This window comes from Musca domestica, unplaced genomic scaffold (genome assembly GCF_030504385.1).
Source record: "Musca domestica strain aabys unplaced genomic scaffold, Musca_domestica.polishedcontigs.V.1.1 1, whole genome shotgun sequence".
Classification (NCBI taxonomy): domain Eukaryota; kingdom Metazoa; phylum Arthropoda; class Insecta; order Diptera; family Muscidae; genus Musca; species Musca domestica.
Window position 1 is genome coordinate 3,125,979 of NW_026712114.1, and position 144,179 is coordinate 3,270,157.

Sequence of the window (144,179 nt, forward strand, 5' to 3'; positions counted from 1 at the left end):
TGTACATTGCATTTACAATTTTCTGTCACAGACTATAGCACCCATTAGCACCTTCGAATATGAAATTTGAAACAATTCCGGTGAATAATGTAGCTAAAATCAAGAAAGTATACAATATCGGGAGGCACCGTTATATGAGGGCTATACGAAGACGTGGGCCTGCACAGACAACTTTCTGTCATAGGCTGTAGTATCCATTACGAACTTCAAATACCAAATTTGAAACAATTCCGGTGAATAATGTAGCTAAAATCATCAAAATACCGAATATCGGGAAGTACCCTTATATAGGGCCTACACGAAGACGTGGACCTGCAAAAACAATCTCCTGTCATAGGCTGTAACATCCATTTCGAACTTCAAATACCAAATTTGAAACAATTCCGGTGAATAATGTAGCTAAAATCAAGGGGCAATACGAAGTCGTGGACCCCCACAGACAATTTTCTGTAATAGGCTGTAGTATCCATTACGAACTTCAAATACCAAATTTGAAGCAATTCCGGTGAATAATGTCGCTTAAATCACCAAAATACCAAAAATAGGAAGTTACCATTATATGGGGGCCATACCAAAACGTGGACCTACATGACCCATTTTCAATCCCAAAAGTCCAGACAGACATAATATACATTTAAGTATAATTTTATCAACCTGCTTCATTTTGTTCGGAAGCAAGAGTCGACATAAAATGTTATGCTGATCAAGAATATATATACTTTGTGGGGTCTAAAATGTATATTTCAAGGTGTTACAAACCGAATGACAAACTTAATATACCCTCCAAACTATGGTGGAGGATATAAAAATTAAAATTTCGAATAACAACTGACTTAAAGATTCATTAACGTCCAAACGAAAGGACTGAATTCAGAATCTGGAAATTCTGGGTGAGGGTCACTCTTGGTCCGAAGCGGTCAGATAAGGCTGGGATTTTTGAAATTCGTACTCGGAGTGTACGAAAGGTATTTAAAGGTACTGGAGGAAGCTGTAGACGTAGAAATTTGGAATGGGGGCCACTGATGAAGTGTATCATAGATGAACCAAAGTTTTTTTTTTTTTTTTTTTTTTTTGGAAACTCGCATTATGTGTGTACCAAAAGTACTAAAATGTACCAAACATCGTACCATTTCGTATCAACTGAACGGCTAGAGCTAAAAATTTTAAATTTGGATTGGAAATCAAGGTTGAGGAGCAGAGTCGATGTAAGGAGGTTATTTTTAGTAGTATATATAAGTAGTATTCGCACTTCAATGTACTAAATGGTACCAATAGGAGTGGCCCGAGTGTGTTGATGGAAATATTGTGATGTGCCAAGTCTAAATGAAATCGGATGTTAATTTCGTGTTTTATGAGCTTCATGGATATTCACAATTTTGACCCTTTGTGGGGCAGGTACCAGAAGGAGTAGACCGATATTGCCCATCTTCGAACACGATCTAAGTTTGGTAGTATTATTAGGATGTGCCAAACCGGATACTCCCTTCGAGAGTTATAGTGCGCACCTGCCAGACAGACACACGAACGGACGGACACACAATGTCCTGAAACGGATTTGGTCCAAAAACCAGTCATATGGCTGAGGCTAAAAGATATAAATAAATAAACGAGGCCGAACTTTTAGAACCCTCGAACATTGGGTAAAGAAAACATTTTTATATAGAAGTATTTTAATTCAACCGTGTTCCACTTTAAACTACAAATACCAGTTAGACAGTTTGAATAATGTAGTTAAACTTTTCAAAAAAAAAGAACAAGTAAAAAAGCTATAAGTTCGGCCGGGCCGAACTTTTAATACCCTCCAACATTTGGTACAAATTTGGCAATTTCCAAAAAAAATAAAATAAAATCCGTTAAAAATTCTGTTAAAATCTTAAATATACGGAATGGCTATACGACGACTTTTTGATAAGTTATTACAATATTTAAATGCGAAACTTGAAGAAAAATCTGTTTATAATGTAGCTAAAATCATCAAAATACCGAATATATGGGGTTACGGTATATGGGGGCTATACGAAGACGTGGACCTGCACAGACAATTTTCTGGCATGGGCTGTAGTATCCATTACGAACTTCACATGCGAAATTTGAAACAATTCGGTAAATAATGTCGCTAAAATCATCAAAATACCGAATATCGGGGGTTACGGTATATGGGGGCTATACGAAGACGTGGACCTACATGGCCCATTTTCTGTTTTATGCTGCAGTATCTATTACGAATTTCAAATACCAAATTTAAAACAATTCCGGTGAATAATGTCGCTAAAATCGAATATCGGTTGGTACCGTTATATGGGGGCTGTATGATATTATGTACCTACATGGCCCATTTACGAACTTAACCTGCCTACAGGCAAAATATACATGTGTGCAAAATTTTAGCCTTCTATCTCAATTTGTTCGAAAAATAGCGTGATTACAACAGACAGACAGACGGACAGACAGACAGACGGACATGGCTAAATTGTCTTAGAATTTTACGCTGATCAAGAATATATATACCTTGTTGTGTCTGACATGAGTATTTCGAGGAGTTACAAACGGAATGACAAAATTAATATACCCTCCATAATATGGTGGAGGGTATAAAAAAAAATGAGTCAGTCCATGGTACAATGAAGAGAAGGTAGGTCAACTTTGAAAAAATTGCAAGTATAGAGGTCTACCTGTTTGGCTTGTAATGTCAGAATTGCTACCAAAACAATAAAAAATCAAACAACTTGTTGCATTTATTTTGAATAAATAATTTCAAACCGCGAAAAATGAATGAAAGGGCAAAATTTATTTTCAAAATCATGTTCTATATATCTCTTATGGTTTATTTCGCGACAAAAACTGTAGATTTTGTCGAGGTATACGTTGCAATAAGCATTTTGAAAACACCCAAATTTGAATATTTCCTGAACAATTTTTTTATTATTGAAAAAATACACACACATAAACATATGAAGTTGACATATTAAGCCAGAAAAATAAAAAAAATTGAAATCATATGGTTGTTCTGCCCTACCTTGAATTCATTGTACCATGAGTCAGTCCCTTATATGGGGGTCAGACTAAAAAGGTACCCATTTTGACAACTTTAAAGTACTACAAGGGTTGTTATCTATTGCAGGTTTTAAAGTCCAATTTTGAAAAAAATTCCGTGGGTAAATGTGATTATCAAAATACCGAATATCAAAAAGTACCATTTTATGGCGGCTATAAGAAAACATGGACCTAGATACTCAATATTCTGCCATTAAGAACAACAAATACCAATTTTTAGACAAATCTGTAGAAAAAGGTGGTAAAAAACATTAAAATACCGAATATCGTGAGGCACCGTCATATGCGGGCTATACGAAAACGTGGATCTATACATACAATGTTCGGCCACCGGAGCTAGAATCCATTATGATCTACGAGTACCAATTTTTAGACAAATCCGTGGAAATATGTGACAAAAATCATAAAAATACCGAATATGGGGTCTGTACCAAAACGTGGACGTTTTTAAATATATCGACAAACGCCAATCCCACATTTATTACCCTCACTAATATAAGTCCTATGTACTGTACCAATCCGGATATTTCATGTGTCAATCTGGCTCATCATAAACCCTGGCAAAAAATAATGTTTATTTTTAGTTAATAATTTTACCAAAGTATTTCCAATAAAAGGAGTGTTTTTTTTTTTTCTTTTTGGTATTTTGTTTTCATAAAAAGTGTATAGCTGGGCTTTATTTGTGGGTTTAAAATAAACTGAAATATGGTTGATGCGTCTGGCTATCAACTACCATGTTAGCAGCTTGTTCAGCATATAAATCTAGCAGGGTTGCCAGAACTGCAAAAATAGAAACAATTTTTTTTTTTGGAAAATTATGGCGAATTATTATAAATTGCGATTTGGAAGATTTTTTTTTAATTATTTCTGATTCTAAATAGGAATATATATATTTTGCCAAGAGAAGTTATGGTAACTCTTTGTGTCGCATATTTATCACGTTAGCAACGGCTATCGCTTTTATTGAACGCCTTCTTAGCCTACGGTATGGGGGTGGGAAAAATCCATTAAATAATAATGAAAATGTTGCATTTTTTAAATTATGTAAATTGATTGTTTTTTTTTTTTTTTTTAACACAAACCTTTGCAGCAATTTGTCCCTTTAAACAAACATTGTCACACAGATGGGAGGAGGTGAGAGTGTGCGTCTCTATGTGTGTGCGTGTATTTGTAACAATATATGTGTTGAATGATGGTAGTTCAGTTGTAGTGTTTGGTTACCGATTATTTTCCCTGAGTTTCATCTGAATGAGTCTGTTAACGCGAACAATACATTGACCCGCGGGGGTGGTTTAAATTTATCCAGCAGTTTGTGTGGAAAGTTCAATCAGTTTTTTTGTTTATTTTAACAGAATTTAAACAGTAGTTAAATATTACATGTATTCTGTCAAAAACTTAATCAGACAGAAAAGGATAATATCTGTTCGACTCTCTCCTTGATCACAAAAATATATGTCTTCAACTTCTAAAATGTTGCATCTCTTCACTTTTAATGATATTTTGAACAGATTAATCATATTCAAATTTCATATGAGGCGAGGTAAACTTTTAAACCCTTCAACTAAAAAAAACCTCAAGTTTCATACGAAACAGATCCTTAAGTTAGAGAAAAATTCTTTGAATTCCCGAAGATTTTCGATATTTTTTAATTTCCTGCGAACCTTGTATTTATGTCAACATTTTACTACAGCATCCATCCAACGACTGTATCCACAGTGTGGGTTTTGACAATTTCATGTGCAAAAGTGTCCATCTTGTTATACCCTCCAAGATAGTATGGAGGGTATATTAAGTTTGTAACACCTCGAAATATACATTTTAGACCCCACAAAGTACATATATTCTTGATCAGCATAAAATTCTATGTCGATTTATCAATGTCCGTCCGTCTGTGGAAATCACTCTAGCTTCCGAACGAAACGAAGTAGGTTGATAAAATTTTACTTAAATGTGTATTATGTCTGCAGGACTTTTGGTATTAAAAATGGGTCATGTAGGTCCACGTCTTCGTATAGCGACATTATTTACAGGAATTGTTTCAATTTTGGTATTTGAAGTTCGTAATGGATACGAAGATAGAAAATGTGTCATGTAGGTCCACGTTCTCGTATAGCCCCCATATAACGGTACCTCCCCATATTAGGTAATCTGATGATTTTAGAGACATTATTTACCGGAACTGTTTCAAATTTTGTATTTGAAGTTCGTAATGAGTACTACAGTCTAAGACAGAAAATTGTCTGTGCAGGTACTCGTCCTCGCATAGCCCCCATATAACGGTACCCCCCCCCCCCCCCCCCCCCCCCCGATATTCGGTATTTTGATGATTTTAGCGACATTATTTACCGAAATTATTTCAAATTTGGTATTTGAATTTCATAATGAATACTACAGCCTATGACAGAAGTTCGCATTTGAAGTTCGTAATGGATACTACAGTCTATGACGGAAAATTGTCTGTGCAGGTCCACGTTTTATAACCCCCATGGTAACTCCCGATATTCGGTATTTTGATGATGTTAGCTACGTTATAAACAGATTTTTTTTCAAGTTTCGCATTTGAATATTGTAATAGCTTGTGACAGATGTTGTCTATGCAGGTCCACATCGTCGTATAGACCCTAAAATACGGCATACATTTTTAAGATTTTAACAGAATTTTTTAACGGATTGGTTTTATTTTTTTGAAAATTGTAAAATTTGTACCAAATGGTGGAGGGTTTTCAAAGTTCGGCCTTGCCGAACTTACAGCTATTTTACTTGTTTTTTTTTTAATTTTCCTTTTGCTATCTCACCAATATCTTTTGAAAAAACAAGAAATATTTCAATATTGGAAAATCCAGTTTGAAATTTTGTTTATTTATTTATTTATTTACTTTTCTTTTTTTTTTTTTTTGAAGTTTTAGACATAATTTTCAAATAATCCTTTTTAATGTTTGTGGGTAAAATGTTTCTTTGCAAGACATTTTCAAAATCTTTCATTTTTTGGACGTAACAAGTTTTTCTAGGTTGGCTTTGAATATTTTGTTGTCGTCTAATGAACTCTGAAGGGGGGAGTATTCGTTCTTTTGTGCACTTTCTCCTAGAAGATGCAGAGAGGCACTTTCCAATGTTGCGGTACCAAATGTAGTACGTTTTGGTACTTTTCGTACACTTATAGAGCGAATTAAAAAAAAAAAACATTTGATACATTTGTCATACACACCATGAGTGACTCTCATTCCAAATTTAAGATTTGTAGCTCTACTGCTTCCTTAAATACAAAGGATACCATATTTAGTGACTTTTAATGCTTTTCGTACCGTTCTTTCAGAAACCCATCCTTTTTGATAACTTCGGACTATTAGTGACCCTCACCCAAAATTTCTAGATTCTAGCTTCAGCCTTTTCGTCTGAACATATCGCACAATTCCATTCGGCAAATATTGAAAAATGAGCTCGTGGTAAAGCCATTGAAATTCCAGAAGGTGCAAGAACTTACACCGCAACAGAAAGAAAACAGACTCAAAAGAGCTAAAAAGTTGCTTCGCTTGGCCGAAAGTGGTGAACTGCCGAATTTGGTGAACTGCTGGACATTCGTTGTCCAGCAGTTTGTAAACAAACAAAATGATCGTATTTACTTGTCGAAGAGTTGAGCTAAAAATGTGCCCCTTCGGTTGGCCACCAGAACTCAAGCGACGGCCATGGTGATGGTGTGGGCCGCCATAACAGTCGATGGTCGTTCGATCGGAATAAATTCGGAGTATTATCGCGAAAATATTCTGGAAGTTGTATTTAAGCATTTTAGCTGCAGACCTTGGACAGCACGCGCCACCCAAGAATGGTTACAAAATTAGGTCAATCGCTCAATTTCGAGAGCACAACGCCCACCCAAATCTCTGGACTATTGTGTCTGGAGTATTTTGGAAAGCAAGAGGAATGGGCCAAAATTCCGCAGAGCAACATTCGGGAAGCGTGTGTCGGTTTCATTGGCGGTTTTAATGTCATAGGTCGTGACCAATTTGAGCAAATCTGAACTTATTCTGAAATTTGATGCTATCTCCGTCATTTTTTGCTTTCATTCAATAAAATTAAAAAAAAAAAAAAATGAATAAACACTATGGCGTTTGACTTTGTTGCAGTTTTTTTTATCTCACCCTTATTATAAGACGAATAGCAATTCCTGAAATCACGTTAGAGTCCATATTATTTGATCGACAATTTGGCACAAAGGTTCTTATTATATACAGTTCCATTGGTGTTGAAAATGGACTTTATAGGCGGACTCAAGCGGACTCTTACTGCACATATGATAAGCGTTATAAAATTTCAAAATGTTGACCCTTCGTGTGGGAGATATATCATGGAGTGGACCAATATTGTCCACTTTCGCACCGAACCAAACACTAATACAAATATTGCGATTTTCAAAGTTTGGACAAAATTTGTATACGGTAAATTATTTTCTGGAAATTTCCACCTTTTGTGGCGGGGTACCAGACTCCAAATGCCCTGAAACGGGCAGTCATCAAATGATATATACCCTTTCTAGGCAGAAATTAGCATATATACTCTCCATAATAATGGGTGTTATGTCCAAAACGATTGCGAACATGAACCCCATCATGGGTATTTTTAACCCGATTACGCAAAAGTAAATTCTAAGAGGTGGAAACACCGGATTATCCGAATTTACAAAAACATATTTACATATGCACAACATTATTTGAAAGCTTGATGGGTTTGTTCGAATCAGTTCCAGAACAACCCAAGAAAATTGCAATTTTTGTACCGGAAATTTTTGAAAAACTCCTAAAAAGTCGAAAATGGACCCATTATGGGGTATTTTGATTTACACACTCTATTAAAGCCTACACTCTTGCCTTTCCAAAATGATAACCAATGTGCTGATAGCTGTTGTAGTTCCGAAGATATTAGTGATAACAAGTAAAAACGCTGTAAGTTCGGCCGGGCCGAACTTTGAATGTGGAGGGCATTTAAAGTACGGCCCGGTACATTTGGTACAAATTTAAAAATTTTCAAAAAATAAAATACGTTAATAATGCTGTTAAAATCTTAAAAATACTGAAGGTAGTCGTATATTAGGGTCTATACGACGACGTGGACCTGCATAGTCAAAATTTGGCACAAGTTATTACAATATTCAAATGCGAAAGCTTTTTATAATGTAGCTAAAATCATCAAAATACCGAATATAGGGAGGTACCATGGGGATTATAAAACGTGGAACTGCACACACAATTTTCTGTCATAGGCTGTAGTATTCATTACGAACTTCAAATACAAAATTTGAAATAGTTCCGGTAAATAATGTCTCTAAAATCATCAAAATACCGAATATCTGGAGGTAGCGTTATATGGGGGCTATACGAAGACGTGGACCTACATGGCATATTTTCTGTCTTTAGCCGTAGTATCTATTACGAACTTTAAATATCAATTTTGAAATAATTCCGGTAAATAATGTCCCTAAAATCATCAAAATACCTCATATCGGGAGGTACCGTTATATGGGGGCTATACGAAGAGGGCACCTACATGGCCCATTTTCAATACCAAAAGTCCTGCAGACATAATATACATTTGAGTAAAATTTTATCAACCTACTTCATTTCGTTCGGAAGCTAGAGTGATTTTCACAGACGGAAGGACATTAATAAATCGACATAGAATTTTATGCTGATCAAGAATATATATACTTCATGGGGTCTAATATGTATATTTCGAGGTGTTACAAACGGAATGACAAACTTCCTCCATATAAAAATTGTGAAATTGCGATTTTCTCCACTAATTCTCTACTTTATAACTTTTGTAAGTAGTCGGCTTTCGTCTATAGTCCTTTAAAAATTCTTTAAAACATCCACATCTATAGTCCTTTAAAAATTCTTTAAAACATTCACGTCTATAGTCCTTTAAAAATTAGTTAAAAATATCCACGTTTATTGTCCTTTAAAATTTTTTTTGAAAAAATCCACGTTTATTGCCCTTTAAAAATTGTTTAAAAAATCCCAATTTTTAGTCCTTTGAATATCCTTAAAAAATTGTTCAAAAAATCCACATTTTTAGTCCTTTGAATATCCTTTAAAAATTGTTTAAAAAATTCACATTTTTAGTCCTTTGAATATCCTTTAAAAATTGTTTAAAAAATCCAAAGCAAATGAAAAGTGACAGCTCTAAGCAACTTGGTTTATTTCCAATAACAAAACCAATAACATTGGCTTCTGTGACAACCAAAACCGATAAAATTCTAATTCGAAAATAAAACCGATAACATTGATTTACATGACACCAAAGCTTTTTTTCTTGTCGTTTTTAAAACCAATAGTGGCAAAATTGCTTTCTATGACAGCCCTGAATATCTTCAGAACTACAAGAGATATCAACACATATGACACCATTTTAGAAAGGCTATATATATGATAATGCGGTATTTAGATTTTAATACTCCATTATGTGTCTATTTTTGAATTTTTAGATGTTTTTTAAAAAGTTGCGGTACAAAAACTCCAATCCAAGCATAGCCCCTAAACTCAACATAAGCCTTGTTTTCTTTTTGGAGATTAAAAAAAAATTCGGACATAGTCCCGACTGCAAACGGTCATTCTCCAATTTTTTATGGGGGTTATTACCAAAAATCATGCCATAATCACCATAATTGCAATAGGGTTTATGGCCGGGCAGCTAGATTATCTTACTATTTTTCAACACAATCTCCAGTTTACAAAAGCCAATCCCAAAGAAAACTTCTTTACAATTAATTTTCGTTTCAATATTTTAATAGCTTACTGTTCAAAAACTATCGCATTTGACTTACAAAATAAAACGTTTCATAATAAAAAAATATATATTATAAATATCATAATATCACCATAGTATAAACTGAAGGTCACATCGTCGATTTCGTTGAAGTACTCTTGCAACTTCTCGTCGCAACAACTTTGATCGATTTTGCTGTCAGAGATGACACAACGACGAAGAAAACAAATTCCCATTGTAAATATTTTTCGAGTGACGGACACTAGGATTTCGTTTTGATAACAATCACAAATGAGTCTCCGCCAGCACCTCCCGCCTGCACCCCATCCAGCACTTGGTGCATAAGAAAATGTTGTTTATGGTAGATGTGGGACCATGGTGTGGTTAAACAATGAGCCCGACCAAACCATTTGATGCCCGTTTTGGGATTTTCTATAATCGCATCAAAATTGCTGACCTCATCATCGTCGCCAGCATCAATGTGGGATTGCTTTGAAGCATCCTCTCGCGAGAGATGGTCATTGGCTTGTTGGTGTAACGGATTCATGTGCCAAATGAAAATCGCTACTTTGGTGGTGGCTAGGGAGGGATTGGAGGAGTTTGCAACATTCAAGCTGTTGCTGTTGTTTTCCAAGGAACTGTTGTGGTTACTGTGGCTGGATGTGGCCAAAACATACCCTGCTGCCCCATTGTCACAGGACATGGGCACAAAGGCCACAAAGAATTTTTCCATTTGAGCTGGTGCGGTGGTGGTGGTGGTGGCGGATTCATTGGCTCGCAGATTTAGGCAGATTATGCTCTGCTGCAGGGCATCGTGGCGAATGGTTATACGCTGACCAAACTCAGCATAATACTGATTAACAGCCAACTGATGATCCTGAGTCAAATGGGTTAGCAGTTGCCATTCGTTGTGCAGAATTTTGGTGATGGTTGGGGTGTTGTCTGATGTTGTTTGTCTTGTTGACAAATTACCATTAGTCATTTGTTGTAGTTGTCCTGGTTGGTGTTGTTGAGTTGAGGCCATAACTTCAGTTGCTTCATCTGCTTGGGGCATCACGTTCTGTTGCAAGCAACATAATTTCCCAGTTGGGCACTGATAATATTGCTTTTGATGCTGATGCTGCTGCTTCTGCAGTCCTTGATGAGCTCTGGCTTCTTCATAAACTCGTAATATATATTTATTTGGTGTAGGTGTTGTTGTTATTGCAACATTATTTACAATTGCAACTTTATCTGGCTTATAACACTCTCTGCAATGACATTTTGCTCCGGCTGCTGCTGCTGCAGTTTGGACAGCCAATTCATTGCTAGCAAAGGTTGGATGCTTTTCAACAATGGACCGGACCGGCACCTGGACTGTCATTGATGTTGCTGTTGTCGTAACACCATCCCTGTAATCTTGTGATGACTTCCTGCTGCTGATGTTGTTGTTGCTGTTGTTGTTACCAAGCTCAGTGTTCACTACTGACACATTAACAACAACAGCATTTGTAGCTTCGAACAATCCCTGGTGTTGGTGCTGTTGCTGTTGCTGCTGCCCTACCATTGAATGATGTGGCCGTTTGTTTTCCTGTCGTCCCTCCTCCTCAACATTGCTTTCCGTTTCCTCCACTTTTTTCGTTTTGGTACGTCTTCGTCGACCCATACGCAAAGAGCTTAAAATGGAATCATGTTCCGTCTTCTTGATATCTTTGGCCTTAACTTCATCTTCATCTTGGCACTGTTGCTGCTGCTTGGACTCAATGGCCAACTTTGGTTGATTATGAAATTCCGTGCTACACTTCCTTCTATCTTTCGGCGAGCTTTTATTGTTGCGCACTACATGCCACAATACAAATTTCATGAAAAGAAAGCAAAGAAAAATAAATGAATAGAAAGAGAAAAGAATTAGATAAGATCCTTCTGTATTGCGAACGCACGGAACAGGAAAACTACGAAAGAAATAATTTCCCAGAACAGATTTGAAAATATTTAATTTGGAAATATACTTTTTTTTATTAAATAGTTGTAATGCTTTAAATTTGTGTTACAGAGATTATGAATGAATTTTGGGAAATGTGGACAGAAGCTGTAACTGGGATACAAATGAAGATTAAATTTAATTTTAATAAAATGGAACAAGTAAACAAGTTAAAAAGCAGTAAGTTCGGCCGGGCCGAACTTTGAATACCCTCCACCATTCGGAACGAATTTGGAAATAAAATCCATGAAAAATTCTGTTAAAATTTTCTAAATCCCGAATATTGCCGTTATATTGGTGTTTATACGACGTGGACCTACATGTGCATTGTTTGTCATAAATCATCAAAATATCGTATATAGGGAGGTAGGGTTGCATCGGAGCTGTGCGAAGACCTGGACCTGCATGGACAATTTTCTGTCACAGACTGTAGTTCCCACTGTCACAGACTGTAGTTCCCACTAAGACAAGATTTTATGTTAATTTCAGGTTTCATCTCGAAAAAAGTCCGAGGAAAAAGTGATCAAAAAAGGATGTGGAAATATTTTCGTTTTTTTATTTTTTTTATTTATTTATTTATTTTTTTTTTTTGGAACATTGATGCAAGCTTTTTTTTTTTGATATACAATGGATATAGAGATTTAATCTTAATCTTAATTTTACAAATTGAAATTTGATGCAGAATAATTTTAATTTTGATAGTTTCCCCAAGAAAGGAAATTTAAAGGAAGATTTTGACTCGGCTTGGATTAGGTTTAAATATACAGTGAAAACCCAGCACACAATTTTTACTTTTAGTACGTACATTTTGAATGTAATTTTTATAAAAGAAATATTGTACCTAGACATTTAGTTAATTTGAGATTTTAGTGAAATTTTGTGTATAATATTTCTTCTTTTAACACCTTTCGCCTCAAACGAAATTTTGTGCTACTTTCAGGCGTTAACTCGAAAAAAAGTCCACGGAAAATTTATCAAAGAAATAGGAAATATTTTTGTGTATTTCTTAGGAAACATTGCTCCAAATATTTTTTGATTTACCATGGAGATGGAGATTTATTTTCTTTGTTGATTTATAGTAGAATATGATAAAGAATATTTTTATTTTTGACTTAATCCTTCTAAAATGATGCTTTGATGAAGATTTTTGCACAAACTCACAAAAAGTACGGATTTAACCCTAAAATGTGTTTATAATGTATTTCTGAATTCCTCGCGTTTAGATAAAATTCAAACACTTCACATCATCTAGTACCTTTATTAGAATTTCATGACAAATAATTCTGCAGAATATTTCTACTTGCTACGATCCCTTGTAGTTTTTAACCATATTTTAAAAAAAAAGTGTCTAAAGACACTCGCTTTATTGTTATTTTCGTATTTTTATCTATAATATTGCCGAAGATACTGTATACCTAAAACGCACGGCTTCCGGGGAATCTTAATCTGAAAATATCCAAAAGTGTAGAAGACGGAGCGATGTAAACTTTCATACATGTGTCTTCTTTTTTAGCTCTACTTACATAATCTATTGGATTTTTTCCCTTAATTATTTTTTCTGTTGCACTATGTTATTTTTCGAATTCTTAAAAACGCACTGGTTTCATCTATCCCGGGCAACATCAAATATCCTTCCTCCAAATTTTGGATTTCTAGCTCGATCCCTTCCTCATATACCACTTTAAGGACCATTGAATGCCCACCAATACCAACATTTAAAATATCCAACTTCATCTGTTTAAGAAAATTTTGTACCATTAAGTACAGTTTTTACAGTACTTAGTTAGTGCATATTCCCTAGACCACCCTCAAATCTGAACCTTACTGACAGTGGCCCAAATACCGAGATTTCAATTGTCCGCTTCATACGTTCAATCACATTTCATACCATTTAGTACAGTTTTTATGGTACTTATTTAGTACATATTCCCAAGACCATCAAATCTCAAACTAACTAACAGTGACTTCCGTATATATCTTCAACTAAAGTTGAACTTAATTGTGCACCAAATGGCCAATATCAGTAAATGACCTGAATTTTGGGCCATACGACTGATTTCAGTCTAGAATCAAGTAGATCGAATGTGGTGAAAATCGGTCTAGATTTAGCTAAAGCTCCCATATATATGTTGTTTCTGATTTGGTATTTAAGTCCCTCACATGCCTAATATGCACAAGAATGATATTTGGTACAAAATATCAGATACAGTCCGGAAATACATCCGTCAAATTTTAACAAAATCTTTATCCGATTTCAGGCTTTTTGTTCACAAAATGGATAATATCTATCCCAACGACCTGAATTTGGCCATGACCGGATTCAGTCTAGAAGCAAGTTGATGTTCAAAAGAAATAATATTGGTCTCGACCGCCATTTGTGACTCAGGACTAAACAGGGATAAAATTGTGGACCGTTTATATCAACTGGGTATCCAACTAGGATTTGGAATTCTAAAATAAGCCAAATTAAGCCAAGTTAACCTAATTTGTTAAAAATTGCAGTGAAAACTTTTGAAATAGTTCAAATAGAGATATAAACTTATAGGGATACTACTGTGGACCTGGGCTAATAACTGAAGCAAAGTTAAAAACCTTTAAAATGCAAAAAATTAAGATCAAACACCCTATGTGAAAAACAAACCTTTAGCAAAATTCAGAAGCTCTACCTTGACTTCAATAGACGTGCTAGTCATATCGCCATGGAATTTTTAGCTAATATAGAGTAGGTGAACATTTTGGTACCTTAGACGAGCTGCTTCAACCGAAATGATAAAACAAGTAAAAAACATTAAGTTCGGCCGGGCCAAACTTTTAATACCCTCCACCCTAGGGTAAAAGAACATTAGAAGAAATGTTTCAAAAAACATTAAAATGCCGAATATCGGGAGGTACCGTTATATAGGGGCTTCACCAACACGTGCACCTATAATTACAATGTTTCGCCACACGAACTAGGACCCATTATGACCCACAAATACCAACTTTTACACAAATCAGTGAAAAAATGTGGCATAAATCATCAAAATACCGAATATCGGGAGGTACCGTTATATGGGGACTATACCAGAACGTGGACCTATACATGCAATGTTTTGCCACACGCTCAGGGACCCGTTGTGTCCTACAAATACCAATTTTCAGACAAATCCGTGAAAAAATGTGGCATAAATCATCAAAATACCGAATATCGGGAGGTACCGTTATATGGGGGCTATACCAAAAGTGGACCTATACAGGCAATGTTTTGCCACACGCTCAGGGACCCGTCATGACCTACAAATACCAATTTTCAGATAAATCCGTGAAAAAATGTGGCATAAATCATCAAAATACGGAATATCGGGAGGTACCGTTATATGGGGACTATACCAGAACGTGGACTGATATATCTCATTTTCAATACCAACCATCCTAGAGACAATACACACACTTGTGCCAAATTTCAAAGGTCTACGTCAAATAATGTGGGCTCTATCGTGATTTCAACAGACAGACAGACAGACGGACAGACAGACAGACAGACAGACGGACAGACAGACAGACAGACAGACGGACATCGCTAAATCGTCTTAGAATTTTATGCTGATTATGAATATATATACTTTATGGGGTCTACGACGAATATTTAGAGGTGTTGCAAACGGAATGACAAAGTTAATATACCCTCCTACCCATGGTGGAGGGTATAATGAAAATCCCATTCATGTCTTTGTGACATTAAAAGTTCGGCTTGATTGAATTTAAAATCATTCCTATATTTTTAAATATTATTTGAAACGCTACCACGATATATTCCATAGCAGCGACTCATTATAACTGCCTAACGTTATTTGTGGGTCACGCTAACTTTACTATAAATTAGCTTTGCACAATGAATTTATTTGGCCATAGCCTGAGGATTTTTTTTTTGCTTTTTTGATTTTGAGGTCATTTACATAATCATAAAGTCACACATTATTATTATAATTTTTCCCTAGATTTTTTTACGCATTTGTATAACCTCATAACTTTAATGTAATTAGCAAAGCTACCACACAATTTCGCTGCATTCATCGTGGTGTCTGTGATGTGTCTCCTGCTCGCACAGCTTAAATGCAAACATTGAAGTAGTAATGCGAAAAAATGAGGGAAATGTGACAGGGCACTGAAAGGAATTTTTATAAATCTTTTCTAGAATAAATTGAAAACCAGTAAAGAAAGACTTAAAGTCGGGTGGGACCTACGCTATGATTATAATTATAATTTAAAGTTCAAAAGACTAAATATGCCGAAGCATTTGTAACTTTTAAATTCGGACTTGTATTGCCCATTTGATATATATGGGAGCTATATCCAAATAGGAACCGATCACGATAAAATTTGGAAAAGATATTTCTGAGCTGTATTTGATATATTTCCCTGAATATCGTTGTTACGGAGTGCATATTAGGGCTGTGGGTAACAAATATGACAAATCGGATGAACAATACACATGAGAGCTATAGCTATATCTGAACTGATCTTCACCAAATTTGACATACTAGCTTCTTGACTCAATTCGGTCCTAAGTGCCAAATTCCATCCCATTTGGACAAATATTAGACGTTTGGTGCACAATAAAATCGGACGAAGTTATATATGGGAGCTATATCCAAATCTGAACCGATCTTGATAAAATTTGGCAACGATATTTCTGAGCTGTATTTCATATATTTCCCTGAATTTCGTTGTTACGGAATGTATATTACGGCTGTGGGTAACAAATATAAGAAAATCGGATGAACAATATATATATGGAAGCTATAGCTATATCTGAACCGATCTTCATCTAATTTGACATACTAGCTTCTAGACTCAATTTGGTCGTAAGTGCCGGATTCCATCACATTTGGACAAATATTAGACGTTTGGTGCACAATAAAAGGCAAATCGGAAGAGGATATATATGGGAGCTATATCTAATTTTTTATCGATTATCTCCAATTTCAATAGGTTTCTTCCTCTGGCCAAAAAAATGATTTGTGCAAAATTTCATCTGGATCGGGAACTGTACTTTGTTCACAAAATACACGGAAAGACGGAAATTTTGAAATCTTGTATTAGGGTCCCTGTTGGTAGGTAGATTCATAACGAAGAGGTCGTTTTAGAAATGTACACTAAAAGTGCACGAAAAGCACCAAATAGTACTACGTTTGGTACAATTTACCTTCGGATGAACACATAGTACTTGAAATCTGAAATTTGGCATTAGGGTCGCTGTTCACGTGTTGCCTAGACATATGGAAGTGATTGTGGAAATGTGTACTTTATTTGTACGAAAAGTACGAAATGATACTACAATTGGTATTGGGTGAAGGGATAGAACTGAAACCCTGAAATTGAATATTCAGGTCTCTGTTGGTATCTAAGATTGAGATCTAGAGATGGTTTTAGAAATGTGTACTATATTTGTACAACAAGTACCAAATGGTACTAAATTTAGTACTGAGAGAAGGGAGAGAGTTGAAATTCTGAGATTTGATATTTAGATTTCTGATGGTATCTGTGCTCGAGATTTGACGGTAGTTTGGAAATGCGTCCTATATTTGTACGAAAAGTACTTCATGGTACTAAATTTGGTTTTTGGTGAAGGAATAGAGCTGGAATCATCTCATTTGATATTGAGGTCTCTATTGGTATCTGGAATTGAGATATGCAGTTAATTTTTGAAATGTGTACTATCACTGTACGAAAAGCACTAAATGAACGAATAGAGCTGGAATGTTTTAAAAATGGGGTCTCTGCTGAATGTAAGCCTAGATATTTGACCTATTCTGAGATTTATAATGTAATCGTATGTGGAATATTTCTTTCTTTTACCGCTTCTGTATAAAACGGAGTTTTATGTTACTTTCATGCATCAACTCGAAAAAAGGCCGCAGAAAAATCCATTAAAAATACTCATATTTATAAAATAAACTCAACTAAAGTGGTTTTATATCCTCCACAATAGTATAGAGGGTATATTAAGTTTGTCATTCCATTTGTAACACCTCGAAATATACATTTTAGACCCCACAAAGTATATATATTCTTGATCAGCATAAAATTCTATGTCGATTTAGAAAAAAAATTCTATGTCCGTCCGTCTGTCGGTCTGTGGAAATCACTCTAGCTTCCGAACGAAATGAAGTAGGTTGATAAAATTTTACTCAAATGTGTATTATGTCTGCAGGACTTTTGGTATTGAAAATGGGCCACGTAGGTCCACGTCTTCGCCACCATATAACGGTACCTCCCGATATGCGGTATTTTGAAGATTTTAGCGACATTATTTATCGGAATTGTTTAAAATTTGGTATTTGAAGTTCGTAACAGATGCTACAGCATAAAACAGAAAATGGGCCATGTGGATCCACGTCTTCGTATAGCCTCCATATAACGGTACCTCCCGGTATTGGGTATTTTGATGATTTTAGAGACATTATTCACCGGAACTATTTCAAATTTAGTATTTGAAGTTCGTAATGGATACTACAGCCTTAGACAGAAAATGGATCATGTAGGTCTTCGTATAGCCCCCATATGACGGTACCTCCCGATATTCGATATTTTGATGATTTTAGCGACATTATGCACCGGAATTGTTTCAAATTTGGTACTTGAAGTTCGTAATGGATACTACAGCCTAAGGCAGAAAATTAGCCATGTAGGTCCACGACTTCGTATAGCCCCCATATAACGGTACCCTCCAATATTCGGTATTTTGATGATTTTAGGGACAATATTTACCGGAATTGTTTCAAATTTCGCATTTAAAGTTCGTAATGGATACTGCAGCCTATGCCAGGAATTTGTCTTTGCAGGTCCACGTTTTATAACCCCCATGGTTCCTCCCTATATTAGGTGTTTTGATGATTTTAGCTACATTATAAACAATTTTTCTTCAAGTTTCGCATTTGAATTTTGTAATAGCTTATGACAAAAGTCGTCTATGCTAGTCCACGTCGTCGTATAGACCCTAATATACGACTTCATTTGGTATTTTTAAGATTTTAATAGGATTTTTAACGGATTTTATTTTATTTATTTTTTTTTTTTTGAAAATTGCCAAATTTGTACCAAATGTTGGCGGGTATTCAAAGTTCGTCCCGGCCGAACTTACAGCTTTTTTACTTGTATATATATATATATATATATATATATATATATATATATATATATATATATATATATATATATATATATATATATATATATATATATATATATATATATATATATATATATATATCCCCCCAATTATTTCCTTTCGTAGCTCTCCAATTTGAGTGTTATTCATATACCAAATCGATTTTTTTTCCAGAGTGTATACTTTACCTCCATCACAGGGAAAACTATCCGCCAGCAATGTAAATAACTTATCCGACAGCAAACATCTACCCCGTGGTCCCAATGGCACCCGACAAACTGGACATTTTTCTGAGCGACTGCGGCAATTATTGCAGAGAACATGACCGTTGCAGCACTGCCAGCCAGGTGGTTTTACAACCTTCAATTAAATAAAACAAAAAATTTTAAATAAATAAAAGTTGAAATTAAAAGAATGAATGAATTTAATGTTTTTAAATTAAAGTGTAGATTAATAATAAATAAAGAGCAAATAGATACAAAACCTAGAAAGTGACAAACAAATTTGAAAAAGGTAACATATGTGGTTTATTCAGATTGTTTTTTATTTTTTTGCGAATTTGTTATTATTTTCAGGTGTTTAAATAATTTTAACAATACATCGTTATTAAATAGTGACTACGAATTTTCCATAGACATGATACCCAAATAAAAGCAAAATTGGAGTAGGAGGAGAAAAATAATAAAAACACCTGTTCGAACACATTACCGTCTCCAGTGAGTGACAAGTGGTTGCCTTTCACTTAGTTTGGCAAGTCTATGTCGGGTGGATTACCCAAGAGGCATAGAGATTCAGAAATCGATTTTCTTGCCAAAGAAACCATTTGTTTGTCAAATCATTTTAGGGAGTGGGCATAAATTGTCCTTAAAGACGAGTTTTTTTTTATTTTGAAAAAAAAAAAAAAAATAATTCTGATGAAATTTGCATTTTTTGGAGACAATGGTCGATATCGCGTAAATTATTTTTATATTAATAAAGAAGAATTGTTGGGACACTTTAGAATAAAATTATGTGTTATTTTAAGTTTTTTCAGTTACTCAGTTACTCTTATTATACCCTCCGCCATACTATGGAGGGTATATTCATTTTGTCATTCCGTTTGTAACTCATCGAAATAATGCGTAAAATTCTAAAACGATTTGGCCATGTCCGTCTGTCTGTTGTAATCACGCTATCTTTCGAACGAATTGAGATAGAAGGCTAAAATTTTGCACATGTTTATTTTGCCAGTAGGCAGGTTACGTTCGCAAATGGGCCATGTAGGTCCACGTTTTCATATAGCCCCCATAAAACGCTACCTCCCGATATTCGGTATTTTGATGATTTAAGCGACATTATTCACTTGAAATGTTTCAAATTTGGTATTTGTAGTTTGTAATGAATACTGCAGCATGAGACAGAAAATTGTCTGTGCAAGTCCACATGTTCGTATAGCCCCCCATATAACGGCACCACCCTATATTCGGTATTTTGATGATTTTAGCGACATTATTTACCGGAATTGTTTCAAATTTGGTGTTTGAAGTTCGGCACGGCCGAACTTACAGCTTTTTTACTTGTTTTTCAATTATGTTCTTATAAGGTTGAACATCTTATAACAGCAAATTGGCACCCCTTATCGACGTCTTAATATGTTAAAGGAATAAATCGTATTTATACCCTCAGCAATACGGCTACAGAAGGTATAAAGGGTGAGATGGAAAAACTGAAACCAACTTCAGACTGCTGTCATTTCTAAGCCACTCTTCCGATAGCTGTTATTCCGATATTCCAGAGACAGCTCATTATAGTGTTTACAAGTGTACAAAAGCATTTTGGTGAGAATTTTTTAGAAAAAAAGTTTTTCGTGATGGAATTCAAGCGTGATTGTGTGATTTCTTTATATTTGGCTGGAAAACCACAAGTGGCTATCGTTAGGGCACTCCAGCATTTAAGCATAGGCCGACGTAAAGAAGCGAATTGATCCAAACCCGTGTCGCAGTGGCCGAAAAATGGCTCTCAAGCTTAACATATCTTAATATTTCATTCGACAAATATTGAAAAATGAGATCGGGGTAAAGTCTTTGAAATTCTAAAAAGTGCAAGAATTTACACCGCAAGAGAAAGAAAATAGACTCAAAAGACCTAAAGAGTTGCTTCGCTTGGCCGAAAGAGGTGAACTGCCGATTTTGGTTCTCTCCGATAAGAAAACATTCGTTGTCCAGCAGTTTGTAAACAAACAAAATTATCGCGCTTACATGCCAAAGAGGTCAGCTGAAAATGTGCGCTTTCCGTTGGCCACCAGAACTCAAGCGCCAGCCATGGTGACGGTGTGGGCCACCATAACAGCCGATGGTCGCTCTCCGCTCGTATTAATCGACCGTTGCATCAGAATAAATTACGAATATTATCGTGAAAATATTCTGGAGGGTGTATTAGAGCCTTGGCCTCGCTTCATTTCCAGCGCACAATGGCCACCAAAATCTCCGGATACCAATCCGTTGGACTATTTTGTCTGGAGCATTTTGGAAAGCAAGGTTGGCATTATCTTTACCGAAGATACCTTTAGTCTTAAACCGTTGTTTCCTCAGTTGCCATATAGCTGAGGGTATAACCATTATTTTGTCTCTGGGACCTCCGAAATGGAGGTAAAGTACTTTTTAAGAAAATTTTGGAAAAAATTATTTATAATTGATTTCTTCCATGCTGGAGAATATTAGAATTTTGGCAAGGGAGGCATCAAAAACGTTTCCACTTGGTATAGCCTTTGTGGTGTGGGCTTGTTTTGGTCCAACAATTTGCAACACTTCGACAAATTATTATGGATATACAACCAAATTATGCCTGAAAATAAGTATGCCAAATTTGATCGAAATCGGTTCAGATATAGCTACAGCTCCCATATATATTGTTCGCCCGATTTGTTATTTTATTCCTCCGCAGCCGTATTATGCACTCTGTAACAACAATATTTGGGGAAAATATATCAAATACAGCTCAGAAATATCTTTGCTAAATTTTTACGAGATCGGTTCGGATTTGAATATATCTCCCATATATAACTTCGTCCGATTTACCTTTTATTGTGCACCAAACGTGTAATATTTGCCCAAAAAATTTGGCACATACGACGGAATTAAGTCTAGAAGCTAGTATGTCAAATTTGGTGAAGATCGGTTCAGATATAGCTATAGCTCCCATATATATTATTCATCCGATTTGTTATATTTGTTGCACACAGCTTCAAGATCGGTTCAGATTTGGATGTAACTCCCATATATAACAAATGGGCAATACAAGTCCGAATTTAAAATATGCAAATACTTCGGCATATTTAGTCTTTTGAACTTTTAATTATAATTATAATCATAGCGTGTATGATTGAATTTTCCCATAAAAACTTTCAATTGTTATGTGGAGCTCTACTAAATTAGCAAAATGGTTCAGGGTATCATAAAGTCGGCCCCGCCCGACTTTAAGACTTTCTTTACTGGTTTACTTATGAAACAAGTTTATATTTTCTTTACCATTAAGACCACATCACTAGTGTTTGAATTCAAATTTTCTATTTTTTGAATTAAATTTGCAGATATGATGGAATATGTTCTTATATCCAGAGCGCAGATTTGTTCCTTCTCATTCGGGTGTGAAACTTGCTCGCGAGCGTTATTGCTCGAAGAGTGGTTGTTTTGTACTCTTTTGTTTGTGTTGTGGGAATCACTCGAAATAGAGTTCAAGTTTGATCTAAGAGTAAATTTGAGTAGAAACAAGTACTACAATTTGAGTAGAAACAAGTTCGGCCCGGTCAAACATTTTATACTCTCCGCCATTCGGAAGAAACTCAAAAAACAAAAAAAAACGTAGAAAAATGGGGCTCAAATGAAAACCTTGCTTATACGAAGACCTGGTCCTGGATAAGTAATTTTTTGTCATAGGTTGTAGTAACGATTCCGATTTTCAAATACCAAATTTGACACAATTCTAATGAATAATGTCGCAAAAAATCCTGGAAATACCGATTATCTCGGGGTAGCGTTATATACTAAAATATATAGACAATTCCCTCCCAGGGGGTAAAGTACTCAGAGAGAACTCCTTGTGTGGATTTTCAGATTATTCCATTGAAAAATATGGCTAAAATCATCAAAATACCAAATATCGCGGGCACCATAGTACCATAGTACTTCCGCTCAAATTCGAGAAAAGAATAAAATTCGTTCTAATTTTCGCAGATTTGGTTATGGCTACCTTTCTTTGATCAAGGAAGAGAAACAGGAAATGTCTTATGCTTAACAAATGCAAGATCTAGCTCTACGCAAAGCACTGGAGGCTTTACGAGACTATAGCATCTGTTTATTTCTTTGATATCTGTGGTTACTTAGTTTTCAGGTAAATAACCTAAGTGTGGTTATGTCTGCATGACTTGGATCAAACTAAATTTAGCTGCTTATTCAATATGTTTTTCATTTCAGATCATAACATGTTATTCACTGAATGATGTCATACGAATTTCCAAATATTTGCATTGATGTTTTCTCTTTTCTTTTCGGGAAAACAATAGGATTGCATTTGCTCATGCAAAAAAATAATGTTCGATAATGGTATGGCGAATAGTATATATACGTCATGTTCGGAAATTCATTTAAGTGCAGTCAGTATCTCCAAACGACAACATGAAATACGAAGCGATTTTCATTTTTGTCATCTTTGTGTCGGCAGCGGTGGTTAATGCTGATCTAACGCCCGAGAAGCATCTTCTTGCGGAATCAGTAATTAGAGAGGAAGCTGTAAGTTGGTCAAAGGACATTTAATATTAATTTTACAATAATGAAAATTCCTGTTAATTATTTTATTGTAGAACTATGTCGATCGTGAGTGTTTCGATCAGGTGAAAGATGAGTTTATGCGAGAACTCATTGAAGTCATTGACAAGTACATTGAACGAGTTGAAAATGGTGGAATTGTTTACAAGAAAGGAATTCGTCTAAATGTCAACCGATTTATTCAGAAAACCCTGTTGAAAAAATCTGTTGTAAGTGGTAAATTATGTACATACATGTATATCGTTGAATTGACATGTATGACATACATGTATGTCGTTGTCAAAATAATTATAATTTGTCTGTTTCTTTTTCTTGTAGGTCAATGCAAGCAAAGAATGCATACAAAAGGTTAAGGATGTTTTCAAAGTGATCCTTAAGAGACGTTATGGCCGATTTATTAAAACCATTGATCCATATTTTTAAAAAAATAAGAACAACTGAAATAAATTTTCAAAAATTGTAGTCCGAAAAATCTCTTGGCAGAAAGTTTATAAAAAATAGAAGAAAATATCAAGTGTGGTGGGTGGGAAGCTTCAAATATTTTTGTGAGGAGAAAAAAATTATACGAAATTTAAAAACAAGTAAGCAAAGGCTATAGTCGTGCAGGGCCGACCATGTAATACCCTATAACACTACAATATGTTGGAAGCCCCCTTATGTCCGAATCCGTTTTGGAATATTTCGCTTTTGAAATTATGTCATGGAGCACTGCCCAGATATTTCCCTTAGCATTTTGACCAGGGACATTTGCACAATATTTACGCACTCCATCGTGCTGTTAGTTGTTGTGGTCCATTTTACAATGAGTATCCAAAATGTTAGAATTCTTTCCTATTCTTAACTCTCTTCAATTGTGTGAGCAGGAAATTTTTTCTGTTTTTGATTCATTTGAACCCCCAAATAATTTGCGATCAACTCCAAAAGCAAGAGGCCCCTCTGTATCATCAAATTTAAACTCATCTATATGATTTGCTTGTCTACGATATTTGGCTTTATTCATCAACGAAATCAGCATAAAAAAGCCAGAAGTTCACCTTTTGTGTATTTTGGATATCGCCTGCAAGTAATGTTGGTATTTTTACACACGAAAGTAGTTGTCCATTCTACCCTCTGCCCTAAACTTTAACTTCATGCTAGATTTCCTTTGGATTCAATTTGTTAACTTTAAAACGGCTGCAAAATCAGGAACACTTTTAGTTGTTGGTCCATTTCAACCCCAAAATATATTGTGAACATCTTCTGAGCCTAACCCTCCCCTTTTTCGTGAGGATAATTGCAATCTGTACAGGGTTGCCCATATTCGACGGACCTTTGGGCCCATTCCAATCGACGAGGCTTGTCCGCAGGCAAAATTCTTTGCGTCAATTGAATTTTGTACGGGAACAAATGCAAATCAATGCGAATAATCCGTTGTAAAATGGACCGAGGCATGCCCAACTGCTGAGAACGGCGTTTTTGTGATGTTCTTGGGGACCTCTCAACACTGGCTCGTACGGCAGCGATATTCTCGGCCGATCGCCTTGGTTGACTTTTATATGGCCTCTTCGGATTAGAAAGAGCCTTACCAGTCGAAAATTTTTCATATAAACGCTTAATGGTGTTCTTAGAAGGCGCACTTCTCACATTTTTTAAGGTTTTAAAAGCACGTTGAGTTTTCACAATTGACTTCTTGTAGATTTCAACTATTTCAGAGCGCTCGCGTGGCGTGTATTGGTTTATGGTAAAAATCTGCTTGGACTGACGCTTCAAACGCGGTATGTCATTAAGCGATGTGACATCTCTGTCAAAAGTTATGGCGTTGCCAGATGGGTCCGTCGAATATGGGCAACCCTGTATATAATAACCCCAAACTGTCTTGTAAGGTGAAAAATTATTACAAAATGTACAATTCAATATTATACGTCAAATTGAAAAAAATCGCATGCGATAAATAAAATAAAAAAAATGTCACAAAATACTACAAAATCCCTAATTACATCATTATAGGCCTCTTTTATGCGATTTTTTTTGGATTTTATACTTTTATGTTTAGAGGGCTTTCTAAATTTACAAAACTTGTCAAAATCGCTCCAGCCTTTCTGAAGATATAAGCATTCTAACTAACATCCCCTTCCTGTCTCTATATACATTGTATATATTTCCCTATATACATCCGATATATTTACTATCGGCATCTACGTAACGGTCAGAGTTGACCTGTTCGTCTAATTGTTATTTCACCGGGAATAAAAATATTTGCAGTTTAATGGAAATTTTGACTTTTATTTAACACATATGGTCCAACCACTAAATATTACCCGATGACCATTAAAATTAGAAGGCTTCTGCCCAGCCTTTATCTCTAGCCCCATGCTAACTTCCTCTTCGATTGATTTCGACCTGCAAAATCAGGAATTTTTTTTTTGGTCCATTTTAAATCCTAAATATTTTGCGATCATCTCCAAAAGCAATAGGGTTCTATTCTGACCTTAACTGCGCTGACACATTTGGCAAAATTTTCCTGATTTTCGGTATTTTAAGGCCAGCCAGTCACCGATTTCCAACCGAATCACTCCGTATAAGAGTACCTCCCGATTTAAAATATTTTGAACTTTTTGAATCTTCTATGACTTATACTTCGAATCTCAGGATCTTCTGCATTTTTTCTCTCCAAATGTTGGGTGCCTTTGTATATGGTCAAGACAATATAAAATCCTTGGAAAAAATTGACGCAAGAACCTAATAGTAAAAACAAGTAAAAAAAAAACTGTAAGTTCGATCGGAACGAACTTTGAATACCCTCTACCATTTGGTACGAATTTGGAAATTTTCAAAAAAAAATAAAATCCGTTAAAAATTCTGTTAAAATCTTAAAAATACCGAATGTAGCCATTATATTAGAGTTTATACAACGGCGTGGACCTGCATAGGCAACTTTTGTCATAAGCCATTAGAATACTAAAATGCGATACTTGAAAAAAATTATGTTTATAATGTATCTAAAATCATAAAAATACCGAATATGGGAAAGTATCATGGGGGTAATACCAATGTAGTATCCATTACGAACTTCAAATACTAAATTTGAAACAATTCCGGTGAATAATGTCGCTAAAATCATCAAAATACCGAATATCGGGAGGTATTGTTATATGGGGGGCTATACCATAATATATATTTGAGTAAAATTTTATCAACTTTCTTCATTTCGTTCGGAATTAGTGTGATTTCCACAGACGAACGGACATCTCTAAATCGACATAGAATGCTGTTCAAGAATATGCTGATCAAGAATATATATACTTTGTGGGGTCTAAAATGCATATTTAGAGGTGTTACAAACTGAATGACAAACTTAATATACCATCCATACTATGGTGGAGGCTATAAAAATGAGAAAAAAATTGCAATTGCTAAATTTAGCGAAAATATTTTTATACTCTCCACCTTGGAAAGGAGGGTACATTAACTTTGTCATTCCGTTTGTAACATCCCTAAATATTCATCGAAGACCCCATAAAGTATATATTCATGATCAGAATAAATTTCTAAGTCGTTTTAACGATATCCGTCTGTATGTCTGTGGAAATCACGATACAGCCCACATTACTTGACGTAGAGCTTCAAAATTTGGCAGATTAATATTTATTGCGTCTAGGATGGTAGTTATTGAAAATGAGATATATCGGAACACTCTTTGGTATAGCCTCTTTCGATATTCGGTATGTTGATGATTTTTGTCACATTTTTCCACGGATTTGTCCAACAATTGGTATTTGCAGTTCGTAATGGATTCTACATCCTGTGGCAGAACATATTATGTATAGTTCCACGTTTTCAAATAGCTCCCACATAATGGTACCTCAAGGTATTGATGATTTTTGACACATTTTTCCACGGATTTGTCTAAGAATTTGGCCTTACCCTCTTTATGGTTATTTTGAAAAGTTTAAAAGCACTATCCAAACGGTCTTACTGATATTTGTGCTTAAAGTGGAACACATTTGAATTCAGATACTTTTATATAAAAATGTTTCCCTTACCCAAGGGGGGAGGTTATTAAAATACTGGCCCGGCTAACTTAATGTTTATATCCTAAACCACATAGTGGTAAGGGTATTATGTATTTGTGCATTTGTTTGTAACATGGACAAGGAAGCGATATAGACCCATAGTTACTTTTGAGGATCTCTATAGAATCACTTTCTGAGTTGATTTATGCATGTCAGTCCGTCTGTCCATGTATTCTTGTGAATAAAATGCAGGTCGCATTTATTATCCGATTAATATGAAATTATGCACAAGACATTTGTTTGGCCCAAGGACGAACTCTATTGAAATTGGAAATAATCGGTAAAAATTTAGATATAGCTCCCATATATAATTCGTACGATTTGCCTTTTATTGTGCACCAATTGTGTAATATCAGCCTGAATAGTAAGGAATTTTGCACATACAAACAAATTATATCTGAAAATAAGTATGCCAAAATTTGATCGAAATCGGTTCAGATATAGCTATAGCTCCAATATATATTGTTCATCCGATTTGTTATTTTAGTCCTCTGAAGCCGTAATATGCACTCTGCAACAACAATTTTTGGGGAAATCTATCAAATACAGCTCAGAAATACCTTTGCTAAATTTTATCGAGATCGGTTCGGATTTGGATATATCTCCCATATATAACTTCGTCCAATTTACCTTTTATTGTGCACCAAACCTCTAATATTTGTCCAAATGGGATGGAATTTGGCACTTACAGCCAAATTGAGTCTAGAAGCTAGTATGTCAAATTTGGTGAAGATCGGTTCAGATATAGCTATAGCTCCCATATATATTGTTCATCCGATTTGTTATATTTGTCTTCCGCAGCCGTAATATGCGCTCTCTAACAACGATATTCAGGGAAATATATGAAACACAGCTCATAAATATCTTTGCCAAATTTTATCAAGATCGGTTCAGATTTGGATATAGCTCCTATATATATCAAATGGGCAATACAAGTCCAAATTTAAAAGATACAAATGCTTCGGCATATTTAGTCTTTTGAACATGAAATTATAATTATAATCATGGCGTATGTGGTTGAATTCTCCCATAAAAACTTTTAATTGTTACGTGGAGCTCTACTAAATTAGCAAAGTGGTGTAGGGTATTATAAAGTCGGCCCACATGACTCTAAGACGATATGGAAGCTGGCTTTTATTTGTTTAATATTTGTCACATAACTATAATATTAGTGACCGCTTCATTTGACTGATCTATTGATTTAAACGTATTCTCACGAAGGAATGCATAAGTTCTATATAACTAAATTTAGCTACTTATTCAATATGTTTTTCATTTCCGATCATAACATGTTATTCACTGAATGATGTCATATGAATTTCCAAATATTTGCATTGATGTTTTTATTTTCTTTGAAAGACAAGAGGATTGCATTTGCTAGCTCTAAATATAATGTTCGAAAACAGTATGGCGACTAGTATATATACGTCATGTTCAGGAGCACATTTAAGTGCAGTATTTCCAAACGACAACATGAAATACGAAATAATTTTCATTTTTGCCATATTTGTGTCGGCGGCTGTGGTTAATGCTGAACTTACCCCCGAGAAGCATGAGCTTTCGGAAGCAATAATTAAAGAGGAAACTGTAAGTTCTTCAAAGTACATTTAATATTAAAATAGATAATTAATTTTCCTGTTCATTGTTTCAATACAGAAATATGTCGATCGTGAGTGTTTCGATCAGGTGAAAGCTGAGTTTATGCGGCAACTTGATGATGCCATTGACACATATATTGACCGAGTTGAAAATGGTGGAATTATTTACAGAAAGGGAGTTCGCTTAAATGTCACGCGATTTATTTATAAAACTCTGCTGCCAAAATCTGTTGTAAGTGCTAAATTACCCACCTAAACTTAAATTATTTTAAGAGATTTATGAAAAATAATTATTTTATTTATTTGGTATTTTAGGTCAATGCAAGCGAAGAATGTATACAAAAAGTGAGGGATGTTTTCAGAGTGATTATGAAGAGACGTTATGGCAGATTTATTAGAACCATTGATCCCTATTTTTAAAAAATAATAACAGCTGAAATAAATTTTCAAAAATTGTGGTTCTCAAGACCTTTCTGCAACAAGTGTGGCGGATGGGAAGTGATTTTTCATTTCATGTTTTTAGCAACCTGGAAATTGTGTAGACATCCTGTAAATATCCCAATTTTTAATTTAATTTTTAATTTTGTGTCAAATATCATTCCACGACACAAAATCGATATATCAGCAGTGTTTTAAAGTCCTGGCAGCATTTTTATACCCTCCACCATCGTATGGAAGGGTACATTAAGTTTGTCATTCCGTTTGTAACACCTCGAAATACACATTTTAGACCCACAAAGTACATATATTTTTGATCATCATAAAATTCTATGTCGATTTAGCGATGGCCGTCCGTCTGTGGAAATCACTCTAGCTTCCGAACGAATTGAAGTAGATTGATAAAATTTTGCTCAAATGTATGTTATGTCTGCAGGACTTTTGGTATTGAAAAAGGGTCATGTATGTCCACGTTTTGGTATAGCCCCCATATAACTGCACTTCCCGATATTCGGTATTTTCATGATTTTAGCGACATTTTCCATCGGAATAGTATCAAATTTGGTATTTGAAGTTCGTAATGGATGCTACAGCCTAAGGCAGAAAACAGAATTTTTAACGGATTTTACTGTTTTTGAGAATTGTCAAATTCGTCCCAAATAATGGAGGGTATTCAAAGTTCGGCTTGGCCGAACATACAGCTTTTTTACTTGTTCAGTATAAGGTAGATTGATTACCTTTAGAATTAATCGACTTAGATGACTAAAATTTGTAGCATCAGACAAAAGGTTTTGCGAACGTGAAATGTAAACTGTGACTTCGATCAAAATATTCTTCATGTAAGTCAAATAAAACATCATCTGTCGGAATTAATTTTTTATCCCCGAAGAAATTCAAAGACTAATTTTCAGGCCATTTAATTGGAAAATATGGCCGTCAAACTATGGCTGTAAGTAAAATCAGGAAGTATTTCTTAATAAGGACTGTAGCAAAACGTAGACCTATATTGATATTTAGACCCTACATCACATAGTGGTAAGGGTATTTTGTCTTTGTGCATTTGGCTGTAACATGGAGAAGTAAGCGAGATAGACCAATAGCTACTTTTGAGCATCTTCATAGAATCACTTTCTGAATCGATTTATGCATGTTAGTCCGTCAGTCTATCTGTCCGTCCGTCTGTCCATGTATAATTGTGAACAAAATGTTGGTCGCATTTATTATCCGATGGAGATTTCTAAACAATATTTGTTTTGCATAAGTCCGAACCCTATTGAATTTGGTGAGAATCGGTTCAAATTTAGATATTGCTCCCATATAAAGGGTGAGATGAAAAAACTGCAAACAACTTTAGACTGCTGTCATTTCTAAGTCACTCGTCCGACAGCTGTTAAAATGATTCCAGTGACAGCTTATTATATTGTTTAAACACGTACAAAAGTATTTTGGTGAGAATTTTCCAGAAAAAAAGTTTTTCCTGATAGAATTTAAGTGTGATAGTGTAATTTCTTTATATTTGGCTAGAAACCGAAAAGTGGCAATCGTTAGAGCACTCCAGCATTTAAATGTGAATTAATCTTTTGTGTCTCGTACTATCGCTCGTTACCGTGATACTGGTCGCGTAGCCCGACGTCAAGGAAGTGGCCGGAAGAAAACAGCAATATCAGCAGAAAAGGTTCGAAAAAGAAAAGGTTCGCAGTGGCCGAAGAATGGCTCTTGACCTGAACATATCGCAATATTCCATTCGGCAAATATTGAAAAATGAGTTCGGGGTAATGCCATTGAAATTCCAAAAAGTGCAAGAACTTACACCGCAACAGAAAGAAAATAGACTCAAAAGAGCTAAATAGTTGCTTGGCTTGGCCGAAAGTGGTGAACTGCCAAATTTGGGTTTCTCAAATGAGAAAATATTCGTTGTTCAGCAGTTAGTAAACTAACAAAATGATCGTGTTTATTTGACAAAGAGGTCAGCCGAAAATGTGCACATTCGGTTGGCCACCAGAGCTCAAGCGCCCGCCATAGTGATGGTGTGGGCCGCCATAACAGCCGATGGTCGCCTGTCTTCATCAACCGTGGCATCAGAATAAATGCCGAATATTATCGCGCAAATATTCTGGAGGGTGCATTAAAGCAAGCAATTTGGCCGCAGATCTTGGACATTCCAACCGGGACTCAGCACCATGCACTCAGCACGCGCCACCCAAGAATGGTTACAAAATAAAGTTCCTCGCTTCATTTCCAACGTACAATGGCCACCAAAATCTCCGGAATCCAATCCGTTGGACTATTGTGTCTGGAGTATTTTGGAATGCATGGTTGGCACTAAAAATACCAAAGTGTCGATCACCTCAGGCAAGCGCTTCGCCGGGAATGGGCGAAAATACCGCAGAGCAACATTCGGGCAGCGTTGACGGTTTCATTGGCTGTTTGAAGGCCACAATTCGTGCCAAAGGTGACCAATTCGAACAAATCTAAACTTATTCTAAAATTTGATGCTATATCCGGCATCGGCTCAGATTTTTATATATTTTCGATATTATGGTTATTGTCCACCATATATGTAATATCGGTCCTAATTGGATAGATTTTTATACCCTCCACCATACATAGTATGGAAGGTATATTAAGTTCGTCATTCCGTTTGTAACTCATCGAAATAATAATTTTAGACGCAACATAGTGTATATCCTTGATCAGCGAAAAATTCTAAGACGATTAAGCCCTGTCCGTCCGTCTGTGCGTATCTCTGTCAGTCCGTCTGTTGTAATCACGCTGGAGTCAAAACGAATTAAGATATTAACTGATCTGTGCAGTCTTTTGTGTGCAGGCAGGTTAAGTTCGAAGATTGGCTGCATCGGTCCACGATGTGGAATGGCCCCCATATAACGGTACCCCCCCGATTTTCGGTATTTTGATGATTTTAGCCATATTTTTCAATGGCATTGTCTGAAATTCAACACAAGGGGTTCTATGTGTATGATCGCTTTAACCCCTGAAAGAGAATTGTCTATGTAGGTCGGTATTTTGATGATTTTATGCACATATGTTAATGGAATTGTCAGAAATTTTACACAAGAAGTTCATTGTGAGTACTTTACCCTGAAAAGGAAGTTTTTATATAGGACCATAATATCGTACAGCCCTATATATATACGATACCTCCCGATATTCGGTATTTTAATGATTTTAGCCACATCTTCATTGAATTGTCTGAAATTCCACACAAGTGGTTCCTTGTGAATGCTTTATCCCCTGGAAGAGAATTAACTATATAGGTCTACGTTTTAGTATGGCAACCATATAACGCTACCCCGATATATTCGGTACTTTGACGATTTTCGCAACATTTTCACCGGAATTGCGTCAAATTTCGTATTTCGTAATGGGTACTGCAACCTTGGACGGAAAATTGTCCTTTATTCGGTATTAAATATCATCTAATACCGACATTATTCATAGGAATTGTTTCAAATGTCATATTTGAAGTTCGGAATCGGTACTGAAGCCTATGAGAGAAAATTACTTATCCAGCACCATGCACCCCCTTAGAAAGGTTTTTATTTGAGCGATATTTTTCGACAGAATGTTTTTTTTTTTTTTTTTTTTTTTTTTTTTTTTTTGAAATATTTCAAGTTCCTTCCTAATGGTGGAGGGTATAAAAAGTTCGTCCCGTCTGAACTTAGCTGATTTTTACTTGTTAAATATTGATTGTCGCACATTATAAAGTATTAAAATTTATTTTGATTTAACCATCTGTATATTTTTATGTACTTAACTTTTGTTAACTATTGTATTATATTTTTTTCTTTTTTTTTGTAATTATTTTTATATAATTAAAAAATTCAAATAATTTGGAAATATGGTTTCACATATACCGGAAGTCATAGATTACAGTTCACTCAACTAAAAACACATTTCAGCACCAATCGCCTTTTCTAAAGACATTATTTGAACTGTTCCAATTAGAATTTTAATAGGGGGTAAAATGGGTTCCCATGATATATAAAATGCTTCAAACATTTACAAATATTTGAACTCATGTTTTGATGAATGGGGTTTTTTGATATTTTTATTGTTTAACAATAGAGCGAATTTAGGCTCCATTAATTTTGGGGTTCATATAAATTTCCAGTTTTGAAAGAGTAATTTCAGTGTAAAACCCGTAGCATTTGCCTAAACATCAATATGAAATATCAAACGGTTTTAATTTGTGCCATAATTTTGCCAGCCGTCTTGGCCATAACACCGCAGAGACACAGAGTCGCTGAGTTGCTGATTGGCGATGAAGCTGTAGGTTTGAAACCACATTCATTATTATTTAATATTAAATCATTTTTCCCCTCAGAACCTCATTGATCCCGATTGTTTCGCCCAAGTTAAAAACGAATTAATGCGTGAAATCGACGATGCCGTGGAGAAATATGTTGAGAAGGTCGAAAACGGCCAGATCATTTACAAAAAGGGTCTTCACATGAATGTTTCCAGTTTCCTTGATAGAACCCTGTTGCCCAGTGTTTTGGTAGGTCTTAAGCTCTGGAATTTTTTAAAATTTTAATAATTCTGGTAATTTCTTTTATTTTATTGTAGGTCCACGCCAGTGAGGAGTGTATTGAACATGTTAAAGAAGTTTTCAAAGTGATTTTGAAAAATCGCTATGGCGATGCTATTAAAGCTATTGATCCTGATTTCTAATTAAAATGAGTACAAATTTTTTATAGATTTAAAAGTTTTAGTTCTATAGTTTTAGAAATTTTGAAATGTTCTTAAAAATAAAATATTTTTATACACATATACATTTTCTAAAAATTCTTTATAGTACATTTATAAAAGGGTGAATTTTTAAGAGCAGCAGGTTAGAAAACCAGCAAAGAAAGTCTTAAAGTCGGGCGGGGCCGACTTTATGATACCCTACACCACTTTGCTTATTTAGTAGAGCTCCATATAACAATTAAAAGTGTTTATGGGAGAATTCAATCATACACCCTATGATTATAATTATAATTTAAAGTTCAAAAGACTAAATATGCCGAAGCATTTGTATCTTTTAAATTCCGACTTGTATTGTCCATTTGATATATATGGGAGCTATATCCAAATCTGAATCGATCTCGATAGAATTTGGCAAAGATATTTCAGAGCTGTATTTGATATATTTCCCTAAATATAGTTGTTACCGAGTGCATATTACGGCTGTGGGTAACAAATATAACAAATCAGATGAACAATATATGTGGGAGCTATAGCTACATCTGAGCCGATCTTCTCCAAATTTGACGTACTTGCTTCTAGAGTCAATTCGGTCGTAAGTTCTAAATTTCATCCCATTTGGACAAATATTAGACGTTTGGTGCACAATAAAATGTAAATTGGGCGAAGTTATATATGGGAGATATATCCAAATCCGAACCGATCTCGATAAAATTTTACAAATGTATTTCTGAGCTGTATTTGATATATTTCCCCAAATATTGTTGTTACAGAGTGCACATTACGGCTGCGGAGAACTAAAATAACAAATCGGATGAACAATATATATTGCAGCTATAGCTATATCTGAACCAATTTCGATCAAATTTGGCATACTTATTTTCAGGCCTGATTTGGTTGTATGTGCAAAATTCCATACTATTCGGGCAGATCGGACGAAGATATATATGTAAGCTATATATAAATTTTTACCAATTATTTCCAATTTCAATAGGGTTCGTCCTTGGGCCAAACAAATGATTTGTGCAAAATTTCATCTGGATCGGGTAATAAAAGCGAACTGTACTTTGTTCACAAAAATACATGGACAGACGGACGGACATGCATAAATCGACTCAGAATGTGATTCTATGCAGATCATCAAAGGAACTATGGGTCTGTCTTGTTTCCTTTTGCCTGTTAAAAACAAATGCACAATTATATTATTAGATTTTAATTATACCCTACACCACCTTGTGGTGTATTCATTGTATTCGGCAAACTAATAGAGCTAGAGTTCAGAAATTTGGAATTAGGGTAAATATTTACTAAATAGTACTAAATTGGTTTAGGAAAAACTTAATTTGGTATTGGGTGTACGGATATTATTTGAAATCTGAAAGTTGGCATTATGGTAACAGGGAAGAGATTTGGAGGTTGTTTTTGGAAATTCGATCTAAAAATTTACGAAAAGTAGTAAATGACATTAATTTGATATTTGGGGGACGAGGGTTGAGATTTGGAGGTTGTTTCGGAAATTCGTACTAAAAACTAACAAAAAGTACTAACTGGCACTAATTTGGGATTTGGTGGAGGAGGTGCTTTTGGAAATTCGTTCCGAAAATTAACGAAAAGAACTAAATGACACTAATTTGGTATTTAGGGGAGAAATATCGGCGGAAATCTAAAATTTGAAAAAGTGGAATTAGAAATTCGTATTTAAAAATTCCAAAAGGAATAATTGGTACTAAATTTGGTATTTAGCATTTGATAAGGGATAACTATGGAATTCTGAGATTTGAAATGAGGATCCAGAAGTTATTTTTGGAAGTTCGAACCATAATTGTACTAAAATGTAATAAATTTGGTACAATTTGATATTACGTGAAAAGAACAGCCTTCACATTTCCTTTTTGAATTATATTTGGAGACTAGTATCGGAGATTTAGGTTGGAATTTTGAAATATTGACATTGCTGTCTCTGTCAGAAAAAAAGTACACAAAATACTAAATAGTACTATATTTAGAATTTGGGTTAGGGTTCACTGATGGAGTGTAGGATATACGCATCATTTTTTTACCCTCCACCATAGTATGGAGGGTATATTAAGTTTTTTATTCCGTTTGAAACACCTCGACATATACATTTTAGAACCCACAAAGTAAATATATTCTTGATCAGCATAAAATTCTATGTCGATTTAGCGATGTTCGTCTGTCCGTCTATGGAAATCACTCTAGCTTCCGAACGAATGGAAGTAGATTGATAAAATTTTTCTCAAATGTATATCATGTCTGCAGGACATTTTGATATTGAAAATGGGTCATGAAGGTCCACGTCTTGGTATAGCACCCACATAACGGTACCTCCCGATATTCGGAATTTTGATGATTTTTGCTACAATATCCACCGGAATTGTTTCAATTTTGGTATTTGAAGTTCGCAATATATACCTTAGCCTATGACAGAAAATTGTCTGTGCAGATCCACGTCTTCGTTTAGCCCCCATATAACGGTACCTCCCAATATTCGGTATTTTGATGATTTTAGCGTCACTATTCACCAGAATTGTTTCAAATTACGTATTTAAAGTTCGTTGTACAGTCTGTGACAGAAAATTGTCTATGTAGGTCCAGGTCTTCGTATAGACCCCATATATCAGTACCTCCCTATATAAGATATTCTGATGATTTTAGTGACATTATTCACCGTTTATTTTATGTTTCGAAATTGAATATGGTAATGGCTTATGACAAACAATGCCTATGTAGGTCCACGTCGTATAGACGGCTATATTTGTTGTTTTTAAAATTATAACAGAATTTTTTAAGGACTGTATTTTTTGAAAATTTCGAAATTCGTTCCAAATGGTGGAGGGTATTCAATGTTCGGCCCTGCCGAACTTACTGCTTTTCAACTTGTTTTATTTGAAATTGCCTGTACAGGGTAAGATGAACAAGTTGCAACCAACTTCAGATTGCTGTCATTTCTAAGCCACTCATCCGACAGCTGTTAAAATGATGTCCGACTGTCTGTTTAAATCACGATACAGCCCACATTATTTGACGTCGAGCGTCAAAATTTAGCAAAATAATTTATATTGTGTCTAGGATGGTTGGTGTTGAAAATGAGATTTATCCGTCCACGTTTTGGTATAGTCCCCATATAACGGTACCTTCCGATATTCGGTATTTTGATGATTTTTCCACATTTTTCACGGATTTGTCTAAAAATTTGTATTTGTTGGTCATAATGGATCCTTATTCGTGTGGCGAAATATTGTATGTATGGGTTTACGCTTTGGTATAGCCCCCATATAACGGTACCTCCCGATATACGGTATTTTGATGGTTTTTGCCATATTTTTTCATGAGTTTGTCTAAAAATTGGTATTTGTAGGTCATAATGGGTTCTAGGTTCAGTGGCAAAACATTGCATGTATAGGTCCACGATTTGGTATAGCTCCGAAATAATGGTACCTCCCGATATTCGGTATTTTGATGGTTTTTGCCACATTTTTTAACGATTTTTCTGAAAATTGGAATTTGTAGGTCATAAAGGATCCTAGTTCGTGTGGTGATAAATTATATGTATGGGTCCATGCTTTGGCATAGCCCCCATATAACGGTACCTCTCGATTTTTGGTATTTTGATGATTTTTGCCACATTTTCCCACGAATATGTCTAAATATTGGTATTTGTGGGTCATAATGGATTCTAATGTTTCCTTTACCCTGAGGTGGAGGGTATTAAAATGGGAGGGTATTATATGACCTATTTTCAATGCCAACAATTCTGCGATCCGAAAATACACCTGACTTAAATTTTATGAACCGACTTCATTCCGTTTGGGAGCTAGAGCGATTACCATAGACGGACGGGTATGGCTAATTCGACATACTAAAATGCATATTTCGAGGTGTTACAAACGGAATGACTAACTTACTACCCTACTATGGTGGATGGTATAAATATTGTCAACATTAGACTACCTGATGCCGTTTGTTATATGCGTCGGATTTAAGGTAAATAACTAAATTTCCTTTTATTTAGAAAGAGAATCAACAAACAACTTATCAAATATTGGCACGAATGTTTTACTAATTAAAATAGAAAGAATTTGAAAAGAAAAATGTGAAAAAATTCATTCTTTTAGAAATAAGAATACACCGAGGTGTCAGTCAACTTCGTATAAATGAAACGTATTTAAATGTTTTAATTCGGAAAAAAATCGATACAGTCTTTAGAACGTTTTCGTCAAAACATAGACATGAAATTACAATTCATTTTATTGATCGGTATTATTTTGCCAGCTGTGCTAGTCTCAGTCCGAGTGCCCCAAGATAAACATCATCTGCTAGAGTTGTTGTTCTCCGATGAGGAGGTGAGTTGTGCCAAAGAAGATGCATATTGATAGAGAGGCTTTACACTAGTTCCTAAACGTATGAGTGATTGCGTATATTACATATCACTCATACGTTAAGTTTTCATACAAACGACCGGAGTACACGAAACTAGTTTGTTCCAATCGACAACTCCATATAATGACACTTACCTGACTTATTAAGGCGATGTAAATTAAAATAAGAATTTTATTTTTTCCCCCCTTCAGAATCTCATTGACCACGAATGTTTCGATGCCGTTAAAGATGAACTCATGAGAGAACTGGATGATGTCGTAGACTATTTGGTTGAAAGAGTCGAAAACGATATGCCAGTTTACAGGAAAGGTCTCCGCGTAAACATCGCCAAGCTCATTGATGAACAATTGTTGCCTAAACATTTGGTAAGTGTAATTTTCGTACAAAATAGTGCGGATTTTGAATATGACGAAATATTTTCTTTTATTCCAGGTCGATGCAAGTGATGATTGCATTCGTCGCGTGAAACAAGTCTATAAAATCGTTCTCAAAAAGAGGTACGGCAAGCCATTAAAAACCATTGATCCTGATTTTTAAGGCCTTAGCAATGTAACATATTTTTAATACTGCCAATAAATCTATGGTCAAATGAAGCTTTTAATTGTTGATCAAATCAAAAAAAAAATGTTCCAAAAATCCTCAAAAAATAGTGCTTTGACATGAACGGTTCAGAGATCTCCCAACAAAAACTTGAGAACGGTATGGACAGAAGAACCCATTAAATGCTATTATTTTCTGTATTCCCAGTGGGTTAAAAATGATGGGGTATTATTAAACAAGTAAAAAAACATTAAGTTCGGCCGTGCCACCTTAGAGTAAAGGAAACATTAGAGCTGATTATGACCCACAAATACAAATTTTTAGACATATTCATGGGAAAATGTGCCAAAAACCATCAAAATACCGAATATCGGGAAATATGGCTACACGGGGCTATACAAAAACGTGAACTTATACATACAATATTTCGGCAACGGAGCTAGAACCCATTAGGACACAAAAATACCAATTTTTAGACAAATCCGCGAAGAAATGTGGCAAAAATCTTCAAATACCGAATATCTGGAGGTACCATGATATGGGATCTATACCAAAACGTGGACCTATACATACAATGTTTCGCCACCGCAGCCAGAACCCATTATGACCAACAAATACCAATTTTTAGACAAATCCGTGAAAAAATGTGGCAAAAATCATCAAAATGCCGAATATCGGGAGGTACCGTTATATGGGGACTATACCAAAACGTGGAGGGATATATCTCTTTTTCAATACCAACCATCCTAGACCCAATACAAATTATTTTGGTAAATTTTGACGCTCATCGACATCGTTAAATCGTCAAATAATGTGGGCTGTATCGTGATTTCAAAAGACAGATGGCCTGACAGACGGACAGGCAGACGGACATCGTTAAATCGACTTAGAATTTTATGCTGATTATGAATATATATACATTATGGGGTCTACGACGAATATTTAGGGATGTTAAAAACGGAATGACAAAGTTATGGTATATTAAAGGTGGAGGACATAATAATGGGCTGTTATTAGAAAACACAAATCAATAAGACCTTTTTTACCACCCTCCAAATGTTTATACCCATCGAAGGCATCATGAAAAACGTAAAAAATCCGTTTGAAGAAGTGCCTTCTAAATTATCGATGTACCGAAAATCGATACTGTGGCTATACGAAAGCGTAGGCCTACTGCTCTGCCAGAAAAGGCCTGTTACAAACACTGAATATCAATCTTGAGATAATTCCGTTGAAAAATGTGGCGAAAAATGCAAATATCGGAGGGTACTATTATATGGGGCATATACGAAGATGTGGATGATATTGGATAATTTTCTGTCAAAAGAAATGCTACCAATTTCGAACTCCAAATAACAAATTTAAAGCCATTCCGTCGAAAAATTTGACATAAATCATTAAAATTCTGAATATCGTTAGGAAAACTTATGTGGAGACTATACGAAAATGTGGGCATATATAATTAATTCTTATGAGAGGTAATAATACATAATTTCAACACCGAGAACCACCTTTAAATTAATTTCGTTGGAAAATGTCGCTAAAATCGGAAAAATACTAGGAGGTACTATTATATGGGGGTTATACGAAGACGTGGATCTGAAAGTCAATTTTTTAACATAAAGGTGAGCACTCAATTCGATCTCTAAACAATAAATCTCAAAACAATTCTTGTGAAAAAATGTGGCTTAGATCGTGAATTTACCGGAAGCACCATTGCATTGAGTTCAACTAATTTTAAAATTAGCGCTGCAAATATTCTCTTAAAATATCCAATATGGGAATTATACCAAAGAATAGATTTTTTGCCATTTTTTTGCAAGAAGGTATATATTGTATTCAGAATCCAAAAAGTTAAATTACATAAAAATCTGTTGGAAATCTTTGTCAAAATCTTGAAAATCCCTCAAATTCTATGGAAACTATATCAAAAACATGTTCAATATTGACAATTTTTGACACATCAATTTGTTACCCTGTAGCAGAAAAAAATGGTTAGTTTTGCAACATTTATTGAAAATGTGTGGTAAAAATCCTCCAAAGAAGTAAAATACGGGGTGGGGTTCTGCGGGAGCTATATAAAATTGAGGGTCCATATTAAGATTATTTTGCAAGGACATCAGAAATCCATAAGAACACTAGATATCAAATTTCAGTTAATTTCAATTAAATATGAAATTAAAATTCCTTCAAATTGGAGAGTACCGTTATATAGGGACTTTGCCTAAACTTTGACCGATATTCACAATTTTTTGATTGCATTATTTCTTACTCTAAAAAAATCAGATTTCTTAGTGGTATAGAAACATTTTTGACACACATTCCCATACATATTGAACCACTGTGCATTGCATGTCGAATGTACGAAGATATGGACTTTATTAGGTATTTTCACTCAAAGGAAATGATACCAAATTTTGAATAACTCAAAATATCTCCCATACTACGGTATAGGGTATAATCAAACAATACTTTTATACCCCCACCATACTATGGAGGGTATATTAATTTTGTCATTCCGTGTGTAACTCCTCGAAATACTCATGTCTGACCCAACAAAGTATATATATTCTTGATCATCGTAAAATTCTAAGTCGATTTAGCCATGTCCGTCTGTGTGTCTGTCTGTCTGTTGTAATCACGCTATTTTTCAAACGAATAGAGATAGAAGGCTAAAATTTGCACACATGTTTATTTTTCCAGTAGGCAGGTTAAGTTCGTAAATGGTCCACGTTTTTATATAGCCCTCATATAACAATACCTCGGTATTTTGATGATTTTAGCGACATTATTCATCGATTTTTTTAAATTTGATATTTGAAGTTCCATAGGGATATTACAGCCTAAGACAGAAAATTTACTGTGCCACGGTCCACGTTTTCGTATAGCCCCTATATAACGGTACCTCCCCCTATTCGGTATTTTGATGATTTTAGCGACATTATTCACCGGAATTGTTTCAAATTACGTTTTTAAAATTCGTAATGGGATTTACAGTCTGTGACAGAAATTTGTCTATGCAGGTCCAGGTTTTCGTTTAGGCCCCATATATCAGTACCTCCCTAAATTCGGTGTTTTAACGTGCTTAGGTACAATACCCACTGAAATTGTTTAAGATGTCGTATTTGAACTTCGTAATGGATGCTACAGCCTATGACAGAAAATTGTCTATGCTGGTCCAGGTCTTCGTATAGGCCCCATATGTAACGGCTATTTTCTTATAGACCCTAATATAACGGCTATATTCGGTATTTTTAAGAGTTTAACAGAATTTTTAACAGATTATATTTTCTGAAAAAAGTTCGGCCGGGCCGAACTTTGAATACCCTCCACATATTCAAAGTTCGGCCCGGCCGAACGTACTGTTTTTTAACTTTTTTTTTAAGTTTCACATTTGAATTTTATAATGGCTTATGAAAAAAATTACCTATGCAGGTCCATGTCGTCGTATTGATCCTAATATAACGGCTACATTCGGTATTTCTAAGATTTTAACGGATTTTATTGTTTTTGAGAATTGCCAAATTCGTTCCATATAGTGGAGTGTATTCAAAGTTCGAACAAAGTTTCTTACATGTTTCTTCTTATTTGTCGTCTTTTAGTCGCCTTATTTCGGATTTGAAGCTTGATTTATAAGTCGCAAGTCTGCCAAGTAATTATTAGAACAACTCATTATTTGGTAATGGAAGTTACTGCTGAACACTAATTGCAAAATTATTTTCTTCCTCAAAGCGAAAAGAAATAATTTAGACCTAATTAAAATTATTATTTTAATTTTAATAAAAATTATTCCACCTCATGTTTTTGGAAATTCGTTTAGAACAATAAAATATACTGTAAAGGTTTTTTTCATTACGAAGCTGTTTCATATAATTAATGACATACTCTCAGCGGAATTCATTTGTTAGTTGTATTATTATCTTTGGAGCCGAAACTATTTAAAATGTATCTACAGTATATTATTGGTGTAATATTTTTTGCAATGACGGGACTAGCATTTGGCCAATCGTCATATCCCAGCGGCAGTCCATATTCACCTTTAGATTAGATTTTTCAACAATTTAAAAATTATGGATTAATAAATGAACCTTATGAACCTTATTTGAATGCGTATCATGACTGTAGAGTAGTCGCAATTTGGGAACTATATTGAACTCTGAATCGATTTTCAACAAATTTGTCTTAGGCTTTTGTACATCTAATAATATACCAAAAAACATTGCTGTATAGTGCATGATATAGCTTCGATACGAATTATATTAACGGAACGTGTTTCACCAAATCAAAAAATTCGGTTGAATATGAAAAAATCATACAAGTTGGGCTGATATTATGTAATTACATTATGATATTATGCAATAACCGTGAAATCAGATAAAGATTTATATCGAAGCGAATATATAAAAATCTGAACCGATCTCGATAAAATTTGATAGAATTATTTTCGAGCTGTATCTGATGTCCGGTGTCAAATATCATTGTTGTGGAGTGCATATGAAACACATATATGGGAGCTATAGCTATATCTGAACCGATTTTTTTTGAAAATTTGAAATGCTTGTTTCTATAATGAATTCAGTGGGAATTGCCAAAATTCAGTCCATTTGGGCTTATATTAGCCATTTGGTGCACAATAAACCTGACATCCAATCTCGATAAATTTGACAGGGCTGTAAGTTACCCTCTGGAAAAATATTGTCTATATTGGTCCACGATATCATATATCCCCTATATATAGGTAACTCCCTATATTCGGTATTTTTATGATTTTTTTTTCAATGGAATTGTCTGAAAATCCACAACAAGAAGTTCTTTCTAAGCACTTTACCACCTGAAACTGAATTCTCTATATAGGTCCACGTCTTCGTATGGCCTTTCTTAAACGGTACCTCCCAATATTCGGTATTTTGATGATTTTGGCGACAGTATTCACCGGAGTTGTTTTAAATTACGTATTTAGAGTTCGTAATGGGAACAACAGTCTATGAGAGGAAATTGTCTATGAAGGTCCTGGCCTTCGTATATCCCCCTTATAACGGCACCTCCCGATATTCGGTATTTCGATGATTTTAGCTACATTATTCCTGGAATTGTTTCATATTTCGTAATTGAAGTTCCTAGTGGGTACTACAGGCTATGACAGAAAATTGTCTGTGCAGGTTCACTTTATCGTATAGACCCCATAAAACGGTATCTCCTGATTTTCGATATTTTGAAGATTTTAGCGACAGTATTCACCGGACTTGTTTTAAATTACGTATTTATAGTTCGTAGTGAGAAATACAGACTGTGACAGAAAGTTGTCTGTGCAGGTTCAAGTCTTCGTATAGCCCCCGCTTCAAATTTTGTATTTGAAGTTCGTAATGGATACTTTAGCCTAAGACAGAAAAATGTCTGTGCAGATCCATGTCTTCGTGCATTCCTATATTGATGATTTTAGCTACATTTTTCACCGATTTTTAACGTCGTAAAGACCCTAAAATAACAGCCATATTCGGTATTTTTAAGATTTTAACAGAATTTTTAACGGATTTTTTTGTTTGTGAGTATTGCCAAATTCGTGCCAAAGGATGGAGGGTATTCAAAGTTTGGCCCGGCCGAACTTACAGCTTTTTTATTAGTTTTTTGTTAAAATTTCGTATTTGAATATTGCAATCCAATATAACAGCTAAATTCGGTATTTTTTTTTAATTTTAACAGATTTTAAACGGATTTTATTTTGTAGGTGTAGGGCATTCAAAGTTCGGCCCAGCCGGACTTACTGTTTTTTTATGGTTGATTATTCAGATGTACGGAAGAGTATTCGCCTTATAATGTTAATTGTCAATTGGGTATCGCGGGAGTGTTCTTTTCTCAGGACGGTATTCCAACAAGTAGCATAACCATGACAAGACATGAATATAATATATACCAACAAATAACTAAGTACAAAATGTAGGGAAGGGAAGGAGACTCCCATAATATTTTGGTATTTTTATTATTAAATAATTTTATTTATATGACAAGTTCAAGCGGGTGGTGGTGGTGAATATGGACCCTTCATCTGAAGACGAGGTGGTGCTCTTCCCTGCATCATAAAAGTGAAGACTATGCCGATGATATAGATTAAAGACATTGTTTTAAATAAAACTGATGAACATCTTCAGAATTTCATTGCCATTTATTCAAAAACATTATGTGGTGCAGAATAACATTTAATTTTTGTTTGTTTTGCAAAGTCATTTTTATTGCAGCTTGATTGTTTAAAAAAACTCATTTTCATAATTAGTTCTCATTTATTCCACATCACTCTTTTGAAACGGCTTTCCTTGCTAAATGAAAGGTCTATTTTCTATTTATATATATAGTATTTTGCTATTAAGAGAAAACAGTAAAAAAATTAGTTGGAACCTATTTTTATACCCTACATCACATAGTCGTAAAGGTGTTATGTCTTTGTGCATTTGTTTGTAACATAGAGAAGGAAGCGAGATAGACCCATAGTTACTTTTGACGATCTTCATAGAATCATTTTCTGAGTCGATTTATCGTGTCAGTTCGTCAGTCCGTCTGTCCATGTATATTTGTGAACAAAATGCTGGTCGCATTATTATCCGTCTAAACAATATTTGTTCGGTCCAATGACGAACCCTATTAAAATTTGTGAGAATAGGTTCAAATTTAGATTTAGCTCCCATATTTATCTTCAACCGTTTTCGGGTCGATTGTGCACCAAATGACCAATCTCAGTCCAAATGATACATTCGACCGAAATCAGTCTTGAAGTCGGTTCAAATATCGATATAGCTCCCACATATACAGGGTCAGACAAAAAACAATGCAACAAAGTCAAACGCCATAATTTGTACATTTTTTTAATTCTATTGAATGAAATCAAAAAAAATATCGGAAATAGCATCAAATTTCACCTTTGGCACGAATTATGGCCATCAAACGGCCAATGAAACCGTCACACGTTGCCCGATTGTTGCTCTGCGGTATTTTGGCCCATTCCCTGCTAAGCGCTTGCTTGAGAGATCGACACTTTGGTATTTTTTAGTGCCAACCTTGCTTTCCAAAATACTCCAGACACAATAGTCCAACGGATTGGTATCCGAAGATTTTGTTGGCTATTGTTCGCTGGAAATGAAGAGAGGAACCTCATTTTATAACCATTCTTGAGTGGCGCGTGCTGAGTCTTGCTGGAATGTCCAAGGTCTGCGGCCAAAATTTTTGTGTGCCCAAGGCTTTAATACACCCTCCAGAATGTTTTCGCGATAATATTGGGCATTTCTGAAGCCACGGTCGATTAATACAAACGGAGAGCGACCCTCGACCATGGTGTGGCGGCTCACACCATCACCATGGCCGGCGCTTGGGTTCTGGTGGCCAACCGAAGGTGCACATTTTCAACTGACCTCTTTCGCAAGTAAACACGGTAATTTTGTTTGTTTACAAACTACTGGACGACGAAAGTTTTCTCATCGGAGAAAACCAAATTCGGCAGTTCAGCACTTTCGGCCAAGCGAAGCAACTCTTTAGCTCTTTTTAGTCTATTTTATTTCTGTTGCGGTGTAAATTCTGTCACTTTTTGAGGTTTCAATGGCATTACCCCGAGCTCATTTTTCAATATTTGCCGAATGGAATATTGCGATATGTTCAGCTCACGAGCCATTTTTCTGCCACTGCGACGCGGGTTTCGATCAAGTAGTTTCTTTACTTTTCGAACCATTTCTGCTGATGTTGCTGTTTTCTTCCGTCCACTTACTTGACGTCGGGCTACGATACTAGTATCACGGTAACGAGCGATGATACGAGACACAAAAGATTTATTCACATTTAAATGCTTGAGTGCTCTAACGATAGCCACTTGTAGTTTTTCAGGCAAACATAAAAAAAATCTCACTATCACGCTTGAATGCCATCACGAATAACTTTTTTCTGGAAATGTAATGAACTGTCACTGAAATAATTTTAACAGCTGTCGGACGAGTGGCTTAGAAATGACAGTAATCTGAAGTTGGTTAACGTTTGTAACGACTTTGTAACATTTTAGACTCCACAAAGTATATATTTTCTTGATCCGCATAAAATTCTATGTCGACTTAGCGATGTCCGTCCGTCTGTCCGTCTGTGGATATCACTCATTCGGTATTTTGATAGTTTTTGCGACAATCGTGATCGGAATTGCTTCAAATTTGATACTTGAAGTTCGTAATGAATACTACAGCCTAAGACAGAAAATTGTCTGTGCAGGTCCACGACTTCGTATAACCTCATATAACGATGCCCCCCGATATTCGGTATTTTGATGATTTTAGCGATATTATTCAGCGGAATTGTTTCAACTTTGGTATTTGAAGTTCGTAGTAGATACTACAGCCTATGATAGAAAATTGTCTGTGCAGGTCCTCGTCTTCGTATAGCACCCATATAACGGTACCTCCCGATATTCGATATTTGGATGATTTTAACTACATTATTAACCAATTTTTTTTAAGTTTCGCATATGAACATTGTAATGGCTAATGGCAAAATTTACCTATGCCGGTCCATGTCGTCGTATAGACCCTAATGTACATTCGGTTTTTTTGAAGATTTTAACAGAATTTTCAACGGATTTTTTTGTTTTTGAGAATTGCCAAATTCGTTCCAAATTGTGGAGGGTATTCAAAGTTCGGCCGGGCCGAACGTATAGCTTGTTTACTTGTTTTAGTATAATCCTTCTCGAAGTGATATCATGCACTCTATAACAATGTTATTTGGTATAAAAGATAAAAACGTCTGCGTAAAATTTACTGCAAATCGATTAAGAATTGGATATGCCTCCCAAATTATAACTGCCTAAAGCCAAAAGTTGATAGGTGGTATGATCTACTTCAAATAAATCCCCAATATAAATTCTCTTGTTCCGGGAGTACTACTAAATATGCATAGTGGTGTGGGGTATCATATAGGCGCCCGTCCCTCCCTTTGAACTTTTTCTAACTTTTTCTTACTGGTTCAAATATTATTAAAAAATTTCATTCACAATGAAAAAAGGGACCTATATGGACCTCTTCATGTCCGAATGGATGTAATCTACTAAGACATTCAAATACGATATTTCCAACTTCTTTGGACTACAATCATTAAAATACCGAATATCGGAATATACCAAAATTTTTAAATTTTTTAAACATGAAAGTTTAAATTCTAAAATATTGCGGGCATAATATGTATATGACCAAAATGTTAGCTATCTTGGTCGATCCCTTCGAACGTTAAAGTGATTACCAAAGACGAAATGTGGAATTGTGTCAGAAACATTCAATTTGTCTAAAACTTCTTGTCACTTATTGTCTCTCGAACTAACCTTGACCAAAATCAATGAACAAAGGTTATAAAAAATTCAACCATTCGCAACGCAAATCCCTATTTACCTGAACCAATTCTAATACAAGGTCTGCAATATATTGTTTTTAACAATAAATATCTATAAGATCCACAAATAATATTTATATATGAGTATACTTTCGCATCAACTTTTATTTAAATTAAACACAATTGTTTAAATATTATTTTTTAATTGAAATAGAAAAATATGTTTTAAAATATATTTCAGCGAATTGTTATTCGAGTCAAAACCATTTGGCCCATAAACAAATTAACTTGTCATTCAAATTAAATCTTTCGCTTAATTAAAGTTTATTGTAACAAAATTAATATAAAGCTATTTTTTATAATGATCGCTGCTGTTCTGACCAGACCAGATACATTTATGAATAAAGTGAGAGGAAGTGCATCAAATACTTATCGAAATAATCGCGACAATTTGCACTATAGTCAGCAGACAATGAATTGATAAGGCAAATAAATAAGTTTAAGTTTAATAAGTTTTTTAATAAAAAAAGTGTTATTTTTATTTGAAGGGAAGTGTACTCATGTCAAAAGCTACTCAATAAGATATGTGAGATATTTTATCTCATATCGCTGTCGAATCTGTAAATTAAACAAAACATTAGGGACTGGTAAAATAAGGCAAACTTAATAAGGATTAATGCTTGGGTACAAATTCTTAGTACAAAACCAGTAAAGAAAGTCTTAAAGGCGAGCGGGCCGACTTTATGATACCCTACACCACTTTGCTAATTTAGTAGAGCTCCGCATAACAATTGAAAGTTTTTATGGGAGAATTCAATCATCCACGCTATGATTATAATTTAAAGTTCAAAGGACTAAATATGCCGAAACATTTGTATCTTTAAAAATTCGGACTTGTGTTGCCCATTTGGTGCACAAATAATTTAAAATCGGATAAAAATATATATGGGAGCTATATCCAAATCGGAACCGATCTCGATAAAATTTGGCAAAGATATTTCTGAGCTGTATTTCATATATTTCCCTGAATATCGTTGTTACGAAGTGCATATTACGGCTGTGGGTAACAAATATAGCAAATCGGATCGGACAATATATATGGGAGCTATAGCTATATCTGAACCGATCTTCACCAAATATGACATACTAGCTTCCAGACTTAATTCGGTCGTAAGTGCCAAATTCCATCCCATTTGGACAAATATTAGACGTTTGGTGCACAATAAAAGGTAAATCGGACGAAGTTATGTATGGGAGCTATATCCAAATCTGAACCGATCTCGATAAAATTTAGCAAATGTATTTCTGAGCAGTATTTGATATATTTCCACAAATATTGTTGTTGCAGAGTGCATATTACGGCTGCGGAGGGCAAAAATAAAAAATCGGATGAAAAATATATTTGGGAGCTATAGCTATATCTGAACCGATTTCGATCAAATTTGGCATAATTATTTTCAGGCCTAATTTGGGTGCATATGCAAAATTCCATACAATTCGGGCTGATATTACACGTTTGGTGCACAATAAAAGGCAAATCGGACGAAGATATATATGGGAGCTATATCTAAATTTTGACCGATTATCTCCAATTTCAATAGGGTTCGTCCTTGGACCAAACAAATTATTTGTGCCAAATTGGATCGGGCAATAAAGGCGACCTGTACTTTGTTTACAAATATACATGGACAGACGGACAGACGGACGGACGGACATGCGTAAATCGACTCAGAATGTGATTCTATGCAGATGATCAAAAGGAACTATGGGTCTATCTCGTTTCCTTTTGCCTGTTACAAACAAATGCACAAAGACATAATACCCTGACCACCTTGTGGTGTAGGGTATAAAAATCCTGCAGACACAATACACAGTAAAATTTTATCAACCTACTGTATTTCGTTCGGAAGCTAGAGTGATTTCCACAGAATCGACATAGAATTTTATACTGAACAAGCACTTTGTGGGGTCTAAAATGTATATTTTGAGGTGTAACAAACGGAATGACAAACTTAATATAAACTCCATACTATGGTGGAGGGTATAAAATAGAAGGAGTTGCTAGAATTGGATGAATTTTTGGCCCAAGTCCTTATTATATGTATATGCAGGTTCTCGTATAGCCTCCATGTAACGGTACGTTCAGATATTCGGTATTTTGTCGATCTAAAACACAATTTCCAATATAATTGTTTCTTTACCCATATTTCGATATCGTAATAGATTCTACCTCCTGTGGCAGAACATTGTCCATATAGACCTTCGTTTTCCTATATTCTCCGTATGACGCTCCCTCAAGGTATTCGGTATTTTGAAGATTTAAGACACATTTTCAACGGAATTGTTTTACAGATGTTCACAATATATTCCAATCACTGTACATAGGTTCATGATTTCCCCTACAAATTCTTCTAACTCAATGCAAAATTCTGCGTCGATTGGTTTATTATTGTGGTTTGTAGAGCAACAGCAAAGTCAGGAAATTTTCTATTTTTGGTCCATTTCAACATCTAAATCCTTTGCGATTATGTCCAAATACAATAGGCTTCTATTCTGACCCTATACCCACCACCATTTTCAATTTCGTGAGGATCGGGCCATTATTGCGACCTATAGCGTGATTACAAATTAACATTGACAAACGGACAGACATATATTTCTAGATCGACTCAGCGCGGTGAGATCCATATATATTTTTCTATATCGACATAATTTGAACACTTTTTTTAAATTTTATTGAATTAAATCAAAAAAAGTCGGGAATAGCATCAGATTTTAGAATAGGTTTAGATTTGTTCAACTTCGTCACCTTTGGCACGAATTATGGCCTTCAAACGGCCAATGAAACCGCCACACTCTGTGTGGTGGGTACTACATCTTTTGACAGAAAATTGCTCATGCAGCTCCACGTCTTCGTATAGGACCCATATAACAGTACCTCTCTACATTCGGTGTTTTGATGATTTTAGCGACTTTTCTTTAGCCTATACAGGTCCACGTCTTTGTAAGCAGTTGTAAGGGTGTTTTTTTAAGCGAGATAGAACTTTAAATTGTAAAAAGTAACACAAAAAATTAAATTTTGATGAAACTTTTTTTATTTGTTTCAGTATGCTCTGACAAATAATCATGATAGACCGTTATATGCGTCGTTCTTTTGCAAAATTGGGTTCTAGAGCAGTTGGCAAATGACCCGTTGTTTTATCGCAAAATTTTGTTCAGCGATGAGGCGCATTTTTGGCTTAACGGGTTTGTTAATAAGCAAAATTGCCGCATATAGAGTGAGACCAATCCACAAGAGATCCTACAGACTCCATTACATCCAGAAAAATGCACAGTATGGTGCGGTTTTCACGCTGGTGGCATCATTGGACCTCATTTCTTCAAAAATGAGGCCGGATCTCGCGTTAGGTCAATGGAGATCGTTACCGCACCATGATCAATGATTTTTTGTTTAAAAATATGGATGACATTGATCTGGAGGAGATGTGTTTTCAACAGGATGGCGCTACGTGCCATACGGCGAACGCAACCATCGTCTTATTGAAATCAAAATTTGGCGATAAGTTGATTTCGAGAAGTAGACCTGTCAATTGGCCTCCAAGGTCGTTCGATTTGACACCTCTCGATTATTTCCTGTGGGCCTACGTGAAGTCACTGGTTTATGCTGATAAACCAGCAAAAATTGACGCCTTGGGGCCAGCATTGTTCGTGTTATTCGTGACATACGGCCAGCAGTGCTCGAAAAAGTGTCCAAAAATTGGACGTCCAATGCATTTCTTCAAAAACAGCCCCGGTGTCCATATGGCCGAAATCATTTTCAAATGCTAATGTCACGCATTGATCGTTCGAAGAAAAGGAAATTTGATTAAAATTTAATTTTTTGTGTTATTTTTTACAATTTCAAGTTCTATTGGGCTTAAAAAAAACACCCTGTATGAGCCCCAATAGAACGGTAGCTCACTATATTTGATATCTTTCTGAAGGGTTTCTTTTTTTTTGAAAATTTGCAAATTCCTTCCAAATGGTGAAGGGTATTCAAAGTTCGGCCCGCCCATACTTACTGCTTTTTTTACTTGTTTATCCCACCCTTATTTTTACATATTTTTTCGGCTTCTGTATTCGGAATATTTTGTAATCTATACGATTTTTTTTAATCCCTTTGATCTTTATCGCCAATATTTTTCCATGGAATATTGTGGACCTCTAAGTGATATATCAAAACAAAGCTTGCCATTCTATGCCCATGCTTTAATATCCACCAGCCTATTGTTTGAATTTCATATGCGATGCAAACGCGTGCCTAAAAATCACTAACTCTTTCTATTTTTATATTTTTCGAGCTGCTTAGTTTTATACCCTCCACCATACTATGGTGGGTATATTAACTTTGTCATTCCGTGTGTAACTCCTCGAAATACTCATGTCACACACAACAAAGTATATATATTCTTGATCAACGTAAAATTCCAAGTCGATTTAACGATGTCTGTCTGTGCAGGTCAACGTGTTCGTATAGCCTCCATATAATGGTACCTCCCGATATTCGGTATTGTGATAATTTTAGCGCCATTATTCACCGGGTATTTGGTATTTAAAGTTCGAAATGGACACTGCAGCCTAGGACAGAAAATTGTCTGTGCAGATCCACGTCTTCGTATAGCCCCCATATAATGGTACCTCCCGATATTCGGTATTTTGATAATTTTAGCGACATTATTAACCGGAATTGTTTCAAATTTGGTATTTGAATTTCGAAATGGATCCTGCAGCCTATGACAGAAAATTGTCTATGCAGGTCCACGTCTTCATATAGCCTCCATATAATGGTACCTCCCTATATTCGGTATTTTGATGACATTAGCGGCATTATTCACCGGAGTTGTTTCAAATTTCGTATTTAGAGTTCGTAATGGTAACTACAGTATATGACAGAAAATTATCTATGCAGCTCCAGGTCTTCGTATAGCCTCATATAACGGAACCACCCGATATTCGCTATTTTGATGATTTTAGCGACATTTTTCACGGGAATTGTTTCAAATTTGGTATTTGAACTTCGTAATGAATACTTCAGCCTATGACAGAAAATTGTCTATGCAGGTCCACGTCTTCGTATAGACCTCATATATCAGTACCTCTCTTTATTCGGTGTTTTGACGATTTTAGGTTCATTATTCACCGAAATTGTTTGAAATTTCGTATTTGAAATTCCTAATATGTACTACAGCCCGTACAGAAAATTGCCTCTGTAGGTCCATGTCTTCGTATAGCTCCGATATAACGGTATCTCCCTACACACGGTATTTTATTTCAGGTTTCCTATACGAATATGGTAATGGCTTATGACTACCAAAGCCTATGTAGGTCCATGTCGTATAGACCAAAATGTAACGGCTATATTCGGTATTTTTAAGATTTTAACAGAATTTTTAAAGGATTTTAGTTTTCTGGAAATTTCCAAATTCATTCCAAATGGTGAAGGGTATTCCGAATTCGGCCCGGCCGAACTTACTGATTTTTTAACTTGTTATAAGTTTTTTTTTAAGTTTTATTATCAAACACACACCAAAAGTAGACCATTAACGGAAACTTTTTTTTTTTGTTTGGCTACTGTGTGTCAACAACGCAGCACTCAAATGACTAATGGAATATTTTTGGACGGTACTTTTTTCTTTTGAGGGTTTCCCGGAATAACAAAAATAAACTCAAAAATCCATTATAAATAATTCATTTTTTGGATTTCCGTGCGACGTTCGCCGACGTATGTAACTGGTTTTTGTGAAGTAATTATTGATTTTTAATTAATTCGCCAGATAGCGGCGGTACCATCCATTTCGTTCATAGTCCAAAAAAGAAGGTTTGAAATTAACCCAGAGTATAAATGTGGTTGACTTGAAACTAAACAACTTTAGTATTATTAGATCTACCCTAGTCTACAAATAAATAGTTGGCAAATACGGTTTGAAGATATTTTTGTCTATCTTTGAGGAAAATGAGATCCTTTTGTATTGTATTGTTGTATGTACTGGTCCTCGCCTTAATGGCCTGTGGAGAAAATAGCTCCAGTGATGATGTCTTTTTGGATAAAGTCAAAGGCAGTGCCGTCAACACCATTAAAAATCATTTCAATATTTTATTTGGTCCCGGAAAGGGTGTATTTAAAAACTAAGAAAACCCCACATCGTATAAACAATAACAATAATAAATTATACATTTTAAATGTGCATTGTTACTTCCTAAATACGCTAATCGTCTTCATAATAATAAGTGTGTGTGTGTGTGTGAATGTTTGTAGAACTGAATCAATCATATTCATGTTTTGTTTTTTAAATTAATTAATCATTGTTATTTTTTCGCATTTTGTTATATAATAAATATTAAAAAAAAAACATGTTCTCAAAAACTATTAAACCGTTTGTGATTTAATTTATTAGCTGTGAAGTGATGACATTTGCATTGAAATTAGCCACACGGAGAATTTGGAAGCGCCAGTAGTGAGCAGATGGCGCTATGTTTTAAATTTTTTATTATTCCATGCATATTTGTGTGAGTTATTTTAATAACAATAAGAAAATATAAAGAAACAAGAAAAAACCGACTTTATGATACCCTACACCACTTTGCTAATTTAGTAGAGCTCCGCATAACAATTAAAAGTTTTTATTGGAGAATTTAATCATACACGCTATGATTACAATTATGATTTAAAGTTCAAAGGACTAAATATGTAGAAGCATTTGTATCTTTTAAATTCGGTCTTGTATTGCCCATTTGGTATATATATGGGAGCTATATCCAAATTTGAACCGATCTTGATAAAATTTGGCAAAGATATTTCTGAGCTGTATTTGATATATTTCCCTGAATATCGTTGTTACGATATGCATATTACAGTTGTGGGTAAAAAATACACCAAACCGGATGAATAATATATATGGGAGCTATAGCTATATCTGAACCGATCTTCACCAAATTTGGCATACCACCCTCTAGACTCAATTCGGTCGTAAGTGTCAAATTCCAACCCATTTGGGCAAATATTAGACGTTTGGTGCACAATAAAAGGTAATTCGCACGAAGTTATATATGGGAGGTATATCCGAATCTGAATAGATCTCGAAAAAAGTATTTCTGAGCTGTATTTGATATATTTCCCCAAATATTGTTGTTACAGAGTGCATATTATGCCTGCGGAGGACTAATATAAGAAATCGGATGAACAATATATATTGGAGCTAAAGCTATATCTGATCAATTTTGACATACTTATTTTCAGGTCCAATAGGCTCGCACTTGCAAAATTCCATACTATTCGGACTGATATTACACGTTTGGTGCACAATAAAAGGAAAATCGGACGAAGATATATAAAATTTGTCCGATTATCTCCAATTTCAATAGGGTTCGTCTTTGGGCCGAACAAATGATTTGTGCAAAATTTCATATGGATAGGACAAAACATGCGAAATGTACTTGGTTCACAAAAATACATGGACAGACGGACTGACGGACGGACATGAATAAATCGACTCAGAATGTGATTCTATGCAGATCATGAAAAGGAACTATGGGTCTATCTCGTTTCCCTTTGCTTGTTACAAACAAATGCAAAAAGACATAATACCCTGACCACCTTGTGGTGTTGGGTATAACAAGAAAAAAAGCCGTAAGTTCGGCCGGGCTGAACATTGAATAAAAATTTTCAAAAAATAAAATCCTTAAAAAAATCTGTAAAAAATTTTTAAAATACCGAATATAGCCGTTATATTGGGGTCTATACGAGGTGGACCTACATAGGCATTGCTTGTCATAAGCCATTGCCATGTACAAATTCGAAAACTTGAAATAAACGGTGACAAATTTAGCTAAAATCATCAAAATATCGTATATAGGGCAGGTACCGTTATATCGGAACTGTGCGAAGACCTGGACCAGCAAAAGACAATTTTCAGTCATAGGCTGTAGCATCCATTACGAACTTCAATTACGACATCTCAAACAATTTCGGTGGGTATTGTACCTAAACTCGTCAAAATACCACATATAGGGCGGTACTGATATATGGGGCCTATCCGAAGAAATGGAAGTGCATTGACAATTTTCAGTTCCAGACTGTAGATCCCATTACGAATTCTAAATATGTAATTTGAAACAATTCCGCTTAATAATGTCGCTAAAATCATCAAAATACCGAATAGCGGGAGGTACCGTTATATGGGAGCTATACGAAGACGTGGACCTGCACAGACAATTTTCTGTCTTAGGCTGTAGTCTGTCTTTCGAACTTCAAATACCACATTTGAAATAATTCCGGTAAAAATGTCTCTAAAATCATCAGAATACCCAATATCGGGAGGTACCGTTATATGGGGGCTATACGAAGACGTGGACATACATGGCGCATTTTCCGTCTTTAGCCGCAGTATCTATTACAAACTTCAAATACCAAATTTGAAACAATTTTGGTTAATAATGTCGCTAAAAACATCAAAATACCGAATAGCGGTATATAACGGGAGGTACCGTTAAATGGGGACTTTATGAAGACGTGGAGCTGCACAGACAATTTTCGTCGTAGTATTCATTACGAACTTCAAATAGAAAAATTTGAAATAGTTCCGGTAAATAATGTCTCTAAGATCATCAGAATACCTAATATCGGGAGGTACCGTTATATGGGGGTTATACGAAGACGTGGACCTACATGGCTCATTTTCTGTCATAGGCTGCAGTAACCATTACGAACTTCAAATACTAAAATTGAAACAATTCCGGTAAATAATGTCGCTAAAATCATCAAAATACCGAATATCGGGAGGTACCGTTATATGGGGGCTATACGAAGACGTGGACCTACATGGTCAATTTTCAATACCAAAAGTCCTGCAGACATAATACACATTTGAGTAAAATTTTATTAACCTACTCCATTTCGTTCGGAAGCTAGAGTGATTTCCACAGACGGACAGCCGGACGGACATTGGTAAATCGACATAGAATTTTATGCTGATCAAGAATATATACTTTGTGGGATCTAAAATGTATATTTCGAGGTGTTACAAACTTTATATACCCTCCATACTATTGTGGAGGGTATAAAAATTAAAATTGTATTTTATTTATTATTATTATTATTTTTGATTATTATTATTATTATTATTATTATTATTATTATTATTATTATTATTATTATTATTATTATTATTATTATTATTATTATTATTATTATTATTATTATTATTATTATTATTATTATTATTATTATTATTATTATTATTATTTTTTATTTTTTTTTTATTTTTTTTTTAAGAAAAATCATTCTCATCAAATCACACTTTATTCTAGTTCTACTTTCATAATCTACTGAGTTTCTGTTTGTACTACTTGCCTTTATAATTGTTTTGAATTTCCCAACTGACATAAAATCCATGAAATTGGATTTCAATTTCCAAGGTAAATGGTATTTCTGAATCTATCGAGTTGTTAACTTCAACCTACATCGATTTTGATTAATTTCAATTTAACTCAATCCTGAATTAACCAACGTGGTACACATGTGTAAGTAATTCACTTAATATTGTGGTATCGATAGCAATTTTTTTTTTTCATTTCGAAAATTACTTACCGAAATTCCTTTTGATTCAATTATAATATTTAATTATAGTTCAATTTTGTACATTCTAAAGTCATTGTATTGGTGTGCGGTGATTATCGAGCAAAAGAAAAACCACAATGGGGTCAAAAATCAATTTTCAGATCTTAATTATTGTTGAACTTTATTCGGAGAATGACTTTAAGTAAAGTGTGTGTGTGCAATGTTATGCGTATGCAACATATTTGCAAATGAGAGAGAGTGTGAGTATGCGTATGTTTATGTTTATGTATATGTATATGTGAGTGTACAGGTTTATGTATACTCTGACTGGATAGTCTCCACATTCGTCGCATCTAATCACTTTCCTTTATTTAAACCAGAAACAGCATTTAATATTGTCGGAATCCGTTTCCATTTACTTCTAACGTATTAAAATGATATACGTCTACAGAATGTAGGAGGTGCCATTTCAAAAGTCAATTTGCACGATATTATCGAAATTTATTCAATAATTATTCAAAATTTGGCCACAGTATCTTAGCAACGAATTATATCTGTACTCCTTTTATGTGTGGTGCATACTTTTAGGCGTACTGTATAAAGATGCCTCGAAGCAAGTTAAAGGTCCGATTAAATAATCTATTAGAGTCAAACGTAAATTGACTTTTGTTGTTTAGAAAACGCCCAAAAGTATGCTGTAAAAATTCCAAAATTAATGTGGGGCAGTAGTTTTAAGAGTGCCTGATTCTTCATTTAGAGAGATCCTTCTAAAGTTCGAAAAATTAACGTTTAGAAATTTTCCAAACTCGACTATGAAAAGTGTATTCCCGAAAATGTGTGAATAATATTTCCGTATGGCAATCGAATACGTCTCGGAAAATTTCCCTTTCGAAATATGCATCCAAAACTTCAATTCTTTAACAAATACCAGTAAATTTGCCACATCCCTTGCATTGCCTATATTTTTATACCCTCCACCTTGGAAAGGAGGGTATATTCGTTTTGTCACTCCGTGTGTAACTCATTGAAATAATGATGTTAGACCCAACAAAGTATATATATTCTTGATCAGCGTAAAATTCTAAGACGATTTAGCCATGTCCGTCTATCTGTCTGTGTGTCTGTCTGTCCGTCTGTCTGTCTGTTGTAATCACGCTATCTTTCGAACTAATTGAGATAGGAGGCTAAAATTTCGCACACATGTTTATTTTGCCAGTAAGCAGGTTAAGTTCGTAAATCGGCCATGTAGGTCCACGTTTTCATATAGCCCCCATATAACGGTACCTCCGGTATTTTGATAATTTTAGTGACATTATTCACCGGAATTGTTTTAAATTTGGTATTTGAAGTTCGAAATGGATACTACCGCACAAGACAGAAAATTATCTGTTCAGGTCAAGGTCTTCGTATAGCCCCATATAATGGTACCTCCCGATATTCGGTATTTTGATGATTTTAGCGACATTATTTACCGGAATCGTTTCAAATTTTAAGATGTGGTATTTGAAGTTCGTAATGGATGCTACAGCCTGTGACAGAAAATTGTCTATGCTGGTCCAGGTCTTCGCACAGCTCCGATATAACGGTACCCCCCTATATACGATATTTTGATGATTTTAGCGACGTTATTCACCGTTTATTTCAAGTTTCGAATTTAAATATGGTAATAGCTTATGACAAACAATGCCTATGTAGGTCCACGTCGTATAGACCCCAATATAATGGCTATATTTGGTATTTTTAAAATTTTAACAGAATTGTTTAAGGATTTTATTTTTTTTTTTTTAAATTTCCAAATTTGGCCCGGCCGAACTTACTGTTTTTTAACTTGTTAACCTGTTTAATTGATTTTCAATATAAGCAGTTACCAAGCCCACAGGGTCATGGACGCTGCGGACAATGAATGTTTTCTAATCGGAGAAAACCAAATTCGGCAGTTCACCACTTTCGAAGCAACTTTTCACATTTAAATGCTGGAGTGCTCTAACGATAGCCACTTGTGATTTTCCAGCCAAATATAAAGAAATCACACTATCACGCTTCAATTCCATCACGAATAACTTTTTTTCTGGAAAATTCTCACCATAATGCTTTTGTACGCTTGTAAACAATAGAATGAACTGTCACTGGAATAATTTTTACAGCTATCGGCGAGTGGCTTAGAAATGACATCAGTCGAAAGTTGGTTGCAGTTTTTTCATCTCACCCTCTGTATACATTAGTCTATGGAAACGCCTAAAAGTATGCTGTAATAATGATAAATAAATATTAAAAATATTTCTTCCAAATGCCTGTAATATGAAGTGTAAACGAGCTGAGGGAGTGCCTAATATTTCATTTTGAGAAATTTCTCTAGAGATCCAAAAATTAACGGGATGTGATTTTCAAATATGAAGACAATGAAATAACTTTTCCAGAAATATGTGTGAATAGTATTTCCCTGAAGCGATCGAATACTTTTCGACCATTTCCTTTTTGGAAAATATTCAAAACTTCGATTCTTTAAAAAATACCAACAAATTTGACTCACAAGTCAGCAATTTGTTGTATTGGCTAGTATATTCCTTTTATTGCTGTTAGTTATGATTCACGATAGCATTGTTGTCAGACGGAAAAGAGAAAGAGAGAGAGAGTGAGAGAGGAATGGAGTTTTAAAGCAGCTGCTTGTTCTTGTGGTTTAATCTTGTGCACTGAGAGGACCAGTCATTGAAGAATTCATACATATGTATTCAAGCACTCTTGCAAACAGCATTCCTAACAGAAAGGATGCGAAAGTTGAAAACGGGATATGTATCCTTACATTAGAAGCAATATCAAATATGACCATACAATTAAATATGCCCCATATAATGCATATTTTATGCATTGAAAATTTATGTTTGTGTGAAAGTGTGTTTGAAATGGTAAACTGTGATTTGGAGGGCTTATATGAATTGATTTCGAAGGAAAATAAAAAATATGGTTGGATATAATCTTTATTATATCTTGGATATAATATAATAATCTTATAAAAATTATGTAACACCTCGAAAAATTTTGCCACATTTTTTTACGGATTTGTTTAAAAATTGGTATTTGTTGGTCATGGTGGGTTCGAGCTCCAATTTCGAAACATTGTATGTATAGGTCTACGTTTTTTTTAAGCCCTATATAGCGGTACCTCCCGGTATTCGGTATTTTGATGATTTTTGCCACATTTTTTCACGGATTTGTCTAAAAATTGGTTTTTGTGGGTCATAACGGCTTCTAGCACCGGTGGCTAAACATTAAATTTTTAGGTCCACGTTTTCCTATGGCGCACATAAACCGATACCCACCGATATTCGGTATTTTGATAATTTGATAATTTATTCATGAAATTGTTTCAAATTTGGTATTTTAGAATATTTGATATATGACAATCCTTGAAGTATAAAATTGTCTGTAGAGGTTCCCGTTTGGTATGGCCCCATATTACGGCCTCCATCACTTTATAGTTTTTTGATAAGTTTAACTACATTATGCAAAAGGTCTGGTATTTGTAGTTTAAAGTAGAGCACGCTTTAAATCAGATACTTCTATATAAAAATATTTCTTTTACTATAAGGTGGTTGGTATTAAAAGTTCGGACCGGCTGAACTTAATGTTATTTACTTGTTTATGTAGAGTTTAGATTCTTTAAAAGAACCATGTAACCACTGTGTCCGATGCAGCATAAAAATCTCCTGCTTCAAATATGGTATATGAATTTTCCATGCAACGGTCCATTATAATCATAAAAATTAGTTTTTCATGCTCGAACACCTCTTCACTTTGTTGTGAATAGATGTGTGTGGAGTGCACCTGATATACACTGGTGGCCAAAACTAAAGCAACTTAAATCCTGTAACTTTTACAAAAATAAACAAATCGTAAATATTTTTCCAGTTTTAAATGAGGTGTTTAATTCACTTTTAAGAAACTAAAAATAAAAATACAAAAATTATTTTGAACGAAAAATAATATGTGGAAAACTAAAATGACCCAACTAAAGCAACTTTTGATTTTTTTATTTTAAAATAATTAAATTTTGGCTAGTAGTCGATAGCATAACCATTATTTTTGATAGCAGCTGCACACCTACGAGGCATTGAATCTATAACACGCTCAATTTGATCCTTGAGTGTGCCTTCCCAGGCACCCCGAATTCTTTAGAAAATGTTGTGCTTATTTATTTTCGAATCTCTCTTGATCTTCCTATCTACGATACTCCAAAGGTTTTCTAAGGAGTTTAGGTCAGGTGATTGTGCCGGCCATAACAAAACATAAATTTTTGACTCCCGCAACCAATATTTGACAAGTTTTGATGCAAGTTTGGGATCATTGTCATGCTGAAACACCCAAATAAGCCGAATATTTTACTCAGTGCAAGGGAACAACGTGATGTCCAACATATCTTTGTAAACAAACCGATCCATAACTTCCTTTATTTCATGAATAGGCCCAAGTCCATAGAAAGAAAAACAGCGCCACGCCATTTTTGACCTTCCCTCATGCTTCACTGTACCTTTGCAACACTGCGGCATGAGTCCTTCATTTTTTGGTCTTCTCACCGTAAAATTTTTCACGTCTGAGCCTTTAATATTAAACGTAGACTCATCCCAGAAATAATGTTTTTCCATTGAGCTTGATTCTATTTAATATTATCGTTTCCGAAAGCCTTTTTGATTTTTTTCAGATATAAATGGTTTTTTTGATGTCTTACGGGCATGCAGACCAGCTGCCACTACTCGTCTACGCACTGATCTCGAGCTTATATCCAATGATTGCACTCTCACCAATCCAGTTGAACTCTTAAATAGTTGTTTTTTATTTCTCTCACAATTTGTGGATCGGGCTGAAGTTTTTCACGGCCTTCACCCGTTATAGACTGTTACTACTGATTCAGTTTCAAAAAACCGACTTAGTATACAGAAATAATTATGAAATCACATAAATATTTATGTAATATTTCTCGGAAATCATTTTCTGTGATATGTTGCTTTGATAGTCACTGATAATTTGCTGTTTTATTCAGGTACTGTATTTGCTTTTTTAATTTTTTTTTGGGCAGTACTTAAAAACGAAAAGAAAAACACATACTGTTGTAAAAAACAAGCGAAGGAAGCAAAAAGCGATAAATATTACAGTACAATATGTACAACAGAGTTGCTTTTGTTTTGTCCAAGCCAAAATCGAGTTAATTGACTTTACCAAACATTATTTTTTATATAAAAATGAATTTTGGTTTTATGTTTTAGGTTTTCAAAAAGTGAATAAAGTACCTAATTTAAAACAAGAAAAACTTTCTCATTTTCTTAATTTCTGAAAAAGTTACAGGGCATTCATTCTCCTTGTAATTTCAGTTGCTTTAGTTTTGGCCACCAGTGTAAGGGAGCAGGCTAATGCTATTTTATGTGTTAACAGTGATACCAGGAAAAGAAAATTTTGTTTTAATATAAATATACAAAATGGTATAAGTTGATATAAGTTTCTTAGATATCGTAAAAGTCTTAAATACAGGGTGACATAAAAAAACTGCAACAAAGTCAAACGCCATAATTATTTAATTTTTTATTGAAAGAAAAAATCGTCGGAAATAGCATCAAATTTTAGAATATGTTTAGATTTGTTCGAATTGGTCACCTTTGGCACGAATTATGGCCATTAAACTGTCACACGCAGCCCGAATGTTGCTCTGTGGTATTTTGCCCCATTCCCGCTTGCTTGAGGTGATCGACACTTTGGTATTTTTTAGTGCCAACCTTGCTTTCCAAAATACTCCAGGCACAATAGTCCGGAGATTTCGGTGGTTATTGTGCGCTGGACATGAAGCGAGGAACCTCATTTTGTAATCATTCTTGGGTAGCGCGTACTGAGTGCGATGGGTGAGTGCTGAGTCCTGTTGGAATGTCCAAGATCTGCGGCCAAAATGTTTGCGTGCACAAGACTTTTATACACCCTCCATAATAACCATGGCCGGCGCTTCAGTTCTGTTGGCCAACCGAAGGTGCACATTTCAGCTGACCTCTTTGGCATGTAAACACGATCATTTCGTTTGTTAACAAACTGCTGAACAATGAATGTTTTCGCATCGGAGAAAACCAATTCGGCAGTTCACCACTTTCGGCCAAGCGAAGCAATTCTTTAGCTCTTTTGAGTAATTTTTTGCACTTTTTGGAATTTTAATGACTTTATCCCGAGCTATGTTCGTTATGTTCAACTAACGAGCCATTTTTCGGCCACTGCAACGCGGGTTTCGATCAAGTCGCTTCTTTACATTTCGAACCATTTCTGCTGATGTTGCTGTTTTCTTCCATCCACTTCCTTGAGGTCGGGCTACGCTACCAATATCACGGTAACGAGCGATGGTACGAGACACAAAAGATTTATTCACATTTAAATGTGGAGTGCTCTAACCATAGCCACTTATGGTTTTCCACCCAAATATAAAGAGATCACACTATCACGCTCGAATTCCATCATGAATAACTTTTTTTTTTTCAGGAAAATTCTCACCAAAATGCTTTTGTACGCTTGGCATAAATTGGAGATAATCGGTCAAAATTTGGATATGGCTCCCATATATATCTTCGTCCGATTTGCCTTTCGTTGTGCACTAAACGTGTAATATCAACCCGAATAGCATGGAATTTTGCACATACAACCAAATTAGGCCTGAAAATAAGTATACCAAATTTGATCGAAATCGGTTCAGATATAGCTATAGCTCCCATATATATTGTTCATCCGATTTGTTATTTTAGTCCTCCGCAGCCGTAATATGCACTTTGTAACAACAATATTTGGGGATATATACCAAATACAGCTCAGAAATACATTTGCTTAATTTTATCGAGATCGGTTCAGATTTGGATATAGCTCCCATACATAACTTCGTCCGATTTACTTTTTATTGTGCACCATACGTCTAATATTTGTCCAAATTGGATGGAACTTGGCATCTACGACCGAATTGAATCTAGAAGCTAGTATGTCAATTTTGATGAAGATCGGTTCAGATATAGCTATAGCTCCCCTATATATATTTTTCATCCGATTTGTTATATTTGTTACCCACAACCGTAACAACGATATTTAGGAAAATATATCAAATACAGCCCAGAAATATCTTTGCCAAATTTTATAGAGATCGGTTCAGATTTCAATATAACTCCCGTATATATGTATATATATTTATCCGATTTCAAATTAATGTTGCACCAAATGGGCAATACATGTCCGAATTTATAAGATACAAATGCTTCGGTATATTTAGTCCTTTAACCTTAAATTATTATTATAGTAATAAATTAAATTCTCCCATAAAAACTTTCAATTGTTATGTGGAGCTCTACTAAATTAGCAAAGTGGTGTAGGGTATCAAAAAGTCGGCACCGCCTGACTTTAAGACTTTCTTTACTGGTTTTCTTGTAAACACTGTCGAGACATAAATTCACCTTTCCACATCATATCTGGTCAGTTATAATTTGTTTATAACAAGCCATACAAAAATAACAATGAATATTATAAGTATCGGTGTATTTGTATGGCAACAGTATGTATGTATGAATGCATACATACACACACATATGTATGTATTTATGTATTTCCTTGTTTATTTTTCAGTCTGCAATTTGCATAGACTACACCCGTATATACACACACATATACATGTATAGAAGTCTCTATTCACATACAACTCCTTTGTATACATTTGTATGTACATGTGTAATTGTATTTGCGATGACCATGAGCTTACTGGCATCACTTTTCTATGCAATACACGTAAATACATTAAATTATTAAGAGATTTTAAAGGATTTACTGTATAAAATATTTTTACTTAAATCTCCACTGCAATTACAAAAGGATATGGATAGGGGCAAATATACTCACAATCAAAACAAGAGAGAGGGAGAGAGAGTGAGTGGGAGACACTGACAGAGTGTAAGGTTAAATTCCTAGAAATCAGTGGTTAATCCTTTTCAAGAAATATCTTAAGCAGATAATCTGCAATAAATGGATGTGTTTTTTGGTAACAAGAATTAAGCTGCATCGTTTTTCTGTTACGAAATAAAAGGACAGCTAAATCCTTGAGACAATTCCTGGAAACTTGAGATTAGGAATTTAAAATTCAACAAAATATTATTCAGTTTAAAAAATAAAGAAAAATGTTAAGGAATGTTTATGCTGCACCTTGAGAAAATCCGAAATGTCAAAAAGTATATTCAAATGTCTTTATTTGAAATGATTGCCTGGTTTGGTGAAGGTCATTATCAAATGTATATTTGTTCATTTCTCTTTCGATTTGATCTATTACTGACCTAAGGAGATGACATCGAAAGGCGAGGTCCATAGAGAATGCGTCCATCTAAATCGTATGTGGACGCAGACAAATTTTGGAAACTTCGATTTATGCGTTAATTATTGAATAAGTTCTTGTTTCGAAAAGTTCTGATATTTTTAAGGCAGAAACCCACAGTGTCACTTCTACCAAAAAGTTATTCAACTAAATTTCAGAAGTCCTTCTAATAACATTTAGATCCTTTAAAAACTCCAAATTCTACCAGATGTTAGAAAAATCCCTGACAATACTTTCTATACACTCCACCATACTATGGAGGGTATATTAACTTTGTCATTCCGTTTGTGACTCCTCGAAATACTCATGTCAGACCCAACAAAGTATATATATTCTTCATCAGCGTAAAATTCTAAGTCGATTTAGCGATGTCCGTTTGTCTGTCTGTCTGTTCGTCTGACGGTCTGTCTGTCTGTCCGTCTGTTGTAATCACGCTATCTTTCGAACGAATCGAGATAGAAGGCTAAAATTTTGCACACATGTTTATTTTTCCAGTAGGCAGGTTAAGTTCCTAAATGGGCCATGTAGGTCCATGTTTTCATATAGCCCCCATATAACGGTAACTCCCGATATTCGGTATTTTGATGATTTTAGCGACATAATTCAACGGAATTGTTTCAAATTTGGTATTTGAAGTTCGAAACGGATGCTACAGCCTATGACAGAAAACTGTATGTGCAGGTCCACGTCTTCGTATAGCCACCATATAACGGTACCTCCCGATATTGGGTATTTTAATGATTTTAGCGCCATTATTCACCGGAAGTGTTCCAAATTACATATTTAGAGTTTGTAATAGAAACTAAAGTCTGTGACAAAAAATTGTCTGTGCAGGTGCAATTCTTCGTATAGGCCCCATATATCAGTACATCCCAATATTCGATATTTTGACGACTTTAGGTGCAATACTCACCGAAATTGTTTGAGATGTCGTATGTGAAGTTCGTAAAGGATACTACAGCCTATGCCAAAAAAATGCTGGTCCAGGTCTTCGCACAGGTCCGATATAACGGTACCTCCCTATATTCAATATTTTGATGATTTTAGCTACATTTTTGACCTTTATTTCAAGTTTCGAATTTGAATATGGTAGGGGCTTATGACAAACAATGCCTATGTAGAACAGAATTTTTTATGGATATTTTTTTTCCTTTTTTGAAAATTTCCAAATTGGTTTTATTTAATTTTTTTTGAATCTCGTCGGTTTCGTGTTTAAATCTATGGTGGTCTACGTGCCATTCTTTAGAATAGTACAAGAACTGTCCACGAAATAAAAATTGGATTGTTTTTTATACCCTCAGGCAGATGGCTAGAGATGATCATTTGATAGGGCCAAAACGTGTCTCATGGAAATAACGATTTTACACTCTAGGTCTCTTTGCACCAAATCCCTTTCAGGGCATTTGGAGTCGATCTTGCGTTGTCGGTCCGTCTGTCTGACTGACTGGCTGGTGCGCACGATAACTCTTGAACGGAGTATGCGATTTGGTCCAAACTTAGTACATCGTGATATTATTAGCAAACTTTGATCGAGTTCGGAGATGGGCAATATCAGTCAAATCCTAAAATTTGCATCAGTGCTAGGTCAGGTGCGACAATGGTAATATCGGTCTTCTTCATTAAGTACCTCTGCGGCTCCGGTGCGGTCCACCAACGTTAGTGCTAAGCTGTGGGAAAATATTCAGTCAGTCCGCAACAGGGTGCCTCCTCATGACACCTGTCGACCACCTACATGGGGAGGCGAAGGTTACATACAGAGTTATCCGAATCACCATCTGGTGGATAGGCAACCTCCGCCCCGGCATGTAAGGAAAGACTTCCATGATCTAGAGAGAGTGGTATAGAGGTATAAGCATGCCTATCAAGCAGAACTGAATAATATTTGCTCTAACGCGGTCGCAGAAGTCATGAAGGGATATAGAGTGAATACTGTACTAAGAGACCATCCCCTCCCATCGCAGCTGAAGAGTGAGTTCTGCCCCGACAAACCCGAGTAGTTTTGGCTTAGTTAAGATCCAGATGATGCAGCCGCCTCAATTCCTATTGGGCCCGGATTGACAACGATGTGCAGAACATCTACCCAGCTTGTGGCGCAGGTCCACATGACACGCTGCACCTATTTCGCTGCCCAGCCATACTTGCTTGCCTAACTCCAGTGTCGATGTGCATCCAACACGTCTGTCCGCCTGTCTGCCCATTTATTTTTGTAAACAACGTACGAGTTGGATTTACTGCCCGATCCAGATGCAATTTTACACAAGTCATTTTTTAGATCCAAGGACGAACCCCATTGAAAGTGGAGATAATCTATGAAAATCAAATCTGCAGTCGTAATATGCACTCGATGACAACGATATTTGGGCAAATATATCGAATACAGTACAGAAATACCATTCCCAAATTTTATCGAGATCGTTTCAGATGTGGATATAGCTCCCATATATATCTTCATCCGATGTGCCTTTTACTGAACACCAAAGCGTAATATTAGCCCAAATGGAATGGCATTTGGCACCAAATTGAACCTAGAAACAAATATGCCAAAGTCGGTTCAGATATAGCTACAGCCCCCACATATATTGTTCATCCGATTTGTTATACCCTCCACCATACTATGGAGGGTATATTAACGTTGTCATTCCGTTTGTAACTCCTCGAAATATTCATGTCAGACCCAATAAAGTATATATATTCTTGATCAGCGTAAAATTCTAAGACGATCAAGCCATGTCCGTCTGTCTCTCTGTGTGTATGTCTGTCTGTCCGCCTGTCTGTTGTAATCATGCTATCTTTCGAACGAATTGTGATAGAAGGCTAAAATTTTGCAAACGTGTTTATTTTCCCAGTAAATTATACCTCTATACCTCTCTCTCTAGATCATAAAGCCTTTCCTTACGTGCCTGGGCGGAGGTTGCCTATCCACCAGATGGTGATTCGGATGGCTCTGTTTGTAACACCTAAGCCATCCAAATCACCATCTGGTGGATAGGCAACCTCCGCCCAGGCACGTAAGAAAAGACTTTGAAGATCTAGAGAGAGGTATAGAGGTATAAGCAGGCCTATCAAGCGGAACTGAATAGTATTTACTGTAACGCGGTAGCAGAAGTCATGGAAGGATATAGAGTGCATACTGTACTATGAGACCATCCCCTCCGATCGTAGCTGAAGAGCGAGAGCTACCCCGACAAACCCAAGTAGTTTTGGCTTAGTAAAGATTCGGATGATGCAGCCGCCTCAATTCCTATTGGGCCCGGATTGACAGCGATGTGCAGAACATCTAGCCAGCTTGTGGCACAGGTCCACATGACACGCTGCACCTATTTCGCTGCCCAGCCAAACTTGATTGTCCGACACCAGTGTCGTTGTGCAACCAACACGTCCGTCCGCCTGTCTGCCTATTTATTTTTGTAAATAACGTACGGATTGGATTTATTGCCCGATCCAGATGCAATTTTGCACAAGTCATTTGTTTGACCCAAGGACGAACCCCATTGAAATTGGAGATAATCTGTCAAACTCAAATCTGCAGTCGTAATATGCACTCTGTGACAACGATATTTGGGTAAATATATCGAATACAGTACAGAAATACCCTTCCCAAATTTTATCGAGATCGGCTCAGATTTGTATATAACTCCAATATATATCTTCATCCGATTTGCCTTTTATTGTACACCAAACGTGTAATAGTAGCCCAAATGGAATGGAATTTGGCACCAAATTGAGCCTAGAAACAAATATGCCAAAGTTGGTGAAATTCGGCTTAAATACAGCTATAGCTCGCACATATATAGTTCATCCGATTTGTTATATTTTTTATTTGTTATATGAAGCTCGGCTAAAAGGTTTTGGGGTATCATAAAGCCGGCCCGCCCAACTTTTACACTTTCTTAAATGGGGTTTTCTTAGAATATTACATAACTCTTATTTTGTAAATATAAACAAATAAAAAGCTGTAAGTTCAGCCGGGGCGAAATTTGTATACCCTTCACCACTTGGTACAAATTTGACAATTTAAAAAATAAAATCCTTTAAAAATCCTTTTAAAATCTTAAAAATTCCGAATGTAACCGTATACTAGGGTCTATACGACGACGTGGATCTGCATAGGCAACTTTTTTCACAAGCTATTACAATATTCAAATACCGAATATAGGGAGGTACCATGGGGGTTATAAAACGTGGACCTGCACAGACATTTTTCTGGCATAGGCTGTAGTATCCATTACGAACTTCAAATACAAAATTTCAAAAAATAATTCCGGTATATTATATCGCTAAAATCATCAATATACCGAATATCGGGGGCTACCGTTATATGGGGGCTATACGAAGTCATGGACCTGCACAAACAGTTTTTATTCATAGGCTGTAGTATCCATTACGAACTTCAAATACCATATTTAAAATAGTTCCGGTAAATAATGTCTCTAATATCATCAAAATACCGAAAATCGGGAGGTACCGTAATATGGGGGCTATACGAAAACGTGGACCTGCACAGACAATTTTCTGTCTTAGGCTGTGGTATTTATTACGAACTTCAAATGCTAAATTTGAAATAATTCCGGTAAATAATGTCGCTAAAATCATCAAAATACGGAATATCGGGGGAACCGTTATATAGTGACTATACGAAGACGTGGACCTGCACAGACAATTGTGATAAAATTTGAAATAATTCCAGTAAATAATGTCGCTAAAATCGTCAAAGTACCGAATATCGGGGGGAACCGTTATATAGCGGCTATACGAAGACGTGGACCTGCATGGCCCATTTTCTGTCTTGTGCTGTAGTAATCATTACGAACTTCGAATACAAAATTTGAAACAATTCTGGTAAATAATGTTGCTAAAATCATCAAATTGAGTACATTTCTATCAACTTACTTCATTTCGTTCGCAAGCTAGAGTGATTTACATAGACGGACAGACGGACAGACGGATAGACAGACATTGCTAAATCGTCATAGCATTTTATGCGGATCAAGGATATGCATACTTTGTGGGTTCTAAGATGTATAATTCGAGGTGTTACAAACGGAATGACAAACTTAATATACCTTCCATACTATGGTGGAGGGTATAAAAATCTTTAATTCATAAGAAATAGACTCAAAATATTTAAATATATTTTAGTTCTAAACATTTTATTTGAAGCCACTAGCTTTTCCTGCCAGTGATTTGACTAATTCAATTGAAGTGATACCATGATAAGTTTAAGAAAGTCAACGATTTCTCCGCAAACTAAAATATGTATTCTATTCGAAAACAAATTCTTAGATCTAAGGCAGTGTCCTGCCTCCGATTAATTATATGGACTTTTCCAAACCATTGGTGTGGAAATTCCTTTCGTTCATGGGGTTTAAGCTATAACATAATTGCATTACCTCCATGTGAATAGCAACAACACTTCAAAGCTGCTGGTTAACCAAAACGAACACCTTGCTTCCAAAGGCTTTCTCTAAATTTTCTACAAAAGCAAAAAAAAAATAAATAAAACTAAAATAAAATTCACCATCTTCTGTAGCTGCTCGGACATGCAAACATTCCACTCGGTGCCACATACTTTATAGAATCGTTTTTTTCGGCTTTGATCCACTTAGGTGAATGACTTAGTATTTATTCGAGTAAGTGTGTGTATGTGTGTGTGCATGTGTATGCGTCTAAGTTTACGTGTGACCATATCATGACAGGACATTCTCCATTTAACCATGTAGCCTTTTGTCGTATCGCCCAGACTTATGCCCAAGAAACTCATCGATATTCTAGCAAGTTTTAAGACTTGTTTTAACTAGAATCTTCAAGAGCCCGTTTTCTGGCATGTGCGACACAACATTTTTTGTGTGATCCATTTTAGCCCCTTCTACATTTTTTCCGTTTTTTTTTTGCAGCAACAACTTTCAAAATTATGCTGAAGATACCTTATGAAAACTAACTGAAAGTATTCAAGTTTGCTGGTGGTAGAGAAAAAGTAGGGTGTGAGTGGGTGGAATGATAGAATGTGTGAAAATAAAGGCTAGTTAGCACGGCACGGTTTATATTGAACAACAAAACCGACACAAGCAATGCTTACACCACTTAACCAGGAATAGGACCTATAACACCAAATCGCATGAAACATATATATGGAAGCTGAGCTGGTGCAGGGTATAATTACCACTATGTGGCGTAGGGTATAAAAAGGGACCGAAAAGGACCCTTCGATGATTTGATTGAGGGTTAAAATTTCATAATATTCTACGTATTTTTGTCAATATTGCCAAAGACACTATATACCTAAAATGCACGGATTCCGAAAAAGTGGAAGAGGGGGGAACTTATCCCCTCTATTTTGATAAATTTTCAAAACGTCGATACAAGTGTCTTCTTATTTTAGCTCAACTTTTATAATCCCCAGAACTATTGAAGAATTGATTACCTTCCAATCATCTACAACCCGAACATATTTATCGCAATACCCTGGCTCCCGACTTCCATCCATTAGAGTTCCCGGTTATCTAAAAGTTAATTCGCCGCCATGCCCATTCAATCCATAATATCGCATGTAAGAAGACCTTCAAAACCCCTTCTTTAGACGATATTTTCAGAAGGCCTTCTATCAATTCGAGACCTATAAAAGGTCGTTTAGCTATAGGAGATATAATCAAGGTCCTCTATTTGTAGGAAACCTATAAAAGGTATATCATAAATAGAGAACATATAAATGCTCTTTTTAATGGAATACCCACAGAAAGTATTTTAATAATCCGATGCTTGTAGAAGGAGTTTCATAAATAGAATATTATAGAAAGTTTACTGCAAGATTCTCTATCAAAAGATAGACTTCTAAAAAAATTATGAAAAGGAGGCCTATAACTGGCTTTATACAAATATAAGATCTCTAGATGATATTATATCAATGCCGTCATGCCTATTCAATCCATATTATAGCATGTAAGAAGACCTTCAAAAACGCTTCTTTAGACGATATTTTCAGAAGGCCTTCTATCAATTCGAGAGCTATAAAAGGTCGTTTAGCTATAGGAGATATATTATTAAGATCCTCTATTTGTGGAAAACCTATATTCTCATACATGGAGAACCTATAGATTATCTTTTTTAATGGAATACCCATAGAAAGTGTTTTAATAATCCGATGCTTGTAGAAGGGGTTCCATAAATAGAATATTATAGAAAGTTTACTCCTAGAATCTCTATCAAAAGGTAGACTTCTAAAAAAATTAACAATAGGAAGCCTATAAAAGGCTTTATACAAATATTAGATCTCTAGATGATATTATATCAATGGGATACCTATAGATTGCCTATAGAAGCTGTTCTCAGAGTACGTCGTCAATCGAAGATCTTGTTTATATATGAGACCAAAAATATGCCAAGGAGGCCTTCTATCTATGTGAAACCTGCGATGGGTCTAAGTAAATTTGTTTTATTAAAAAACTTAGAATATCTTCAGTCAAAAGAAAAAAAAAACAAGTAAAAATCTGTAAGTTCGGCCGGGCCGAACTTTGAATGCCCTCCACCATTTGGAACGAATTTGACAATTCTCCAAAACAATAAAATCCATTAAAAATTCTGTTAAAATCTTACAAAATACCGAATGTAGCTGTTACATTAGGGTCAATATGGGGGGCTATACGAAGACGTGGGCCTGAAAAGACAATTTTCTGTCTTAGGCTGTAGTATCCATTACGAACTTTAAATACCAAATTTGAAACAATTCCGGTGAATAATGTCGCTAAAATCATCGAAATACCCAATATCGGTAGGTACCCTTATATGGGGCTATACGAAGACGTAGATCTGCATAGACAATTTTCTGTCTTAGGCTGTAGTATTCATTGCGAACTTTAAATACCAAATTTCAAACAATTCAGGTGAATAATGTCGCTAAAATCATCAAAATACCAAATATCGGGAGGTACCCTTATATGGAGGTTATACGAAGACGTAGATCTGCACAGACAATTTTCTGTCTTAGACTGTAGTACTTGTTGCGAACTTTAAATATCAAATTTGAAACAATTCCGGTGAATAATGTCGCTAAAATCATCGAAATACGGAATATCGGGAGGTACCCTTATATGGGGCATATACGAAGACGTATAGACCCGTACAGACAATTTTCTGTCTTAGTCTGTAGTATTCATTGCGAACTTCAAATACCAAATTTGAAAGAATTTTTATGAATATTGTCGTTAAAATCATCGAAATACCGAATATTGGAAGGTACCCTTATATGGGGGCTATACGAAGGCGTGGACCTGCATAGACAATTTTCTGTCTGAGGCTGTAGTATTTATTGCGAACTTCAAATACCAAATTTGAAGCAATTCCGGTGAATAATGTCGCTAAAATCATCGAAATACTGAATATCGGGAGGTACCGTTACATGAGGGCTATATTAAAACGTGGACCTACATGGCCCATTTTGAGTACCAAAGTCCTGCAGACATAACATACATTTGAGTAAAATTTTATCAATCTACTTCAATTCGTTCGGAAGCTAGAGTGATTTTCACAGACGGGTAGACGGACGGACATCGCTAAATCGACATAGTATTTTATGCTGATCAAGAATATACATACTTTGTGGGGTCTAAAATGTATATTTCGAGGTGTTACAAATGGAATGACAAACTTAATATACCCTCCATACTATGGTGGAGGGTATAAAAAGGTCTTCTCCTAAAAGAGGACTTTTGGAATGAAATCAAACAAGAGTTCTCTTCTCCGACTCCTTTTTTTTCTATAGATGAATCTTTTATCTGTGAAAGACCTATTTAAGGACTTCTATGAAGAAGAATTATGGAAGGTCTTCAATCGATCGGAGTCGCAGAGATAATCGCCTAATCACACGAGGCCTACTTAAAATTTACAGTCGGTCTTCTGTTAATAAAGAACCTCAGCTGGTCTAATGTGTGAGCCAATTTTTAAACACAACCTCTGACCTAATCTTTAAATCATATCCTTCCAAAAGATGAGCTCCTCTTTTTCGTTAACATAATCGGACCCACTGACACATGAATGCCACCATATTGCTTAAGGTGAATGTGGATATGTATGCCAGGTATGTTTTACCCATAACTTTCCCATCCTCTCTAACCCTCTCATCCATCTCTCTTTCTTTCTTATATGAATAAAATAAAAATAGCAAAGAATAATAAGAAAGCCAAGCAAAGCAAAAAATAAAGAAAAAAAAACTTTAGAGTAAACTTACCTCCAAACAAACAGGACATTCCAATAATTGGGCAATATGTTGCAGGCAAGTTGCAAACTTTTGCAACGATTGCTGATTAATGTTATGCTGCAAGTTTAGCAAAGAAACGAAAAGAAAAGAAAGGAAAATGAACAAAAAATCAACATCAACATCAGCAACAACAAATTTAGAACAAGTTTAATTAGCTTAGGTTTACTTTTTTTCCTATCAATGTTGCCTCTTCTCCTTCAACATCATCTTCGTTGGCGTACGTTCGTGTGTGTGCGTGTGTATTTCTTGAAGGCCTCACGTTGAACAAATAACATGACCATGTACACAAGGAAGTTGTAGACCGAGTGGAGCATGGGGTCCAGTGTGTGTCGATTTAATATTTAGGATCACCACCAGCACCACCCTATTTATTTAATTTAATTTAAAATGCCGGAAATGTTTTCGGTCCATCTAACGAACTGTATGAAGGGGGTATTTGGAAAATTAGCTAAGAAAAAAAAGGGAAACACATTTAAGTGTCTACATTCGCTAAGACCGAATATAAAATGTGTAAAATATGGTAAAGCCAATGGGGAATTCCAAGAAACGAGGTTCGAAATTCTTCCCAACATGTCTGCATCATCGAATAAAGTTCCAAAATACCATAATGTTCAGCATAGTCGGCAGAAAGTCCCACCAAAGTTTTTAGTGCAAAAAAATATATTTCCGTGTAAAAAATATGTATTTTTTGAAAAATTCGACCTTTTGTGAGAGAGGTACCGAAGGAGTGGACCAAGATTGCCCATCTTACCATCAGACCTTGGGTTAATATAAATATTAGGATCTGTGAAATTTGAAGACTCTTACATCACATTTTAGGAGAGTTGTAATTATTCAAAATTTGATCATGTGTGGGGCAGGTACTTGAAGGAGTCGACCGATATTATCAATTTTCACACCAGACCTAGCACTGACTCAAATTTTGGGATTTGCAAAGTTGGAGCGAAATCAGATTATCCATTCTCTTTCTGTGCAAAAAATATATATGTTTTTTGAAAATTTCGACCATATGTGTGGGAGGTACCAGAAGGAGTGGACCGATATTGTCCATCTTAACACCAGAACTTGGGTTAATATAAATATTGGGATGAGGGATTATAATTTGAAGGCAATCGGACTCTTACATTACATTTTATGAAAGTTGTAATTGTTCAAAATATTGACCCTTTGTGGGGGAGGCACTTGATGGAGTGGACCGATATTGTCCAGTTTCACACCTGACCTAGCATGGATGCAAATATTAGGATGTGCAAAGTTGGAGCAAAATCGGATTATCCTTTTTCTCTCTGTGCAAAAATATATTTTTTTGAAAATTTCGACTTTTTGTGGGGGAGGTACCAGAAGGAGTGGACCGATACTGCCCATTCTCCGAACTCGATCTAAGTTTGAAAAAAATATTACGATGTACCTAGTTTGGATCAAATCGGATACTCCCTTCAAGAGTTATCGTGCGCACCAGCCAGCCAAAAAGACAGACGGACGGAAATCGCTATATCGACTCCAAATGTTCTGCAACGGATTTGGTCCAAAGAGACCTAGGGTCTAAAACCGTTATTTCGTCTAGGCACGTTTTGACCTATCAAATCTGTAGCCATTTGGCTGAGGGTATTAAAAGCTGTAAGTTCGGCCGAGCCGAACTTTGAATACCCTCCACCAATTGGGACGAATTTGGCAATTCTCAAAAAACAATAAAATCCGTTAAAAATGCTGTATTAGGGTCAATACGACGACATGGACATCAATAGGTAATTTTTGTCATAAGCCATTACAATTTTCAAATGCGAAACTTAAAAAAATCGAATATCTGGAGGTATATAAGAAGACGTGGGGCTATAAGAAGACGTGGGCGTGCACAGACAATTTTCTGTCTCACACTGAGTAGCCATTACGAACTTCAAGTACAAAATTTTTGAATAATGTCGTTAAAATTATCAAAATACCGAATATCGGGAGGTACCGTTACATAACGGACCTGCACAGACAATTTTCTGTCTTAGGCTGTAGTATCCAGTACGAACTTCAAATACCAAATTTGGAACACTTCTGGTGAATAGTCTCGCTAAAATCATTAAACTACCAAATATCGGGAGGTACCGTTATATGGGGGCTATACCAAAACGTGTACCTACATTCTCCGTTTTCAATACCAAAATTCCTGCAGATATAATATACATTTGAGTAAAATTTGATCAATCTATTTCAATTCGTTTAGAAGCTAGAGTGATTTCCACAGACGGATAAACGGACAGACATCGCTAAATCGACATAGAATTTTATGCTGATTAAGAATATATATAATTTGTGGGGTCTAAAATGTGTATTTCGAGGTGTTACAAACGGAATGACAAAACATAATATACTCTCCATACTCTGGTGGGGGTATAAAGACAAAGAAAGTCAAAAATAGCGGATTTCAGTGTTTTCCATTTTTCTGGCTGATTGGTGCCATAAGATAACTCTCGAAGGGAGTATCTGATTTAGTCCAAAATTAGTACATCGTAATATTATTATCAAACTTACATCGAGTTCGGAGAAGGGCAATATCGGTCCACTTCTTCTGGTACATACCGCACAAAAGGTCAACATTTTCAAAAAAATATTTTGCAGCACAAAAGGAGAACGAGCACTCCGATTTTACTCCATCTTTGCAAATTCTAATATTTTCATCGGTGCTAGGTCATTTGCGAAAATAAACAATACCGGGTTAGTCCATCAAGTACCCTCACCCACTAAGGGTCAAAATGTTGAGTATCCATGAAACTCATACAACGCGAAATTAACATACGATTACATTCAGACTTGGTACATATTAAAATTTCCCATCTACACTTCTTCTCGATCTGTTATAAAAATGATAGAGATCGAACCATTTCTTCTGGTACCTCCCCCACATAGGGTTGAAGATTTTGAAAAACAAAACACTCAAAGAAACACTAAAAAGCATCCAACCCTCTTCAAACTTCAAACATACAAACATTTTCGCTAACACAAAATCTGTTGTGTATATGATATATATCTGCGAAGCCCTTCTGGTACCTCCCCCACAAAGAGTCACAATTTTTCCATTTTTTCCTTCGGTAGCTTCTTTACTTTGTATAAAGTTAAATAATCTACTGAGAAAATATAGGTAATTGTAATTGAAATACCGGATATCAAGATATACCCATAAATGGGAAAACGTGAACCGACCCTAGGCATAAAATCAATGACTATGCACATTTTCAAAGCTCAATCTCTGTATCACTCTATCGGACCGAACTGTTTATACTCACCACAATTTGGAGAGTAACTCATATATAAAATGTCTGTAAATGCCAAAAACTCCTATATTCGAGAGGTATGTATACCTTCTGTTATTAGGAATATTCAATCCAAAAATTCAAATAATTCTGTAAAAAAAATTGGTTTCGGTTATTTAAATATTGAATACGGAACCCCTAAACTGAATTTCAAGTAATTCCGCTGGAAAATGCGGCTTAAATCGCCAAAATACCGAATATCGGAAAGTAGCTTTATATGGGGGCTATAGGAAAAAGTGGACCTATACCTACAATGTTCTGCTACAGAAACCAATACCGAATTTAAAGCTATACCGCTAGAAACTGAGCCTAATTTCATAAAAATACGCAATATGGTAAGATACATTAATAAGGGCGCTATAGGAAAACGTGGACCTCTATATAGGCAATGTTCTGCCGCAGAAGATAGTCTATAATATGAATTCTAAATACCAAATTTTATACACTTCCGTTAGAAAATTTGGCTAAAAACGTCAACATATTGGATATCGAGAGATACCTTAATATGGGAGGCTATAGAAAAATGTTGAACTATACAGGGTGAGATAAACAAAAACTACAACAAAGTGAATGAAGGAAAAAAATTCGGAAATAGAATCAAATTTTAGAATAAATTTAGATTTGTTCGAATTGGTCACCTTTGGCTCGAATTATGGCCTTCAAACGGCCAATGACACCGTCACACGCAAATTCGGCAGTTCACCACTTTCGGCCAAGCGAAGCAACTCTTTAGCTCTTTTGAGTCTATTTTCTTTCTGTTGCGGTGTAAGTTATTGCAATTTTCGGAATTTCAATGGATTTACCCCGAGCTTATTTTTTAATATTTGCCGAATGGAATATTGTCATATGTTCAGCTCACGAGCCATTTTTCGGTCACTGCGACGCAGGTTTCGATCAAGTCGCTTCTTTACTTTTCGAACCATTTCTGCTAATGTTGCTGTTTTCTTCCGTCCACTTCCTTGACGTCGGGCTACGCTACCAGTATCACGGTAACAAGCGTGATGATAGGAGACACAAAAGATTTATTCACATTTAAATGCTGCAGGGCTCTTACGATAGCCACTTTTGGTTTTCCAGGAATAAATTTTTTTCTGGAAAGTTCTCACCAAAATGCTTTTGTACGCTTGTAAACAACATAATAAGCTGTCACTGGAATAGTTTTAACAGCTGTCGCACGAGTGGCTTAGAAATGACTGAAGTTGGTTGCAGTTTTTTTATCTCATCCTGTATGGACAATATTATGCCACAGAAGGTAAATCCCAATACAAACTCTTAAAACCTAATTTGAAACTTTTCCGTGGCTAAAATCGTCAAAATATCGAAGATCGGATGGTACAATTAAAGGTAAAAAGTTAAGATATGGGGACTATATAAGAAAGTGGTCTTATATGCTAAATTTCGGCTTCCTATCATACTTAATATACCCTTCATACTATGCATCTGGGGCGTATAAAAAAATGTTTATAGTCCAGCTGGATCGACCATGTGATACTCTTTGATCGCATTTACAAAACAAAAGAAAATAAAACACTCACATGACCAAAGACATCCACTCTAATACACCAAAATTACCATAAACACACCCACACTGACACACATACATATACCCTCACATGTGCATAGTTCCTGCTGTAATATTGTTAACATATTCTCTCCCTAAGCTACTTAAAATTAAATTGAATAGAAATTGAATTATTTCTGGCCAAATAACAAATCGCAAAAAAAAATAGTAGGATAACAGTGGAGATTTGGCCTAGGCTTTCGGGATTGTTTTTACAATGTTTTTGTTTTATTTCTCTCTGCCTCTCTTCGGCTGCCCAGAATAATTGAATTGTGTGCGGCATAGAAAAATTAATTGTATTTAAATGGAATTCAATGGAAAATTGGAATTAATTGAAATCGTTTACCATGTGATTGGATTGGACAAAATGTTGGACATTTTGGTTGAGTATGCTAATTGAGAATTTATTTTTGTTCGACAGATACATGTAAATGAAGGTATGTATGTATGTGCGACAATGTGCGATATTTGTTGTGTATTTACATGGTTTAATTATGTAATTATATACACATACTAAAACGATTTGACAATATTGATGCTAATCAGTTAATGGGAAATGCCAGCGTTGAAGGAAAAAAATAAGATTTTGTTTTGGAAAATGATGTAACAAATATAGCAATTATTTTTTAACAGAATAAGCGATTAATTACAGTACAAAATAGGACAAAAGATTTGATTAGTATATCTAGTTTTAACTAAGTAGCTTTTTACATAATGACTTTTTGAAATTGATTTTTTTGAAATATTTAAAATAGTTTGCGCAAAATATCATCCAGTATAGGAATATTGTGCAAAAATAAATATAATCAAGGGCTAAAAATCGCTCGGCCGAAATTTTACATCCCAAAGCATTTGGGAATGCAAATATCTGAAAATACGGCCGGACGAACCGTTATCGTTAACCTTATGGCTACTGAAGATAAATATCATTTGATGAGGCCAAAAATGTCGATCTCTGCGCACGACTGTAAAGTATATGATTTGACCCAAACTTGGTACATAGTAACATTTTTACTAAATTTAGATCGAGTTCGAAAATGACCAACATCGACCCTCTCTTTCTGGAAGCTCCTTCACAATGTTTCAAAATTCTGCAGAACAAAATCAAACTCGGCTTATCACAATATTTAGATAAATCGTAGATCAGGCGATAAAAAAAAGTTAAAAAGCTGTAAGTTCGGCCGGGCCGAACTTTGAATACCCTCCACCATTTGGAACGAATTTGGAAATAAAATCCTTAAAAAATTCTGTTAAAATTTTAAAAATACCGTTGTATTGGAGTCTATACGACGTGGACCTATATAGGCTTTCTTTGTCATAAGCCATTACCATATTCAAATTCGAAACTTAAAATAAACGGTGGTAATGAAGCTAAAATCGTCAAAATATCGTATATAGGGAGGACCTGCATTTCTGTTACAGCCTGCAGCATCCATTACAAACTTCAAATACGACATTTCAAACAATTTCGGTGAGTCTTGTATCTAAAATCGTCAAAATACCGAATATAGGGAGGTACTGATATATAGGGAATACGAAGACCTCAACATGCATAAATCTAAATACGTAATTTGAAACTACTAAGGTGAGTAATGTCGCTAAAATCATCAAAATGCCGAATATCGGGAGTTACCGTTATATGGGGGCTATAAGAACCCGTCAACCCGCACAGACAATTTTCTGTCTTACGCTGTAGTATCCATTGCGAACTTCAAATACCAAATTTTAAACAATTTCGGTAAATAAATATTCGCTGCAATCATCAAAATATCGTATATAGGGAGGTACCGTTATATCGGAGCTGTGTGGAGACCTGGACCAGCATAGACAATTTTTTGTCTTAGGCTGTAGTATCCATTTCGAACTTCAAATACCAAATTTGAAACAATTCCGGTGAATAATGTCACTAAATCCCTTTCAGGACATTTGGAGTCAATCTAGCGATGTCCGTCCGTCCGTCCGTCCGTCCGTCCGTCCGTCCGTCTGTCTGGCTGGTGCGCACGTTAACTCTCGAAGGGAGTATCCGATTTGATCCAATGTTGGTACATCGTAATATTATTATCAAACTTAGATCGAGTTCGGAGATGGACAATATCGTTCCACTCCTTCTGGTACGTCCCACACAAAATGTCAAAATTTTCAAAGAAAATAATTTATTGCACAGAAAGAGAAAGGAAAATCCGATTTAGCTCAAGCTTTGCGAATCGTAGTATTTCTATCAGTGCTAGGTTAGGTGCGAAAATGGACAATATCGGTCCACTTCATCACGTACCTCCCCCACAAAGGGTCAACATTTTGAATAAGTACAACTGTCATAAAATGTGATGTAAGGGTCCGATTGTCTTCAAATTTCACACATCCCAATATCAACCTAAAGTGTATCAACCCAAAAGTCAACCTAAAGTCTGGTGTTAAGATGGAATATATCGGTCCACTCCTTCTGGTACCTCCCCCACAAATGGTCGAAATTTCAAAAAAAAAAAAAAAAAAAAACAAACAAAATATTTTCTGCTTAGAAAGAGAAGTAATAATAAGATTTTGCTCCATCTTTGATCAGGTGCAAAAATGAATAATATTGGTCCACTCCATCAAGTGCCTCCCCCCTAAAGGGTAAAAATTTTGAATAATTATAACTCTTATTAAATGTGATGTAAGAATCCAATTGTCTTAAAATTTCACAAATCCCAATATTTTCAATAACCCAAGGTCTGGTGTGAAGATAGTCAGTGCCAGGTCAGGTGCGAAAATGAATTGAGAATACTTCGGTCGAGTATACCTGGTACCTCACGCTCATTTTAACATTTTCGAATAATTATCGAATGTCTTATATAAAGTGAAGAAGGTAACCAATATAGTCCCAACCTGGCACATCGCAATATTTATATAACATTTATTTAGGTCCGATACGAAATGGACAATATTGGTCCAATCCGACGGAACCTACTTCATAATGAATAATTATCATATCAGAAGTCAAAATATATTTAAAAACTCGAACATTGGCTAGAGTTTACATCTGTCGGCAAAAGCGACTGATACATTTTTTCTCATGTTTTTCATTGATTGCATTTTTATACCCTCCACCATACTATGCAGGGTATATTAACTTTGGCATTCTGTTTGTAACACTTCGAAACATACATCTTAGATCCCACAAAGCATTTAGATCATTGGTCAGCATAAAATTCAATGTCGATTTAGCAATGTCCGTCTATCCGTGGTTGTTGTTGTTGTAGCAGTAGAACATGTGTCTGTTTGTGTTCTGCTAATCTGGTTCCAGCTCCAGGTTTAGAAATTCGGCTACTTTAACGGGCTGTAGCCAGAGATCCTCTGGAGTGAGTTGGGTAGGTTTGGCTGAGCAATTAAAAAGGTGTAGTGTATTGTGCGGGCCTGTATCGCACGCCGGGCAGGCGTCACGCACATCTTCATCAATTCGTGCCCAATACGAATTGAGGCGACTACACCATCCTGAACGTAATTGCGCCAGAATTACCCTGGTTTGTCTAGGCAGCTGACGTTCTTCGGCTGCAATGGATGGGGGGTGGACTCCGAGGACGGCATTCACTTTATAACTGCTAATAGCATCCGCGACTGCATCGGTGTGAATGCCACTCAGACCTGCCTGATAGGCTTCTTGATCTAGAGGCTCTCTCTTGTAGCGCTGGACCTCCCTCTCTAGATCATGTATGTCCTTCCTGACACGCCTGGGTGGGGGAGAGTTATCCACCATATGATGGTTGGGATGACTCTCACGGTAACACCCAAGCAGGTACTGCAACGAAAGCATATGATTATGCTGACGTAAGGGAAGGACTTTCGCCTCCTCATGTAGATGGTCCACTGGTGTCATGAGGAGGCACCATGTCGCAGTTCTCAGGGCAGCGTTCTGGCAGGTCTGGATATTCTTCCACTGCGTAGCACTAGTATTCGCAGACCACACTGGAGCCGCATAGTTGACCACAGACCGACCTATCGCGTTATAAGAGGTCAACAAGGTTTCTTTGTCCGCACCCCAAGAGCTGCCGGCTAGCGCCTTGAGGACCTTGTTCCTAATTTTCATCTTGTCGCAGATAGCTGTGGCTTGCGCGGACGACTTGAACATGCTGTCGAACGTTACCCCAAGAATCTTGGGGTAGTTCGTGGTCGGTATTAGATTCCCCTCGACCTGAACATTCAGCTGTGTTCTCATCTCCGCAGACCATGTGGTAAAGAGTGTGGTCGTTGATTTCGTGGCGGATATTTTCATATTCCTCGCGTGGAAGTATGCGGCAAGCTCCGCGAGATAGGGGTTCAACCTTTCGCATATGTCATCGACCACTGGACCCGACGCCATGATCGTACAGTCATCCGCATACGTTACGATCTCAATGCCGTCTGGAGGGCGAGGAATTCCGGAAAGGTAGAGGTTAAACAGTTCCGGAGATATCACCCCGCCTTGGGGAACTCCCTGTTTCACTCTACGGGCTTTGGACTTCTTGTTCCGGAATTCCACGTACGACTGGCATCCACATATATAGTTGATTATCCAACGTTTCAAAACTTGGCCGGAGGGTAGTTCTCTGTACGTCCTCAAACAGTGTGGCATGATTGACCGTATCAAATGCCTTTGATAGGTCAAGGGCTACCAACACTGTTCTGTCACACGGCCTGTTCCGACTATCCGTCTGTTGTAATCACGCCATCTTTCGAACGAATTGAGATAGAAAGCAACAATTTCGCACACATATTTATTTTTCCAGTAGGCAGGTTAAGTTCGTAAGTTCGTGTAGGTCCACGTATTCATATAGCTCCCATATAACGGTACCTCCCGATATTTGGCATTTTGATGATCTTAGCCATATTTCACCGGAATTGTTTCAAAGTTATCATTTGAAGTTTGAAATGGATACTTCAGCCTAAGACAGAAAATTGCCTGTGTGGGTCCAAGTTTTCGTATAGCCCCCATATAAAGGTACCTCCCAGTATTAGGTATTATGATGATTTTAGCGACATTATTCACCAGAATTGTTTCAAATTACGTGTTTATAGTTCGTAATGGGAACTACAGTCTGTGACAGAAAATTGTCTATGCAGGTCAAGGACTTCGTATAGGCCCCATATATCAGTACCTCCCTATATTCGGTATTTTGACGGTTTTAGGTACAATACCCACCGAAATTGTTTGAGATGTCGTATTTGAAGTTCGTAATGAATGTTACAACCTGTGACAGAAAATTGCTTATGCTGGTCCAGGTCTTCGCACAGCTCCGATATAACGGTACCTCCCTATATACGTTCATTTCAAGTTTCGAACTTGAATATGGTAATGGCTTATGACAGACAATGCATCTGTAGGTCCATGTCGTATAGACCCCAATATAACGGCTATATTCGGGATTTTTAAAATGTTAACAGAATTTTTTTAAGGATTTTATTTTTTGAAAATTTCCAAATTTGTTCCAAATGGTGGGTATTGAAAGTTCGACCCGGCCTAACTTACAGCTTTTTTACTTGTTTTCACTTATTATTAAAAAATTTAATTTTTCTTTTTATTTTCGTTATGGAAAACAGTTTTTATGCTTGCATAACTAATTACTAGACCAATTCATTTCAGGCTCATCTGACATCCCATATGTCACATACCTTCCCCCACCCATTGCCCCCCAACTCATTATGATTGGCATTTTCCAAATTGATTCAAATGGATTTCGGCTCATTTTCATAATTCCCCAATTGAGGGCTGTTCAAGCAAACAATAACAACAATGAGAAAATATAAAATAACAATAATGTAATATACATAATTATTCAAAAATAAGTTATTCCATTGAATTAATTTACTATTTTCCCATATGTGGCCACATCAATCAGAATATTCCCATGATTAGCTGCAAAATATGACATTAATTCAATTATGTTTGTCTATTATTTCCTCACTCACTCTCTTTTTCTCCCCCTTACCTTCTCCCACCCGGTTCCCACATGATTTCCAACCGAAGTAAATATTATTTATTAAACTTGCATAAATGTAATTCAAGTAAATCCTTAAAGACTTTATATCAATAACCCAACGTAAAAGACAAGCGAGACGACAGCAATATGGGTATATTGCTTGATACATATGCTGCCTGACTTCCTGCCCCTATCCCCTGTCTATGGGAGAGTGGGAGAAATCCTTTTCAAACCAAAAATCTTAAAAATGACGAGACAACAAAATGTCAAAACACTTTTAGTCCGTATTGAACACTATCGATAAACAACAACGAGGAACGAACAGAAAACTCTGACAGGTAGAAAGAACATTACCATTGACATAGATTTGCAGGGTGGTGCATAAATGAGATGGGCGGCAAAATTCAATATAAAATTTTCACAAATTTAATATTAAATTAGCTCAAAGGAGGGAGGGGGTTGGCCCCCAGACCCAATGACAGGGGTAAAGGGAAAATTATTGTTATAATATAGATATATGCATACCAGAGAACACACAACGTCAAAATGCATCATCATCATCAACATCGGCATCGGCAGCATCATCATGAGAATCATTACAATTTAATTGACCTAAATTGAGGCTGTAATGGAAATTTGAAGGTAAAACAAGCTCATTGTTCATTTATTGTTATTGTTTTTGTTGTGTGCCGAGATTGGTGCTGGTTGGTTCGAACAGCCAACAAGGTCTGCTCATGAAGGTAATGAATTTATTAATTCATTTAAGGACATTTGGGTCGATGAGCATGGATTACAGCTTTAAAACAAAGTTTAAGTAGTTGAACATGGATTTTTAATATTTGCGAATTAAAAATTCTGCTATGACCATAAAAATTAAACATTAATATAAATTATTTACGATTTTGTGGAATTAAAATAATAACACAATGTGCAAAACAAAAAATAACTACAGAAATTAAAGTAGAGCTTAAAATAGAAGACACGTTTACCGGCGTCTTAAAAGTTTACATAGCAAACTAGTAACAAAAGCAGTAAGTTCGGAAGGGTCGAACCTTGAATACCATCCATTATTTGGAAAGAATAGGAAAATTTAAAAAAAGTTGAAAAAGTTGATATGGAAGCTATAAGAAGACCTCGACCTACATGGGCAATTTTCTGTCACCGGCTGAAGTATCCATTACGAACTGCTCATAAGAAATTTAAAACAATTCCAGTGAATAATGTTGCTAAAATTTTCAAAATCCAGAATATCGGGAGGTATATTTATTTTCTGCCACAGGCTCTTGTACCAATTACGAACTTCAAATACAAATTTCCCGCTAAAACCAAAATGCCGAATATTGGGAGGTACCGTTATATAGAAGACCTGGACCTCCGCAGACAGTTTCCTGTCATAGATTGTAGTACCCATTACGAACTATCATTACGAAATTTGAAAAAATTCCGATGAACAAAGTCGCTACAATCACCAAAATACAGAATATAGGGAGGACCGTTGTCTGGGGGCTATACCAACATGTGGACCTATATATCTTACTTTCAGTACCAAAAGTCCTGCAGACCAAACACACATCTGAGTAAAATTTTATCAACCTACTTCTATTTGTGCGGAAGCTAGAGTGATTTCTACAGACGAACACACAGGCAGACGGACGGACATCGCTAAATAGACACAGATCAATATGTACATATATTTTGTAGGGTCTTAAATGTATATTTCGAGGACCTTGAACATTCCAACAGGACTCAGCACGCGTTACCCAAGAATGGTTATAAAATAAGGTTCCTCGCTTCATTTCCAGCGCACAATGGCCACCAAAATCTCCGGATACCAATCGTTGAACTATTGTGCCTGGAGTATTTTGGAAAATAAGGTTGGCACTAAAAAGCAAGCGTTTCGCCAGGAATGGGCCAAAATACCGCAGAGCAACATTCGGGCAGTTTTGAAGGTCATAATTAGTGCCAAAGGTGACCAATTCCAACAAATCTATACTTATTCTAAAATTTGATACTATTTCCGACATGTTTTGCTTTCGTTCAATAAAATTAAAAAAAAATGTAAAAATTATGGCGGTTTGACTTTGTTGCAGTTTTTTTATCTCACCCTGTTTGTATAGAAGGTCTCCAAAGATCTTCCTTGTTTTCAATGGAGACAAGGCTTTAAACGTATATTTCAAAGCAGAGCTTTTATAGGTCTTCCACAGGGAAAAAACACATACAAGTCTTCTGGATAAAGAAGCCCATCCAATGTTTTTAGAGGTAGAAGTCCGTCCAATCTTTTCCCATTAAAACACAACGAACTGTAGATTTAAGACTCTCTACAGGTTCTCGTTAGATATAAGGCCTAAAAATCCTTTTTTAGTAAATACCCCCTTCCACCGAACTTCCATCAATCGTCCCTCCACCATAATATGGAGGGTATATTAGCTTTGTCATTCCGTTTGTAACTCCTCCAAATACTCATGTCAGACCCAACAAAGTATGTATATTCTTGATCAGCGTAAAATTCTAAGTCGATTTAGCGATGTCCGTCTGTCTGTCCGTCTCTCTGTCTGTCCATCTCTCTGTCTGTCCGTCTGTCTGTTGCAATTACGCTATTTTTCGAACGAATTGAGATGGAAGGCCAAAATTTTGCGCACATGTTTATTCTTCCAGTAGGCAGGTTAAGTTCGTATATGAGCCATGCAGGTCCACGTTTTCATATAGCCCCCATTTAAAGGTACCTCCCGATATTCCGTATTTTGATGATTTTAGCGACAATATTCACCGGAATTGTTTCAAATTTGGTATTTAAAATTCGAAATGGATACTACAGCCTAAGACAGAAAATTATCTGTGCCTCTCCACGTCTTCATATAGCCCCCATATAACGGTACCTCCCGATATTCGGTATTTTTATGATTTTTCCGACATTATTCACCGGAATTGTTTCAAATTTGGTATTTGAAGTTCGTAATGGATGCTACAGCCTGTGACAGAAAATAGTCGATGCAAGTCCAGGTCTTCGCACAGCTCCGATATAACGGTACCTCCCTATATACGATATTTTGATGATTTTAGCTACATTATTCACCGTTTATTTCAAGTTTCGAATTTGAATATGGTAATGTCGTATGACAAACAATGCCTAAAACAAATGTCGAACCCCAATATAACGGCTGCATTCAGTATTTTTAAAATTTTAACAGAATTTTTTAAAGATTTTATTTTTTGAAAATTTCCAAATTCGATCCAAAATTTATTTAAAGTTCGGCCCGACCGAACTTACCACTTTCTACCCATCCATCATTAATACTTTTCCATTATTTTTAAATCATTTCAACAACTTCAAATAATTTATCACAATTTCTATTGTTTTCTCCCACATTATTTCCCTTTTCACTCTTAACCTTGTAATAATTTCGGTTGCCCACAATGTGTCACTTAATTTCCTTTGCAAACTCATAAATAGTCATATTTATGCACGTAGTACATACTTACATATTTACATGCATGCCTGCATATATTTGTTTATTTAATAATTGGCCAATTTTCAGCAAAACATGCCGAGTCAACACTTAACAATGACCCACATTTAAATAACAATGATGATAGTAGTGTGATAGCGCATAGAGTATAATTAATAAAAACAAAAGTGAACAAAAAAAAACGACAACAAACAAAAACAGAGACCCATACACGCACACACTTACAAAAACCATGTAGTACTTCTGTGTGTTGATATCTGTACATGGGCATAAACATATTTAACACTTCACTGAAACCGCAACAACAACATCAACAACAAATGTGATAATATAAACAATAGAGTACTTTTGAAGATGTGACGGCAATTGCATGGTAACCAAATCCGGAGACAAAATGTATTTTGATATTTACCTTTGTACTTGAGATATATTTTAGAGGCAATTAGCGGAATATGGATTTTTGCCACAAGACGTTTTTTTGTGAGCAAAAATTATTTCATAGACTTATGAACTGAGGGGAAAAGAGGGAAGGGTAAGAAAACTGTACTATTTTCTAAGGAGAGATTATCGGAACTAAAATATTAAGAATTAGTTTTAACATGGAAGCTCTAAAGCTATCACCGACTTTATTTTGCAGGAGAAAATTGGCTATCCTTAAAAAATCCATGTTTATGGCCATGAGGTATGGTTCTTGAAATAATATTCTTTATAAATAGATATAATAGAACATATATTTCTTAAAACAACCACCTTTATGGCTATTATGGTTTTAATATTTTTTATAAAATCATCGTTTATGTCCATGAGGTTTTTTGGAAAAACATTTTTTAAAAAATCCACGTTTATGGCCATGAGGTTTTTTGGAAAAACATTTTTTAAAAAATCTACGTTTATGGCTATGAGGGTTCGTAATAAAATATTTTTTAAAAAATCCGCGTTTATGGCTATAAATTCTCATGAAAAAATATTACTTAAAAATCCAAGTTTATGGCTATCAGGGTTTTTGGAAAAAATATTTTAAGAAAATCCAGTTTTTTTTAAAGTTCATGTTTACGGCTATGATAGGTTTTGAAAAAAATATTATTTTGAAAAAATCCACGTTTATGGCTATGAGAGTTCCTGAAAAAATATTATTTTGAAAAAAATCCACGTTTATGGCTATGAGGTTTTTCGGAAAAATAGTTTTTTAAAAATCCACGTTTATGGCTATGAGGTTTTTCGGAAAAATAGTCTTTTAAAAATCCACGTTTATGGCTTTGGGGTTTTTTGGAAAAATACTTTTTAAAAATCCACGTTTATGGCTTTGGGGTTTTTTGGAAAAATACTTTTTAAAAATCCACGTTTATGGCTATGAGGTTTGTTGGAAAAATATTTTTTAAAAAATCCACGTTTATGGCCATGAGGTTTTTTGGAAAAACATTTTTTAAAAAATCCACGTTTATGGCCATGAGGTTTTTTGGAAAAACATTTTTTAAAAAATCTACGTTTATGGCTATGAAGTTTTTTGGAAAAATATTTTTTAAAAAATCCACGTTTATGGCTATGAAGTTTTTTGGAAAAATATTTTTTAAAAAATCCACGTATATGGCTATGAGATTCTTGAAAAATATTTTTAAAAAATCCACGTTTACAGCTATGAGATTCTTGAAAAATATTTTTAAAAAATCCACGTTTACAGCTATGAGATTCTTGAAAAATATTTTTAAAAAATCCACGTTTACAGCTATGAGATTCTTGAAAAATATTTTTAAAAATCCACGTTTACAGCTATGAGATTCTTGAAAAATATTTTTAAAAAATCCACGTTTACAGCTATGAGATTCTTGAAAAATATTTTTAAAAAATCCACGTTTACAGCTATGAGATTCTTGAAAAATATTTTTAAAAAATCCACGTTTACAGCTATGAGATTCTTGAAAAATATTTTTAAAAAATCCACGTTTACAGCTATGAGATTCTTGAAAAATATTTTTAAAAAATCCACGTTTACAGCTATGAGATTCTTGAAAAATATTTTTAAAAAATCCACGTTTACAGCTATGAGATTCTTGAAAAATATTTTTAAAAAATCCACGTTTACAGCTATGAGATTCTTGAAAAATATTTTTAAAAAATCCACGTTTACAGCTATGAGATTCTTGAAAAATATTTTTAAAAAATCCACGTTTACAGCTATGAGATTCTTGAAAAATATTTTTAAAAAATCCACGTTTACAGCTATGAGATTCTTGAAAAATATTTTTAAAAAATCCACGTTTACAGCTATGAGATTCTTGAAAAATATTTTTAAAAAATCCACGTTTACAGCTATGAGATTCTTGAAAAATATTTTTAAAAAATCCACGTTTACAGCTATGAGATTCTTGAAAAATATTTTTAAAAAATCCACGTTTACAGCTATGAGATTCTTGAAAAATATTTTTAAAAAATCCACGTTTACAGCTATGAGATTCTTGAAAAATATTTTTAAAAAATCCACGTTTACAGCTATGAGATTCTTGAAAAATATTTTTAAAAAATCCACGTTTACAGCTATGAGATTCTTGAAAAATATTTTTAAAAAATCCACGTTTACAGCTATGAGATTCTTGAAAAATATTTTTAAAAAATCCACGTTTACAGCTATGAGATTCTTGAAAAATATTTTTAAAAAATCCACGTTTACAGCTATGAGATTCTTGAAAAATATTTTTAAAAAATCCACGTTTACAGCTATGAGATTCTTGAAAAATATTTTTAAAAATCCACGTTTACAGCTATGAGATTCTTGAAAAATATTTTTAAAAAATCCACGTTTACAGCTATGAGATTCTTGAAAAATATTTTTAAAAAATCCACGTTTACAGCTATGAGATTCTTGAAAAATATTTTTAAAAAATCCACGTTTACAGCTATGAGATTCTTGAAAAATATTTTTAAAAATTCCACGTTTACAGCTATGAGATTCTTGAAAAATATTTTTAAAAAATCCACGTTTACAGCTATGAGATTCTTGAAAAATATTTTTAAAAAATCCACGTTTACAGCTATGAGATTCTTGAAAAATATTTTTTAAAAAATCCACGTTTACAGCTATGAGGGTTCTTGAAAAAATCCACGTGTATGGCTATGAGAGTTCTTGAAAAATATTTTTAAGAAATCCACGTGTATGGCTATGAGAGTTCTTGAAAAATATTTTTAAGAAATCCACGTTTATGGCTATGAGAGTTCTTGAAAAATATTTTTAAAAAATCCACGTTTGCAGCTATGAGAGTTCTTGAAAAAATCCACGTTTATGGCAACGAGGGTTTTTGGAAAAATATTTTTTAAAAAATTCCGCGATTATGGCTATGAGAGTTCTTGAAAAAATATTCTTTAAAAAATTCAAGAGGGTTCTTAAAAAAATATTTCTCAAAAAATCAAGGTTTTGGGACTCTCAGATCCATACAATAATAAATGTTGATTTTACTCCCTTGGAAAAATTTTTTTTAAATGATCCACATGTATGGCTATGAGATTTCTCGACCAAAATGTTCCTTAAAAAAATACATATTTATGCCCTTAAAAATATTTTTAAAATATTCCCTGAATGTCCTTGAACCAATACTTTACTTTACTTTGTACCCTCAGCTATCGCAACAGAGGGTAGATATTATTTGATACGGCCAAAACGTGTCGCATCGAAATAACGGTCTTAGATCCTAGGTTTCTTTGTACCCGTTTCAGGACATTTAGAGTCGATTTAGAGATGCACGTCCGTCCATATGTCTGAATGGCTGGTGCGTACGATAACTCTCGAAGGGAGTGTACGATTTGGTCAAAACTTTATACATCGCAAAAATATTACCAAACTTAGATTAAGTTCGGAGATGGGCAATATCGGTCCACTACTTCTGTTACACCCCACAAAATGTCGAAATCTTTAAAGAAAATATTTCATTGCTAAGTCAGGTGAGAAAATAGACAATATCGGTTTTCTCCATCAAGTACCTCTCCCACAAAAGGGTCAAAAGTCTGAGTAGTTATAACTCTTATTAAATGAGATGTATTTTTATTAAACCGACGTCTGGTGTAAAGGTGGAATACATCGGTTAACTTCTTCCGGTCCGGTCAAAATTTTGGATATCCATAAAGGTCATAAAACGCGAAATTAACATCCGATTCAAATCAGACATGGCATATCTCAATATTTCCATCAACGCAACATCTGTTATAAAGATGGTGGAGATTAGACCATTCCTTCGGGTACCTCCCACACAAAAGGTCAAAGTTTCGAATAACCAAAACGATTATAATATCCGAAATAAGCATTCGGTTCTCTACATACTTCACACATCCCATTATTTCTAATAACACAAGATCTGTTGTTAAAATGGAATATATCGGCGCACCCCTTCTTGTACTTCCCGCACATCGGGTCAACATTTTGAATAACCATGAAGCTCATAAAATGTAAATGGAATCGAATGATTTCATTCAGACTTGCAACATCTCAATATTTCCATCAGCAAGATATCTGCTACAAAGATTATTTCTACTAAGGAATGATCTGCTGTGAAGATGGGATATTTCGGCCCACTCCTTCTGGTACCTCACCCACAAAGGGTCGCGTAGAACAACTGAAATATTGTATTCTTTCTTATAAGGTTTATATTCATTCATTAAAGTCATTCCAATAAAAATCCTCATGCATTTCACCACATGGATATCGGAATGCTGACTTTTAATTGCAATTGTCACACATTGCGCTGCTACCTTTGCATAAGCTACCTACATAACAATATACCTTCATAATTCTCAAAAGACGGAAAACATTTCCCAAGAAACACACACACACAGACACACGGCAAAGACAATGGCGAAGAATTACAAACGTCATACACGCCAACTACATTAATGACCCAGACACACAATATGCCATAACACCGAAACACACTCACACATCATACTTACCGCATTGTTTTCCTCATCTTCGTCGTCGTCTTCTTCGGTGTCAGAGTTATCTTTGGCTTTCTTACGCCATATTACAACGCTGACATGATTACTGCTTTCGTTCAGCCAATGATTTTTTAAGAGCGCTGCAATCTCGGAGATTTTCAGGCCCAGAACATCGTTGCCGTTTAGCTCGAGCAGACAATCGCCGATGCGTAGACCAGCCTTGTATGAGTTCGAATCCTTTTGAATGCTGCTCACCCACGGATAGGGATCCCAGGGTGCCCGACTCAGATGAAGGCCCAGCGAACCGTTTGTGCAGGTGTAAATTTTAAATGATTTCAACATTTTGTCTGACTTTTTGTTGTTGTTGTTGTTATTGTATGATTTCTGTCAATTCTTTGTTATTACTATTTTTTTCAACTGAAATAAAAAGAAGAAAAAAAAAAACAAACGATTAAAAATCTTTTTTTTTTTTTGTTTTATTTACTTTTTTTTGTTAAGTAGTTGTGTTGTTATTTTTGTATTGAAATTTTCAAGGCCTCACGTACTATGTGACGAGCTTATGCGGGTGTAAACATAGGCCAGTAGCAACAGACAAAAACAAAGGTTTTTTTGTTTTTCTTTCTTCAAGTTTTATTGACTTTTGCAAAAATTCGCGCCAAACAAAATCATTACGACAGAAGCCAAGTTAAAGGAAAAAAAAACTAAAAAAAAGTTTCTTGGCTCTGTGTACTACACAGCCGGTATACAGTGAGGTCAACAAGTGAACTCATGTTTGGAATACCCATAAATAATAATTTTCTTAATATTTATTTTCACAGGTAGTTCGAAACATTTTTGTTGTAATTCATATTATTTCATTTTGTAATTTGAGACTTCGATATGTAATTCGAAGCATCTTAATTGCAATTAAAATACATTTTTATACCCTCCACCATAGTATGGAGGGTATATTAAGTTTGTCATTCCGTTTGTAACACCTCGACAAATACATTTTAGACCCCACTAAGTATCCGTCCGTCTATCCGTCTGTCTGTTTGTGGAAATCTATCTTTCGAACGAAATGAAGTAGGTTAATAAAATTTTACTCAAATGTGTATTATGTTTACAGGACTTTTGCTATTGAAAATGTGCCATGTAGGTACACGTCTTCGTATAGCTCTCATATAACGGTACCTCCCGATATACGGTATTTTGATGAATTTAGCGACATTATTTGTCGGAATTGTTTCAAAATTATTATTTAAAGTTCGTAATAGATACTACAGCCTAAAACACAAAATGGGTCATGTAGGTCCACGTTTTCGTATAGCCCCCAAATAACGGTACCTACCGATATACGACATTTTTATGATTTTAGTGACATAATTTACCGGAATTGTTTAAAATTTGGTATTTACAGTTCGTAACAAATACTACAGCATAAAACAGAAAATGGGCCATGTGGATCCACGTCTTCGTATAGGCCCCATATAACTGTACTCCTCGATATTGGGTATTGGATATTGATGATTTTAGCGACATTATTTAATGGAACCATTTCAAATTTGGTATTTGATTTTCATAATGAATACCAAAGCCTATGACAGAACATTGTCTATGCAGGTACACCTCTTCGTATAGCCCCCATATAACGGTACCTCCCTATATTCGGTGTTTTGATGATTTTAGCGACATTATTTACCGGAATTGTTTCAAATTTCGCATTTGAAATTCGTAATGGATACTACAGCCTATGACAGAAAATTGTCTGTGCAGGTCCACGTTTTATAACACCCATGGTACCTCCCTATATTCGGTAATTTGATGATTTTAGCTACATTATAAACAGATTTTTTGTCAAGTCTCGCATTTGAATATTGTAATAGCTGGTGACAAAAGTTGCCTATACAGGTCCACGTCGTCGTATAAACCCTAATATACGTCTACATTTGGTATTTTTAAGATTTTAACAGAATTTTCAACGGATTTTCTTTTGAAAATTGTTAAATATGTACCAAATGGTGGAGGGCATTCAATAATTAAATCCTAGAAAACTCAATATAAAATTTTAGAGTTACATACAGGGTTAGGTTCAGAGTTACAAACTGCAACAAAGTCAAAAGCCATAATTTTTACAATTTTTTAAAATTTTATTGAATGAAAGCAAAAAATGTCGGAAATAGTATAAAATTTTAGAATAAGTTTAGATTTTTCGAATTGGTCACCTTTGGCACGAATTATGGCCATCAATCGCTCATTGAAACCGTCACACGCTGCCACAATGTTTGCTCTGCGGTATTTCGGCCCATTCCCGGCGAAGCGCTTGAGAGATTTTTCGAATTGGTCACCTTTGGCACGAATTATGGCCATCAAACGTCCATTGAAACCGTCACACGCTGCCACAATGTTGCTCTGCGGTATTTTGGCCCATTCCCGGCGAAGCGCTTGCTTCGACACTTCGTTATTTTTAGTGCCAACCTTGCTTTCCAAAATACTCCAGACACAATAGTCCAATGGATTGGTACCCAGAGATTTTGGTGACCATTCTGCGCTGGAAATGAAGCGAGGAACCTCTTTTTGTAACCATTCTTGGGTGGAGCGTGCTGGATGCGATGACGGTCGATTAATACGAGCGGGGAGCGACCAACGGCTGTTATGGCGGTCCACGCCATCACCATGGCCAGCTCTTGAGTTCTGGTGGCCAACCGAAGTTGCACATTTTCAGCTGACCTCTTTGGCAAGTAAACACGATCATTTTGCTGGACAACGAACGTTTTCTCATCGGGGACGGTCGAATGGAATATTGCGACATGTTCAGCTCACGAGCCATTTTTCGGCCACAGTGATGCGGGTTTCGATCAAGTCGCTGCTTTACTTTTCGAACCATTTCTGCTTATGTTGCTGTTTTCTTCCGTCCATTGCCTTGACGTCGGGCTACACTACCAGTAACACGGTAACAAGCGATGGTACGAGACACAATAGATTTATATACATTGCTGGAGTGCTCTAACGATAGCCACTTGTGGTTTTCCAGCCAAATATAAAGAAATCACACAATATAATGAGCTGTCACTGAGATAATTTTAACAGCTGTCGAACGAGTGGCATAGAAATGACAGCAGTCTGAAGTTGATTGCAGTTTTTTCATCTCACCCTGTAAAGGACGATTTTCACAATCACCGCCAAATCTCTAAGACACAGATACCATCAGTAATCTAATCAATAATCAATTTTATCTCATCCAAATATCAAATAAAGAATATAAAATTTTGTACATTTCCAAGACTACCTCTTTATCAAAATCCTACCATCAACCAAGACCTCAATAGAAAATTTCAAAATTCAAGCATCATCCATTCATCCTAAACCAAACTGTTCCGAATTTACTTAATGGTAATAAATGACAGTTCGCAAACTTAGTTCACATTTCCAAAACCACCCTTATATGTCCAACTTATTATCCAACATTGATTCTCATACCAAAGTTCAATTTTTTAGCTCTAATGGTACAATTTTCAAAGTTTCGTAACATATCAGAACTTTTTTAACCTTAAAGTTCGAATTTCCATACAAAACCTTTGCTACATCTATTCCGGACTCCATTAGTGGCTCCCATTCCCAATTTCAGAATTCTAGATCATTCCGTATGTCAATACAAAGTATTAAATTTTTCGTGCATTTTAGTACTTTTCGTGTCTTTTCAATACGAATTTCCAACAACGCCACATGCCTTCGCACCAAAAAACTAGGAAATTTTTGGAGACTGTAATATTTATTTTGGAAAATATAACTGTTTTATGTTTTTTATTAGGTAGGTGGGATTGTTTCCTCTATGAAACCTCTAAGTAAATCACCAAATGAATTATTTTATTATTTCTCGGTTCCAAAATTTAAGTAAAATTCCGTATATATCGGATTAGAATTTTTATGACTTGTACCACTCTTTGTCACCCACTGTAGTCCAAAATAAAACTTCGTAGTACTCTCTCTCGCCCACGCAACATACACGCATCTACCCGGACAATCTGCCATGCACGTACAACAGCAGTCAGATACCAGCCAACATTCACGGTGTTCAGTGATTTGTTTTAATCGCATATGACGTGTGTTTAATTACACAGTCGGTGCGTGTACGGTTTTCAAATTTTTCAAATCCTTCACCTAGAAAATGCGCTCAATTGGACAGACTCACCACCGCCACCATCAATACGTCAGCGGCATGTCAACTGTTCACATCAACAGAAGCAAACAGAAACTGAAACATCAATACAGGTGACCAAAAAAAAAAAAAAAAGAGAAGAGAGTTACAATAAGTCATGTCTTGGCAGCATGAAGCAAAATGCAATCAAAACCAAAACAAAACAGAAAATCGTCACTGACACGTTTACATTGATAAGACTGCCGAAAAAAGAACGTTGAAAACCAAACAAGAGAAAATCTGGTTGGAAATGTAAGACGGATAAAGAAAGTTTGGATCGATTGTAAATTCAATATATACTGGGTGAGATGAAAAAACTGCAAACAACTTCAGACTGCTATCATTTCTAAGCCACTCGTCCGACAGCTATTAAAATTATTCCAGTGATAGCTCATTATATTGTTTACAAGCGTACAAAAGCATTTTGGTGATTATTTTCCAGAAAAAAAGTTATTCGTTTTTGGAATTCAAGCGTGATAGTGCGATTTCTTTATATTTGGCTGGAAAACCACAAGTGGCTATTGTTAGAGCACTCCAGCATTTAAATGTGAATAAAACTTTTGTGTCTCATACCATCACTCGTTACCGTGGTATTGGTAGCGTAGCCCGGTGTTAAGGAAGTGGACGGAAGAAAACAGCAACATCAGCAGAAATGGTTCGAAAAGTAAAGAAGCGACTTGATCGAAACCCGCGTCACAGTGGCCGAAAAATGGCTCGTGAGCTGAACATATCGCAATATTCCATTCGGCAAATATTGAAAAATGAGCTCGGGGTAAAGCCATTGAAAATTCAAAAAAGTCCAAAAACTTACACCGCAACAGTAAGAAAATAGATTCAGAAGAGCCAAAGAGTTGCTTCGCTTGGCCGAATGTGGTGAACTGCCGAATTTGGTTTTCTCCAAAGAGAAAACATTCGTTGCCCAGCAGTTTGTAAACAAACAAAATGATCGTGTTTACTTGCCAAAGAGGTTAGCTGAAAATGTGCACCTTTGGTTGGCCACCAGAATTCAAGTGCCGGCCATGGTGATGGTGTGGGCCGTCATAACAGCCGATGGTCGCTCTCCGCTAGTATTAATCGACCATGGCATCAGAATAAATGCCGAATATTATCGCGAAAATATTCTGTAGGGTGTATTAAAGCCTCGGGCACGACAACATTTTGGCCTGCATTTGGTATTGGGAAATAAGATTTGTATTGGGTTGTGTGATACAGGTTGTTACAAATATTTGAACTTATGTGTACTAAATGGTACCAACTTTGGTCCAATTTGGAATTATGGTGAGCCGGTTAAGCTGGAATTCTGAAAAATGGACGTACAGATTGATGTACAAAAGGGTTTTGGGATTTCGAAATTAAAATTTATCAAGAGGTCTCTTTAATGTGAAAGAATAAAGCTAAAACCTTAAACTTTGGTACGAGAATCAAGGTTGGGAACTAAGTTTGCTATATAAACGTTGGTTTGGAAATATGTACTAAGTGTACGAAATGTACTATATGGTACTAAATTTAGAACAGTTTGGCTTAGGCCGAACGGATGATTGAAATTTTTATTGGATTCCTTGTTGGTGGTAGATTGGTGATAAAGTGGTTGTTTGGGAAATATATACTAGAAGGGCACGATAAGTTAATAATAGTCAATATTTAGTACAATTTGGTATTTGGTGAACAATTTGTGCTTCATAACAAAAATTTCGTATTAGGATCGCTGCGAATGTGTAGCCTGGACATATGAAGGTGGTATCGGAAATAATTGTACGATAAATACTAAATAGTACAAAATTTGTAATTGGGTTAAGGAATAGAGCAGAAATCCTGAAATTTTATGTGGATGTCACTGTTGGTGTCTTAGAGAAGGTTTTGGATATGCGTACTATAATTGTACTAAATTTTATAATGGGGTACATGGTGGGGCAGGTACCAGGAGTGGGCCGATATATTCCAACTTCACATCAGATCTAGTGTTAGTAGAGATAGTGGGATGTGTGAAATATGAAGAGAACTGGATGCTCTTCGGATTTTATGATCGTTTTGTCCTTTCTGAAATTTTGCCCTTTCTGTGGGAGGTATCAGAAGGTATAGTGCGATCTCTACCATCTTTATAACAGATCTTGTGTTGACGGACATATTGAGAAATGCCAAGTCTAAATGGAATCGGATGTTAATCTATCGTCTTATGATGAGACGTTTAATGAGACGTTGACCCTTTGTGGAGGAGGTACCAGAAGGATCGGACCGATATATCACATTTTTACATCAGACCTTGGATTAATAAAAATATTGTGATGTTTGTAATTTGAAGACAATCAAACTCTTACATCACATTTTATAAGATTTATTGTAATTCAAAATCTTCACCCTTTGTGGGGGTGGTACTTGATGGAGTGGACCTATTTGTCAATTTTCGCAGCTGACATAGCACTGATGCAAATATAAAGATTTCCAAATTTGGAGCCAAATCGGATTATCCTTTGTCTTTCTTGCAGTATAATATTTCCTTTGAAAATTTCGTGGGGGAGGTGCCAGAAGGAGTGAATTGTAATAGTTGATAATAATATTACAATGTACCAAATCGGATACTATCTTCGAGAGTCTGACAGACACACGGAGGGACGGACACCACTAGATCAACTCCAAATGTCTTCAAATGGATTTGGTCGAAAGAGCTCTAGGGTCTAAAAACGTTATTTCGATGAGGCATGTTTTGGTCGTATCAAATAATATGTACCCTTTCTAGCCATATGGCTTAGGCTATAAAAATGATATTTACACAAAACAAATAAAAAAAGCTGTTAGGTCGGCCGGGCAGAACTTTAAATACCCTCCATCATTTAGAACGAATTTAAAAATTTTCGAAAAAGATAACATTCACCAAAAATTCTGTTAACATTTTAAAAATACCGAATATAGCCTTTATATTGGGGCAAAATACCGAATATAAGGAGGTACGGATATACAAATAGGTAATTTGAACAATTCCGGTGAATAATGATGCTAAAATCATCAAAATACCGAATATTGGGAGGTACTGTTATATGGGGGCTATACGAAGACGTGAACCTGCATAGACAATTTTCTGTCGTAGGCTGTAGTATCCATTACGAACTTCAAATACCAAATTTGAAACAATTGCGGTGAATAATGTCGCTAAAATCAAATATCGGGAGGTACGTTATATGGTGGCTATACCAAAACGTGGCCCATTTTCAATACCAAAAGTCCTGTATACATAACACACATTTGAGTAAAATTTTATCAATCTACTTCATTTCGTTCGGAAGCTAGAGTGATTTCCACAGACGGACGGACATCGCTAAATCGGCATAGAATTTTATGCTTTGTGGGGTCTAAAATGTATATTTCGAGGTGTTACAAACGGAATGATAAACCTAATGTACCCTCCATACCATGGTGGAGGTTTTAAAAAGAATATCTGAATGGGCCATTAAGAAAAAGTGGCCCACTTAGACAATGTTTTAAAGCAGCAAGTAAAACTCTAAAAAGGGCCGAAATGAAGACCTACATCAAATATGTCTTGTAAGGCAGTTAGACGCCCTTTAGAAGTTTGAAATACAAAATTTCAGACAATTCCGTTGAAACAATTGGGAAAATCCATCGGAATACCGAATATATGGTGGTACTGGAACAGGAGATGGGAGATATACCACATTGTGGACCTATATTAATTGGCTTTTGCAAATTGGTTAGGAAACCGCAGAAATCGTCAAATACAAAATTCCAGACAATTGCATTGGAAAAATGTGTCGGATGACGTCGAAATACTTTAAAAATAAAGGGGACCATACCATTATACGGTGACCTTACATAAATTGCAGTGTGACAGTTAAATCCGTAGCAAAAGTGTGTTACAGTGTCGCCCACGACATGTGGTAGCCTATACAAAATCCCTGCATTAAACAAGTATCTATTTACATTGAACTACGTTTAACTTTTGCCCAGTATCTTTCTCTTGCCGTATCCACTTCAAGACCCCTTGGTATTTAAAAGTAATCAACAACTTTTCAAAACTTTTGCTGGAGAGACATTCTTGAGCTATTTATAATTAGTTACACAAAACGCCCCCTTAAAATACAAATAGAGTTTACTAACCTATACAAAATTAAACTTCTTCTAAACAATCTGACCACAACATTCCCTCGTGATGTCTGTTGGTTTTTTGCAAGTTTCGGCGTTTTTTTTTTTTTTCTTCAAGAATCCCTTGATACAAATAAATCTTCAGACATATTCATGCCTCAATGTTTTTGTTTTTCTTCTCTTCTTTTTTGTGGAATAAATTTCGACAAAGTTTAATAGTTTCTACTTGTTTTGTTGGTCCTGTTACCAATTTGTAATGTGTCGGCATATGGCCACTGCTGGCTATGTGATTGAGTTACCAAATGAGACGCCGAGCCGAGTCGAGTCGAGGCAAAACACGTCGCACGCTCTCACAAGTCACATAGACGAGCCTGAAACACTTGAAGTGTTAGTTTAACAGTCGCGTGCTGAAATATTTCAGAGTTTGGCATTCGCAGCTACCCATCGATGTTTGTTGTTTGCTCTCTTTATTTGATGGGTTTCTTCAACCCAAAACGGACAGCCATCCATCCACCCCTAAAGAAATCATGGCTTTTTTTTAAACCTTGGCCCCATACCCGTAAATAGTCCGACTATCTATCAGTCAATGATGATTCGTGGAATTTTGTTGCAGGTTGATCCCGCTTTTTGAGTCAGCAACATTTTTTCCTTCGTTTCGTAGAGTCTTGGGTAAACTGCTATGAATTTGTAAAACGTAACATAAAAACATCTTCTTTGCCTTGATTTCCACTGGCAGCGTTGAAAACCACACGAAAAAACCATGTCACGTCTTTTGGTTTGGCGTGATGGCTACGCATTTTTAATGTCTTTTCAAAGAGTCAATACACATGGACACATGAAAACAATGACAAACACGCACACACACGCACTCTCCGCTACAAAGAGCCCATTCTGGGCAGAGCATCGTTTATGTCTTTCTCAAAAATAGAGTGTAATGAAACGAGGATATGTTATGTTCGAAAAAATTCTGAGAATATTCTGAAAGAGATGCGAGTTGATATAGATCGAGTTCGGAAATGGGCAGTATCGGTCCACTCCTTCTGGTACCTCCCCCACAAAAGTTCGAAATTTTCAAAAAATATATTTTGTGCACAGAGAGAGAAAGGATAATCCGATTTTGCTCCAAATTTGCAAATCCTAATATTTGCGTCAGTGCTAGGTCAGGTGTGAAAATGGACAATATCGGTCCACTCCTTTTGGTACCTCCCCCACAAAGGGTCAACATTTTAAATAATTACAACTCTCATAAAATGTGATGTAAGATTCCGATTGTCTTCTAATTTCACACATCCCAATATTCAGATTAACCCAAGGTCTGGTGTTAAGATGGACAATATCGGTCCATTCCTTCTGGTACCTCTCCCACAAAAGGTCGAAATTTTCAAAAAATATATTTTTGCACAGAAAGAGAAAGGATAATCCGATTTTGCTCAAACTTTGCAAATCCTAATATTTGCGTAAGTACTAGGTCAAGTGTGAAAATGGACAATACCGATCCACTCCTTCTGGTACCTCAACCACAAAGGGTCAAAATTTTAAATAATTAAAACTCTCATAAAATGTGATGTAAAAGTCCGATTGTCTTCTAATTTCACACATACCAATATTTATATTAACCCAAGGTCTGGTGTTAAGATGGAATATATCGGTCCACTGCCTCTGGTACCTCCCACACAAATGATCGAGATTTTCAAAAAAATATATATGCAAATATATCTGCACAGATAGAGAATCGATAATCCGATTTCGTTCCAACTTTGCAAATCCTGATATACACGTCAGTTACAGGTCAGGTGCAAAAATGGATAATATCGGTCCACACCATCAAGTACCTCCCCCACAAAAGGTCGAAATTTTGAATATCCATCAAGCTTTTAAACACTAAATGAACATCCGATTCCACTCAGACTTGGCACATCTCAATATTTTCATAAACGCAAGATCTTTTATAAAGATGGTAGAAATCGGACCATTCGTTCTGGTACCTCCCACACAAAGGATGAGAGTTTTGAATAATCAAAACGAGCAAAGAATCCGAAATAAACATCCGGTTCTCTTCATATTACACACGTCCCATTATTTCTACTAACTCAAGATCGGGTGTAAAGATGGGAAATATCTGTCCACCCCTTCTGGTACCTTCCCCACAATAGGTCAATATTTTCATGGAAAATAATATACCGCATAGGAAGAGAACGGATAATGAGATTTTGTTCAAACTTTGCAAAACGAGAAATATGCATTACCTCAAGATTGGGTGCATCCACAAGAGGTCAAAATTTCGAATACCTAAAAAGCTCATAAAATGCAAAATATAACGCAGATTCTCTTCAAATTTCACTATTTCACTATTCAATATTTGTACTATTACAAAATCGAGTGTAAAGATGAAATATAGCGGACTACTCCTTATACAAGGTAAGATGAAAAAACTGCAACCAACTTCAGACTGCTGTCATTTGGTTTCCACTCGTCCGACATCTGTTAAAATTATTCCAGTGACAACTCATTACATTGTTTACAAGCCTACAAAAGCATTCTGTTGGGAATTTTCCAAAAAGAAAAGAAAAAAAAGTTATTCGTGATGGAATTCAAGCGTGATAGTGAGATCTCTTTATATTTGGCTGGAAAACCACAAGAAGCTATCGTTGGAGCACACCAGCATTTAAATGTAAATAAATATTTTGTGCCTCGTACCATCGCTCGTTTCCGTGATACTGGTAGCGTAGACCGAAAAAGAGCTTAAGAGTTAATTCGCTTGACAGAAAGTGGTGAACTGCCGAATTTGATTTTCTCCGATGAGATAACATTCGTTGTCCAGCAGTTTGTAAACAAACAAAATTATAGTGTTTACTTGCCAAAGAGGTCAGCTGAACATTTGCACCCTCGGTTGACCACTAGAACTCAAGCTCCGGCCATGGTGATGGTGTGGGCCGCCATAATAGCCGATGGTCGCTCTTCGCTCGTATTAATCGACCATGGCGTCAGAATAAATGCCGAATATTATATTATTAAGCCTTGGGTACACAAACATTTTGGCCGCAGACCTTGGACATTCCAACAGGACTCCATCGCACTCAGCACGCACCACCCAGATATGGTTACAAAATGAGGTTTCTTGCTTCATTTCCAGCGCACAATAGCCAACAAAATCTCCGGATATCAATCCGTTGGACTATTGTGTCTGGAGCAGTGTGGAAAGCAAGGTTGGCACTAAAAAAATACCAAAGTGTCGATCACCTCAAGCAAGCGCTTCGCCGGGAATGGGCCAAAATACCGCAGAGCAACATTCGGGCAGTGTGTGACGGTTTCATTGGCCGTTTGAAGGCCATAATTCGTACCAAAGGTGACCAATTTGAACATTTTTGAAATTTTTTGCTTTCATTCAAAAAAATTTAAAAAAAAAGTTAATATACCCTTCATACTATGGTGGAGGGAGACACCGTGGATTTTTTAAAACTTCTTTGGCCAAAGCATTAGTCTTAGTCCGACCGAAACCAGCCTATAAGCAAGTACACAAATTTTAGTAAAAATCGGTTCAGATATAGCTCTAGCTCCCATATATATGTTTCATCCGATTTGCTCTTTAAGTCCCTTACATTCGTAATATACTCTTCACAGGAATGAAACAGGAATTTGGTAACAGATATCAGATAAAGCCCAAAAATAGTCGATTTTAATTTTATCAAAATCTGTTCAGATTTGGATATAGCACCCATATGTATCTTCATCCGATTTCGTGTTAATTGTGCAACAAATGGCCTATATCAACCGAAATAGAATGAATTTTGGCATACCTGGCCAAATTCAGCCTAGAAGCAAGGACACCAATTTTAGTAAAAGTCGTTCCAGAGATAGCTATAGTTCGTAAAATGCACGATAGAATTAGATAGATTTTGATTTTGTACCAAATATTTCATAGAGCTCTGAAATGCTCTAAATAATCATATAGTCGGCCCCGCCCGACTTTTGAGCTTTCCTTACTGGTTTTGTTTTTGAGTAACGTTCCGATAGCTCTTAAAAATCTCCTTTTATTTACTTATTTTTTTTAAGCACCCCGATTTAAAAGTCGGAGCACTCTAATACACAAAACTCATTGACGCTTGTTTGTGTACTGATATTGCAGGAGATGAGAGCTGGCTGAAGCTTTTCTATATAATCATGGGACTGTGGTTCACAGGATTATCTGAAAGAAATCAAATCTGCAAATCTTTTATATTTTCAGAATTTATTTAAAGTCATTGCCAATGTAAGACATTCCATACATCTTAGAACCTCTTGGAAACCAAACCGTGCCTTCTGACTTGAGATCTTCTTCTTTACCGTCAACTTGTATCTTATAAAGAACACAAGGTATTCCTTTGCACTGTGCCAATCCCGGAAGAACATATTGTACATAATAAATATGTTCCTTTACTCCACCCTCCTCACCGCTCAAAAGTATACCCCATTCACCAAATCCTCCGTATACATGTAGCTGTGTAAATACTTGTATTTGTTACCGACTTTTAATTTTGAGTGTGCAAATTTCAAGAATATGTATGTGTGTGTGTGTTCTTAATTTTGAATGCAAGCATTTTTGTGTGTTAGTGTTGTGTGTGTGCGTATGTGTGTGTGTTTGCATTCGTGTGAAGTAGGGTATTTGTATTCCTTTATTTATTCATTCATTCTAAGGTGTTTGTGTTTGTTTTTCGGCTTAAACTGGTAGGACTGGAGGACAATGACAACGACGAAGTGTTCTTTCTTCTTGTTGGGTGAAGAGCAACGTTTTCCCTAAAAGTGTTCAGGTGTAAAGTTTTCTAATTAGTTTAGAAAGTTGTAAACAAACACAAGCACACGCACACACTTACACATACACATACACAGAGAACAAGAAAACACGTTGTGATGTTACCCACTTTAAAGATTGGGGTAAAAAAACTTGGAAAAAATTAACCCAGACCCAGACGTTGCAGGAGAAAAAGTTTAACAGGTTTTCGGTTTCGTGAAATGAATATTGGGATAGGCGAATGATGCCTATGGCATGCCATTGATTTGTTTGTCTTCCATGAAGAAAAGCTTGAAAGGATTTGCGGGAAAATTGTTTTAAATTAAGTGTGTGTGTTTTTGGGGCTTTCTTTAAGAGGTTTAGTTAAAGAAGCTGTAATATGAGAAATATTTTATTTAAGGATGCACACGTCTTTTTTTTTTTTTGTAGGACATTGACCTCCAAATGCAGAACTGTATCAATTATTTTGGAAAGCAAGGTTGGCACCAAAAAATGCCAAAGACACCTCAAGCAAGCGCTTCGCTGGGAATGGGCCAAAATACCGGGCAGCGTGTGACGGTTTCATTGGTCGTTTGAAGGCCATAAATCACGCCAAATGTGACCAATTCGAACAAATCTAAATTTATACTAAAATTTGATGCTATTTCCGACATTTTTGGCATTTTTTGGAGCTCGTAAAACTAAATATATTCAAACTTTTGTGTGGAGAGAACATGAATAGAAAACAAGTTAAAAGTCAGTAAGTTCAGCCGGGCTGAACTTTGAATACTTTCCCCAATTATATTGGGGTCACTAAGACGTGAACCTGTATAGGCTTTGTATGTCATAAGCCATTACCATATTCAGATTCGAAATTTGAAATAAACGGTGAACAATGTAGCTAAAATCATCAAAATACCGTATATAGGGAGGTACCGTTATATCGGAGCTATACGAAGACCTGAACCTGCATAGACAATTTTCTGTCACAGGTTGTAGCATCTATTACGAACTTTAAATACTACATCTCAAACAATTTTGGGCAGTATTGTACCAAATTCGTCGAAATACCGAATATAGGGAGGTACTGACATATGGGACCTATACGAAAACCTTGACCTGCATACACAATTTTCTATCTTAGGCGGTAGTATCCATTACGAACTTCAAATACCAAATTTCAAACAATTCCGGAGAATAATAATCATCGGAATACCGAATATCGGGAGGTACCGTTATATGGGGTCAATACGAAGTCGGGGACATGCACAGACAGTTTTCTGTGATAGGCTGTAGTATCCATTACGAAGTTCAAATACAGAATTTAAAACATTGCCGGTGAATAATGTCCCTTAAATCACCAAAATACCGAGAATAGGGAGGTACCGATATATGGGGGCTATGCCGCCCACGTGGACCTACTTGTCCCATTTTCAATACCAAAAGTCCTGCAGATATGATATACACTAGCTGGCCCGTCCGCGTTGCCGGCCCGTAGTTTTTGTCTATCATATTTGACAAAGTATAATTATTCACAGATATCACTGATATAAGTGTTCACGTCGATTAAAAGTGTTTTAAAATACCTGTACCCATTATTTAAGCCGTGGGCTTCAAAATTTAAACCGTGGACTTCATATATGTGGATGTGCTATACAAAGGTATCAAATTAATCCATGTAAGGGATCAAATTAATTTTTAGTATGGTAAAAATCGTAGAAAAATTGTTCAGTCAAATAAGCAGTAATTTGGAATTTACTGAATTTTACTGAATAGCCAAAGTTAATTACTTTTTTAAAACCATTAGCACCTCAGACTATGCACTAGAGTCCTCATAAGTCCCCCTAACCAAGTCGGTCTGTTTGTCCGCCAAAAAGTTGGACTTGAGGGGGTACTATTACATGGAGAAAATTCTAAAATTTGTAGATATGTTGAAATTTTTGTGTAAGATTTCCACCCCAAATATACATTTTTAGCCAAATCCTTTGAAATATGGGCACCACTCCGAAACATCAACCTACATTGAAAACTATCTTCTACCCCTTATAATCCAATATGACAAATAGAGGCCAAATCAAAAATATAGCTATTTTGCACCCATTACCGAAGATGGAAATTAATTTTATATGCCATTTAAATTGTAAGTTGGAGACCCCATAAAGTTCATATTTTTCATCATAGTATAACTCAATGACGATTCAACAAATATTCGGTCCCGTGCTACTTTCTTATATTTGTAATTTTTTCATGTTTTCACAATTTATTTCATATAGCTGTACATCCCAAATCTACGTTCCCAACCAATATTCTCTTGGGGGTTGCAAATTCAATAGAGTACAAAATGTTCTTTTCTGACCATACATTAAATGTGAAAGTGGACTTGGAGATACTCCAATGTGGGGACTTTACTTAAATAAATTCCTATGGGGCAATTATCTGTATGATGTTTCCCTACCCCAAGGTATTATATTTTAACATTTTTTAACCAAATCAATTGATGAATGTGGTCAAGACCAATATGGGCCCTACTCCAAAAATTTCAAATTTTATGCGAAGAGGTTCTCTAAAAAGGTGGCCAAGACCCCAAAAGTAGCTTACATTTTACGATCGATGTATGCATATGAAATCGGGTTGTACCTTTATCCGTGAGTTATGAGCGATATCATGACCTGCAAAAGCGATTTAAGGTATCTTTAATGTTTGGGAAGAATTTCTGGAAGGATAGAAATCCTTTTCTTACTAAGAGTCCCATTCGCTCTACTATTTTCCACCCTTTATACTTGGTATTTTACTGATTGTACTCCCAAGAATTGAGCTCTCATTGGACGGATTATTGTCACATGAATGAAGTAGGTCCACGCTTTGAAATGAGCTCCATTAGGCTTTTTCGGTAATTTTTGTTGAACCACGATGTCGGCCCTGGAGTTGAAAGGTATTTCATTTTTTGGTGAAAAATTGTATATAGTGAAAAATTATTCTTTATTTTTTTTTTTTTTTTTCATAAAAAATCCACTGAATTCAATACAGTAATACAAATGAAAAAAATTGACAAAAGAAGAATAACAAATTGAAAAAACGTTCAACTTTTTCGCTGATTTTTTACAGCGAATTTTTAAAGATCCTTACAAAGTTTGTCAATAGAATGTACTATTATTTTAAAATTCGATTCCATTGAAATTTTTTTTTCGATTTTTTCCCGATTTGAGAATTTTTGCAATGAGATCTCTTTTTTAGCGATTTTGTAAAAGTAATTATCTTTTAACTTTGGTGTGACCGTGTTAAATTATTTCGATATCATCTATTCCGTTTCCCCACCACATAATTCGGTACTACACTACATGTAACCCGACATCAATTTCAGTTCTCAAGAAATCAAGTCAATTAAATAAATTGGTATTAATATTCGAATTCAAAAATAAAATATAAAAAACACTACAAATGTACATTAGAAAAAAGTAAGTCAAAATGGAAAAAAATCATGCAAAATAAAACATTACTATTGTACATTTCAAAAGTCAAAATGAAAATGTTAAAATATCAAATTTTTACGCGATTTTTTTGGATATTATTCTTTTCGGACTGGAGACAATTCCAAATTTGTATGAATCGTTAAAATCAGTCCAGCGGTTCTTAAGTTATAAGCGTAGTAACTAACACAACTTTCTTTTATATATATAGATTGGAGTAAAATTTTATCAATCTACTTCATTTCGTTCGGAGGCTAGAGTGATTTCCACAGACGGATAGACGGACATAGCATAATCGACATAGAATTTTATGCTGATCAAAAATAAATATGCTTTATGGGGTCTAAAATGAATATTTCGAGATGTTACAAACGGAATGACAAACTTAATATACCCTCCATACTATTGTAGTGGGTATAAAAACTAAATAGACATGCGAAATTTCGTGCCGATTAGTTTTCAATTGTCGCCTATAGAGCGACTACAAAATTAGAAAAACTTACATTTTTTTAGTCCATTTGCACCTCTAAATGTACATCTTAAGAACAATAGGCTTTAATTGTGACCCTAATGCATATGCATATAATATACTCAAAACGTAGGGTTTGTGGGGGGGTGGGAGGATTTGTAAACATTTTAGAAAATTTACAATTCAAAATTGTACGTCAAATTGAAAAAATCGCATGCGATAAAAAATATGACAAAAATTGAAAAAAATCGACAAAAGATATTCACTTTTTTATTGGTATATTTTTCCGCGAATTTCTTAGATTTTATATTGTTCTAGCTAGAGACCATTCCGAATTGGAGGGAATTGTGAAAATGGGCCCAGCGGTTCTTGATTTAAAAGCAGAATAAATAAGATTAATTCTTTTACATATATATGGTACCTATTTTGCTATATATCCGATTTCTTGGCTATTAGCATCACTGTCATGGTCAGAAGTGATATTTTAATGTATATTTGGCTGGGATTGAAAATATTCGCGGTTTAGTGGACATTTTCCTATTTTCTTACATAAATGTTGTTTATTTTACCCGCTTATTATTGTCCAATGGCCGCCCAAATTGGTAAGTTTCTGCTCACTCTTGAACTCTAACTACATGTTAATTTTCGATTGGTTCATAATTGTGGCCTATAGAGCAACTGCAAATTCTGGAAATTTTTCTGTTTTTGGTCCATTTCAAACCCTAAATATCGTGCGATCATCTCTAAAAACCCCACATCCATTTTCAATTTCGTGAGGATCGGTTCATAATTGCGACCTGTAGCTTGATTACAAATTAACATGGACAGACGGACGGACATACATAGCTAGATCGACTCATCTCGGCGAGATAGAAAGATCCATATATACTTTCCTATTTGGGAAACCAATATTTCGAGTTGTTATATAATTTGTGGCCCAATCAAACTTATAATACCCCCAACATATAGTGTTGTATGGTATAAATATCACTGCAAATTATCCTGACCTCGAATTTGGGCATAATTGTCCATAATTTTAATTCAACTTCTGTTCCTGTGCATGATCTCCTCCTCGACTAAATTTGACACTTCACATTTAAAAATAATATGCTGCTACAATAATATTATTCATTTCAGATTTTAATAATACCTTTTTATAAAAAAAAAAAAAAACAATCAGCTAATGAATATATAATTAAATATAAATGTTCTCATCATAAAAACCTATATTTAACACAAAAATACTTTCAATTCTGCGGAGAACTGTCTATGCACGCTCATTAATCATAATTTTTGAAAAGATTTGAAAACGATTTTAACATAATTTATACATTTTTTTCGCTCTAAACATTTAACAGCTGTTCTTTGTTGTTATCTTAGCAAATATGTTGCTTGAAACATGTTCCAACTCACACGCACACCAAACAAAGAACTATGACAACAAAAAATAAATATTTCTTTAAAAAAATTAAATTAAATATTGTACTATTAAATATGGTTTGTTTTTTTAACAGGTAACGTTTGTGATATTTGGTAATGCTCTGTTCTTAGCCACCATTCTAATGTTAGTAATTGTGGCAATTACCCTGACCTTCAGACAATTATTTGGTCTTAATATCTACCATCTACATCCACAGCAGCCATAAATGAATTCATCAAGAGAGCCAAACATTAACAACACAACAAAAACAACTACAACAACCATGATGACAATACACAACAAACAAACCACGTCGTAACAACTTCTCTCAAGTGACTCTTACAACCAAGTGTTGGTTATGATTTTTGCTTGACGACAGCAACAACACATTTTTACCTACACAAACTTTAAATGTTCATGGTCAATGTCAAGACAACCAACACTGAATTCCGGCCTCCATTGTTCGTCATCGAAAAAAAAACAAAACGTAACATTTGCACCGCTCCTCTTCCCGGTTCCCTTCCTCCTGCTCCAAAAATCTAACCATAAATACTTTACAATTTATGCTTAAGAGCAATTAACAGCGGAGCAACATTAACTTGTTTTAATGATTATCTGACTGGCTGGCTGGCCGAGTGACTGACTGAGAGACTGACTGACTGGTTGCTGCTGGAAACTTGAATGACTGTCGCAGCCGGTGAATAGATGCAGAAGAATTTTGCTATAGAACCACAAACACCATTTCAGTTAAAAATGGGATTTGTAGTTTGAAATCAGCATTTTCAATTCATTGCATTCCGAATGTTCAAATATACGGGGATAAAATTAAGAGAAGATTGTAATTATACACTCAGCCATATGGCTACAGAGGGTATATATCATTTCATATGACCAAAATGGGCTTCATCGAAATAATGGTTTTAGACCCCAAGTCCCTTTGGACTAAAATTAGAGACGATCTAGAGGTGTCCGTCCGTCTGTCTGGTGCTCACAATAACTCCAGAAGAAAGTATTCGATTTGATGAAAACGAATTGAACTAGGTTAATACAATTTTGCTCAGATGTGTGTTAAGGTCTGCAAGACTTTTGGTATTGAAAACCAGTAAAGAAAGTCTTAAAGTCGGGCGGGGCCGACTTTATGATACCCTACACCACTCTGCTAATTTAGTAGAGCTACGCATAACAAATAAAAGTTTTTATGGGATAATTCAATCATACACGCTTGTATTGCCTATTTGGTGCACAATTAATATGAAATCGGATAAAGATATATGGAAGCTATATACAAATCGGAACCGATCTCGATAAAATTAGCAAAGATATTTCTGAGCTGTATTTCATGTATTTCCCTGAATATCGTTTATCGTTGTTTCGGAGTGTATATTACGGCTGTGGGTAACAAATATAACAAATCGGATGAACAATATATATGGGAGCTATAGCTATATCTGAACCGATCTTCACCAAATTTGACATACCAGCTTCTAGACTCAATTCCGTAGTAATTGCCGAATTCCATCCCATTTGGACAAATATTAGACGTTTGGTGCACAATTAAAGGCAAATCGGACGAAGTTATGTATGGGAGCTATATCAAAATCTGAACCGATATCGATAAAATTTAGCAAATGTATTTCTGATCTGTATTTGATATATTTCCCCAAATATTGTTGTTACAGAGTGCATATAACGGCAGCGGAAGACTAAAATCAAACAAATCGAATGAACAATATATATGGGAGCTATAGCTATATCTGAACCGATTTCGATCAAATTTGGCATACTTGTTTTCAAGCCTAATTTGGTTGTATGTGCAAAATTCCATACTATTCGGGCTTATATTACACGCTTGGTGCACAATAAAAGGCAAATCGGACGAAGATATATATGGGAGCTATATCTAAATTTTGACCGATTATCTCCAATTTCAATAGGGTTCGTCCTTGGGCCAAACAATTGATTTGTGCAAAATTTCATCTGGATAGGGCAATAAATGCGAACTGTACTTGTTTACAAACAAATGCACAAAGACATAATACCCTAACCACCTTGCGGTGTAGGGTATAATGATCTATATAAGTCGACGTCTTCGTATATCCCCCTTATAAGATTGCCTCTCAACATTCAATATTTTGATGATTTTAACGACATTATTCACCGAAATTGTTTCAAATTTTGTACTTATAGTTCATGAGTACCTCAATCTGTGACAGAAAATTTCCTATGCAGGTCCAGGTCTTCGTATAGCCCTATATAGCTGTACCTCCCTATATTCAGTGTTGTGACGATTTTGTTCAACAGAATTGTTCCAATTTTCGTGTTTGCAATACATAAGTGGTACTAAAGCCTGTGACAGAAAATTGCTTATGCAGGCCCAGGTATCCGTGTAGGGAGCGATATAAAGGTATCTCCCTATACAGGGTGAGATAAAAAACTGCAACAAATTTGAAATGTCATAATTTTTCTTCGTTTTATAGAATGAAAGCAAAAAAATTAGGAAATAGCATCAAATTTTAGAATATGTTTAGATTAGTTCGAATTGGTAACCTTTGGCGCGAATTATGACCTTCAAACGGCCAATGAAACCGTCGCACGCTGCCCGAATGTTGTTCTGCGGTATTTTGGTCCATTCCCGGCGAAGCGCTTGCTTGAGGTGATCGACACTTTGGTATTTTTAGTACCAACCTTGCTTTCCATACGCAATAGTTTGTGTCTGGATATTTTGGTGGCCATTGTGCGCTGGAAATGAAGCGAGGATCCTCATTTTGTAACCATTCTTGGGAGGTGCGTGCTGTGTTCGATGGTGCTGAGGCCTGTTGCAATGTCCAAGGTCTGCGGCCAAAATGTTTACATGCCCAAGGCTTTAATACACCCTCCAAAATATTTTCAGGATAATATTCGACATTTATTCTGATGCCACAGTCGATTAATACGAGCGAAGAGCGACCATCGGCTGTTATGGCGGCCCACACAATCACCATGGCCGGGGCTTGAGTTCTGGTGGCCAACCGAAGGTTCACATTTTCAGCTGACCTCTTTGGCAAGTAAACACCATCATTTTGTTTGTTTACAAACTGCGAGACAACGAATGTTTTCTCATCGGAGAAAACCAAATTCGGCAGTTCACCACTTTCGGTCAAACGAAGCAACCTTTAGCTCCTTTGAGTCTATTTTCTTTCTGTTGGGTATAAGTTCATGCACTTTTTGGAATTTCAATAGCTTTACCCCGAGCTCATTTTTCAATATTTGCCGTATGGAATATTCCGATACGTTCGACTCACGATCCATTTTTCGTCACCGAGACGCAGGTTTCGACCAAGTCACTTCTTTACTTTTGGAACCATTTCTGCTGATATTGATGTTTTCTTCCGTCCACTTCCTTGACGTCAGGCTACGCAATCAGTATCACGGTGACGAGCGATGGTACGAGGCACAGAAGATTTATTCACATTTAAATGCTGCAGGGCTCTAATGATAGCCACTTGTCGTTTTCCAGCCACTTATAAAAAAAACAAACTATCACGCTTGAATTCCATCACGAATAACTTTTTTTCTTCTCGAAAATTCTCACTTTTGTGGGCTTGTAAACAATATAATGAGCTGTCACTGTAATAATTATAACAGCTGTCGGACGAGTGGCTTAGAAATGACAGCAGTCTGAAGTTGGTTGCAGTTTTTTCATCTCACCCTGTATTTATCTTTAAAATTTTCAAAGAAAACAGTTTTCAAATTATCCTGAAAAAAATCGAAATTCTCTCAGTATTTTGTGAAGCTCAACAGGGTCTTCTTTCCCCGATAATTATTTCAAGCTTGTTCCCTTGGCTTGTAAATTTTGAATTTTTGTTTTCTATTTGAAACAGTGTATTTCTTATTCATAACAACAAAAAATCTCAGTTAAATTTTGCAAAACCAGTTTTTTGTCGAATCATTTATTTTCAATTGAATCCATAAATAAGACATTTGTCTTTTTCGGCATTCTCGTATCTCGTGTTTTTGTTTTTTTTTTTTTTTTTTGGAAAGTGCGTGTGTGCTGTGAACCACGTTGTCGTTATTTGTATTTTTTTCTCAACATGTAATTATCTCAGAACAGGAACTAAATTTGAATTTTGCTTCCTACCCCACGACATTCGGTGCAATTTAGAATTCGAGTGCATTCACTTTGCCGCATTCCAATTCCAATATAATTTATGAGCACAAACATTTAAATCATTGGAATTGGAAATCGGGTATTTACGGTGTCTGCCGGGTGTTAGCCGATGGCGGCTGACACATTCATATTTTAAAAATAAACATTTGAGGTAATGCCGCTAAAAATGATTTTTCACTCAGACAATTATAAGGTGTTTAGACAATGTGTTTCAAATGGGTGCTTCCGGGATGTTTGTAGAAATAATAGGTATTGGAAATAGTAAAAATTTTAATATGTTGAATTTATTAATAAAAATGTATAAGGTTTTTAAATTCACTTGTATTCTTGAAAATTAATCGGTTATTACATAAAATACGAAAGCGTTTTCGAGTTTAAGTTGTTAATTATTTGTTCTAATGCAGGGTATTTTTTAATTTTTTTGCTAGGGATAGGGATTTTGTTTTATACAAAAATATAAAAAAATAAAACAAGTAAAAAAGCTGTAAGTTCGGCAGGGACGAACTTACTTTGGAACGAATTTGGCAATTCTCAAAAAAAAAAAAAAAAAAAAAAAATTAAATAAATAAATAAAATCCGTTAAAAATTCTGTTAAAATCTTAAAAATACTGAATGTAGCTGTATGTTAGGGTCTATACAAGGACGTGGACCTGCATAGGCAGCTTCTGTCATTAGCTATTACAATATTCAAAAGCGAAACTTGAAAGAAATCTGTTTATAATGTAGCTAAAATCATCAAAATACCGAATATAGGGAGGTACCATGGGAGTTATAAAACATAGACCTGCACAGACAATTTTCTGTCATAGGCTGTAGAATCCAATACGAACTTCAAATACTAAATTTGAAAAAAATTCTGGTAAATAATGTCTCTAAGATCATCAAACTACCGAATATAGGGAGGTATCGTTATATGGTGGCTATACGAAGACGTGGACCTGCACAGACAGTTTTCTGTCAAAGGATGTAGTATCCATTACGAACTTCAAATACCAAATTTGAAACAATTCCGGTGAATAATTTCGCAAAAAACATCAAAATACCGAAAACCCGGGGGCTATACGAAGACGTAGACTACATATCTATTTTCTGTCCAAGGCTGTAGTATCCATTACTAACTTCAAATACCACATTTGAAGCAGTTCCGGTAAAAAAAGTCGCCAAATCATCATAGGCTGTAGTATACAATACGAAATTCAAATACGAAATTTGAAACAGTTCCGGAAAAAAATGTCGCTAAAATCATCAAAATACCGAATATCGGGAAGTACCGTTATATGGGGGCTATACGAAAACGTGGACCTGCACAAACAATTTTCTGTCAAAGGATGAAGTATTCAGTACGAACTTCAAATGCGAAACTTGAAAAAATTCCGGTGAATAATGTCGCTAAAATCATCAAAATACCGAATATCGGGAGGTACCGTTATATGGGGGCTATACGAAGAGATGGACCTGCACAGACAGTTTTCTGTCATAGGATGTAGTATCATTACGAACTTCAAATACCAAATTTGAAACAATTCCGGTAAATAATGTCGCTAAAATCATCAAAATACCGAATATCGGGAGGGGGCTATACGAAAACGTAGACCTACATGGTCCATTTTCTGTCTTAGGCTGTAGTATCCATTACGAACTTCAAATACCAAATTTGAAACAATTCCGGTAAATACTGCCGCAAAAAACATCAAAATACCGAATATCGGGAGGTACCGTTATATGGGGGCTATACCAAAACGTGGACCTTCAATGCCCATTTTCAATACCAAAAGTCCAGCAGACATAACATATATTGAAGTAAAATTTTATCAATCTACTTCAATTCCTTCGGAAGCTAGACTGATTTCCACAGACGGACAGACGGACGGAGGGACATCGATAAATCGACATAGAATTTTATTCTGATGAAGAATATATATACTTTGTGGGGTCTAAAATGTATATTTCGAGGTGTTACAGACGGAATGACAAACTTAATATACCCTCCATACTATGGTGAAGGGTATAAAAATAATTACAAGAAAAATCCAGCAGGTTATGAAAATAGAACAATAAAAAGTATCGTCGTTTTATAAGTTAGCATCGCTATGTAGCGCTATGTAGTGGGGGCAAGTTCCCCCTCTTCCATAAGTAATTCTATTCCTCTGAGCTTTTGGTAATTTTCCCACATTTCTTAAAATACTACCTGACATTCATACCAAAATTTCCTTTGTCGTCTTAGGTTTCGCACAGTTGGTAAGTGGAAGCTTTTGATTATCTTATAACAGATGGAGCAATTAAAACACAACAATGATCTAGTTGCCGACAACACTTGTCTTGAAATAAATCATCTTGTCTTAATCTAATTTTAATTTTTTTTCCGTCCATAGCAATTAAAAAATTTAATGAACAAATAAATTCAGCAAAAAAAAAAAAAAAAAAAAAACGAACGAAAAACAAAAGGCCTTGAACAAACCATGTATTCATTTAATTATGTAATTTCCAAAGATTATAACCGGATACCATTAACAAAGTATGGTAGTAAAACTATTCTTCTTTTTTTCTTGGTTGGTTAACCACAAATATTTAGGCAGAATGGAAGTTTTTTTTTTTTAAAGGGAGAAACGTAGAGGGTAAGAAATACACCCCAAATACAATTTATGGTTCATTGATATGTAAGTTTCACTATTCGCAGAATTATTGTTGAGAAAAATTGTGAAAGCCAATGAAATGAGAAAGAAAATTTGAAATTTCATTTTGACAAAGAAAAATACAATAATTGGACGTGATATCGTACTTCATTATAAGGCAAAAGAATAATTTGGCAGTTCATTGAGGATTTATGTAAGGGCCTAAAAATGCAAGAGGGGTTTTTCCCCGATATGAGTCATCCAAAAATATCATGGAAATTCGTAATGAATTTGAAATGGCTCATGATTATATAAAAAAAATTCTTTTAGGGTCTTTTGAATTTTAATATATTAAAGAACAAACAAGTAAAAAACCTGTAAGTTCGGCCGGGCCTATCTTTGAATACACTCCACCAAAAAAAAAAAAAAAAAAAAAACTTCCAACACCAAATTTGAAACAATCCCGGTAAATCATGTAGATCAAATCATGAAAATACCGAAAAAGAGGTACCAAAAACGTGGACCTACATCACCTATCTTCAATACGCAAAGTTCTGCAGGCATAATACAAATTTGAGTAAAATTTTATAAACCTACTTCATTTCGTTCGGAAGCTAGAGTGATTTCCACAGACGGATAGACGGACGGACTTCGCTAAATCGACATAGAATTTTATGCTGATCAAGAATATATATACTCTGTGGGGTCTAAAATGTATATTTCGAGGTGTTACAAACGGAATGACAAACTTAATATACCTTCCATACTATGGTGGAGGGTATAAAAATGAAGAGACCAACCTCAAATTGGCCCATAATGTTAACCACGAATCCTTCCGAAGGTTATTATTTGATACTTTATAAGACATCACCTAACTTCTTTATTCAATTTTTTACCGAATTTGGACTAGGTCGGAATTCCATAATCGATTTTTATTCTATATTTTTCAGGGAAAGGGCCATAACTTTGGATTAAAAAAAAAAAACAAGTAAAACAAGAAAAAAGTAAGTTCGGCCGAACTTTGAATACCCTCCACCATTTGGAACGAATTAGAAAATTTTCAAAAAAAAAAATCCATTGAAAATTCTGTTAAAATCTTTAATATACCTACTATCGGAAGGTGCCGATATATGGGGGGATATACAATATTGTGGACCAAATCTATGTCTGGAGGTAAAGTACTCACAAGGAACTCCTTGTGTGGATTTTCAGATAATTCCATTGGAAATTATTGCTAAAATTATCAAAATACCGACTATTGGGGGTACCGTTATATGGGGGCTATACGATATCCTTAACTTATATAGAGAGAACTCTATGTCAGGGAGTAAAGTACTCACAAAGAACTCCTTGTGTAGAATTTGAAGTTCGAAATGGATACTTCAGCCTATGACAGAAAATTGTCTGTGCAGGTCCACGTTTTCATATAGCCCCCATACAACGGTACCTCCCGATATTCGGTATTTTGATGCTTTTAGCGACATTATTCACCTGAGATGTTTCAAATTTAGTGTTTGAAGTTCGTCACGGATACTACAGCCGATGACAGAAAATTGTACCCCCATAGAACGGTATTTCTCGATATTCGGTATTTTGATGATTTTAGCGACATTATTCACCGGAATTGTTTCAAATTTGGTATTTGAAGTTCGTAATGAAAATAGCCTAAGACAGAAAATTGTCTATGCATGTCCACGTGTTGATATAGCCCCCATATACCTCCCTATATTCGGTATTTGGATAATGCATGTCCACGTCGTCGTATAGACCCTAATATAACGGCTACATTCGGTATTTTTAAGATTTTAAAAGAATTTGTAACGGATTTTATTTTTTTCAACATTGCCAAGTTCGTTACAAAGTTCGGCCCGGCCGAACTTACAGCTTTTGTTACTTGTTTAATATAATTCTTATCGAAGTCATATGATGCACAATACAGAAATTTTAGTTGGTACTAGAGGCACAAAAGCCTCCATCAAATTTGTTTTGACTTTTCCATACTGGTTCATTAATTAAATTATAATTTTGAGATTTTCAATGAAACCAAATATAAGCTATCCATCATGACCTATACAATATGATGAAATTTAATGATTTTTCTTATAAAATGAGTTTTATGTGCTATTTTTTTTGTCTTTCCTTTTTTTCGGTAAATTAATATTATTTCAAGCTATAAGATATTGAACCGAATGAATACCATTTTTTTTACTTTTTTTTTATTTTTTTCTTAACTGCAACTGTTGTTGATGGCACAATAATAATGGCGATGATGATGATGATGATGGAGGCTTTGCAAGGTTTCAATTCAATTCAACAATCATACCATTGCAAGATTACGGCTTATCGTTGGTAGATATTTCTTTTAATTTTAATTAATAATGAGAATTGCACGAGCACACTCACACACACTCACTCACGCACATACACAAATAATTACCGAAAATATAAAGTGCACTTAAAAGACCGTTAAAATTCATAAAGCGAACAATGAATGCGATGCGATTTTTCTTTCTTGCTTTGCTTTTGGTTTGGATTTTCATTCAACATAGAACATAAAAATACGAAAAAGAAAACATGAAATACAAACGCCAAAGAAGCAATTGCGAAGAACTTCAAAATGATTTTTAACGGTTAAGCTATTCATATCTCGTCATTATTTTTATGAAGCAAAAAAAAAAAATTATAAATTTTTAATGTGATTTTTTGCTCTCTCAGTTGTTGTTGTTCTTTTTATTAAAATTTTCTGCTCCAATTATTATTATATATATTTTTTTCCCGTTTTCTTCTTCTTTTAAACACTTTACAACAATTATAACAAGGTAATGCAATGTAAGATTAACGTAACGTCTTGGCTAACGTTATTGACTATCGTCGTCGTTTGTTGTTCGTCGTGTTTTTTTTTTATTTTTTTGCCGCAGTGTTAACGTTTTGAAATTAGTTTCTAGTTTTTTTATTTTGATTTTCTTAACCGTTTGTTTATTCGAATCGCTCAAATGCAACTGTGCCCATGTGCGATTTTCGCCTGAGCGCCAACCAAGCGCAAACTAAATTCGGAACGAAAAAAAACAAACAAACGTTTGCGAGAAGCGCGTAAAAATTACTAAACTGCAATAAACAGACGGAGGACAGTGACAGCAGCAGCAGCAACAGCTGTGAAAAAAAATAAAACACACACAAAAAACAATTGCACATAAACATTTAACGGTATTTACAACATTGCCTCTTTGATTTTGTAATATCAAACGAGGTGGGTGTCAAAAGGCGAGTTCATTCATGTGAACTATGTTTAGACGAAGTTCAGTATAATGTGGGAAAGTTGAAAACATCACTTTCTGTGACAACGTGATACAACCAAACAGTTCAATACAAACCAGTAAGGAAAAGTCAAATGACAAATACACCACTATGCATATTTATTAGAGCTACCTATCAACAGCTGGCTTTAGAGCAGTTATAGTTTAGTTTCACAGAAAACTAATGGTATGGGAGGCATACCTAATTCTGAGTCGATTTTCACTAAATCTGAGGGAGACATTTTTATCTTTTATACCATATAACATTGCTGCAGAGTGCATGATATCACCCGCGGCGCAGTGACCGAAAAATGGCTCGTGAGCTGAACATATCGCAACATTCCATTCGGCAAATATTGAAAAATGAGCTCGGGGTAAAGCCATTGAAATTCCAAAAAGTGTAAGAACTTACACCGCAACATAAAGAAAATAGACTGAAAAGAGCTAAAGACCGGTTGGCCGAAATTGGTGAACTGCCGAATTTGGTTTTCTCCGATGAGAAAACATTCGTTGTCCAGCAGTTTGAAAACAAACCAAGTGATCGTTTTTACTTGTCAAAGAGGTCAGCTGAACATTTTTACCTTCGGTTGACCACCAAAACTCAAGCGGCGGCCATAGTGATGGTGTGGGCCGTCATAACAGCCGATGGTCGCTCTCAGCTCGTATTAATCGACAGTGGCATCAGAATAAATGCCGAATATTGTCACGAAAATATTCTGGAGGGTGTACCTTGGACATTCCAACAGGACTCAGCACCATCGCACTCAGCACGCGCCACCCAAGAATGGTTACAAAATGAGGATCCTCGCTTCAGCGCACAATGGCCTCCAAAATATCCAGATACCAAAGTGTCGATCACCTCAAGCAAGAGCTTCGCCGGGAATGGGCCCAAATACCGTTTGAAGGTTATAATTCATGCTAAAGGTGTCAAATTCGAACAAATCTAAACTTAATTTAAAATTTGATTTGATATCTTTTGATTTCAGTCAATAAAATGTAAAAATTATGGCGTTTGACTTTGTTGCAGTTTTTTTTTATCTCACCCTGGGAGCTACAGCTATAACTGAACCGATTTTCTCCGAATTGGATGTACTTGTTTCTAGACTGAATTCGGTCGCATGTTCCAAAAAGTAGTTCAATTGGTGCGAAATTCTCCCGAAATCGATTGAAGATATATGGGAGCTATTTCCAAATCATAGCCAATGTTGAACAAATTTGGCAGGGGTATTTCTGGACTGTATCCGATATCTGGTACCAAATATCATTCTTGTGGAGTGCATATTACGAATGTGAAGGATTTAAAACTTCAAATAGGATAAAACATATATATGGGAGCTATGGCTATACCTGAGCCGATTTTCTCCAAATTAAATTTACTTGCTTCTAGACTGAATTCGGTGGGATGAACCAAAATACATGTAATTTGGACTGATGTTGGCATAAGGGGCATAAGTAACCCGTAATCGGTTGAAGATATGTATGGGTGCTATATATTAATTTGAACCGATTCTTACCAATTTCAATGGGGCTCGTCCAGGGTCCAAGCAAATATTGTTTGAAAATTTATTCTCCATCGGATAATAAATGCGACCAACATTTTGTTCACAAGAATACATGGATAGACGGAAGGATGGACGGAGTGACATACATAAATCGGCTCAGAATGTGATTCTATGAAGATACTCAAAATTGGCTACAATTATCAAAATACAGAATATCGGGGAGTGGCGTTTTATGGAGGATATATTCATGATCAGCATAAAATTCTAAGTCGATTTAATGATGTTCGCCTGCCTGTCTGTTGGCAAAATTTGGCAGAACAATTTGTATTGTCTCTAGGATGGTTGGTGTTTAAAATAAGCATTTCGGTCACCGTTTTTGTATAGCACCCACATAACGTTTTCCACGAATTTCTTCAAAAATTGGTATTTGTAGTGCTCAATGGGTTCTAGCTCCTGTGGCGAAACATTGTATGTATAGGTCCACGTTTTTATATAGCCCCCATAATGATGATTTTCGCCATATTATCCAAAGATTCGTCTAAAATTGGTATTTGTAGCTCTGAATGGGTTTCGCTCCAGTGGCAGAATATCTAGACTGATGTTTTCCTATACCCGCCATATAAGGGTACCCACTGATATTCGGAATTTTCATATTCCTTGTCACAATTACCCACGGAAGTTTGGCATTTAAAACTTGCAGTAGATAACAATCATTGTAGTATAAAGTTGTTTAAATAGGTACCATTTTTGGTATGGCCCCCCAATAACGGACACACTAATTTTTTTTTAAGTTTAACTCCATTATCCAAACGGTCTTACTGGTATTTGTAGTTTAAAGTGAAACACGCCTGAATTAAGATATTTCAATATGAATTTTTTTTCCTTACCCAATGGTGAAAGATATTAAAAGTTCGTCCCGGCCGAACTTAATGTTTTTTACCTTTTTTGTTACGTAGCGAAACGCAATCAAGATTTCAAGCTCTTTTTAAAAAAATATTGTGTTATTTATCTTTAAAATACTTTTAATGCATGCAGACTCCTTGCTATTCCATATTCTAACATTTAACCCTACTTATCATACCCCTCCCATAGCACAAGCAAAATCAAGCGTTTCCAAACGAAAGAGCTTTCGTTTTCAACAGTAAATTTTTATTGCATCATAATCGGAGAGCAAAAAACATAAAACAAATAAAAAACCTCATACTAAATACAAGTTTGCTCTTTCATTTGCTCAGGCTCTTCTTCTTAGTCTGAGTCGGTTTTTTGTTTTTCGCACAACTTCCACTTCCATGCTAAGGTATTAGACTGGCCGCTTAGTCAGATCCGGCAATTCACCAACCACTTCTCCCTCTCTCCTTCACATACAAAGCGATAAATGGCCAAGTTACGTTCAGACATACCCACGTAAACAAAGAAGGCAATGGCGCGCATGCGCTGTTGCCGCGCACACAACCAGTTCAGTTGTTTACAACGACGCTGAGTTGGGGGTACTCCACTTCACTCATCCCATTCATTGTTTGTATTTTCATTTTCTGTTTGTGGTGTTGTTGTTATTTTAGTTAATTTTTTTTTTTTTTTTGTGTACATTAGTGCTGGCGAATAGAAATAAAACATTGTAACAACAACAACGAGATTTCTAAGAGAGCTGTAAATTTGTTTGATTTTGTAACCCATTTTTGCGTCCGGCTAATGTGTTATGCGGCGGCATATTACCTCAATTCCTTGGTGTGTCTTGTCTAATATCATCTTTGTCTCGTTGTAGCATCAAATGCGTACGGTGTGGTTGCACAGTGGCCTGGGAAAATCTAATAGCACATAGGTCGACAAATGCTAGATAGCTTCAATCGGATCTCTATTATGGGAACACTGTCCATTGGCATTTAACAATTTCATGATTTGCGATTTTTTTTTTTTTACAACTCAGAGTTATGTGCAGTATTTAGGTGTTCATTCGTTCGTTTTTCTGTTTGAACTGCGGATTTTTTGCCGTTGTTGGTGGTGTTGTTGTGTTAATACATTTTTTGTCGTTGTTTTGCTAACTTTTAACATCACCAATGTCCGCATTCATAATATTTTAGCAGTTCGTTTTGCGATCAAGCAACGAGGAATATGATTTATGTCAGTGGGGTTTTTAGGATTTTGTTTATATGGATTTTTTGTTGTTGTAATTTTTGTATTTTTAATGTTAAGATGTTGAAAGCACAGGAAATCATGTATTCGTTTTAATCCAGAGGCCAAAACAATACCAAAGGGAGAATTATTTAATTGATTTTCAAAATATTTTTATACCATCCACCATAGTAGGGAGGGTATATTATGTTTGTCATTCCGTTTGTAACACCTCGAAACACACATTTTAGACCCCACAAAGTATATATATTCTTGATGAGCATAAAATTCTATGTCGATTTAGCGATGTCCGTCCGTCTGTCCGTCTGTGGAAATCACTCTAGCTTCCGAAAGAATTGAAGTAGATTAATAAAATTTCACTCAAATGTATGCGATGTCTGCAGGATTTTGGGTATTGAAAATGGGCCATGCTAGTCCACGTTTTGGTTTAGCTCCCATATAACGGTACCTCCCGATATTTGGTATTTTAAGGATTTTAGCGAGACTATTCACCAAAATTTATTCAAATTTGGTATTTGAAGTTCGTAATGGATACTACAGCCTAAGACAGAAAATTGTCTGTGCAGGTACACGTCTTCGTATAGCCCCCATATAACGGTACCTCCCGATATTCGGTATCTTGATGATTTTAGCGACATTATTTACTGGAATTGTTTCAAATTTAATATTTGAAGTTCGTGATGTATACTATAGCCTGAGACAGAAAATTGTCTGTGCCGGTCCTTCGCATAGCCCCCGTATAACGGTACCTCCCAATATTCGGTATTTTGACGATTTTAGCGTCATTATTCACCGGAATTGTTTCAAATCACGTATTTAGATTTCGTAAGGACTACAGTCTGTGACGGAAAATGTTCTATGCAGGTTCAGGTCTTCGTATAGGCCCCATATATCAGTAGCTCCCTATATTCTGTATTTTGACGAGTTCAGTTACAATACCCAACGAAATTGTTTGAGATGTCGTATTTGAAGTTCGTAAGGGATGCTAAAGTCTGTGAAAAAATTGCCTATGCTGGTCCAGGTCTTTGCACAGCTTCGATATAACGGTACCTCCCTATATACGATATTTTGGTGATTTTAGCTACATTATTCACCTTTTATTTCATGTTTCGAATTTGAATACGTATAGACGTCGTATAGACCCCAATATAACGGCTATATTCGGTATTTTTAAAATGTTAAGAGAATTTTTTAAGGATTTTATTTTTTGAAAATTTCCAAATTCGTTCCAACTGCTTTTTAATTTGTTTTTATTTCAAAATCTTGAACCCAAGGGTGGGAGGTGTGAAAAGCAATGGTCTCTGCCATCTTTAAAACAGATCATGTAACGATGAAAATATTGAGATATACCAAGTCTGAAAGGAATTGGATGTTAATTTCGAGTTTTATGAACTTAATGGAAATTTCCAAATGTTGACCCTTTGTGGGGAGGTACCAGAGGAAAAAATAAAAAAAAAATAAGAAAATAAAAAAAGAGGTCAGCTGAAAATGTGCACCTTCGGTTGGCCACCAGAACTCAAGCGCCGGCCTTGGTGATAGTGTGGGCTGCCATAACAATTGACCGTGGCATCAGAATTAATGACGAATATTATCGCGAAAATTTTCTGGAGGGTGTATTAAAGACTTGGGCAAGCAAGCATTTTGGCCGCAGACCTTGGATATGCCAACAGGAATCAGCACGCGCCGCCCAAGAATGCTTACAAAATGAGGTTCCTCGTTTCATTTCCAGTGCACAATGGCCACCAAAATCTCCGGATACCAATCCGTTGGACTATTGTGTCTGGAGTAGTGTGAAAACATGGTTGCTACTAAAAAATACCAAAGTGTAGATCACCTCAAGCCAGCGCTTCGCAGGGAATGGGCCAAAATACCGCAGAGCAATATTCTGGTAGCGTGTGACGGTTTCATTGGCGGTTTGAAGGCCATTCGTGCCAAAGGTGACCAATTCTAAACTTATTCTAAAATTTGATGCTGCTTCCGACATTTTTTGCTTTCATTCAAGAAAATTAAAGAAGTAAAAAAGCTGTAAGTTCGGCCGGGCCGAACTTTGAATACCCTCCACCATTTGGTACAAATTTAACAATTTTCAAAAAAAAAAAAAAAATCTTTAAAAATTCTGTTAAAATCTTGAAAATACCTAATGTTGCCGTATATTAGAGCCGATACGACGACGTGGACCTGCATAGGGAACTTTTGTCATAAACTATTACAATATTCAAATGCGAAAATTGAAAAAAATTGAAATCTGTTTATAATATAGCTAATATCATCAAAATACCGAATATAGGGAGGTACCATGGTGGTTATAAAACGTGGATCTGCACAGACAATATTCTGCCTTAGGCTGTAATAGCAATTACGAACTTCAAATAACAAATATGAAACAATTCCAGTGAAAAATATCTCTAAAATCATCAAAATACCAACTTCGAGGGGTACCGTTATATGGGGGGTATACGAAGACGTGGACCTGCACAGACAATTTTCTGTCGTAGGCTGTAGTATCCATTACGAACTTCAAATGCGCAATTTGAAACAATTCCGGTAAATAACGTCGCTAAAATCACCAAAATGCCGAATATCGGGGGGTACCGTTATATGGGGGCTTTTCGAGGACGTAGACCTACATGTCTCATTTTCTGTCTTAGGATCCAGTATCCACTACGAACAGCAAATACCAAAATTGAAAGAATTCCGGTAAATAATGTCGCTTCATCAAAATACCGAATATCGGGGACCTACATGGCCCATTTTCTGTCTTAAGCCGTAGCATCTATTACGAACTTTAAATATTAATTTTGAAACAATTTCGGAAAAAAATGTAGCTAGAATCATCAAATTACCGCATATCGGGAGGTTCCGTTATATAGGGGCTATACGAAGACGTGGACCTACATGGCCCATTTTCAATACCAAAAGTCCTGCAGACATAGTATAGTTGATAGTTGATTTCTCCTGTATTGGCTCACGAAGCAGAATCTATACCAAAGTGTTGAAATTGTTTCCTCGATAAAGAAATTCTTCGAAAAACCCAGTGACATTTTGAGTATTGCGTAGATGCTCCCATTAAAATTCTTTAATCTAATTAACTGCTTTATCAAATCAGCAGAACTTCCCCATATTCAAAATTCTTCAAATGTCAACAAACCTTTAAGTGCATTTCTTCTTCGATCTGTTATCTTTTCATAGCTCGACACGGCCTTGTCTCAAAGTCAAAGATCATTCACCTTTGTATTTTGAAAACTAATCAAATTAAGAAACAAGTCAAATCGAACGAACTTCTTATTGCGACTGTCGGAGCTGCTGATGAAAACAAATCCGCCAAAACTAAGCTTTGTCATTTAACGAAATAAAAAAATAAAATATTTTTGGTGTTATTCTTTCGCGTTGTTTTGTTTTTTTTTTTTTTTCGTTTAATTTTTCTATATTTGTTTCTAAACAATAAACTTAATTATGTCTACGATAAGAATGCTGACGTCCATTTAGTAGCTGCTGATGCTGTGAATCTGGAAGAGTCATCTGTGACGTCATAGATTTCGCGATATTTGCAAATACAAAGGCAAACACACTCACAATAAACGTGAGGTATTTCGCGTATTCTTCTTGAATCGATTGGGGCGAGATATAAAAGAAAAATGTTGTCGTGAAATGATGATGATGATGATGATTTATGAAATCCGTTTAGAGAAAATAAAAGTTATCGATTATGCAATGTATGTAGGTAGGGTTAATACCCTACACGAAGCATATCTTAGCCTAGAAAGCAGCCCAGCTTGTCTAAGCTTCCACCCTATGATAAAGGTGGGAATATTCAATTTGTCATATTGAAGTATTAGACTACGACTTCCTAAAGGATGATTTGTTAGGTCCCCTTGTTAACAAATGTTCAAACTATAGGCTGAGATAAGAAATTTAATTGATTGATATTTTTTTTAAATTTAATTGAATGAAAGCAAAAAAATGTCGGAAATAGCATAAAATTTTAGAATAAGTTTAGATTTGTTCGAATTGGTCCCCTTTGGTGCGAATTATGGCCTTCAAACGGCCAATGAAACCGTCACACGCTGCCCGAATGTTGCTCTGCGGTATTTTGGCCCATTCCCGGCGAAGGGCTTGCTTGAGGTGATCGACACTTTGGTATTTTTAAGTGCCAACCTTGCTCTCCAAAATACTTCAGACACAATAGTCCAACGGATTAGTATCCGGAGATTTTGAAGCGAGGAACCTCATTTTGTAAAAATTCTTGTGTGGCGCGTGCTGAGTCCAAATCTGCATTAATACATCCTCCAGAATATTTTCGCGATAATATTCGGCATTTATTCTGATGCCACGGTGGATTAATACGAGCTGAGAGCGATCATCGGCTGTTATGGCGACCCACAACATCACCATGGCCGGCGCTTGAGTTCTGGTGGCCAACCGAAGGTGCATATTTTCAGCTGAACTCTTTGGCAAGTCAACACGATCATTTCGTTTGTTTACAAACTGCTGGACAATGAATGTTTTCTTATCGAAGAAACCCACAGTCGGTAGTTCATTACTTTCGGCTAAGCGAAGTACTTCCTTAGCCATTTTGAGTCTATTTTCCTTCTGTTGCGGTGTAAGTTCTTGCACTTTTTGGAATTTCAATGGCTTTACCCCGAGCTCATTTTTCAATATTTGCCGAATGAAATATTGCGATATGTTCAGCTCACGAGCCATTTTTCGGTCACTGCGACGCGGGTTTTGGATCAACTCGCTTCTTGTTGCTGTTTTCTTCCGTCCATTTCCTTGACGTCGGGCTATGCTACCAGTATCACGGTAAAAATGCTGGAGTGCTCTAACGATAGCCACTTGTGGTTTTCCAGCCAAACATAAGGAAATCACACTATCACGCTTAAATTCCGTCATGAATAAATTTTTTGTTGGAAAATTCTCACCAAAATGCTTTTGTACGCTTGTAAACCATATAATTAGCTGTCACTGGAATAATTTTAATATCTGTCGGACGAGTGGCTTAGAAATGACAGCAGTCTGAAAATGGTTGCGGTTTTTTCATCTCACACTGTATATAAAGCTGTGACTAAATAGCACAAAAGGTTTGGTATAAAAAAAAGTATTAAGTGGTTCTAAATTTGGTATTTGATGAAGGGATAGAGTTGGATATCTGAAATTTCGAATGATGGTCTTAGATATTGTGTAGGATAGACGAAACAAAGAATTTTTGAAAATTCGAATAATAAACGTACCAAAAGTACAACATAAACTAATTTTAAGGCATTATGTAAATGGAAAGAGGTCTTGCTTCTTGAAATTTACCAGGTTTTGGGAAGTTGGATTGACATTTGAAGTCCCATCACAATTTTTCATTTTGAAATTTACCGAGGAGAATATGAATAAAACCATTGTACGAAAGACCCACATCCAATTTTTCTTTTCAAAATTATTTCAGCCCCTAGAAACCCACAGTGACCTGAACATCAGATTTCAGAATTTCAGCTGTATCCCAAAACAAATTTAGTACGCATATCCAAAATAATCCTCACCTATCCATCCTCGACACCAACAAGTACCATTTTGTACTTTTTCGAGCAATTACAGTACACAGTTCCGAAACTACACCCATATCTTAATACCAGATACCAAGAGGGACCACAATAGCAAATTCCCAGGTTCCAGCTCTATACACTCATTCAACATCAAATGTAGTAACATTTAGTACTTTTCATATGATTTTAGTACACATTTCCAAAACCACCTCTTTATCACAATTGCTCTTAACCACAGACACCAGAAGTAATAACTCTTTCAAACTTTATGATTTCAGCTCTTTAACATTCCCCATTACCAAATTAAGTTCTAAACCACGAACCCCAATAGTGACGTCTATATCAAATTTCAGAATTTTAGCTCTACTCCTTCATACAGTACCAAATTAAGTACAATTTAGTACTTTTGGTACAAATATAGTAAGTATTTTCACAGCCACTTCAATATCTCAATCTCAGATATCAACAGAGAACTCAATATCAAATTCCGGGATTCCAGCTCTATTCTTTCACTCAATACTCAAATGTGCAACACTTAGTACTTTTCGTACAATTGTAGTAAACATTTTCCACACAATTTACATATCTTAATTCCAAATACCAACAGAGATGTCAATATAAAATTTGAGGATTCCAGGTTGTTACTGTTGGCGTTCTATATTTGTGCGAAATGTTCTGTATGGTACTAAATTAAGTATTGGTACCATTCAGTACTTCTCTTATAATCATGGTGCACATTTCCGAAAACACTTCCATATGTCCAAATTCCACATTTCAGGCTTTCACTCAATACCAAATTTAGTATCAAATATGGTACTATTTAGTACTTTTTATGCATTTGTAATATACATTACCGGAACCACCTCTTTATTACGAAAGTACTACCTACAGGGATCCCAGCACAACATTTCACCTTCATCCGTTAAAATTTAGCACCATTTAGTACAGTTCCCACACTTAGTACACATACGAATTCTCATACATAATTTTAAGTTTTGAGGTTTATCCGTTCAAAAAATACCATATGGTGCTACTTTAGAAGTTTAGTAATATTTTATATTTTTATACGTATCGGTGACTCTCATTCCGAATTTCATCGGAATTCCATCATCCCATTTAGTACCAAATATAGTACTATTCATTAGCCTTTGAGAATTTGTAGTAGACATTTCCAGAACCACCTCTTTATTACGAACCTACTACCAACAGGGACCCCAATACAAAATGTCACCTTCATTCGTTCAAATTTAGCACGATTTCGTACAGTTTCCTCACTTAGTACACATACGAATTCTCATATAAAATTCTACGTTTTTTAGGTTTTTCCGTTCAAATAATACCATATGGTACTACTTTAGGAGTATGGTGATATTTTAGAAAATTTTAGTAAATTTAAAGTTCGAATTTCCAATAACATATAAGTGACTCTCATGCCGAATTTAAAAATTTCATCGGAATTCCATCATCCAATCGGTTCAACACAATTCCAATTTCTAATAAATTTAGTACACAAAAGTGCAAATTTCCAAAATTACAAACATATTATAATCATTTCATTTCCAATTTTCAAGATTTCAACTCTATTCGATTCCCCAAATCCAAATTGTAACAAATTTAGTACCATTTATTACACTTAAGTACAAATTTTCATAAATACCGACATCATACAGTTCAATAGAACTCTTTTTTCAAATTTCAGGATTCCAACTTTACCGGTTCAACAAATATTTAAATTGTATCAAATTTTATACCATTTAGTACACGAATATCCAAAACTACTTACATTTCTCTGTCCAAAAATGAAATAGTAATCTTCTTTCCAATTTTCAGGATACCAGCTCTATTGGTTTAACCAAATCCAAATTTTGCCAAATTTAATACAGTTAAGTACCCTTAAGTACACATTTTCGTAACTACCTGCATCATACAGTCCAATAGAAATCTTATTTTCAAATTTCAGGATTCTAACTCTACCGGTTCATCCAAAATTTAAATTGTACCAAATTAAGTACCATTTAGTACACATAAATACGAATTTCCAAAGCTATTTACATTCCTTATTCCTATAATGCAATATTAATCCTATTTCTAACTTTCAGAATTCCAGCTCTATCGTTTCACCCCAAATTTACCAAAATTTAGTACCATTTAGTACACATAAGTACGAATTTTCAAAATTAACTACATTCCTCAGTCCTAGAATTTAATAGTAATCTTATTTCTAAATTTCAAAATTCCAGCTTATCGCTTCATCCAAATCAAAATTGCAGCAAATTTAGTACTTTTCGTACACATAAGTACAAATTTCGAAAACTTCCTCCATATCCCAATCCCACACTCCGTCAGTAATTTTAATTTCATATTTCTGGATTCCAGCTCCAAATTCAAAGTGCGCTAAATTTAGTATCGTTTTGTACTTTTCGTATATAATGGGATACACGTGCAAAACTATCTACCTTCATCGTCACTACTTTTCAACCTTGATTCCCATTTTTATCTTTAACCGTTCACATATTACGAAATTACCTTTGGTGCACTTATGTGCGAATTTCCAATGGTGCATCCAATGGCTCATCTGTGACCCTCATTCCAAATGTCCAAATTTTAGCTCCATCGGTTGACCACAATTCCAAATTGTACTAAATTTGGTACAATTTTGATTTAAATGAAGCGATAAGCTGGAATTTTTAGTAAATTTAGTCCCATTTAGTACACATAAGTACGAATTTAAAAACCTTTCGATATTAAGTACCCTTAAGTAAATAATTCATAAGTCCAATATAAATCTTATTTCCAACTCTATTGGTTCGCACAAATAAAAATTGTACTTTAGTTAGTTAGTACATTTAAGTCCATATAAGTACAAATCTCCAAAACTGCCTACACATCCAAATCCTACACTACGAAAGCAATCTTATTTTTAGGATACCAGCTCTATGGGTGCCCTAAATCCAAATTGTACCAAATTTAGTACCATTTAGTACACTTATGTACAAATTTTCATAACTACCTACATCATACAGTAAAATAGAATTGTTATTCTTATTCAGGATTCAGAATTCCAAATCTACGGGTGCACACAAAATTTAAATTGTACCAAATTTAGTACCATTTAGTACACATAAGTACGAATTTATAAATTTTATTTTAGTCCCTCATGTAAAATAAGTCCTCGTATTGTAGAATTTTTAGGTTTTTTTGTACCCTACACATAGTGGTAAGGGTATTATGTCTTTGTGCATTTGTTTGTAACAGGCAAAAGGAAGCTAGATAGACCCATAGTTACTTTTGAGGATCTCCATATAATCACTTTCTGAGTTGATTTATGCATGTCAGTTCGTCTGTCCATGTATTCTTGTGAACAAAATGCAGGTCGCATTTATTGTCCGATTGAGATGAAATTTTCCATTTCCACATTTGTTTGGCCCAAGGACGAACCCTATTAAAATTGCAGATAATCGGTAAAAATTTAGATATAGCTCCCATGTATATCTTCGTCCGATTTGCCATTTATTGTGCACCAAATGTGTAATATCAGCCCGACTAGTATGGAATTTTGCAGATACAACCAAATTAGGCCTTAAAATAAGTATGCCAAATTTGATGGAAATCGGTTCAGATATAGCTATAGCTCCCATATATATTGTTCATCCGATTTCTTATTTTTGTCCTCCGCAGCCGTAATAAGCACTCTGTAACAACAATATTTGGGGAAATATATCAAATACAGCTCAGAAATACCTGTACTAAGTTTTATCGAGATCGGTTCAGATTTGGATGTAGCTCCCATATATAACTTCGTCCGATTTACTTTTTTTTTTTTGTACACCATACGTCTAATATATGCCCAAATGGGATGGAATTTGGCACATGCGACAGAATTGAGTCTAGAAGCTAGCATGCCAAATTTAGTGAAGATCGGTTCTGATATAGCTATAGCTCCCATATATATTGTTCATCCGATTTGTCGAATTTGTTACCCACAGCAGTAATATGCACTCCGTAACAACGATATTCAGGAAAATATATCAAATACAGCTCAGAAATATTTGCAAAATTCTATCGAGATCGGTTCAGATTTGGATATAGCTCCCATATATATCTTTATATGATTTCAAATTAATTTTGCACCAAATGGGCAATACAAGTCAGAATTTAAAAGATACAAATGCTTCGGCATATTTAGTCCTTTGAACTTTAAATTACAATTATAATCATAGCGTGTATGATGAAATTCTCCCATCAAATCTTTTTATTGTTATGTGGAGCTCTACTAAATTAGCAAATTGGTGTATGGTATCATAAAGTCGGCCCCGCCCGACTTTAGGACTTTCTTTACAGTTTTTTTGTTTTTTTTTTTTTTTTTTTTTTTTGTGGAAGATTTTTCAATTTTCAGTTATTGATCCATAGTATTAATCGGTGCTCCGAACCGCTCCTACCTCCTACCAAAACAATTCCCACAATCGTTAATCTGGGAGAAGAAATTTTTTGCTATCCGGTTTATTCACAATTAACATAATTTTCAAACAAATTGTTTTAGAACTGACTCTAATTATAAAATTTGCACGGGGTTGTCTCTTAAAAAATTTGAAAAAAAAAAAAAACTGGCATTGGAGGTACTTGGTAACAGGCACAGTGGGCGTGATTGCAATGACATTAACACCGTAAAACGTGTTTCCCGTTCGTTTTTTTTTCTAATACTCTTAAGCCTGCAGAAAAAAACATTGCCAGACAAAAGAATAAATCGACAGCAATCAATGGCTGTGGTCGATCTGGTTTGTAAAGGTATTTGAGACCCACACTGATTTCCGCATAAGCAACCGTAATACTGATAGAATATCTAAAAATATAAATAATTACTCACTCTTTGTGGTTAAAATATTTTTTCGGCAATAGATTGGGATGGGAATCAATAACCCTTTGCAAAAATTCTAAACACGTGTAGCTAATTATATTTCAAATTCTTTGTATTCCAGCAACAATATGAGATAAGGGGATGCTAATCTTATTTCCAACACTTTTTTCGTAAAATTTTTTTTGCACAGAAATACCAAACACTGAGGTTTTTCCTTCACAAATTTTCGGCTTTATTTTTCAAAAATTTTCTATTTTTAAAATCTCACTTTTCCTTTCGATAATTGCAAATAATATTTGGCCGCAATATTATTTTTCAAATTATTATTATTTTTATTTCGATGCTTTGAAAACGCGTCACAAAGCGCGTGCGCACGAACTCTCTATTTTTTTCTCCGTTACCGCACCTCGCAAAGAGCTAAACAAATCTGTCGGCTAGATCTGCAAACAAAACTCACATCAGCTCATGGTTTGTGTGTGCTTTTCGTAGTTGCGAGCTTTGCCATGAGCTTTTATTCCAAACGTATTTTTTTTGTCATTTAAAGACAAAGTAGCGGTTACTTTTTGAAGTGTTTGATGGCGGTTTTTTGACGTATTTCCTCTTGTGTGTGAAAGAATGATTGGTTGTGGGGGGGGTTTGGGATAGAGTTTTGTATGGCAAAGTACTTGAAATGGTTCATTAAACTTCAAAATTTGAAATTATTTTTATTTTCTATTATTTTTTCTTTTATTTTGAAATTTAATTCGGGGCAACGTTTGAATTGAGGGTGAAACGATTGTCTCAATTAATTGGAGGTTTTGTCTACTTTTGTGTTTGTGATTTTTTTACATATGTGGGTCATTATTAAAAATTCAAACATTTCGAGGTTTTTCCATTAACATAAATGGACATGTTTGTTCTTGATAAAAAAAACAACAAATAAAATAAATTAAAATAATATTCTCTGTAAGGACTTTATAGCCAGGCCATATCTATCTATCTAAAGTAATTCACTGACTGATCGACTGACTAAGATTCATGAGTGTCCAGACGTAACGTCTGAAGCTAGAATATTGAAATTTCGGGCATGGGTCACTCTTAATGCGAAGGGGTCAGATTCACGTTTTGGAAATTCGTAATAGAACGATACGAAAAGTATTAAAAGGCACTAAATATGGTACCCTTAAATTTTGAATGTGGAACACCGATGGAGTGTATGATAGATAAGATAAGATAAGATGATAGATAAGTGTACGAAAAGTACTAAAATATACTACATTTGGTACCATTTTATACCATCGTGTTAATGGTTAGAGCTAAAAACTGGAATTTCGAAATGGGAATCAATGTTGAGGAGTAGAGTCGATGTAAAGTTTGAGTTCTGGAAGTGTGGAGTCATTTATACGCAAAGTACTAAACGGTACTTTATTTAGTACAATTTTATAATCCTAAAATTTGGCGGCGGAGTGTTGGATTTGGGATGTGGAGGAAGTTTTTGTAATTTGTACTTATGTACACGAAAAGTACTAAATTGGTACTAAATTTGGTACAATTTCGATTTGGGTGAACCGATAGAGCAGGAATTCTGAAATTTAGAAATAAGATTACTATTGCATTCTAGGACTGCTTAATATAGGTAGTTTTGGAAATTCGTACTTATATGTACTCAATTTTTTTACCCTCCACCTTGGAAAGGAGGGTAAATTAACTTTGTCATTCCGATGTCCGTCTGTCTGCATGTCTTTCCGTCTGTCTGTCTGTCCGTCTGTCTGTCTGTTGAAATCACGATACAGGCCACATTATTTGACGTAGAGCGTCAAAATTTAGCAGAATAATTTGTATTGTGGGTAGGATGGTTGGTATTGAAAATATCTCATTTCGGTCCACGTTTTGGTATAGTCCACATATAACGGTACCTCCCGATATTCGGTATTTTGATGTTTTTTGCCACACTTTTTCACGGATTTGTCCGAAAATTGGTATTTGTAGGTCATAATGGGCCCTAGTTCGTGTTGAAAAGCATTTTATGTATAGGCCAACGCTTTGGTATGGCCCCATATAACGGTACCTCCCGAAATTCGGTATTTTGATGATTTTCCCCCATTTTTTCATGGATTTTTGTAAAATTTGGTATTTGTTGGTCATAATTGGTCCAATCTTCGGTGGCGAAACATTGCATGTATAGGTCCACGTTTTGGTATAGCCCCCATATAACTGTACCTCCCGAGATACGGTATTTTGATGATTTTTGCCACATTTTTTCACGGATTTGTCTGAGAATTGGTATTTGTAGGTCATAATGGGTCCTAGTTAATGTGGCGAAACATTGTATGTATAGGTCCACGTTTTTGTATATCCCTATATAGCGGTACCTCCCGATATTCGGTATTTTGATGATTTTTGCGACATTTTCCCATGAATATGTCTAAAATTGATATTTGTGGGTCATAATTGGTTCTAGTGTTTTATTTACCCTATGGTGGAGGGGATTAAAAGTTCAAAATATGATTTCTATTTGACTGTCTGATGTAGGTAGTTATGATAACTTTTACTTGAGTGTACTAAATGGTAATAGATTTTGTAAAATTTGGATTTGAGTGAACCAATAGAGCTGGTATCCTTAAAATTTGAAATAAGATTACTCTTGGAGTGTAGGATTGGGTTATGTTGATAATTTTTGAAACTTGTATTTATTTGTACTAAACTGTACTAAGCAAAAAACACAAATCAACAGGGTTGGTTGGAATCCCAAAATTGTGAATTGGGATTACTTTAGGAGTGTAGGTTTAGGGTATGTAGGAAGGTTTGAAAATTTGTACTTATGTATACTAAATGGTACTAGATCTGGTACAAATTAAAATAGTGAATGACTTTTGATATTAAAAAAAGTTTTTTCTCTTACAAAAAAAAAAAAAAAAAAAAAAAAAAAAAAAAAAAAAAACACGTAAACAAGCAGTAAGTTCGGCCGGGCTGAACTTTGAATACCCTCCACCATTTGGAACGAATTTGGAAATTTTCGAAAATGATAATATTCGCCAAAAATTCTGTTAACATCTTAAAAATACCTTAACGGTGAATAATATAGCTAAAATCATCAAAATACTGAGAATAGGGAGGTACTATTATATCGGAGCTATACGAAGTCCTGGACCTGCATAAAAAATTTTCTGTCACAGGCTGAAGCTTCTATTACTAAATTCAAATATGACATCTCAAACCTAAAATCTTCAAAATACCGATTATAGGGAGGTACTGATATATGGGGCCTATACCAAGACCTGGATCTGCATAGGCAACTTTCTGTCACAGACTGTAGTTCCCATAACGAGCTCTACATACGTAATTTGAAATAATTCCGGTGAATAATGACGCTAAAATCATCAAAATACTGAATATCGGGAGGTACCGTTATATGGGGGCTATACGAAGACGTGGACCTGCACAGGCGATTTTCTATCTTAGGCTGTAGTATTCATTTCGAACTTCAAATACCAAATTTGAGACTATTCCGGTTAATAATGTCGCCAAAATCATCAAAAACCGAATATCCGGATGTGCCGTTATATGGGGGCTATACGAAGACGTGGACCTAAACAGACAAATTTCTGTCATTGGCTGTAGCATCCATTACAAACATCAAATACAAAATTTGAAACTTTGAACATTTTTCTTTGAATGAATAATGTCGCTAAAATCATCAAAAAACCGAATATCTGGATGTGCCGTTATATGGGGGTTATATGGCCCATTTACGAACTCAACCTTCCTATCGGCAAATAAACATGTGTGCAAAATTTTAGCCTTCTATCTCAATTCGTTCGAAAGATAGCGTGATTACAACATACAGACAGACGGACAGACAGACCTCCACAGTATGGTGGAGGGTATAAAAAAAGAGTTTTTTCTTACAAAAAAAAAAAAAAAAAAAAAAAAAACTAAACATGGCACAACTAGTAGACTCTTGTAGGTTTTAAAGATAGAAAATATTATTCAACCATCAAGCCTAGGATTTTAAATTGTTATTATCTTTGAGGACTATCTGAACTAAAACCACTCATTAAAATTGTTTAATTATTGTTTTATATTTAAATACTTATTATTATTTATAATTTAAAATAAACATTGAAAATTAATAAAAAAAATTAATTTGCAAAAAAAATTGATTTTTCTCAAATTGACACTTCTTAACCCTTAAACGAATGACTTCCACCAATGCCAACATTCATTTCTTTATCACCTTGCATTGGGCCGCTTAACCACTTCGAACCGGAACCAAAGGCATCGATACGAGTATTGCCATCACTGGAAGTAAACAAATTTGTATGGCCACCAACAGAGGCCTGTTTGCCAAATCCTTCAAAACGATTGACAGCAACGGTCGCACCATGACCTCCGGTATTGGACCAGTTCACAGAACCACTTTCTTTGTTAAAACCAAACCCGTTATTCAAATTTGTCCTCGACTGTGAATAGGCGGCATCGACACTGTTCCGATCATTGTTGAAGATGTTGACACCCAACGATTTGGTAAAAGTATCACTGTGACCCTTGTTAATGTCACGACTTAGCGAGCCACCAACGCCCATAGAGTTCTTCCAATCTATGGAACCCGATGAGGATTCTGAAAATTGTCCATTTGGAAAATAGGTTTTGCTTTGAGTCACTGTACCACCTATTCTATTGGAAGCTCCATTCAAGAGGGTGCCACTTGCCGAGTTGGTCTTAACTGAAATACCGTTGCTATGAAAGGAAACGAATTTTGAATATTTTTTTTAGGAATTTGTGGAAAATATGACCTACCTTCTTGAGTGACAATCGGGAGAACGACGAGCTCTCATGGTCCTTGGCGCCTGGGTAGGTGGTGGATAGTATGGCAATTTTTGTACACGAACTCGTTGTGGTTGAGCATCGGTTATTGTGGAAATTGCTAAGATGCCAACACAAGCTGCCAATAATACAATGCACTTCATGTTTAAGCTTTAATTTCCGAGTGATGATACTTTGAATGAATGGTATATTGTATACTGATATCATTTGTGACATCGTCTTAGTCTTTTTCTTTAATTATTTGTAGCCTGGCCTCTTAGTCTTATCAATTTAGTTCATTCTTTGCTTATTTGGGATTCACCAGCACAGGGGAAATTACTCATGGAAATGAAGATTTTTATGAGGAAAACATAAAAAAAAAAATAATTCCCCCGAATTATGAAGAAGATTTAAATAAATCTTGAAAATTATATTAATTTTGGGTTGTAGGGGCCGCAAAAGTCAACATTTTGGGAAATTCGTTCTAAATGGTACGGTAGAGTCAAAGTCTTTTTTAGGCCGAAGTTATGATTTCATTTTAAGAGATAGAATATTAGAATTCCACAAATAATTTGGGTTTCGATTACAGATAGCTTTAAATAGCCTGTGCGACAAAATTCAATTTTCTCAATAACTACAGGAAAAATGCAGCAGATTCTGAAAGTATATCCATAAATACAAGACTCGGGTACCGGCGTTTTGAAAGTTTCCATTGCAATATGATGAAAGTAGAAGGGTAAATTCTCCCTTCTACCACACTTTTGGAAAATTTCAGATTGAGATTCCTTGGAATCCGTTGATTTTGGGTATATAGTTTCTTCGGTGATATTACGAAAAACAATATGAGAATTATTTTGACCCGAAATTGTAGCACTCAAGTGAGTCAAGAAGTTTGTGTTTTCGGTCCTATTTTGAAAATATGGTAAAAATAATTAAAACGGGATTGAAGCCAGTCAAAATATTCTACAAAATTATTTGTCATAAAATTCTACCGTAGGTCCCAGAAGACATAAAAATTGTAAATCTAACCCAAACGCTAGGAATTTTATATCAAAAACAAATTTTTAGGGTTAAAGTCGTACTTAAAGGGTGAGATAAAAAAAATGCAACAGAGTCAAACGCCATAATTTTTACATTTTTTTTTAAATTTTATTAAATGAAAGGAGAAAATGTCGGAAACAGCATCAGAATAAGTTTTGATTTGATCGAATTGGTCAACTTTGGCACGAATTATGATCTTCAAATGGCCAATGAAACCGTCACACGCTGTCCGAATGTTGCTCTGCGGTATTTTCGCCCATTCCCGGCGAAGCGCTGGCTTGAGGTGATCGAAACTTTGGTATTTTTACTGCCAACTTTGCTTTCCAAAATACTACAGGCACAATAGTCCAACGGATTGGTATCCGGAGATTTTGGTGGCCATTGTGCGCTGGAAATGAAGCGAGGAACCTCATTTTGCAACCAATCTTGGGTGGCGCGTGCTGCGTACGCTGGTGCTGAGTCCCGTTGGAAAATCCAAGGTCTGCGGCCAAAATGTTTGCGGGCCCAAGGCTTTAATACACCCTCCAGAATATTTTCACGATAATATTCGCCATTTATTCTGATGCCATGGTCGATTAATACGAGCGGAGAGCGACCATCGGCTGTTATGACGGCCCACACCGGTGGCCGGTGCTTGAGTTCTGATGGCCAACCGAAGGTGCACATTTTCAGCTGACCTGTTTGGCAAGTAAACACGATCATTTTGTTTGTTTACAAACTGCTGGACAAG

The 144,179-nt window shown here is 35.5% G+C and overlaps 6 protein-coding genes across 7 annotated transcripts; 4 read left to right on the forward strand and 2 right to left on the reverse strand.

Annotated features, from left to right (window-relative positions):
* Positions 1-9,822: 9,822 nt before the first annotated feature.
* Positions 9,823-95,592, reverse strand: LOC101893009 (uncharacterized). Of its 2 annotated transcripts, XM_005180017.4 has the most exons (4): positions 95,200-95,592; positions 75,981-76,067; positions 19,112-19,283; positions 9,823-11,631 (listed from the first exon to the last, which is right to left on the reverse strand). In XM_005180017.4, the coding sequence occupies exons 1-4, from the start codon at positions 95,524-95,526 to the stop codon at positions 10,076-10,078; spliced, it is 2,142 nt and encodes a 713-aa protein (XP_005180074.1). In that variant the 5' UTR covers positions 95,527-95,592; the 3' UTR covers positions 9,823-10,075. The 2 variants fall into 2 exon arrangements, with proteins under 2 accessions (XP_005180074.1, XP_058988120.1); XM_059132137.1 differs by lacking the exon at positions 75,981-76,067.
* Positions 23,535-24,216, forward strand: LOC101892839 (uncharacterized). The gene is made up of 3 exons (XM_005180016.4): positions 23,535-23,689; positions 23,761-23,934; positions 24,044-24,216. Exons 1-3 carry the CDS (start codon positions 23,576-23,578, stop codon positions 24,146-24,148), a joined length of 393 nt encoding a protein of 130 aa, XP_005180073.1. The 5' UTR covers positions 23,535-23,575; the 3' UTR covers positions 24,149-24,216.
* LOC101892661 (uncharacterized) lies at positions 29,234-29,847 on the forward strand. Its single transcript, XM_005180015.4, has 3 exons — positions 29,234-29,364; positions 29,434-29,607; positions 29,691-29,847. Exons 1-3 carry the CDS (start codon positions 29,251-29,253, stop codon positions 29,793-29,795), a joined length of 393 nt encoding a protein of 130 aa, XP_005180072.1. The 5' UTR covers positions 29,234-29,250; the 3' UTR covers positions 29,796-29,847.
* LOC109612003 (uncharacterized) lies at positions 33,955-34,553 on the forward strand. The gene is made up of 3 exons (XM_020035548.2): positions 33,955-34,103; positions 34,159-34,332; positions 34,401-34,553. Exons 1-3 carry the CDS (start codon positions 33,999-34,001, stop codon positions 34,503-34,505), a joined length of 384 nt encoding a protein of 127 aa, XP_019891107.1. The 5' UTR covers positions 33,955-33,998; the 3' UTR covers positions 34,506-34,553.
* Positions 38,726-39,514, forward strand: LOC105261598 (uncharacterized). The gene is made up of 3 exons (XM_011292783.3): positions 38,726-38,884; positions 39,113-39,286; positions 39,354-39,514. The coding sequence occupies exons 1-3, from the start codon at positions 38,771-38,773 to the stop codon at positions 39,456-39,458; spliced, it is 393 nt and encodes a 130-aa protein (XP_011291085.1). The 5' UTR covers positions 38,726-38,770; the 3' UTR covers positions 39,459-39,514.
* Positions 95,593-141,761: 46,169 nt separating the features above from the next.
* Positions 141,762-142,583, reverse strand: LOC101893190 (sarcotoxin II-1-like). The gene is made up of 2 exons (XM_005180018.4): positions 142,403-142,583; positions 141,762-142,342 (listed from the first exon to the last, which is right to left on the reverse strand). The coding sequence occupies exons 1-2, from the start codon at positions 142,570-142,572 to the stop codon at positions 141,787-141,789; spliced, it is 726 nt and encodes a 241-aa protein (XP_005180075.1). The 5' UTR covers positions 142,573-142,583; the 3' UTR covers positions 141,762-141,786.
* Positions 142,584-144,179: the final 1,596 nt, after the last annotated feature.

Excerpts from the sequence above, each read along its gene's own strand:
- LOC105261598 (XM_011292783.3), top strand. The coding sequence starts at position 38,771 with ATGAAATTACAATTCATTTTATTGATCGGTATTATTTTGCCAGCTGTG. Across the intron at positions 38,885-39,112 it reads TGTTGTTCTCCGATGAGGAG|AATCTCATTGACCACGAATG; the intron begins GTGAGTTGTGCC and ends TCCCCCCTTCAG. Across the intron at positions 39,287-39,353 it reads AATTGTTGCCTAAACATTTG|GTCGATGCAAGTGATGATTG; the intron begins GTAAGTGTAATT and ends CTTTTATTCCAG.
- LOC109612003 (XM_020035548.2), top strand. The coding sequence starts at position 33,999 with ATGAAATATCAAACGGTTTTAATTTGTGCCATAATTTTGCCAGCCGTC. Across the intron at positions 34,104-34,158 it reads TGCTGATTGGCGATGAAGCT|AACCTCATTGATCCCGATTG; the intron begins GTAGGTTTGAAA and ends TTTTCCCCTCAG. Across the intron at positions 34,333-34,400 it reads CCCTGTTGCCCAGTGTTTTG|GTCCACGCCAGTGAGGAGTG; the intron begins GTAGGTCTTAAG and ends ATTTTATTGTAG.
- LOC101892661 (XM_005180015.4), top strand. The coding sequence starts at position 29,251 with ATGAAATACGAAATAATTTTCATTTTTGCCATATTTGTGTCGGCGGCT. Across the intron at positions 29,365-29,433 it reads CAATAATTAAAGAGGAAACT|AAATATGTCGATCGTGAGTG; the intron begins GTAAGTTCTTCA and ends GTTTCAATACAG. Across the intron at positions 29,608-29,690 it reads CTCTGCTGCCAAAATCTGTT|GTCAATGCAAGCGAAGAATG; the intron begins GTAAGTGCTAAA and ends TTGGTATTTTAG.
- LOC101893190 (XM_005180018.4), bottom strand. The coding sequence starts at position 142,572 with ATGAAGTGCATTGTATTATTGGCAGCTTGTGTTGGCATCTTAGCAATT. Across the intron at positions 142,343-142,402 it reads CCCGATTGTCACTCAAGAAG|CAACGGTATTTCAGTTAAGA; the intron begins GTAGGTCATATT and ends TTCCTTTCATAG.
- LOC101893009 (XM_005180017.4), bottom strand. The coding sequence starts at position 95,526 with ATGTTGAAATCATTTAAAATTTACACCTGCACAAACGGTTCGCTGGGC. Across the intron at positions 76,068-95,199 it reads AAGATGAGGAAAACAATGCG|CATAACATTAATCAGCAATC; the intron begins GTAAGTATGATG and ends CTAAACTTGCAG. Across the intron at positions 19,284-75,980 it reads AATGTCCTGTTTGTTTGGAG|GTTGTAAAACCACCTGGCTG; the intron begins GTAAGTTTACTC and ends ATTTAATTGAAG.
- LOC101892839 (XM_005180016.4), top strand. The coding sequence starts at position 23,576 with ATGAAATACGAAGCGATTTTCATTTTTGTCATCTTTGTGTCGGCAGCG. Across the intron at positions 23,690-23,760 it reads CAGTAATTAGAGAGGAAGCT|AACTATGTCGATCGTGAGTG; the intron begins GTAAGTTGGTCA and ends ATTTTATTGTAG. Across the intron at positions 23,935-24,043 it reads CCCTGTTGAAAAAATCTGTT|GTCAATGCAAGCAAAGAATG; the intron begins GTAAGTGGTAAA and ends TTTTTCTTGTAG.